This window comes from Nyctereutes procyonoides, unplaced genomic scaffold (genome assembly GCF_905146905.1).
Source record: "Nyctereutes procyonoides isolate TBG_1078 unplaced genomic scaffold, NYPRO_anot_genome, whole genome shotgun sequence".
Lineage (NCBI taxonomy): Eukaryota > Metazoa > Chordata > Mammalia > Carnivora > Canidae > Nyctereutes > Nyctereutes procyonoides.
Window position 1 is genome coordinate 83,831,806 of NW_026575125.1, and position 144,179 is coordinate 83,975,984.

Genomic DNA, 144,179 nt, shown 5'->3' on the forward strand with positions numbered 1-144,179 from the left:
GATGAATCCCATCTTGACAGGAATGAGAGGCCAGGCAGTATGTGAGAATTCTATCTTCTCCCTGGAGCCTGAAATGCATGCCCAGATGTTGCCATGGTAACTCACTAGTAATCAGGCTCCAATCCACACAAGCATGATGCTTCTCTAGTGACCATCCAGTTCCATAGTTTTTATGTTTGTTTCCTCTTTTCTGGACATCAATAACATGCTGGAGTCTTAGCAGATCATAGACTAGTCTGGGAAACAGTTGTACCACCAGTAAGTACAAAAGGAAGAAGAGGAGGCTGAAACTGGTCTGTAAGGTGGAAGATGGTTTTACTTGCAGCTCTGCATCAGAGCTAAGCAAGTTAGCAAGATGCTTCACTCTTGATCTCATATTCCCTTTCTAGTTTATAAGACAGGTGGACTTGCTGATTTCCAAAGGCTCTTCTCTCCCCCAAATGATTCTGTGCGTATCTTTAACATGCACAGAAATGCCAGTGGTAACTGTTTCTTGAACATCAACTGGGATCCTGAGAATTTAAAAAAGAGGCTATTTAATGAAAAGCCACAAAGGGAGTGAGGAAAAGGGAATAAATGGGGGTTGGGGGTAGCTGAGAGTAGGAGACAAGCTTTAACTTCACAGCCTCCAGTTTCGTGGAAAAACACTCAGAGGCAAATAGAATCCTTCACTTTTCTTGCACCATCTGGGTAGGTGGTATCCCTCACTTCACTCCGTCTCCCAAATTCCCAGATTACAGGAGCTCATTCTCACTTTCTGGCCTCTATGTGGACCCCTTTCCCAATCTGAACTCCCTAACAGCCCTACCAACCAAATCCAAAGTGTGTGTCTAGTTGGAAGTCCCAGCACCCCCATGCAAGCTTTCTATAGCTCCCTTGGACAACAGGGATCACTCATGTTTCTGAATATGTGTGGCTTTGGGGATGTGCACCTTCTAATTCTTATCAGACTGCTTTCCCATTTTTATTACTGTAAATGCATTTCTTTTCTAAATTTAGTTACTTTCACCTTAATTTTTCATGTGGAGAGATACAAAAAAGGAAACAAATTGAGCCATAATCTTGCCCTTCCTGACTCTGTTGGAGTTTTTGATACATAAAGTGATAACATGCTAAAGGTTAGAAAATTCCAGATGACTGGATGGCTAAGTGGTTGAGTGTCTGCCTTCAGCTCAGGGCATGATCCCAGGGTCCTGGGATTGAGTTCTGCATCAGGCTCCCCGCAGAGAGCCTGCTTCTCCCTCCGCCTATGTCTCTGCCTCTCTCTCTGTGTCTTTCATGAATAAATAAATAAAATCTTAAAAAAAATAAAGGTGAGAAAATTCAACCTATGGGATGGTACCAAATGAAAAGCAAAAGCCTTTCCCTGCCATCCCTAATCCCTCTCACAAAGATCGCTATAAAATATTTCATGTGGTATCATCCAGAAAAGAAAAGAAAGTAACATATACTGAAATATATATGTGTATCTGTATTATAGAACATAATTGCTTATCCTAAACCTTTGAGGGCAGAAATATATTGGAATTCAATGATTGTAAGATTTTAACATGGTGATAGAGTGCTTTTGACATTTAGTATGTCCTCTCAGCAGGGTTTGGGACAGCAAAAACATAAAACATAAATTAGACACATTCAGTATTAATCAATCACATTAACATTTATGGAACAAAGTGAAAATTCACACTACTTGGGATAAACAAAGACTGCAAATACCCATACATCAGTTAATATCAGGTTTTCCCCAAAATGAATCTAGGCCAAATTTAGGAGGAAAAATGTTCTATTTTCAGAGCTTTGGGGATTAAGGAAAAGTAGATAAGGTATTATCTTTATATTAATGTTCTCTTTCTGTCTCTCACACACATGCACACATGCATGCACACACAAAGAGGGTACTATACCCATGGTCCTACCCTTGCTTACCTTTTCCCTGAAAAACATATATTAGGGATCTTTTTTGTACCAGTTTTCAAGGCTATCGCCCAACATTCCAATGTATGGCTGTTCCAATATTTACCTGTTAACTTATTTATTTCTCAAGTGCCCTACTGGCAAACATTTGGGTAATTTCCAGGTTTTTCATTGTGTTTTTTTGTTAGCTGGTGTGTTTGGTTTGACTTGTTTTACTATTACAAAAGTTTCACTGAATATTTCTTCATATTTCCTGGGTGAACTTTAACAAGTCTACCTGTAGGGGAAATTCTTACTGGTAGAATTTGGTAACTTTTTATGTGTTTGGGCCTTGTCTTTTGGATAGACGGCAAGCTCCAAAGAACAGTTTGTATCTTTAAATTCTTTGTATCCACCTGAATTTTGACAAACAATAAGTGCTGGTAAATGTTTTTTAAATGATTCAAAATAATGAAGATTATGAAAAATGTGAAGGTAATGAAAACCTTCATAAATATCTTCATATAGAGCTTAAAATATGTAGCATAAATTTTATCTATTCTCTAGACAAAAATATGTAGCAAAAGCTTAAAAATATCAGACCATTTGACCCTGTAGTTCCACTTCCAGCTTTATTTTTCCTAGAGAAATAATTTTAATTGTAGAGATTTACGAAGAAAAATATCAGTAGGAACAGTGTTCCTAATAGCAAAACCTTTGAGAATGCCTAAATGCTCAACACTGCTGGGGTATAGCATCCATGTTTGCAAAACATTTTTATAATATGGAGAAACATTAAGATCAAGTGAGGGGGAAAAGCGAGCTAAAAATAATATATACAATTCTCAACTACATAGAGATGTTTTAAAGGCGCTGGAAGACAAGTGGACCAAATCATGAACAGTGGCTGCATCTAGTGGAAGAGTAATAAGGAATGCTTTTATCTGCCGTTTTACTATGCTTATTACATTTCCACACTAGCTTATATTGTTTTGATAATTGGGACCAAGATTTTTTTTAAGTTAGCTAGAAGGCAAGTGTCATAGTCTATGTGAGCCACTATCACAAAATATCATCGATTGGGTGGCTTATAAACAGCAGAAATCTATTTCTCACAGTTCTGGAGTCTGGGAAATCCAAGATCAAGGCACCAGTAGATGTCAGTGTCTGGTGAGGGCCAACTTTCCAGATCATAGACAGTGCCTTCTCTCTGTGTCCTCACATGGTGGAAAGAATGAGGGATCTCTCTGGGGCCTCTGTTATAAGTCACTAATTTTATTCACAAAGGCTCCAACCTCATAACCTAATCACCTCACAAAAAATTTTCAATATTGGTATTATCTCCATAAGAGTTGGCTGGTTTCTCTTTCAGACACTTGCCTACATGCAGTCCCCTAAGACCTGGAGAATAGCCATACCATTTATCAGAAGGACAAAATCCAAATGCCATCACCTTGGAGGTTAGGATTTCAACATATGAATTTGGGGGAAGGGATACAAACATTAAATCTATGGCAGAAAAGATTACTTCCATCTCCACATACACATACAGGTGAGGGGACATCTTTTGATACCTTCGCCCACCTGGTACCTTTGCGGATTCTCTTTTTTTTTTAAGATTTTATTTATTTATTCACAAGAGACACACAGAGAGAGGCAGAGACATAGGCAGAGGGAGAAGCAGGCTCCCTACAGGGAGCCCCATGCGGGACTCAATCCAAGACCCCGGGATCATGACCTGAGCCAAAGGCAGATGCTCAACACTAAGTCACCCCAGGTGCCCCACTTTGTGGATTCTGACAAGGTCCCCAGGATGCCTTGCTGGCCCTAAGGCGTGTTCTGTCATGTTCCCATTTTATCAACTCCAGCCCAGGTTGAACTACGCCTTCCTCAGAAAGCCTTTTTCTCCTCGTCCCCAGCTCCACACACAGCTACCCTTTGGACCCATTCTAATTCAAATCAGTCAGGTTGGCTACTTGATCAATCTAACAGCTTTTTCATTCTTGGTATTATCCCCATAAGAGTTGGCTGGTTTCTCTTTCAGACACTTGCCTACATGGAGTTCCCTAAGACCTGGGGAATAGTCATATCATTTATCAGAAGGACAAAATCCAAAGAGGTTAACAAGAGAGTCTACCTGATATGGGTCACTATTTGGCACCCGCTCTCTTCTGCCTGATAGGTTTCAAGTGGGTATCTTTTTCTGCGTTCTTTATTCTTGCCTTGTCTTTGGGACTTGCGTGTATGGAGGAGGCTGTTTATAAAGCCAGATCCATGTAACATCCTACCTGTAGTCAACCAAAATTGTGTCTGTAAGCCAGTCTCATCTTTATCATAGTTATAGCCACATTTTCCCAACTTATTGCCTCATCATATGTCCTAACTGGGGGAAGGAAGCCTCTGATCTAAGTGCTCCCAGCCATGTTAAACATACGGATTCTTTAGGCTAAGAGTTGGCCAAATACAGCCTAGCAGTGAAATCTGCTCAAGCACCCTATTTTGTGTGGCCTATGAGCTAAGAATGTTTTTAGGTTTTACATTTTTTAATGTCTAAAAAAATGAAAAGAATAATAGTTCATGACCGTGAAAATCATGAAATTCCAATTTTAGAATCCATATATGAGGGGATCCCTGGGTGGCTCAGAGGTTTAGCACCTGCCTTCGGCCCAGGGCGTGATGCTGGAGTCCCGGGATCAAGTCCAACGTCGGGCTCCCTGCATGGAGCCTGCTTTTCCCTCTTCCGTGTCTCTGTCTCTCTCTCTTTCTCTCTCTCTCTCTCTCTCTCTCTCTCTCTCTCTCTCTCTCATGAATAAATAAACAAAATCTTTAAAAGAATCCATATATGAAATTTTATGCCAAGCCCATTAGTTATAAAGATGTCTGTGTCTGCTTTTGCACTACAATGCCAGAGTAGAGTAGTTGATACAGAGACTGCATGGTCCATAAAGCCTATACTATTTCCTATCTGTTAGTTAGTTTGTTTGTTTGTTTATTTATTTATTTATTTATTTATTTATTTATAAGATTTTATTTATGTATTCATGAGAGAGAGAGAGAGAGAGAGACACACACAGAGAGAGAGAGACATAGGCAGAGGGAGAAGCAGGCTCCATGCTGGGAGCCCAACGTGGGGCTCGATCCCGGGTCCCCAGGATCACACCCTGGCCTAAGGTGACGCTAAACCACTGAGCCACCCGGGCTGCCCTAATCTGTCCCTGTACAGAAAAAATTTGCCAACCCCTGTTCTCCCAAAGTCCTGTACTTGGAAAGTGCTAAGCAATTGCCATAAATGAGTGAAGCAACCTGGATACAAAGCAATAGGGATAGATGTGGCAAACTAAAGATTACATGTCTATTTAAAGATGAGAGCCATGACTTTTGACCATTCATGGTACAGTCTCAGCTCTGCCATATTTTCCTGTATTTCAACAGGACAGAAATTGAGATTTTTATGTGAACTTTCCTGATTTTTTTTATGTTGGCAAACACTGCTCATGCCAAATAAATCATGTCTGCCAACCACCAGTTTACAACTCCCTTCTCTATGGCATTTAACATGCCAGGAGCAAGTTCAGGCTGTAATTCAGCACCCCACATTGCACCATCTTTGCCAACCAAGGTTGCAAGCAAAGGACAATTAAACTTATGATGATGGTCTGTTCTACCACAGGTGCCACAGTGCTTGGGGATAAGGACTGGAAATGAAGATGAGGCAAGAAGTCCATCAATTTCCTCTGCTGCCTTATATAGGTGACTCCTCTGGCAGCTTTTCACACTAGTGACCATGCTTTTGAAACTCTCCACACTCTGGGATTTCCTCTTCCCTCTCTAGCTTATTTTACTCTTTGTTTCTCTGGCTCCTCTTCTGCTCTCATCTCTTTTCTGTCTTTAATTAAACTGGGGTTCTCTCTCCTATTGCCACTCTTTCAGTCACCTGAGTGTATAAGGGGTCACGGAAATTTGCTCTTGGCTCTGTTGTTCTTGCAGCTTCCTCCAGATCTACCCAGAAAGTGATAGGCTTGAGGAGGAGATGGAAGCCCTACTTAGGCCTGCGAGTTAAGCTATGTACACCAACCCAGCTTTCCTAGAGAGCCACACATTGAGTTTTCAGCTTTTCTATTAAGTGTACTTTGTCCCCCCTGGGAATCTCATGAGGGCAAAGACCTGATTGGCAGTGATGGATTTGACCATGCCCAAATACTATGGACAAATGCTGTCTAAGTACTCACAAAATTTCACCCCAAATCCCAACAGAAACCTTTCATATTCATTCTCTTCTTTCCTTTCTGGCTGTTCCATCCCAGGCTCCATTACTAACCCCTATTCTTGTGTCCACCTCTTAAATGCTGCTGTAAGCCAGGGTTCTTTCCCTGATTCTTTCCTTTTTTTTCTGTATAGTATTCCTACCCAGTCTCATCTGGGTTTAAATACAATATACAGGTCGATGATTCTAACATCTTTATCTTCAGTCTACATCTCTCTCCTGAGCTTCAAACCCATATACTCATCTGCCAACTGGTCATCTCATCATGGATGTCCCAAAGGTACCTCAAACTCAGCATGTCCCAAACTAAATCAACTATCTGTACCTCTTCCCCTCAACCCTTATTCTCTTCACGTGTACACTTAGGGCATTGCCTCACTATTCTCCCAAGACATCCATGCCAGAAACCTGGGAGTCATCCTAAACTCCTCTCTCTACCTTCCCATACCACATTCAATCACTCACTACATCCTGTAAATGCTACCTCCTAATTATCTCTGACATCCATCCCTCCTTCCCATTCTCATTGCTTCTTGTTGTCTTAGTTCAGGCATTAATTGTTACTTATTGGAAAAGGGAGGGAAAAAACGATGGGAACAATGTGCCTCAAGTCTGTCCCCATTCAATCTATCCAACCAGGGTGCTGCCAGAGTGATGTTCTTCCGAATGCAAAGCTGGTCACATCCATTTCCTGCTTAAATTCTTCATTAACTCTGCAAAGGGCCAAGTCTACATCTTTGTGCCTGGCATGTAAGACTCATATTATGTGACTTCTGCTTTGGATACTCTTCTTCAAATATGCCCTGCCCCAGTTGTCTTGAGAACCTTGCAGTCCTCAATTCCAAACACACCATGCTATTTTTTTTACCTTCATGCCTTTGCCTGGAATAACCTTCTCCATACCACCTCCACCCCTTTCAAATCCGATAGCACCGTTTATCAGAGCTTTGCTGGCTGACAAGCTAGCTAACATCTGATAAACACTCTACTGAAATGGCTGGTGGCTACTTCTTGTCAGAAAATAATGCAAGTAACAGCCAGTACTTACATAGTGCTTATCAGGTGACAGACGTTCTTCCAAGTATTTTCTTATATTAATCCATCTAATCCTCATCACAACTCTATGAGACAGGTACCACTACCATCTTCATTTCATAAATGAAAAGAATGATTCAGGGTCACAACAGCTTGAAAGTTGTAGAGCAAATTTAAAACCAGGCATTCTGGCTCCAGGGGGAATGCTCTTAACTCTAAGTCTCTTGTCATGTTACTGTAATCATGTCACCATTTTGTGGAAGGCAGTATACTATAGCAGTTAAAAATGTGGGCTCTAAAAAAAAAAGTGTGGGATCTTCAGACCAAACTTGTTTCAAATCAAAGTTTTGCCACTAGCTCACTATGTGACTTTGAACAATGAACTAACCTCTTTGATTCTCAGCTTCTTTCTGAAATGAAGATAGTTGCTGTAAAGTTTAAGTGATAAAGTCATATAGACCAAATGCTTAGTACAATACCTGATATATAGTAAGATTTTAATAAACATTACCATTGTTGGCTGTTACAGTGAATGAAAACAATAACTCTAGTGGTGGAGATTTCAGATATCAAGGAATATTCCTTTCCCAAGAAATATAGAACAGTGGTTAAGCAAAGACCGTTGACCCTTAGCTCTGCTTCGTCACAACTCAGTGACCTTAATCAAGTTACTTAATCTCTCTGTATCTCAGTTTCTTCATCTATAAAATAGAATAATAATACTTATTTCTTCAGTTTATTTCAATGATGAAATGAATCAATAGGTGTAAAACATTTAGAACAGTGCCTGGTACTTAGCAAGTACTACCTAACTGTTGAGTTATGACAACACATACATTTCTTTGAGGCTCTTTCCCCTTCTGCCCATGTGTATGGTCCACCCTATGTGCAACTTTGTTTTGGTGACATTTGTGCCAGACAGCTACTGCTTCTTTTTTTAATCATTAGTGTCCTTAAAGGTGTGAATCAAAACATGAATAAATACATGAAAGAATGAAAAATGTGGTTGAAGTTCTGGAGCTGTTATAACATCAGTAGGTAGGACCAATTTTTCTGACCAAACAGTATCATGGAAAATTCCTTCCTGCCCACTTCGGGGATTTATTATGAACATGAATATTTACTAAATGACACTGAAGTAGCAATATGCACATGACATATTCTCATTCCATTTAGCTCAATGTGCTACTTCAGAGTTCTTCATTTGAAAGTAAGCATAAAAGATCATTCCTTTGCCTTATATATCAAGCATCAGCATGAAATAACTGCCTTTCTTCAAACCATGGCTGCCTAAGCATCTGGAACTGACCTAGGTAAGGAAAGCTGAGGTTGGCTCTTCTCTGGTTATGTCCACCTCTTGGTTTTGGAGACCCTCTAAGGGCAAGGGTTTTCAATCCAGACTATGCATGGGAGTTTATTAAATAGGTGGATACCCAGGTCTCATGGCTGACCTACTAAATCATATCCTTGGGGTACATATTCCAGGACCCTGTATTTCAAGAAATCTGCCTCAATGACTCTAAAGTGGTGCCTTACAGATAGTCAAGATTGGCCAGTAGATGTCACTGAATCCTTCCAAGCCTACATCACCTACCTGTCCTGTTGTCCTAAACATTACAAACTTACTGAGAAAACCCTCTATAGCAAGTAGCTGTAACCATAGCCCAGAGGCATCCATAGCTCAGGTCACACAGACCATGAGAAAGAACAAGGGCCCTGTCATACACAGCATCTGGAAACCAAATGTTTTCCTGGGCATCTTGGTGAAGTAAGCTTGCTGCAGTCTGTATAGGAAGCAGTCCTCAAGCCTGTGGTTTTTGGTTCCATCTTGATGCATTGACTGCTAAGGTGTCAATATAGTCTGAAGGAGCCACTGTTGGCTTTGGATGCCTAGAAATAAATAGATCTGTTAAATGGAGCACAGAATCAGAAGCAGCAATAGCAACACTTAAAAAAAAAACAAAAGGAAAAGAAAAATAGTTTAATTTCTAAATGGACTTCGATTTTTAATTTACTTCTGGTTCTAAAGAAACAGGAAAAAAACACAGCAGAAGAAGGTACAGAAATAATCCCATCTGCTACAGAATGTCTCTACAGAACTTGACCACTAAAAAAAGAAACAGACTGTTCCTTACTTCAACAACTCAGCTTCTCCTGGTTCAATCAAGACAGCCTTACTATGGAAGGTTTCAGCAATTTGCTCAGAAACATGGCTTTTGTTTAAAACACAAAAGACCCCCTGCTGGAAAACAGTTGTTGATTCCACAAACCTAACAACACTGACTTTCAGTGATCCTTGTCTGGGAATATAGGCACCATTCATTCACACACCACACACCACCGCTACTTGTGTTCAGGGGCCTGAAATCAGGGTGGAGTTTCTGTTTCTCTTGGTTTGCAGCCTTTTCTTCCACTGCTTCTGTGTGCAAGTCTGCATGTGCCCAAAGTGTGATGAGAAGTATCTTAGTCATCTCAGGCTGCCATGACAAATACTGTCAACTTGGCTGGCTTAAATGACAGATATTTATTTTCTCACATTCTGGAGACTGGGAAATCCAAGATCAAGGTCTAGCGGGGTTTGGCTTCTGGTGAGAGCTCTCATCCTGATTTACAGACAGCCACCTTCTCTCTGTATGTTCACATGGCCTATCCTCCTTGCTTGCTCATAGAGAGACATCTCTCTTCATTGTCTTAAAAAACCACAAATTCCATCAGATTAGGACTCCACCCTTATGACTTCATTCTACCACAATCACTTCCTTTTAGCCCCATCTCCAAAGACTGGCACATTGGAAAGAGGGCTTTACCATATGAATTCTGGGGAGTCACAAATCAGTCAATTACAAGAAGGCAGTGTAGGAAGACTGGAAATAGACACTTAGCACAGCTGGAAAATAGCTTCTGTAAAGACTAACCCAGGAAAGAAGCGCACACTGCAAAGAGTCAGATGCCAAAAGGACAGTCTGCAGTCCCTAACTCCCATCCTCAACTCCCACACCCACCCTGTTGCCATCTCCAATGGTTGGATGTATATATGCTCTGCCAAGGAGTGTCTGCCTTAACCCACATTTCAACAGGTACCCCAGTACTATGTTGAATACCAGTGGTGAGAGTGGATCCCTGTCGTGGTCCTGATCTTAGAGGAAAGGCTCCCAGTGTTTCCCCATTGAGAATGATATTTGCTGTGGGCTTTTTGTAGATGGCTTTTAAGATGCTGAGGAATGTTCCCTCTATCCCTACACTCTGAAGAGTTTTGATCAGGAATGGATGCTGTATTTTGTCAAATGCTTTCTCTGCATCTATTGAGAGGATCATATGGTTCTTGTTTTTTCTCTTGTTGATATGATCTATCATGTTGATTGTTTTATGAGTATTGAACCAGCCTTGCATCCTGGGGATAAATCCCACTTGGTCATGGTGAATAATCTTCTTAATGTAATGTTGGATCCTATTGGCCAGTATCTTGTTGATAATTTTTGCATCTGTGTTCATCAGGGATATTGGTCTATCATTCTCCTTTTTGGTGGGGTCTTTGTCTGCTTCTGGAATTAGGTGATGCTGGCCTCATAAAAAGAGTTTGGTAGTATTCCATCCCTTTCTATCTTTCAGAACAGCATTAGTAGAATAGGTATTGTTTCTTCTTTAAACATTTGATAGAATTCCCCTGGGAAGCCATCTGGACTTGGACTTTTGTGTCTTGGGAGGTTTTTGATGACTGCTTCAATTTCCTCCCTGGTCATTGGCCTGTTCAGGTTTTCTATTTCTTCCTGTTCCAGTTTTGGTAGTTTGTGGGTGCTATACTATATGTTGGCAAATCTAATTCCAATAAAAAATATACAAAAAAAATCAGCAGGTACCCCAAGCAGTAGATTTATGCTCTCTCCAAGGAGGAGTACTGAAGTAGGATAAATTGGGTGTCAATGATCAGCATGATGAGTAATAAAAATGAATACTAGGTATGTAGCACAAAAGCAAAGAAGTGAAATGCTTGTACAATGATGATTGCATCTGTAGAGCATGGCTTACTTTAAGTAAGTACATTTTAGTCCATTACCTCATTTGGTCCTCAGAGTAAACCAGGAATTATTGTTCCCAATTGACAGATGAAGATAGAGATACAAATGAGCTATGACAGTGCCCAAGATCACAAACAAGTTACTTGTAGAGTTAATCCTGAAGTCTTAAGGAATGTCAGTAGTCATCAATAATGTAACAGAAACACGCTGGCTCCCTGAGCACTAGAGGTGCTGTTAAGTAGATAGCAGCACATGTTTAGTACTGAAGTCCTCTCCTATTATTTCTTTCTTTTAAAAGACTTTATGTATTTGAGAGAGAGAGAGAGAATGCCAGAGAGAGCTAGAGAGAAAGAGTATAAGCAGGGGGAGAGGCAGAGGGAGAAACAGACTCCCTGCTGAGCAGGGATACCAATGCAGGGCTCAATCCCAGAACTCTGAGATCATGCCCTGAGCTGAAGGCAGATTCTTAATCGACTGAGCCACCCAGGGACCCTCCGATTATCTCATATACATTTATTCAGTCTCCTTAGATTGTGAGCTTCTCAAAAATCAAGGACCTAGGTTTTTATATAATTGAATTGCCCATAAGGTCAAGCATAGAGCTGAGCCAAAAAAGATGAACTCACTAAAAATACTTAAGTGTTGGTATAGTACTTCACAGCTTGCATTGTGCTTTCACATATATTATTTTATTCCATTTTTATGGCAACTACAAGAATATAATTTTAGGAAAGGTCATTTTGTCTCCTCATCCTCATGATGCTGTTTTCATTCTATTACAATGCACTCATTTTACAAAACATTGGGAACTTGCCATTATTTTTATCATTAATAACTAACACTGAGCATCTACTATGTAGCAGACATCAAACCAGGCACTGCGCCAAATACTGAGAATACAAACATAAATCCAATGTGCTCCTGTCCTGAAGAAATCTTGTGAATAGTTACACAGTTTGACAAATGCCTGTTAAATGATCATTTGGCCTCTGGACTGTATTGTTCCAATGATGAGGATCTAATCATCCTCTAAGCAGCTCATTTCATTTTCAGATAGTTCTGATAGAAAGCTCTTCCTCAGCCTGCATAAATCTTCCTCATTTTTGCTGCCACCCCTGGCTCCTAGACCTAGCCTTGGGGGCACAGAATATAAATCTTCCTTTTCACTTGGCAACCCTTCAAATAATCAAAGGCAAGTATCCTCAGCAGCTACCCCCTCTTCAGCTTCCCTGTCTCTGCCTCTGCCTGTCCCAGCTCCCCACAGCTTGGTCTGCTAATCTACCCCAAGGACTGGGCCCATCCTGTTTCAGAGCAAGTGACACATGGGGTAGGAAGTCCTCAAGTGGCCACCTTCAACCTCCTCCATTCCAAATTCCAGTCACTGTCCACCTTCTCCCCCCACATTGGGAAACTCTCCTTGTTCTCTCATTTCCTGAATCCCTGCTTCTTCCCCATCTGTGCCCTAGTTTGTAAAACAAGAGCTATCTGCAATTTAAGTGTCTTAATTAGATAGAGAGGACACACAGGGGAGGAGAAGGGAGGTTGCAGATAAGAGAAAGAGGGGACTTTACATGTAGATCAAAGTACATGAAATTAGGGTGAAGTCCAGACCAAAGGTGGTGTTGATGGTGTTGATCTTGATCTGGAAGAAGCATGCCTTATCCCCAGAGACTGACGGGGGCAGAAAAAAGATGAGTAGAGCCATAGGTAAGTTTGCTATTGGAGAGGGCTGGGAATTGAGGGTGGTCATAGGGCTGATTTAGAGCTGGTTAACACCAGCATGGCAACAGCAGCTGATTGCAACTGAATCGTATTCTGAGTGGTCAATGGCATGTTCTATTACTATATATTTTTAATATGAACCTCATATTTCCACCTGAAAACTGCTTTCACGTTGGGGTGGGAGTTGAGGCGAACCGTGAGTGAGGGAGGTGGGTATTTGGAGGACAAGTGAGAAGAATGCTTTGTCTGGAATACTTTCTCTTTTTAATTTAAATTAATTAATTAACATATAATGTATTATTAGTTTCAGAGGTAGAGTCCAGTGATTCATCAGTTGCATAGAACACCAAGTGCTCATTACATCAAGTGCCCTCCTTAATGCCCATCACCCAATTACCCTTTGTCCTGACCCACCTCCCCTCTGGCAACCCTCAGTTTGTTTCCTAGAGTTCAGCATCTCTTATGATTTGCCTCCCTCTCAATTTTCATCTTATTTTATTTTTCTTTCCCTTCCCCTATGTTCATTTGTTTTGTTTCTTAAATTCTACATGAGTGAAATCATACCGTATTTGTCTTTCTCTGCTTGACTTATTTCGCTTAGCATAATACCCTCTAGTTCCATCCACATCGCTGCTGCAAATGTAAGATTTCATCCTTTTTGATGGCTAAGTAATATGTGTATACATACCACATCTTCTTTATCCATTCATCTGTTGGTAGATATCTAGGCTCTTTCCATATTTTGCCTATTGTAGACATTACTGATATAAACATTGGTGTGTAGTTGCCCCTTCGGATCACTATGTTTGTATCCTTTGGGGTAAATACCTAGTAGTACAATTGTTGGGTCATAGGGTAGCTGTATTTTTATCTTCTTGGGGAGCCTCCATACTGTTTTTCCAGAGTGGCTGCAACAGCTTGCATTCCCACCAACAGTGTAAGAGAGTCTACCTTTCACCAACATCCGTTGTTTCTTGTGTCGTTAATTTTAGCCATTCTGAATGGCCATTCTGAATCAGGTTTTGATTTATGTTTCCCTGATGTTAAGTGATGTTGAGCATTTTTCATGTGTCTGTTGGCCATGTGTAGGTCATCTTTGGAGAAATGTCTGTTCATGTCTTCTTTCACTTCTTTACTGGATTTTTTTGGGGGGTGTTGAGTTTGATAAGTTCTTTATAGATTTTGGATACTAGCCCTTTATCTGATAAGACATTTGCAAATATCTTCTCCCATTTAGTAGGTTGTCTTGGTTTTGTCAACTATTTACTTTGTTGTGCAAAAGCTTTTTATCTTGATGAAGTTCCAATGCTTCATTTTTGCTTTTGTTTTCCTTGCCTTTGGAGATGTGTTTAGCAAGAAGTTGCTGCAACAGAGGTCAAAGAGGTTGCTGCCTGTGTTCTCCTCTAGGATTTTGATGGATTCCTATCTCACATGTAGGTCTTTCATCTATTTTGAGTTTATTTTTGTGTATGGTCCAGTTTCATTCTTCTCCATGTGGCTGTCCAATTTTTACAACACCATTTGTTTAAGAGACTGTCTTTTTTTCCCTTGGATATTATTTCCTGCTTTGTCGAAGATCAGAGTTGGTCGAAGACCATAGAGTTGACAGTCCATTTCTGGGTTCTCTATTCTGTTCCATTGATCTGTGTGTCTGTTTTTGTGCCAGTACCACACTGTCTTGATGATTACAACTTTGTAATATAGATTGAAGTCTGGCATTGTGATGTCACCAGCTTTGGTGTTCTTTTTTCAACATTCTGTTGGCTATTTTGGGTCTTTTCTGGTTCCATATAAATTTTAGGATTATTTGTTCCAGCTCTGTGAAAAATGTTGATGGTATTTTGATAGGAATTGCACTGAATGTGTAGATTGCTCTGGGTAAGATGATACTCTATGTTGAAAACCCAAAATACTCCACCAAAAAATGGCTAGAACTCACATAGGAATTCAGCAAAGTGTGAGGATATAAAATCAATGCACAGAAATCAGTTGCATTTCTATACACTATCAATAAGGCTGAAGAAAGAGAAATTAAGAAATTGACCTCATTTATAATTGCACCAAAAGCCATAAGATACCTAGGAATAAACCTAACCAAAGAGGTAAAGGATCTGTACTCTGACAACTATAGAACATTTATGAAAGAAATTGGGGAAGACACAAAGAACTGGAAAAACATTCCATGCTCATGGATTGGAAGAACAAATATTATTAAAATGTGTGAGATACTTTCTGAGGGAACAAGAACCTGGCCAAGAGCAAATATAGAAGTTCTCAGCTGAAATTGGAGCCTCTGAATGTGTAGTTGCACCAATTTATTCATCTTTCTCCAGAAACCACAATAGCCTAGATACAGGAATGGAGAATATAGTTTGCTGGATTGAAAAAAAAAAGTTAGTGAGCACTTTTTTTTTTAAGTAGGTCTCACACCCAATGGAGTTGTGGGGCTCAAACTGATGACCCTGAGTTCAACAGTCAAATGCTCAACTAACTAAGCCACTCAGGCGCTCCAGTGAGCACCTATTTTTTAATCAGGCACTATTCTAGGTTCTAAGGATATAATAATGAGCAAAAAGGGTGATTGACAATATCAAACAGTGCATGTAAGCATTTTTCCTTCCATTCCCTGGGAAATCACACAAAAGCAACAAGGAGAATAAAAGAAACCCTACAATCTTCATCTATCCACTAAGACAGATATATACAGACTCAAAAATGAACTTGCAGCTTCCAAAAGTATCTGAGATAAGAGAGGAATGGGAAGAAAGGATGGGAAGTGAAGAACTGAGAGCATAGCAAGAGCCTAGCAGATCTCAGGAAGCTTCAACAAAAATATACTTCCTGAAACTGACTGGTACATCCTTACTTGTAAAAGCTATGTCTCTAGCTTGCAATAACAGATCTAGGCACTGGGATGAGTAGATCAGGGGTCTTCCCGAACTAGATTTGGCTCAGATGACTGATGAGGTGGGACTAGCCAAGGAACCACAGAGAAGCCACATTTTCAGGAAGATATCTGCCTCTCTGCCTCCAGAGAATTGAGCTTTTGGATAGTGAAACATGGAAGGCTACTCTGGCCCATTTTCCATAGTGAGAATCTTCTGCAAATAACTGAGACCAGATAATCCACATCAAGGGTGGGTAATAAAAAAGGAACTGACACAGTATTGACAAAAGTATACTCTTTTAAGAAGTGGAAAAGAGCAACAAAAACAAAACACCATTAAAAAAGTATACTGCTGAGTAGATGGAAATTGTATGCAAATATTCCTCCATAAAATTAAAAAAATAGTGAAGTAACTAATCTGCTGACAAATACAAAGCAGCCATGAAGAAATTGGAAGAGACGGTGATACAACAGAAGTTTAAACTAGCAGAACTCAGTGGAATGATCATATTCTGAGTATATTTTGAAGGTGGAATTGATGAGATTTGCTGATGGATTGGATGTGGGATGTGAATTGCATGGGCCCATTCCAGTGCTGTTGGAGGGAGGGTTTCTGCTGTGATCACTAACTCCAGGTGCCAACTTCACTAGGCCATGGTGCCCAGTTGTTTGGTCAAATACCACTGGAGGTGTTGCTATGAAGATATTTTTTTTTAGATTAGAATTAACATTTAAATCGGTAGACTTTGTATAAAGCACATTACCCTTCATAATATGGGTAGGCCCCATCCAATTAGTTGAATGCCTTAACAGCAAAGACTGTTTCCCAGAGTAAATGCAATTCTGCCTCAGTATTTTGGACTTGCCAGTTTCTCTCATACATATACATAAACATATACATATACATATACATATACATATACATATACATATACTGTTGTTGTTTCTCTGGAGAACCCCATTATAACTGCTGTCTCTTTCCACTCTGATTTACTTCCATTACATTCTCTCTCATCTTCCAGATATAACAAAGGGGAAGTTCAGTTGGAGATCAATTTAGTTTGTGATCAGTGACATATATTTATGTGGTTTGTAGTCAGTCCTGTGTATAGATAAATTATTGCTAAACCATCCTAGTAAAAGAATAGACTCCAGAAATATCCCAGCTTCTCACTCTGCTGACCTATCCAGCATGGTAATACAAAAGTGCAAAGCCAGAGGTCTTAGCACTATACGAACATGTCTTATGGTCCTTGACACTGAAAACACGTAAGGTTTGAAATGTATGGATCCAGAAGCCGAGCCATGGAAAATGCCTTCAGCCACCTGATTTGCAAAATAGTATGTAGAATATTCGGTTCTCACTAATGTATAAAGACAGAGGACGTTTTATTTCATTAAGAATATACTCAATAATGTAGTGTATACAACTATGCATAGCACTTTTACTCATTTTGTGATGGGAATTACATAAAATACAATTTATCAGAATTCTTATATTTGTAAAGGACAAACCTGGATCAGTTCGATGACCATCAGTTCTACTTCAAGTATGTAAAGTTGCATGTGTCAGCTTTTCAACTATCAATAATAACAGTACGTTTTCATCAACCATGCTAGCAAAGCCTAAATTATCTTCCCATTCTCTCTATAGAAAAGGATATTATAAAACCATTATCATATGAAGAAGAAAACAAAAATATGATGGAAAGTATAGGAAAATAGTACTATGGAGGTGCATTGGGCAGTTAATAAAAAATAATGTGTTGATATCACCTCACATCTGTTAGAATGGCTAAAATCAACAACACAAGAAATAACAGGTGTTGGCGAGGATGTGGAGAAAGGGGAACCCTCTTGCACTGTTGGTGGGAGTGCAAACTGGCACAGCGACTCTGGAAAACAGTATGGAGTTTCCTCAAAAAGTTAAAAGTAGAACTACCCTATGATCCAGCTACTGCACTACTATGTATATACCCAAAGGATACAAAAATACCAATTCAAAGGGATACATGCATCCTGATGTTTATTTTTTTTTCATCCTGATGTTTATAACAGCATTATCTACAAGAGCCAAATTATGGAAACAGACCATGTATCCATCGATTGATGAATGGATAACAATGTAGTATATACAATGGAATATTACCAGCCATAAAAAAGAATGAAATTTTGCCACATGCAATGACATGGATGGAGCTAGAGGGTATTATGCTAAGCAAAATAAGTTAGTCAGAGAATGACAAATATCATATTATTTCACTTATATGTGGAATTTAAGAAACAAAACAAACAGGTGATGGGGATCAAGGAGGGCACTTGTTGTGATGACCATTGAGTATTGTACGGAAGTGTTAAATCACTAAATTCTACACCTGAAACTAATATTACACTCTGTTAACTAACTGGAATTTAAATAAAAACTTTAAAAAGTAATATTTTGTTTTTATTTATTATCATGTTTGTGATATTTGTCAGCTTTTAAAAATTATAATTAGTTGTGATTTCTCATTCTAAATAAATAGTATCTATTGTATGCGTAACTTTTTAAGGTCCTTTTTAATTAAGAGGATCTTCCAAATGGTCTAAACTTCAAGAATCACAAGATGTGGACCTCCCCCGGGCATAGGAGAAGAGAAAGAAGAGTTCTAAGAAATACATGCTTTTTATTTTTTGGATCCTTTAACTTTGACTGTTGGGAAGAATACAAATTCTATGTGTTTGTTGTGCAACTAGTTTCTAACACTTAACGGGTTACAAAAAAGTCATTTCTCTTTCCCCTTTCCATAGCTCCACTTAGTCCCAAGGTGTAATGGTGGCTCAGTAAGTGTCTTCCTTTTCTTGGCCATCTACTGCAGTGTGACACATGCCTTGATTATTTCCCTTCTACTCTCCTTTGTTGGTGCCACTCAGTCCCCTACAATTGGATAAATGCAAATTACCATTGACTCATGGCTTAAAAGAAATGTAAACTATCCTGCTTTCCTCCTGTTCTGATCTCAGATTTTCCTGGGAAATTTATTCTTGTGGACATGTCTTCTTTGGAAAATGACAGGCCTAGTAAGAGATCAGATTGGGTATAGCCAAGACCGAATAAAATGTCAAGCATGGGCACAACTAGTGGGGAAGAAATTGAAGCTTGATGAATAGCTCTTAGGCCTATAGAATATTTTCAGTATATTCAGATTTTAAAATGTTTTTTTTCTATGCCACATGGCCAATTTTGGGTGCAAGTGAAAGAATCTATGACCTCAGAGGTAGTATTTAGTCTCATGGAGTCAAGGAATGTAAGAGCCAGAAGGAACACTAGAGACCATAATCCTGTGACCTCATATTACAGAATGGTCACTGGGGCTAAATGAGCTGGCCAAGATCATAAATATGGTTGTGGTTGTTTCAAAGGCTATAAACCATGTAAACCAATAATAAAAGTAACCAACAACATGTCTTGTTTGATCAGACACTTAAGTGGATCCATCCACTTAAGAGTCATATCTGGGGAGAAGAGACAGCCATTTCGCCATCAATGCTAAGGGTGAATGAAGAAAATAAGATGGCTGCCTATTGAAGTAGAGGTATGTGTGAGAGCTAATGTCCAAACTGGGCATATTCATTTAACTTTGTGCAGTTGGGTGTCAATTATGTAGCAGGGAGACTGAAGAGGGTAAGGGAAGTAAGATAAATAAATGCCAGGAAATTCTCAGCCAATGTTTGTCCAAGTATGTAGTCTCAGGATGAGCTACATCAAAATCTCCCAGGAAGTTTGTTATAATGAGAATTCCTGGGGCTTACTTACCCTGGAACACTACAGGGTAAACTGCTCTGGGGGCAAGACCAGGGGGTGGGCAGTGAATAAACACTTGAGGTGATTCCAATACAGATGGTTTGGAGAGGCCTTTAAGAAGTACTGTTCTAGGTTAACATCAGAGAAAATAATGACACCATAGCAGTGGTGTCCTGTAAGCATGAGAACAGAAGATACTCAGAACAAAGCATGATGATGACCCTGCTGGAATAAGGGTTCAAGATATCTGGGTTTTAGTTTTAAATCCATCAACCGTAGAACTTCGGGTTAGTTGTTTTACATTTTGTGACGCACTTTATTCACTTTGCAATGGGAAACTCAAAAGATTTTAAGCAGAGGAATGACATGATACGGATTATAGTTGCTGCTGCATAAATATAAACACAAATGCTAGAATAAATATATTGTTGCTGAATAAATATAATTAAATAGTAGTACAAGAGTAGACATGGCACAAAAGTTAATATGCTGTCAAAATAGTCTAGGTGAGGGCAGCCCGGTTGGTTCAGCAGTTTAGCTCCGCCTTCAGCCCAGGGCATGATCCTGGAGACCAGGGATCGAGTCCCACATCAGGCTCCCTGCATGGAGCCTGCTTCTCCCTCCGCCTGTGTCTCTGCCTCTCTCTCTCTCTCTCTCTCTCTCTCTCTCTCTCTCTCTCAGGAATAAATAAATAAAATATTTTTTAAAAAGAAAAGAAAAAAACAAAACAAAAAACAAAATAGTCTAGGTGAAAGATAGTGGTAGCCTAAAATAGGTTGTTGCCTATAGTTGGAAAGTAGTGAATGGATTTTGTTCATTTTGTTAGGATTAATGATGGATTGGGTAACAGTGATGAGGAAGAGGGAGGCATCAAGGATGACTCATGAGGTTCTGGCTTGCAATGAGTGGTTGAGATTTTAAGGGGTATGTGTGATTTGAGGGTTCAGATGATTGAGCATGAAGTCCAGATTAAGTCAGGGCTAAAAGCCTAGGAGGAAATGGCACATCAAAGGATTTCAGATCTCTTGGAAGTCAAAGGGCAGACAGAGTCAGAGTATGAGATCTGGGAGGATGGAAGCCTGTGACCAGAGAGTGGGAGCACTGGTGTATGTAATTTTCATGATGGATCAGTTCTACGTGATGACCAGGTCTGGGTTAACCATAAGCACAGCAGGCTGAAGTGAAGTGGATGTGGAGGTCAGTCAGTGGAGTTGGACAGGACAGTGAGCTAATAGGACCAGGATGCTGATTGGGTCATTTGAGCCTGGAGAGGACAATTGTGACTTCTGGGCCAAAATCATCAGTGATCCTAGGATAGTGAACCAATCAGTAGATGATGATAAATAAGGAACAGGTAGATGACAAGGACTTTAAATGAGCTGGAGCTTTTTTATGAGTGGAGGAGAAATAGCTTAGAACCTGCACTTGGGAGCCTTTAAAGAAAATATATTTCCTTTTTTTAGGATGCTGGGTGGTTCAGCGGTTGGGCATCTGCCTTTGGCTCAGGTCGTGATCCCAGGGTCCTGGGATGGAGTCCCACATCTGGCTCCCCACAGGGAGCCTTCTTCTCCCTCTGCCTATATTTCTGCTTCTCTCTGTGTCTCTCATGAATAAATAAATATTTTTTAAAAAGAAAATGTATTTCCCTTTGATATTTGGTTGTAGAATGTACCCCTTCAATTTTGAGAAAGTAGGTTTGGTTTAAGGCAGGAGTTGTGAGATCAAACAAAAGCTTTGTAAGTGGCAAAGCATAGACATGCTATTGTCTTGTTTGGTTATATGCTTTGGTTCCAGGAGTAACACTTTACACTTTTCATTGTTAAAAATTTCATTTTCATGCATAGTGAAATATTTATGGATGCAATGGTATGATGTCTGGGATGTGCTTCAAAGTAATACAGGGAAGATGGGCAGGGGTTATAAATGAAGGAGTCCCCATGTACTGATAATGCTGAAGCCCACTAAGACACACATAGGTGCCTTGTACTATTCTGTTTTGTGTATGTTTGAGTTTTTCTTTAATAGAAAGTTACAGAAACCTCATCCTTATAGATTCGGCCCATTGTTTTTGACTGGCACCTTTTTATGTTCTCATTTTGTGAAGCTCTCTTATCCCCTCTTCACAAGGTCCACAAGGACAGATTCTTACCCCATTTTACTAATAAACCTCTCTGATCCTGTGAAGTGACTTATCCAAAGGCAAACATCTGTTTAGCTGCAGACTTAGGACTAGAACTCCCATGTTATATTGACTACTGGACCAGTACCTTCTACTGCCTCATAGAGTGAGCTTGTAAGTTTCCATTAAGAGGTGTTGAAATTTGGAGTAGTTCTCTCGGGCCTTTGATCTTGGAAACAGTGGTCTTCGTTTGATTGCAGGTCCAACAAAGTGACATTGCCTCTGCACATGCTATTCCTGCTGTTAGGGTTAACGCCAACACATCCTTCAAAGCTCAACTTAATCCTCCCACCCCCTCTCACACACACATACTCTGCACTGTCCCAACAATCATACTGTCCTTTGCACTAGTTCTGAATCTTGTTCAAACTTTTTTCATTTTGTGTGCCACAGCGAATTATAAATGTATGTATGTGCATGTCTATGTGTCGTTTTCTCTAGTAAATCAGAACCATGAACTCTTTTTTTTTTTTTAAATTTTGAGGCCTTTTATGTAATGGCAACATCTTATATGTCATTATTCAACAAGTCAAACATGCCTGAAGCCATTGTTAGGGGCACTCAACAAAAACAAAAACAAACAAAAAAAAAAACAAAACAAAACATGGGAGCCTAAATAAAGACCCTGGATTTGGCTGGCTTGTGCACCTGACAGGCAAGTACTGGTATGAAATTTTAGTATTGCTTTCTTTCTGGAAACTGAGTCCTGTCCCCCAGGAGTCTTCACTCAAGTATTAAGGTGACTGCCAAGCACAGAAGAAAGTATTCTAAAACTAAATCACACTATTTTTTCCCATAAAAACCTTCCTGCAAGAGAAGATGGACTGGGAGAAGGTGGGAAACAGGAAGTATTTTTTTCTACAACTGTGTAACTCAGATAGACTGTGAATAGCTCATCACAGTAGGGGAGGCCCAGGGGAAGGGGAGGTGAGGTACCCACCAAGATGATCACATCAGTTATAATACCAGCTAATATCTACAAAGCTCCTACAATGCAATCCTAGTCACTTTTGGAGGAACACTGAATTTTCTCCCTGCAAATGACCGTTCATTAAGAACTGGGCACAATAGGGATCCCTGGGTGGCGCAGCGGTTTGGCGCCTGCCTTTGGCCCAGGGCGCGATCCTGGAGACCCAGGATCAAATCCCACATCGGGCTCCCGGTGCATGGAGCCTGCTTCTCCCTCTGCCTGTGTCTCTGTGCCTCTCTCTCTCTCTGTGACTATCATAAATAAATAAAAATTTAAAAAAAATTAAAAAAAAAGAACTGGGCACAATAGACTTCTGAAAGAAATGCTTCACAAAGCTTTGTAAGAAGGTGTGGTTGACTTGATGCCATCTTCTTCGTCCTGAAAAAGCATAATGGGCTTTCACACACAGTTTCCAACACACTCATCATAAATATGAAGGGAATGCAGCCCAACGTCATAACAAATCAAATTTAGAGTCTCATGAATTCTATATCCTCTTCCCACCCATTTTGCAACACCCATCAAACCAATTTCACTGTAAAAAGTGTCACTGCAAAGCCCAGCCCATGGGGCATCTCATCGTCCTCAGCAGGGTGGGACCTAACAGGAGGTGCAGGGAGAGCAGTGTGAAGGCAGTTTTAACATTTTCAGTGAAAAAAGCCAACTTGTTTGCAGTTTTGATTTGCTTTTAATAACAAGCTCTCTCAACCAAAACTGATGAATTGGCATAAGAACAAGGGTACAAAAGAAACATCAAGGGGGCCTTCCAAAATGCTAACTAAAGGATGAATTCTCTGCTTTGGGTGGCCATCATTTTATCCCTTGGTAACAGGAGATAAAAAGACGCAAAGCTTTTAATATATGCTGCCTGAATACAGAAAGGAACTGGTTAGAGCATGTGGCCTGTGGTGTTGTCTTAATACTTTATAATCACATTCCATACTTTAAGCAAATGTAAATTCTGTCACATGCTGCCCTTGAAAGGCAATTTCAGTGCATACTAAATTGGAGGTAATCACTGATACCTCATAAATAAAGCCTCTGTTGGGTAAACACCGAAGCATTTACCAAGCGGCACTGCACTTTAAAATCGCTAACTTCATTGTCAGTGAAAAGATAGGCACAACGTGGATTCAAACCTGCTTAACTTTATTGGAACTAGCTCAATTACAGAACAGGGTCTCGATCATTATGGGGCCACATACATTTTCAACCAAAGGTGCTTCTTCTCTAGCCATCTGCCAACCCCAGCTATCCATTTTCTAAACACATGCCATTAATCACAAGGGAGGCCAGAAGGAGGTTTGATGACTCCATGTCACCCATCGTTGCTATTGGAAAAAAATAAACAAACTTCTGACACTTGTCCTACTGATGATGAATGACACTTGGGAGATCTCTTTCCAAGGATCATGGCGGACTGAAATCGATGGCAATTAGCCCATAGTGGATGCCTTCCTTTGAAAACATGTTTAGGAAAAATGCACACATTTGAAGTAACACATTTCATATGTGAATAAGCAATTGAGATAACAGGAGATTGTATGGCTAACAGACATGAGAATATCATTTATAAAAGTTAGTCCACATGTATACACCTTAAGCTGCCGCATTATGAGTGTTTAGGCTCTTCATAAAAAGTAGTTTGCACAGTTTGTTCATTTTCCAATTGTTGTACCCACCCAACTGTGTAACAAAAGAACACTTGGTGTTTCCTATGGCAGATGATGGCAGATATTTCCATTTCTGCTATCCTATCATCCTGAAGCTCAAAAGCAGCATGGAAAATAAATCCTTCATTGAAACAATTCAGATACATGATTTTAAAAGAATGTTCAAGCTACTTTTATTTAATAAAAATTGTTAATAGGAGTTTTATATCAAGTAAAGTTCATTCTAATGAAGTTTTTCTGTACATGGGACATTGGGGTACAACTGACTTAAAAGGTCCCCCGAGACCACCAGGCAGTACAAGTTAAGACAACAAGGTCACCCTTATGTCCTGAGGTTCCAGTAAAATGCATAGATAAGTGGGAGTCCAGAAAGAGCCCCCAAATGTTACATATCCACACAACTGTGAAAAGGTGACTAACATGACATTTCTCCCATAGACCGGAATTTTTAAAAGGACACCTATTAGAGATTCTCTGAAAAGGCTGAATCTACCTTCTTTGTAAACAGAATACACTGACATGGACTTCTTCCATCTCTTAGATGTACGATATCACTTTAGCAAATTACCTGGGAGTAAAAACTGAGCCCAAAAGGATTGCCTCTGGTATGAGGGGGCAGAGATGCTGTGGCAAGTTCAAGGTAGCCCTCAGCCAAGAACTTCCTCCTTTCCCAAAAATACATGAGTCTAAAGAGATGGCTGCCACATAGTGTGGAATGTAGGACATTTGTCACCTTACAGAATGTGATTAAAATCAGGGCTCCTAGAGCTAGCAAAAATTATGGCAATGTATTATAACCACAAAAGGAGTAGATGAGAGGTTTAATTTTATTTGGATTAATTTATTTGTCTAGAAAGTAGCAGTCCTGAAGTTTGCTACTTGTGGCTTCTACTATTTGAGGACTTTCTCCCTTATGGCCAAAGGGTAGTATGAATGAGAAGTGAATTAGAAGTAACACAACTACGCTTTTAATTTCTATTTGGGATTCACTTGACGACTGAGGACTAATGTGTAGGATGGTCACTTCATTATTCAAATGTCAATACTGGCTGAAAATCATATCACTCTCCCTCTACCCCACAAAATAATTCCTCTGGAAGAGAATTAGGAATGTCAGAAAAATAATTTTAAATATGCCATTCCTGTGGTCACCTAGGAACCCTCTAAGATGACCTGAGACAGCCAATCCCACAGCAAGAGAAAAAGTGAGGTTAATTTCTTCAGGGGGAGTTTCATGTGACTCTGCTGAAATGAGGACCAGGGGGAGACCTTGTGAAAGGCACTGCAGGAGAGGCAAGGTAGGAATTTAGAACCTCAGACAGACTACTCAAGCCAGAGACATCTTACAAAATACCTATGCCCTGGTCCATGAAGATGCTTTTTCTTAAAACGAGGCTTGTTGTGGATAAGGGTTTCCCAAAAGAAGCATGGTAATTGGCAGGATGGAAAGCTGTGTTGTGTGAACTTGAAAAAAGTCAAGTGACCTCTCTGGGTCTCAGACACGCCTCATCACTAAACTGAGGGGGTAGGGCTCTACTGCTACAGTTCCTTCTGGCCACTATGCCCCACAACATAATATATCAGGCCTACTCTTCTATTTGGCTTCTAACTAACACATCCCCAAAGTTCTACCCCCCACCCTTTACCTAGTACCCCCCGCTCCCCTCACCCTCCCCTACCCCTGAAAACTGATCTTAATGACATTGTCTGCAGATGTGTCACCTTAATGAAGGGCAGAAAGGTGACACAGAGCAGGGACCGGGGACAATCAGCAGCCATTTTGCATCCCTGGAGGCAGCTCTATGACAAAGCTTGGAGCCATGGCCTCCTTGGTCCCTATCCACATGCGCATTTCCTGCTGCTCTCCAAAGGTATTCTGAGATGGAGTCACTGGCAGTAAGACGGCATAGCTAAGGATACATCTACAGCCCATCTCTTCCCCGGCTGCAGCACAGTACTTTGGGCTTCCGATGCTATTCCCTTGGAGGTGATAGTCAACTATGCCTTTTAAAACGTATGCTAAGAATTGGGGAAAACAAGAGGAGTTCTTTCAAGGTAGTCACCAGAGATTCAAAGCATTCGGCCCATCACCAGAAATGCTTCCTCGTTTTGCCAATGACTGGAAATTTGAGACTGGTGACACAGCCAGTGAGTCTGTGCTGGAGAAGAAATAAACGCTAAGCAGATTGGTCTCAGGAAAGGCAAGCGAGCTGTGCTGGTGGCCACACACAGCACCTCATGCAACTCTCCATCAAGGCCTCTGATGGTCTAACTGCCTACGAAAGAGGAAGTTATACATCATCACACAGCTAATTTACTCTCCTAGCATCTGAAAGCAATATATTAATTATCCAAATGCATAAATTACTCCAGAGTATATATATGAAATGTATGAACTTCCACGAGGGAACCAAAAGAATCCACTTCCAAAGCACCACTGAAATGAAGATAAACAAACTCCTGGCACAGGGCAGCTGGGAAATTGGGAGGGAAAATTAGCTCCAGCACCCTTCCACACCCCAATATCCCCTGCCTTTTCTCCAGCTTACATAGCTCCCGAAACTATTCTCCTCCATGAGCCCGAGATGAGAGCTCTCTCTCTCTGGATGCTGCCTAGATGGTAAGTGTACAAAACAGCACACGTGCAAATTCTCTCCGGCTTCCCACTTCTGAACTACCTGTTACACACTGCCTTCCAAACGTACTGTGCTCTTCAATAAAAATGATCTGGAATATGGCAAGGCTAAATAAAATGACACACGTTGAAAACATTCATGTACATCCAGCTATTAACAGTCCTAGCATTTGTAAAAATCCCAACAATAAACTTTAGAGCACATTCTGATTAATCGGTCTTTAGAGGTAACGCTCTAAGTGTGTACCAGACTAGGCTGGAGTTTGTATGGTGTTACTTAAGTACTACATCATCTCAATAGAAAGCCCCTTTAAAGAACACCCCCCCAACCCTAGTCCTCACCCTCAAAATAAGAACAAACAAAAGGGAAAAATGATTAAAAGCACTCTTGCTGAGCAACCGCAGCTCTCGGATGTGCCGTTTAGATGAGATATTCTACCATCTCTGCATCAGGCTCTTGTCCCAGGAGCTGAATGGGAGCTTTCCTTTCCAGAGTATTGGAGTGGAAAACAGGGCCATCTAAACAGAGACAGGGGATTAGAAAGCAGTTAGGGATAAGGTGACGATCCCTAGAAACAGACACCTTCCGAGCCACGAAGCCAATGGTAAAGTGAGACTTGCCTGACACCCCCTCCCTGTGTCCACCTGAACATTTGCTTCTACTAGGAGAAGGGCCTTGGCTCACCCCGGTTCCCATCCTGGTGTTCCAAGAAGCCATTTACAGATGCTGCCCTTGTGCCTTGTGATCCATTCCCTTTAGCACATGAACGACTGTGGCCAAGTGACCAGTGGGTCAACAAACAACCTGTAATTGAGGGCAGAACCCAAAGCTTCCCCAGTATGGACAATCATTACCTGTCTTATCGGGATTGCAGGTCACGCTTGGTATAGACAAACGACGGGATCCAGAACTGGCAGCTGGACTTGAAGAAGCCTCAGCCGGAGCCAGGGCCAGAGCTGGAGCTGGAGCTGGAGGAGAAGCCGCAGCCGGAGCTGGAGTTGGTGCCTGAGTCGGAGCCGAAGCAGAAGCCTGAGATGCTTGTGGAGCCAAAACTGGAGCAGTAGCCGAAGCTGGAAGTGGAGCCTGAGCAGCTGAGGCAACCTGAACAGCAGCAGTGGGAGCAGCAGCAGCAGCAGCAGCAGCAGCAGAGGCAGCAGCAGGAATCGGAGTGGCGGGAGCTGAAGAAACAGCAGTAGCAGCGAGGGCAGTGGCAGCAGCCGGAGATGGGGCAGAGGCAGTGGCAGCTGGAGCGGCGGCAGCAGCAACGGCAACTGGAGCGGCGGCTACCATGGTGGTGGTGGTGGCGGCAGCGGTGGCAGTGTTGGTGGCAGCGTTGGCAGTGATGGCGGCAGCAGCAGCGGCAGAAGCAGCTGGCATGGGAACAGAGATGGGAGCGACAGCGGCGGTCTTGTTCGGTTCCGTTCCCCGTTCCGTCTGGGTGCTGCAGTCACGGCTGCCCGTCTTGGAGTGAGCAGACAGCAGGGGCGTGGACGGCGGCACTGGCGACGGGGTGGAAGGGACGGACTCCGCGCGGTAGTCTCCACCCAGGAGAATACCTATAAGGGGAGAAAGAGACAGGGGTTAGGCAGGTATGGGCTCCTGGGACCCAGATGCACATGTCTACTGGCCCTCTTCTTCCATGTAGAAGGTTCAGGAGGAACTTTCCTTGTGCCTCCGGAGAACCCAGAAGGTGGGTGTGGCAGGTTCATTCCACCTGGTCCTCACTCTCCACCCCAGCACCGTGGATGACACTTTTAGGTGTCCTGTGAATCAGTTTTGATTTTTTTCCAACAGTCACTGATTTCCAGCGAGCTTTCAGAATGCTTCTAGTCAGTTCCACTTATCACCCACATCATCCACTACCAGACAGCTGGGAAGGACTGGGGAAAGAAGTTTGTAGTCATGGATGAGTATGAAAGTAACTTTGTAAATGAAGGTTCTTTTTTTAATTTTTTAAAATTTATTTATGATAGTCACACACAGAGAGAGAGAGAGAGGCAGAGACACAGGCAGAGGGAGAAGCAGGCTCCATGCACCGGGAGCCCAATGTGGGATTCGATTCCGGGTCTCCAGGATCGCGCCCTGGGCCAAAGGCAGGCGCTAAACCGCTGCGCCACCCAGGGTTCCCATAAATGAAGGTTCTAATCAAGACCGTGGGCCCTGGAAAGCGTCCTCTAGCCAAGGGACACTGCAAGTGTCTGAGAACCAAGAGGGATATCAGAAACAACAAAAAGACCTAAAATTAAAATACAAAGCTGGTTTTCTCAGGATCTAAAAATGTACCTCATGGTGTCCATGATATTTCTGGGGTTTTGATTAGAGGGTAAGGCATGGACAGGAATGGAATGAAAAAGTACATTCAGTTCTCATCTCAGAACATTCTGATAACAAAAACCTGCCACCCAGCATCATTTAGCTTAACTAGAACTCTGAGTCCTTCTATTATATAGGAGGAAAGAACAGAGAAGATCTGGAATTCTGAAATCTTGACTGACATGAAGCTCACGTGGGCTTTGGACAAAGACTAAAGATCTCAAGTGGCAAGGTCAGATCTGAGAATTTTTAAAAGGAAACTGAAGTTATCTTCCTTCCCACCCAAGGAGAACTCAGAACTCTTATCTTTGAAGGCCTTGGATTCAATCAGTGTTCTCTCAGTGAGATATCAGAATGTGGAAGAGCTCCTTTCAGGAGGATAGAAACCCAACCTGGTATATATCATCCTCGCTAGAATGTAGACCATCGTTCCTTTTCCTTGCTGAATGGGCACATATCTAAGTCAGGGCTCTCTTTATTTTATTTTTTTAAGATTTTACTTATTTATTCAAGAGAGACACAGACAGAGAGGTAGAGACATAGGCAGAGGGAGAAGCAGGCTCCCCACAGGGAGCTTGATGTGGAACTTGATCCCAGAACCCCAAGATCACAACCTGAGCCGAAGGCAGATGCTCAACCACTAAGCCACCCAGGCATCCCCAGGGCTCTCTTTAAATGGGTCACATTAATTGTCTTTACTGTCATTACCTAGGCTCCCCTTCCAGCTCTTGTCATCTCGCTTTTCCTCCATGATGGGGGTGCCAGTCAGGGTGGAAGAATGTGAGAGCAAGCCTGATCCAGCATTGGAAATGGACATTAGAGACTTTGCTGGTCGCATGGATGACAGCTGCTCTGTCTTACTTGGCTCCTTCCGGGAACGCTGCTGGAGTACTTTGATCATGGCATCCTTCTCAATAATTTGGGCATGAAGTGTCTTAATCCTAGGAGTCAAAGATAGAGAACATATAAAGATGTTGTTGCTACCTTCATGTTCTGGTCTCATGGCCTGCATGGACTTAAGCTTCCAGTGTCTTTTCAACTAAGGGGTGCTTTAGTTATTTCTGGGTTGTAAAGCAAGGGACAGTGTTCCATGCTTTTTAAAATGCCTTTCTCCACACCCAAATGAACATAGTAGAGCATGTGAGAGTTGTTGCTTAAACCTCACGAGGCCAAAGGAAGGTACTGGTTGTGGGGGAAGCTGCATGTGAGCAGGTAAATCAATGTAGTGGGTACTATAGTGACAAACTGGAGTCAGGGGAACAACGTATTTAGTGAGAAGATAAGAACTTCTATGAATGGGCCGCAATTTCAGTTAATAAGTAAATGATCATGAGTTTATAAGAGGTATCAGGTGCCCTACCTCCAAGTTGGAATGGATGTTTTTTTTTACTGTGCACTCTGCTGTAACACAGGGCTGAAGTCCGATGCTAGAAAGAATACCCCAGAGTGCAAATACCAGCGATACAGTTCTGGCAGAGGGAAGATGGAAAGCAATTACCAAGGCCAATGGGGAAAGCAAGGTAAAGGTCACTGCATTTCAAATCCCAAGTAACAGGCTGGCAGGGTTGTGGGGGTCAGGGGAAGCTGTGTTGTCAGGTTTTTCAGCTGTGAATGAAGACGTCTGCCCTTCCCTTCTGATCTATCTGGTCTTGATACCTTCTTCTCAGATCTACCAGGGTCCGGATGGATTTTCTACCTGCCCTCCATGTCAAGGCAACGCTTGTTGGCCATCAAGATTTCTTCCTCCTCTTTCTGAATGCGAGCTTCCAGAGCCGTGTCGTAGCTGGTGTTAGGAGAGTGGCTGATGACTGTTGTGTCCCTGGGAAGGAAGATGACAGTGATGAGGAAGACAAGGCAGCAAAACCAATGAATCCTATCATTTCCCTCCCAAGTCAAAAGTATTGCTGGAAAGCCATAAGCTACAGCAAGACTTGTTAGGAATGGCTGGTTTCTGGATGACTTACTGAAAAGAACCTCCAAGATGGGAAGGTTCAGCACTCAGAGCTAGAAGCGGTTTTCAGCCTGAGAACAGTTACAAAAGTCAGTGAAGGATTCCACGAGAGACGCACAGGCTTGCCTTCAAAACTAGACAGATAGGCTCCCAAAGCCTTCTGGCTGAGAGTCCCTTCAAGGTTTTCGATCATAGCCGGGTAATGGGAAGATATTTCTATTTCCACTTTATCTTATTATTTATATTACACTTAAGATATAGATTTCCACTTTATTCTCATGACAGTTATGAAGGGGAAACGGCTAGACTTTGCTGAAAAACAAAGAATGTACTAGACAGCCATTGCTACAGATGTATAACAACTATACCCGAATGCTAGAAACAAACTATGAACACGTCAACAGTGAAGGTCAGGTAGGGCATGCAAGCCAAGTGAGAAACAGGGCCTTTGAGTCAGTGCCACTTAATTCCTATCTGACCTACATCAGAAACATTCCAGTGCCAACTCAACAAGTCTCACCCCCATGACTGTTCTCTTGCCAGGGTCCCAACTGCACAAGGGACCATCCTGTTTCATCTGAAAGTCTCTAAGGCCATTAACTCAAAGACTCATTAATAAGGAGTAAAGTGTGTGTGTGTGTGTGTGTGTGTGTGTGTGTGTGTGTGAGAGAGAGAGAGAGAGAGAGAGAGAGAGAGAGAAAGAGAAAGAGAAGGAGGAGAAGGAGAAGGAGAAGAAAAAAAAGGGAGGAAGAAGAGGAAGAAGGGAAGGCAGTGTTGGTGGGGAGAGGGTCTAGCCCATGGGTGAGGCTGATGTCTACACAAGTTAAAGACATATGGGAATCCTATATCGTCTTGATAAATGAGGTCATACATCTTTCTTTAGTTCATTTAGAACTAGTGGTAGAAAAAAAAGTGAAGGGAATGAAGAAAACTGGATCTCCTTTGAATCACTTGGAGGGAAAGAAAAAGGGATTAGGAAGAATATTGATGTAATTATATTGGTCTTCAAGGAAAGCTGACAATAGACCAAGAAAACAATGAATTGGCACTGTTTCATTATACTTCCTATGAGAACCAGGATTCTGTGGGAGAATTTTCTGTTGGCAGCTAGCTGTGTTCTCTTAGCTTAGAGATTGTGACCAGTGCAGATGGGAAGGAAAGGGCAGGGGATAAAGAGGCAGCAAGCTGGTATTAAAGTTAGGGAATTTGGGTGAGTTTACATAAAACCACTGTTTCCCCAAATGCTTGTACTTTATATGCAGAGCTAAAACAATGTATCTGAATGGTGAAATAATTGTAGTGCAAGTGTCTCCCATCAATTGCTAAGTTTGAAATATTTTAGCATCTCAGAATTTTCCACTTGCTCTGGTGAGTTCACGTGCTTATAGTCCTCCTGGGAATGGCACTTATGTTCCAAAGTAGCCAAGGGGATATGGCATTGTGCAATGTGGAAAGCACAGGTTGTGACTAGAGACTACACCAGGGTCAAATCCCACTTTCCCAAGTACTCTGCCACTAACAAATTCTATGAGCCCGGTAAGCTCATAGAATTTATCTCCTCTAGTGCTCAGTGTTCTCATATGCAAGATAGAAATCATCATTATACCTACATCTCATGGCATTTTGGGGGGGAGGAAGTCAAAGTATGCCTGTAAAAGATATGGTGGCAGGCACAGTAAAAACACTGAATACAGTCATCTATTAGTTATGAGAGAAAAGTCTATAGGTAGAAGAAGAGTAGCAGACAAGAGAGTGTGACTTTAAAGAATTTCAGCTCCAAGATCATATCCTGGAGGCAATTCCTGCAGGGCATAGTTCCAATGGGATGGCTGCTTCAGAGCCAGGCCACTCTAAAGAGTTCATGGTGTCTATGGACACTGGGACATGAGCGCATGGTTTGTCACTGGGGGAGCCAGTGCTGGCTCAATGCCACTTTCACTGCATAAAAGACCATTTCGGGGACTCAGAGCCCTGCCAGCTAATTGATATGGACACTGTGAACTCCTCAGGAATGGAGCCTGAAAATGTGGGGCACTTAGTGAATTCCTACAGAGCTGCCAGGACGGCCTTCAACATCAATCTTCCTTCTAGAAGACTGGCGCTACTAAGCCAATGGCTCAGGCAAAAGCAAGCAAGCACAGCTTTGGAAGGAGCAACTTGACCTGCTTAACTTCCAATACTTTGAGACCATTCTTACGCATATCTGGAGTGAAATGCTGGCTTGAAAACACCACCTGCGTATTCCAAAATGTAGATCCCTGAGCTTAATATCCTCCATCTGAATTCTTAATAAATGAGTTTCTGGCAACTATCCTTCCAATCATCTCTCTCCTTCCTTTGTCCAATGAAATTCTCATCACATTGCTTACATTGCTTTCTAGAATGTCACCCATGATTTCCTAACTAAAACATCTAGTGTTTTAAACTTTTAAACTTCAAATCCATCCTTCCTGAATGGGTATCATCGTTTTGTTGATTTAATATGTGAAGTCAACTATGAGTACGACACTATGCTTGAAGTTACTGTGATGCTAAAAAGTGGCTACACATGCATAAGACTAGTCCCTGACTGCAGGAGACTTGCAAGACGAGGCAAAAAAAAAAATAAATAAACAGGCAAGGGATGCCTGGGATGGCTTAGTCAGTTAAGCATCTTTCAGCTCAGTCAGTTAAGCATCTTTCATGGTTCCCAGGGTCCCAGGTTCAAGCCCCAGGGTCCTGGGTTCAAGCCCCAAGCTCCCTGCTTGGGGAGCCTGCCTCTCCCTCTCCTCCCCGCTTCTGCTCTCTCTCACTATCTCTGTTTGCTCTTTGTCTCAAACAGATAAAATCTTTAAAAGAAAGTAAACAGGCAAACAATTTAATTAGGACAGAAGGGAATTTGAACTTTATTACAATTGGCACTGAAGATTATTAGAGCTTTTTGAGGGGAGTGATGTGATCCAAGCTCTGCTTTAGAAAGATAGCATTATCTCTGGGTGAAATACGATAGGGGGTAGGGGAGGAATACACTGGACTTGGGCAAACCAGTCAGAAGGGTTATTGTAATAATCCCAGCAAGAGATACTGAAATGACGAAGTGATGCAATAGTAGCGGGAATGGAACAGGCATAGGAGGCAGAATTGCTACAACTTGAAGACTGCTTAAATGTAGTTGTTAGACAGAGGGAATAATGAATGAGAATTGTGTTGTTTCTAATTCAAATGACTAGAAAAAAATGGCATACCACTCACTTTCCATGATAGGAAAGTATGGAGAAATCTTTGGAAAAGCATTATAATGAGTTTTGATTTTAGTTACATCGGAGTTAACATGTCTTATGAATAGCCATATGACAATATCCAACAAGTTGCTGACAATTCTAGCTTTAATCTAAGGGATGTCAGACTTACTATGTGAAGCTGTAGTAGAGAACAAGATAACTAAGACAAAAGGTAGAACGAGGAGAGAGTCATGGACAGAAACTGAGAAAAACCTCCAAGGAAGGAACAGATAGGCATGTATAATATGTGTGACCAGCGTCTACCTCTTACTTTCCTCTTCCTTCCTTCTTTCCCAGATTTACATCGCCCAAAATAAACACAAAACATTGTACGTTCGGAGAAGGTTAACAACCTAATTCAGAAAATGCAAACTCGTCAATTACATGGCCCATTGGTTTATCTTTTTTAAAAAAATATATTTTATTTATTTATTCATTAGAGACACAGAGAGAGAGGCAGAGACATAGGCAGAAGGACAAAAGCAGGCTCCATGCAGGGAGCCCGACGTGGGACTCAATCCCATGTCTCCAGGATCATGCCCTGGGACAAAGCTGGCGCTAAACCACTGAGCCACCTGGGCTGCCCAAGGGTTTACTATCTTTTTATCCCTTTGCTGCTATTCAGAAATAAAGTCACCGCTTGTGAACTTCAATCTGCATTGCTGAATCCATCCCTCTAGGATGAATTACTCCGTAGGATTGCCCTCATCTAATATTAAGCATCTGGATAATCTCTAGGAGCACCACAATACAGAGTTATACTGTGGGTCATATTATTGTGATTATTTATAATATTTTTAAGTGACTAATAAACCTCAAATGGTCACTCTTGAATGGTTCATAATCCCTATTTCACTACCTTGAAATCATCGTTTCTGGGAGGCAGCAGAGGACAGTGGTGAAGGTGTCAAAATGTCATTTGCAATCCCGATTCCTCTTCTTAGTAACTGTGTGTGATCTTGGACAAAGTATTTACCCTGTCTGTGCTTCAGTTTCCTCGTCTGTGGAACAGGTAATAGTATTTATCTCAAAGAATTATTGTGAGGATAAGCAATAATTGTAAAGTACTTAGCAGAGTACCTTATGTAGAAAATACTACATGTGATTTCTTGCATTGACTATTTTCCCTTTGACAAGTGGTGCTTCATAGAATGCAAGTGCTAAGAGGGGTATGAAAAGATCACCTAATAGGTCTTCTACCTGAGAAAAGACAGTTGTCTGTTACTATATTCAAATCTCTATTTTCATGATTCGCAATGGCCAAAGACCAGAAAGAATCCAAATATCCATTTTTGAGTGAACGGATAAGCAACTGTGGTATAACCCAAACTATGGAACACTGCTCAGCAATGAAAAGGAATAAACTACCAATACGTGCATCAACTTGTGTGGATCTCAAAATAATTATGCCAGGTGAAAGAAATCAAACACAAAGAGTATATACTATATGAATCTTTTATACAGTCTAGAAAAATAAAAATTATAATGCCAAAAAAATCCAGATTGATTGTTGTCCTGGGGTCAGATGGGGGAGGAAGGGATCAAGTTGAAGGGGCACAAGAGAACTTTAGAATGTGTCCTCTCTCTTGATTGTGGCAGTGGCTCCATTATTGTATACACCTGCCAATGTTTATCAAAGCATACACTTGAACTAGGTGTTTACTTAATTTGTAAGTAATACCTTAATTGGAAAAATTCTACAACTAGCACTGATACTGCCCAAGCAACAGTTCCTAAATGTGCAGCCTGTTATCTACCTATGAGCTATTACACTGGGAATATACTGAGATACTAGCAGAATACACAGGAACCAAGCAGGTCATTAAAATGTGGCACTAGATTTACAGATTTAAGTTACAGAGTTACACATCATTTCCTTCTCTTTCACTTCTTTTCTCCTTCCTTCCTTTTTGCTTCTTTCTCTCCTTCCTTACTCAAATACATGTTGAGCACTTTCCATCTGCAGCCAATATCCTAGGCACTTAAAAATTATTTGGAAAGAAAACAGAACATAAACCTTTTACATTGAAAGGGGCAAAGAGGGATCCCTGGGTGGCGCAGCGGTTTGGCGCCTGCCTTTGGCCCAGGGCGTGATCCTGGAGACCCGGGATCGAATCCAACATTGGGCTCCCAGTGCATGGAGCCTGCTTCTCCCTCTGCCTATGTCTCTGCCTCTCTCTTTCTCTCTCTCTCTCTGTGACTATCATAAATAAATAAATAAAATTTTAAAAAAAGGGGACAAAGAGCAGAACTGTGGTCAAATTTTTAGGGTCGAGAGGAGGCAGAATGAAACCACTGGGCAGAAAAGCAATGGCAAGAGATGTTGGAAGGGAAGGTGGAAGAGCTCACAGGCTCTGAAATGAAGTTTTCTGAATGCTACCTTCCAAATTTGACGTCTCATTAGGAAAGGAAGGAAAGGGGGGAGTCCTGGGTGACTCAGTGGTTGAGCGTCTGCCTCTGGCTTCGGGTGAGGTCCCAGAGTCCCACAATCAAGTCCTGTATCAGGGTCAAGGAGCCTGCTTCTCCCTCTGCCTGTGTCTCTGCCTCTCTCTCTCTCTCTCTCTCTCTCTCTCTCTCTCTCTCTCTCTCCATGTGTGTGTGTGTGTGTCTCTCATGAATAAATAAATAAAATCTTAAAAAAAAGAAAGGAAGAAAAGTGAATCTCTGTGGCCAAGCATAAAAGGCATTATCTTTGAAAAAATTAGCATAATCCTGGAAGAGAAGGGTCTGGAGAAATTACCTAGTCCGATACTCTCATTTTGCAGGAATTTGAACACAATCTCTCAATTCCTCCTGTGGACTGGATTAAAAGGCATGCAAAAAGTATACAGTCCAGATACAGGATGTTTGTCTGAGGAACTAACATCAGGTATTTCTACTAGGTGGATACTGGCTGCTTTTTATCATATGAAATAATAAACACACACATTTTACTGAAAACAGTGATTCCATGAAAACTTTCTATGGACTGATTTCAACAAATTTGATTTAAATTAAATCTACCTTATGGAATGCAACAGATTCTAGAAAGAAATCTGTCTGACAGGGGGTTTCCTCCAATACTCAAAACTTTCCAGGGAGGAAGGAAGGGGGAGGGTTCATTTCTTTATACAAGGATCCCAGGGACAACCTCTTAGCTTCACTGCCTTTCCTAATCTGAAGTCTATGTTGGAGTCAGTTTTAGCAGTGAATCTCCCAGCACCAAAAACCCTGGCCACTCAACATTTTTTCATGTTGCACACCTTTATAAGCGGTATCTGTCTCAGCTTCTGCGCAAAGATGGCAGAAATTGTCCTGTATCTCCTTTTCAGTGTTAGGGTTGCCGAGTAACCTTCGGATAAGCACAGGGTACAGGAGTTTATTTGGAAGGTAGCAGCTAGAATTCCACTTAACTGTGCTTCTAATCTGCCTCCAAATTTCCCGAGCATCTTTGAGCACAACTGGGCTTCTGTGCCCTCTGTTACTGCCCTGGCATGTATCAAGCACACTGTTTGCAGAAAACAAAGACAGGTAAGTTTAAGCTCGTGAGGACCTCAAAATTAGGGCAGAGGTGATTCCCATCCCTTTAAAGTTTTTAGAGGATACCTGGAGACGGGAAGAGTGTGGTAGAGATGTCTTCCTGGAGAACTAGGAGTAGGTTTGCAAACCACCAGCCCAGCTCTCCAGTGCTGCCCTCCCTCTGATTTGGCATGAGAAGGAATCACAGATAAATGTGTCCTCCACCCCCTCCGCACAGGATGTACATCCCAGCCTAGACTCTAGCAAGTGTTTCCACATTTCTCCAGCTCACCATGTTTAGGAGAATGTTAAAAACAGCACTGGGGTTTTTAATAACTTTCTGGGTAGAGACTCTATGGGTGTAGTGTGCTCTGGCAGCCCCTCAGATACCCAACTGTAGCCGAAGGCTCTTGTCCATCTCTCCAACAAACAGGCCACCTCGTGATTCAAATTTAGTTTTTGTTGCTGTTTCTTTCTCTCTTATCCAATTCATGATTACAAACAGCCATGAGACAGATAAACGGGGTAAGAACACTGTTTCCTCCCAAGATCAAGATTTAATGTTTTCACATGAAAGGGGGAAATCTCAGAGGCAAAATAAATAAATAAAACAAAATCCTCCAGCCACTTTCTCTCCCTTACCAAATGGAATATGACCATCTCCATGTCATGTACTCATGAACACAGAGAATGTGGCCTTCAAATATAGACCTGCTCAAAGGGCAGGATGGAGCCATGTTGAGTATAGCCCTTGGCATAGCTTGGGTGAGTCAGAGCTACCAAATGGCGGCAGCCACTCCTGAGTGACATTTCATTTCTGAGTGCATATCTCTGAAGAGGCCTCCACTCCAGTCCTGGGGCTAAACAAAGAAAACTGCAAGAAGCTGTGGCTCTGGTGAAGGAGGTGTGCAAACGTTCACTTGATCCCACCTGCAATTGTTCTGGTTCCCAAGGAGAGCCAAGCTATAACTCTAGTGAGTTCATAAGTTAAGGTCAATTTTCAAATTCCTGACCTTCTGCCCTCACAATCTGTTTCACCAGATGAAAGAAAACACATTTAAGCAGAGACTGGGGGTAGGGGGAGGGAAAGAACATTACAGAAAATAACAAGAGAAATGGAAAAATCCATTTTATCAGTCACCTTTGTGTTCTGCCCCCACCCACCCAGGCCCTTCAAGCAGTGACTCTGGCAGCCAGCTACTTACCTCTGAGCAGCAACGGTTGCAGCAGCATCTAGAGCAAAATGTCTCATCACATTCTCCTCCAAATACTTCTGTTCCCATTTAGTCATATCGGCTTCCAGGGCCAGGATCCTCTCCTCCTTCTCCCGAAGGAGCTCCATCAATGCCGTGGCATTGTATTCGGAAACGTTGGTGGGCTGAGAGTTGCCCTGGCGCTGGTTGGGGAGATACAGAGACCCCTCAGGTTAGTGAGAGAACTGTGGTGGTTGAGTCCCATTCGAAGAGCCCCCAATCTTGGAGAGGATTACTGCCCAAGCCACTTCAGTTTGGATTCTGATTCAGAAGCAAGGGGCATCCAAATTTCCTCTTAAGGCAATGGGACTTTCTATCTTGGGCTTCAATATGAGACTCCCTTGGTCAGGAAAGAAGTAATCAATATTCTTGCCTGCCAGCATGGTACACAACAGAAATGGACATTAAACAGCTAGGACTGGGGCCCTACTTTGCCCCTAACTTGTTGTGTGGCCTTAAGTGAATCATGCAACCTTTTCTGAGTCTTGATTTTCTTTCATCTAAAAATGAGGAGGGCTATGGCCAGATGACTCTAAAGGTCATATCCAATTCTAAACTGTCTAGGAGTCTATTTGCACAGCATCTTACTTCTTACAGGGTTTATGGTTCATCTGAAAATAAAAGGTGCAAAGATAATAGGCATTAAGGATTTTTCCAGGATAGGAAGCAAAGGAAGCCAACTTCATCTTTATAACTGGAAAGCAGGGATCCCTGGGTGGCACAGCGGTTTGGTGCCTGCCTTTGGCCCAGGGCGTGATCCTGGAGACCCGGGATCGAATCCCACATCGGGCTCCTGGTGCATGGAGCCTGCTTCTCCCTCTGCCTGTGTCTCTGCCTCTCTCTCTCTCTCTCTCTCTCTATCATAAATAAATAAAAATTTAAAAAAATTAAAAAATAATTGGAAAGCAGTCTGGAAATAAGATCAAGTAGGGGCCAAAAAAAAAAAAAAAAACCAAAAACCTAAAGATGAGCACAAGTGTGGTTTTTGTCACCATGTCAGACACTAAATGAAAAATAACCAATCAGGAATGATCTCATTTTCTTTCAGGTCTCCATACCTGCTGAATTCTCAGGGATTCCAGTTCCCTCTCCAGCCGCGTCCTAAGACGATGCTCCAACTGCTCACGTTTTTCGCATGCCGCCTGGAGCTGTACGAGGGCTTGCTGCATCTTCTCCACCTTATCCACATACACCTGCTTCTTTTTCAGCTGGAATTCCAGGTTGGGAGGGTTGCAAGATGGAACAAAAGAGAACAGGATCAATCATGCATCCCCCAAATCCAGCTTTGTGTTTAGATCTCTTTCAGTCCTGCTCCAAAACAAAACAAAAATAAAAAAAATAAAAAAAGAATGAATGGTAAGAAGGTCCTTCATGATGAGTAGAATGCTGCCTTGTACTTATACAGAGAATGTGATGAGGAAGAGGACTTAGGAGCTCTCTTTCATTTTTTCTTCTTCCCCCGCCCTTGTTTTCCCCAGACCTATTTCCAACAGTAGAGTCTGTCTTAGATGGCAAGCTTTTAAAATTATTAAAATAATAATCCTTATGGCAAGGTCCTCACCTCTGCTCTTCTTCACTCTAAACTGGAATAGTCCAGGGGCAGTGATGTCTTCTTTTGGTCATTACAATAGAGAAATTCTAAAAGATAAAAGGGGGGCTCTCCAGGGAGAAAACCTTAATTTGGTGTGGAAAGGAAACCACTCCCCGTTCCCCCTTATTTAAGTGTCTTCTCTCCAAGTGACAAAGAATGGGTGCTGAAGGTCCAAAGAAGTCAGAATTGTCTTTTTGAAGTCTGTGGTCCTTGTAATTATCCATTATAGTCATCACTGTCCTTTTGGACAATTTCTGCTTCCCAAAAGTGAAGCTACCACACAATGGTTTTTAAGGGTCTTTAATCTCCTCATTGACTAGCACTGCCCCAGTAGATATTTATTAAAAGAACACAGGTCACTTGCAGTTTCTGCCTCAGTCATGAGCCTGAGTTGATAACATTGGACCATAATTTCTCACCCTTATTCTGGGACCTTTAAAGATATCTAAAGACTCGAACTAATGAATTGAATCTAAGACTAAATGAATCAAACATGATTCTTCCTCTTTCCAAGCCTATGAACCATAACTAAAAGCAAAGGTGGAAGCAGGTTAGGACAACAAAATTAAGTTCTTTGTATCCTTGTAATTCATAAGCTAAATCCTGGCTCCATGGGAATGGTGGAATGAGGAGGATCCCAGGGCTCTTTACAGAAGGCATATACCTCCTCAACACTTAGGAAGAGAGGAGTTAGTGCAGCCTTCTCAGCTTGTTAGTCAATGAGGTTATACTTTTTATTATTATTTTTATTCATGAGAGACACACACAGAGAGAGAGGCAGAGACAGGCAGAGGGAGAAGCAGGCTCCTTGTGGGGAGCCTGATGTGGCACTCGATTCCAGGACCCTAGAATCATGACCTGAGCCAAAGGCAGATGCTCAACCACTGAGCCACCCAGGCACCCCAAGGAGGTTATGTTTTTCATCATTATTTGTGGGGTGCCTCTCTTGATAATAAAATCAACCTATGGGGATGCCTGAGTGGCTCAGTGGTTGACCATCTGCCTTTGACTCAGGGCATGATCACAGGATCTGGGATCGAGTCCCACATCAGGCTCCTGCAGAGAGCCTGCTCCTCCCTCTGCCCATGTCTCTGCCTGTCTCTCTGTGTGTCTCTCATGAATAAATAAATAAAACATTTTTTTTTAAAAATCAACCTATGGACTCTTTCTAAAGCAGAAATCCCTCTGAGCTAGTCATATCTGTCATTATCATTTTCATGGAAGCTGAGGTTAGGGATACTTTCACTATTAAGATCTAAATCAAAATATTATCAATAACCTTGTCAAAAGGAAATTGAAGGATTCAGCTCAACTCTAACTTGTCAACAAATTCCCAAGCCCTTTGAACTACCTAGGCAGATAGTTGCAATGTTAGAACTTACCTACCCTTCCAGTATTGCCCACCCCCATTTAGCTGGGCCAAGACAGCAGGACCAGCCAGACTCCCCCCATCGAGGAAACCAGGCAACTTCTTAATGGTAATGAGTTCAAATCATTGCTGTCTAGAATGGCCAGACAGCAAGAGCATGTGCTGAACTGTCCTTGTCTTATAATTGCCTTCTCCCCAAATCAGAATTGCTTAATTTTATCTAGGTTGCAGAAAACCTGTCTCATATTTTCCTACTAGATCTGTGGTATGCTTTGCCTAGGTGACTAAGAAAACTTTAAAAAAAATTTTCCTATAATTTTTTGACATTTCCTTTAATTCTGGAACCTACTTCAATGTAGCCTTATAAACCAGCTGAGGTGAGTTGGAAGTCTACATGTTTTTTATCAACTAGACGTTTCCCTAGGAAATAAAACAAAACAATACTCATCATTCTCTTTCTCTCAGTAAGCTTACACTTCTCCTTCCTGGGATGGGTCACCATTTGTAACAACACTGAGTATGGCAATGAAGACTCTTAGGCCACGCATGTCTCTGCTTTCCTATTTGCTAAGCTTTGAATAATTGGAGAGCAAGGAACATTCTCTATCTTCACCTTCTGGGTTCTATAATCCTCATGAGCTATTTAAAGTTGAATGCATTTATTTGTGAATCACTCTGAAAATCCCAAGGGAGCAGTACAATGCTAATGCACAGGATGTTAACTATAATTTCTTAGGCTTATAGCAGTTATACTTAAAGGCAATTAAAGTGAGCATGCAGTTCTTGCCTTGATGGTAAAGTACTCTGGTGTAAGCTCAGAGAACTGAAAAATAAGCAGTCCAAGGCCAGGTGGTTATTTCCATGTCCTGCTTTTCTGGAAAAAGGAAACATTAATATCTTAGCAAAAGCATCTCCAGCAGTAGGAGTTACTCAGCCAACCTTCTGGAAGGGAAAATGGCTGAAGACAGGCATGCAGGTCAGACAACATCCACAAAGCAGGCCAAAAAAATCCAATTATGTTTTGCCACTGGGATGGTTATATATAAGGTACCGAGACTATTGCTGCTGGCATTATTCTCCTCCTACCTTTTTTATAAGAAAAACAGGTATAGCTCACCCATAAATACCCATGGTCACCTAGTAAATACTTAATCCTTGGACAAATTATGACAGAAAAGGACAATTCTAGAATTCTACCAATGCAAGACCCTATAGATGAAATCAACAAGTCAGCTATATTCTAAGTTACGTGCTCTATGTTTCCTAGATCTTTTATTTATTTATTTATTTATTTATTTATTTTATTTTAGAGAGGAAGGCGGAGGTGCAAAGGGAAGGGGAGGGAGAATCTTGAGCAAGCTCCACACCCATCGCAGAGCCCAACGCAGAACTCCATCTCACGACCCTGAGATCATGACCTGAGCCAAAATCAAGAATCGGACGCTCAAGTGACTGAACCATCCAGGTGCCCCTAGACCTCACCCATATTTAGAAAAAAACAAAGGTGGGTCTGTATGGCTCATTAACTCCTCTACAATCGTTATTTGCTTCATTTTTACCTTCATCATGATAAACCTCCTTTTGTTTTCTGCCTCTCCTCTGTATATTGTCTCCTGTGCTAAGCTCCTCAAATGTTAAACTGGTAATTAGGACATTCTGGGTTCCCAACTTCATCTTTCAAGGTCATCAGAAATGTCAGTGGTTCCTTCTTAGGTAAAGAGAGAGGCCACATAGTAAATGGTTATGGTTATGAGCTTTGGCCTCAGACTGTCTGTGTTTAAATCCTAGCTCTCCCACACACTAGGTTTACAACCTTAGGTAAGATCCTTAATCTCTCTGAGCTTCCGTTTATTTATTCATCAACATGGAGATGATGATGATGTGATATACCTCTAAAAGGATCAAATGAGAGAACACATGAAGTGCTTAGTAGACTGCCCAGTACAAAAAGTACTTAAAATTATTCTTTTTTTTTTTGAAGAGAAAGTTAATGCCAAATCACACATGCTCTAATCCTTTCAACTGAACATTCATGCCAGAAAGCCTAGATATGGTTTTCATTTCAGTGACTCTCATTATCATATCAGTGTCTAATTAAGACATACCAAAGAGACAAATAACAATAAAGAGAGAAACAGATTAATAAATATAGAGAACATACTGGTGGTTGCCAAATGGGAGAGCAGTGGGGGGAGGGATGGGCAAAATGGGTGAAGGGGATTAAGAGGTACAAACTTCCAGTTATAAAATATGTAAGTCATGGGGATGAAAAGCACAGCATAAAGAATGTAGCCAATAATATGGTAATACACTTATCATGGTAAGCATTTTATCATGTACATACTTGTTGAATCACAATGCTGTACACCTACAACTAATATTGTACGTCAACTACACTTAAAGATTAAAAAAAAGACATTAAAAATCTAGCCATTTTCCCCCAGGAAGATATATAAAACTAAGCCTCAAGGTGCCTGGGTGGCTCAGTCAGTTAAGCATTGATTTCAGTTCAGGTCATGATCTCAGGGTCATGAGATCGAGGCCCATACCAGGTTCTGCACTGGGAATGGAGACTGATTAAGACTCTCTCGCCTTCTGCCCCCCCCCCCCCGCCAAACGAAAAGAGAAAAAAAAAACTAAGCCTCAAACACGTCATATGACAGAGCTTCAGATATCTTTATGGGACAAGGCCATTCACTGGCAATACAATTTAGAAGCAAGGACTAGGTAGCTGCAAGGACACCATATTTTCTCCAAATTACCTGACTTGGGGGCACCTCCACTTTGTGAGAAATAAATATTTACAGTCAAAAGTACCATTGAAAGAGCCTTAGGCAGAGCTCATTCCCCACCACATACACACACACATGCACGCACGCACAAGAATCAGCTATTTCTATTTGACAGCAAAATGAAAGGTAAAAGAACATAGTGGCAATCAGGAGACTTGAATTCTAGTTCTAGCTCCACTATTGATGGTAATTTGCTTCCCTACTTTTGGCTTCAGGGTCCTTGTTTGTAAAAAAATGAGGAGGGTTATAGGAGTCAGCAAAGCAAAATGGTCAGCAGCAGGCCAAATCCATCCATCCCCATTTCTTTACATACTGACTATCAATGCCTTCCAGCTAGAAAGGCAGAGTTGAGCAGGTGCACTTGCAAAAGAAACTGTGTGGTCTACAAAACTGAAACTATTTACTCTCTGGTCCTTTGTAAATAAAGTGCAAGACAATGGAGTGATTTTCAAACTGTTCTGTGGAGTGATTCAGAGGCCACTATGGAAGGTAAGTTGTATCAGATACCTTCTCTTGTATGTGTTTTATATTTTAGGGTTCCACATAAAACTTAAGATCCAAACAAAGATTACAACATTTTTGAAAATATGTAGGAATATATATTGCATGCTGTCTGTCTAGGATTCCTAGAGATTGGGCCTCCCATCTTACCTTATTCTATTATCTTTTCATACTTGACTCTTCAGCATGGTTAAATAATTTAAGGTTCCTGAGGACCCCATGGCTCATTGCCCTTGGATATGGCATTCTTAGTCTTAGGAGAGAGCACTGACCAGTAAGTTTTAAAAAATTAAAAAAGAAACCCACACTAGGCTACATAGATGGTCTCAGATGGGCTCTGATAGTCTTCCAATTCACAAATATTTCATGGATCTGCTCTTCCCCTTTTCACCTTCAACACTGACCAATAATTAAGAAAGGAGGCAAAATGAAATCCTAGAATTCTGTATGAGCACATTCTTAGAGGTAAAAACAAAACAGAAGTTCTGCCTTAGTTTCTATGTATGTACATGAAAAAGACAGAACATATAATGTGTGTACTCTCCATAGAATCCTAGATGATCCTATGGTTTTTCTATGTCTTCAATATTCAAGAAAGTGAAAAGTTTACTTGAAACATTTCCGAAGTCAAGGTAGTGGCTCAGGTCTAAAGATGAGTACCCACAGGCCTCTAGAAGAAGCCAAGTAAATCCATCATTTAAACCAAATTCCCTCTGGATATTCAGTGAATAGGGGAAATCATTCTATCCATTCAAGTTTTCTTACCAAACACCAATTTTCAAAAACGTGTCAAAGCTCCCTTTCCTTTGCTTTCTTTGATTCTATGTTCTCCTATTTTGGTTCCTTAAATCAATCTTACTTTCTGTCTTGATATTTTAGACTCACCTTCCCTTCCAACCCCATCTCTGCCTCTTGTTATACCACAAAGGTTTAATCTATGATAGTTTATTCTTTTGCTTCTATACTGATGGTTCTTAACTGGGAGCTATGTCTCCCCCAGGGATCACACAGCAATGTGTGGAGACATTTCTGGCTGTCATAGCTAGGGGTAGGCTTCTACTGGCTTTTTGTGGGTAGAAATCAGGTATACTGCTAAACATCCCACAGTTCATAAGATAGCCTCCTCTACGACTACCAGTGAAGAATTACCTGGCCCCAAATGCCAATAGCCTTGAGGTAGAGAATCCTTGATCTGCATTTACGCACTACTGGAGATCTCATTTATCCCCACTTTCAACAACTGCTTATATTCACATGTTAATGTTATCATACTCTCTAGTCACAGACCTCTAGCCAAGTGCAAGATTTCTCACTCTGACACTTAATGTGTCCCAGACTGCTTTTATATTTCCTAAAAAGGCTATCCTTTTGATAGTTCAGTCATTATCATCACTTACTCTATTTTTCCAGTCTCAAAATCTTGAAATTATTGTTTTTCTTTTTTCCTCTGTCCACCATACCCAATCTCTGTCTATTACTATGTATTAATTCTAACATATCTCATATTCTTGTTTCCGTATATTTTCATGGCCTACATAGTTCTTTTCTTTAAAGATTTATTTATTTACTTGAGGGAGAGAACACAAGCAGGAGGGGCAGAGGGAAAGGGAGAGAAAATCTCAAGCAGGCTCTGTGCTGAGTGTGGAGCCCAACATGGGGCTTTATCCTACAACCCTGAGACCATGACCCATGCCAAAACAGAGAGCTGGACGCTCAACCAACTGCACCACCTGGGTGCTCCTTTAGCCTACATAGTTTTAAATTCTAATTTCACAACTAAGTTATTAGAACAACCTAACAGATCTCCATACTTTCAGTTGCCCTCTCCCATCTGCATATAAGCACATGTACACACAGACACACAGTCCATCCTATATACAGTTGCTGTAACAGACTTCCTCAAGTAGTACGTTATGGCACTGCTTTATTTAAGAACAGAGCAATCTACTGCTAGCATATCCATTCAAGTAGTATTGATTAGGTACCTACTATATCCTAGGCACCTTCATACCTTCTCTCTCACTTCTTTTCTCTTTAAGATTTTATTTATTTATTCATGAGAGACACACAGAGAGGCAGAGACATAGGCAGAGGGAGAAGCAGACTCCCTTCAGGGAGCTCGACGCAGGACTTGATCTCAGGACCCCAGGATTACAACCTGAGCTAAAGGCAGACACTCAACCACTGAACCACCCAGGTGCCCCTCTATCTCATTTGTTTAGGCCAGAGTTCTTCTCTCCCATCCATATCTCATGCTACTTGATACTTTTCATTTCCCCCAATCTGCTAGCACACTCCCCTGTCCAGTCTAGATATGGCTCTTAAAAATGCTTTTATCAAAACGTTCCAGCCTCCTACTGCCTTAAAATTCAACCAGGCCTATCTTGCAAATGATCAACCTCTGTATTAATCTAATCATTTCTTTCTTTCTTTTTTTGGTTTTTAGTCTGATCATTTTTTCATCCCTCCTCACCATATCACTAAACTCTACAGGAGTTTTTCCTTGACTAATCTTACTGGACCCTGATTGCTGCTTTTCTCAAAAGCCTCTCATAATGTGTACTCTATTAGTAGTCACTGTATAAGATTTTATTCATGTGTGGATTCATTCATTCTCTCAATAGATATTTCCTGAATACTTTTCATATGTCAGGCCCTATTCTACATCTGAGAGCAGTAGTGATGCAATGGGAAGCAACACAAAGTCCCTGCCCCACTGGAGAGCAGTACCCCAAAAGCCCCATAAGGGCAGGGACCTTCTATTCCTTTGCATCTCTCTGAGATTCTAGTTCTACTTCATTGTTCACTACCCTCTTGGTGACCAGTTAATATTATTTAGCTCTCAAATAGAAGAATAAAAATGTGCATAGCTTAGCTATAACACTACAAATATATGAACAATAAACACATTCATCAGTGTATTTACTTTGGCAAGTCAAGGGTTTCAAGTCATTCTGATTCAGAGATAAATTTTTAAAAGGGAATTTTAAATTTTAAATTTTTAAAAGGGAAAAGTGGGAAGAACAGCAGAAAGGCAATCCAATGAAGAATAGGGCAAATACCCTCGAGCTCAATCAATCATATTTTTCCATTGCACTTCTGCAATAATTTGAACCCATTCCCAAGCATTTGGCAGATCTCTTAACCCCCTTCTGACTCAGGAAAATCTGATCCCTGCAAATGAATACCACATGATGGCATCCCTTCACTCCCTCCAACAACTGTGGATGTCTTTCAAATTTATTTTTTAAATGATGGCTATATACAAAATTACTTCTAGGGCTCCAGAGTACCCATTTATCTCAGCCATTTGCAAGGAAGTAATTTAATCATTGACCATTTCCATTTATATGCTGATGGACAAAGCATAGTGTAGGATATTTTAGAATTAAGAGATCTGGGTTTGTCCTAGATTTATCACTATCTGCACTTTAATTTCCTAATCTGTTAAAAGAAGACAAAACTTGCAAGGCTCGTGGTGGAAGATACAATAATATATTTGGAAATGTTTTCAAAAAAGTTAAAAAAATACATAGGTGGTAGAGATGAATAAGCAGAATACAGAATTCTTAGGGAGTGAAAATACTCTGTATGATACCATAATGGTAGATATAGTCACTATACATTTATCCAAACCCACAGAAGGTACAACACTAAGAGTTAACCCTAATATAAACTATGGACTTTGGATCACTGATGTGTGAACACAGGTTCATCAATTGTAACAGATTTTACCTCTCTGGTGGATGGTGTTGATAATGGTGGAGGCTATGCAGGTGTGGGAGCAGGGAGTAGATGGAAAATCTCTGTACCTTCCCTTCTGTTTTCCTGGGAACCTAAAACTGCTATTAAAAAAGGTAAAGTCTTAAAAAATAATGAAAATATATATACAGATGGATAGGTAGAGGGGGTAGGCTATTATTACTGGCTGGATGAACATCATCACATGCATACAACTCATTAGCTATAAGACATTAAAAGTAGTTATGCAGAGCTAAGTCCAGTGCCATAGAGGACATCCTTCATTATGTTTGATTTTCATCTTCCCTTCCATTACCACAACCCCACTCACCGTGTCACAGACGTCACAGTGAAAGTGTATCTTCTCTGCCCCTCTCCTTCATACAACTAGTTTATATGTTGCCCCTGACCCTTCCGTGATTTCTGTGTGATCTTGAATTAGCCTTAATGAGGAACCCCTGGCTCCAAGTAAGAGTTCCCTCTGAAGCAATTTAGTAACACTACCCTGGTATTAGTGAGCTGTCTCCATCTATTGCCAAGAGGCTGTGGTCTACTGGTGGATATTAAAAGAAGTGAAGAGTAGAAAGCACCTCTAGAAACTTGCTACCAAGAGAACCGAGTTCATTCTGTTGAGAAGACTAAAGAAATTACACAAGGCTTCCAATTTGGGAATGTAAAAAGTTAAAATCATAGGAAAAACTGAGAAAAACAAGTTCTGAGAGGTCACTCCATCTCTATTTGGGGTGGGGACATAATTTCTTAACATATTGGGTGGAGCGGCACCTACTTAAAAAAATATATATACTGCCGGGGGTGCCTGGGCAGCTCAGTCAGTTGAGCCTCGGACTCCTGATTTCAGCTCATGATCTCAGGGTCATAAGATAGAGCCCTCCTTCAGGCTCCATGCAGGGTGTGAAGCATGCTTAAGATTCTCTCTCTCTCCCTCTCCTCTTCTCCACACTCTCTCTCTAAAAAAAATGCTGCCATAAATATGGGAAATGTCATCCTTGGATGAAGTACCCTTCAAATAAGCCAATAATCCATCAGCAGAACACCCTGGAAGATTCCTGGGTACAAAATGTACATTATCTGAATTCTTATCAATGCTCTAAATGCACACATAATTAGCATCCTCAGATCTTTCAACCACATTTATAATCCATCATAACTATTGTGTGAGTTCACACAATATGCTATTGTTTGAAGATTATTTTGGATGAGACATAAGCGTCTCTGCCTAGCACATCTTCCTCTAACACTGAGAAAGGGGACTAGTTATGGTACTGTGTGGATAAGTGTGACAGCATAAAACTGTCCATCTCCAAAACCCAAATGACAAATCAATTAAATGGCAAGGGAATTAGAAATAAGAAAGATCAGCCATGAAAGAGTGGTGGAAATGGAAGGGAAACAATATGAATTTTGTTGTGAAGAATTGAGTGGAGTGGCAAAAGGACACCAGAACATGCACAGCCATCAAGAGTTATCACTGCGATGTCTAAATCATCCCGAGTCACTGCAGTTCAGAAAAATTTAACACTTGGGCCCCTTTTCCTTGAATCTCCATGGCTGTCATTCTAGCCTAAAGCTGAAGAACAAGGCTCACTGGTTTGGTTTGTTGTTGTTGTTGTTGTTGTTGTTGTTGTTGTTGTTGTTTCCAGCCCTCCCACATTCCCTCTGTCCCTTCTAGTGCACTCCGCTTAGTAAGCAGCCCACCCACAGCATCTTCCATCTTTGATCTTGCCAGGGCCTTTTTCCCACCATTCCTGAAACAATTACCCAAGCAGTGGTTCAGCTCTGGATCATCATAAGACAGTAGTCAGCCAGAAGCCTGGGCTGCCTTGAGCCTTGTAAGTGGGATATGCCAGGCATCTGTCAAAACTCTCCAGTGAGATCAAATTAGTGGTAGTTGAGGGGGGAGAAGTTGGGGGAGGTCCCTTCACGTGCGAGAACACCATGGTTGCCGTGGGACTCATAGTTCTTTAGACTTGGAGTTTACTGAGCCTCCACTTCAGTACAGCCTTCATACATATCCCAAAAGATAAGGGCAAGGATGGAAAAGGCACCATTTACCTTGGCCGGGGTTTGCTGCATAGGCTGCAGATTTGTGGCAAGACCTGGATCACAATGAATCATAAAAAAAACAGGTCTCTCCTTTAGTAAAAGTGCTAGCACCTTCCCAGCAAGATACCTCCTCTGATGTCAACAGAACAGGGTCCATCAGAGAATCTCTGCTGAGTTTGGAAGAGGAAGAAGTTGTGATTGCAGGAGAAGGTTCTCTGTAAGCCTGAGGCATATTTCTGTATAGAGCTTAGAGTACAGTGAAGAGTATCATGAGCAAGAGACTTAATGGGATTAGAAAAATGAAATGAATTTCAGGAAGAGCATCTAAATGAGGACTTTGTACAGAGAAAGACATAAATGTATGCAAGGGTTCTTGGACCACTAAAACTAGTCATAATTTTTCCCTGACCATCTTTTTTTTATTGAGATATATTTGACATATAACATTGTATTAGCTTCAGGTGTACAACATAATAATTTGGTATGTGTATTGACCTGACCTTGCACTTAGTTGGCTAAGAAAAGATCCCTAGACTAACGACTTAATTTGGGAAAGTTTCCTTCATTCTCATTTGCTAAGTAGACTACAGAGGTTTCCCTTAGAAGAACTTCTAAGGAAAACTCATGGTGCCATGTGTAAGCCATAACTAAATTCTCTGTTTATATGAGACATAGGCAAAGGTCTGACATATTCACCTGCCTTCAAAAATGACTTTACGTAAGTTATCTCCAACACATAGAGGGATACATTTTCTATTCATGAATACCCTTCTTGATTTAGAGATACTCACTAATTTTGTGAACAATGAAGACTCCTTACTAGACTAGCTCCAGAGTCTAGTTCCCATACATTAAAATTGTACCCCAGATAGAACAAGCCCTAATGGGGCTTGAGTCACAGTGGAAGAGCAAAAATCCAATGATTAATTTATGTATTTGAGAGTAAGAAAAAGGGATATTTTCCTTTGAATATCAAAAAGGAGATAAGACAACCACCACCCAGGAGCAAACCCAGTTCTGACAGGCTGCTAAAACAGGAAAGAAAATAAAAATCAGTGGATTTTTTCCTGAGACATGTTTCAAGCCCCTACATGTGCTAGAGGTGACCAGGCTTGAGAGTCTGGAAGACATTACATGGCCTCTGCCTTTGCAATTCCATTGGGTAGAAGGCTCCCAGCCTGCTTTCTCCATCAAATGTTCCACCTCCTTTAGCAACAATTCAGAATTTCCCAACAACTAGACTCTGCACAAAAGTACAAGCTGGATGAGAGCTAAAAATTAGCAATAATTAAGGAGTTCATTTGAGAGATATAGCTACTAGATGTCATGATTGAATCCTCGTCCAATTTTTAGAACTTCTTTCTTAAATTGGAGATCTATGGGTTTTGGGGGCAGGGCCCTGGAAAGCAACTAAAAATCTCTGGAACGAATGCCCAGAAAAGCCTCAGAAGTCTGAAGCCAGAAATATATACCAGGCAACTCTTTCAGTGAGGGCTGCCCAGTGGGAACTACAAATTAACATCCTCTTCTTAGATGTATATTGTATATTATTTTCATGATTAACAACCAGTTGCCACTGAGCCCTAGGACACAGCAAACCAATATAGTTGCAGGGTCTTTGTCCCCATTTATCTCCTACTAGAAGGGTACTCTTCCTGGAGGGGCAGCAGGGCTGTGTATATACCCTAATCTCAAATCAGTCTGGACAAGCTTCTCATAGTCTTGTTGAGAAAGGGGAGCCCAATGGGCGACACATTTTTTTTCTTTAATGAAAAGATGCAGAGGTTACTAGATCTGAACAAGTGCCCACATTTTCTCTTTGGGAATGGAACCAAAGGATGATTCAGCCAGGGAGACAAGCAGCAAGGTCTAGGGAATGAAGAGTCATGAGATTCCAGTTTTATTACTGGCTCTACCCAAAACTTGCCATGTGACCACCAGCAAGCTACTTCTCAGCCAGTCTCTCAGTGTTTCCTTCTCCAAAAGAATACAGTCTTATCCTTGTTCTGTAATTTACTCTGTGGTTTCCTCAAAAAGAAAGGAAGAAAAAGAATATATGAGGTGTAGCAAAAGGTTAAAGGGTGTGCTCCTAGGTCTGGATACCAGACATATACAAGTATTCCTTATGTTCAATAAAGCAACTTTGCAGAATTTCTGATGTAGACAGCTGATGAAGCAAGACATTAGCCTGATTTTATACAACCTGCAGTTTAATGATTAAGCAATTCAGGTCAAAGACATCATTGGTTAGCTGACCTTACCTACTGGAAATGTATGAACCCACAACCCAGCTCCAACAAGCATTTTTTTTTAAGTTTTATTTCTTTGAGAATGAGAGTGTGAACAAGCAGGAGGAGGGGCAGAGAGAGAGAATCTCAAGATGACTCCCTGCTGAGCACAAACCCCAGGCGGGGCTTGATCTCACAACCCTTCAGGATCATGATCTGAGTGGAAATCAGGAGCTGGACGCTTAACCAACTAAGCCACTCAGGCGCCCCTCCAATAAGCATTTTAATCTCCACCCCCAAAGCAAAGGATATCTATAAGTCAGACTTTAAGAACTAGAACCATTCCTCTACTGAGAGAGAAGCAGCAGGCAATCACTGAAAGGTGGAAAAACAGCTCAAATACAAGAGGCAAAATGCTGAGGGTCACTAAACACTTTTTTTGGTCTCAAGTTTATAAAGCTTCCAATTTGTCACAATGGAGGTGATTTTTTCCTCTTAAAACAATTCAAATTTTAGAATAGTGAGTGAGATGTGAAATTTTCTTCACCAAGTTACACTTTGGCATCAATTTTTGCTGGAACACACCCATTCCCTGAAGTACAAAATATTGAAGAGTTAGTAGTACTTCAATACAATGACAACGGACATCCAAGATTAATTAATGACAGACCAGCAGCACATTCCCTCTATTTCACATGAACACAGTTCAGTGTTGCAATCTAATAACATATACATTAAGACTAATCAGATACATATTTATCATATGCTTCGTGGTTTGGGAGCCCCTGTATTTGTCAAAGAAAAACTCCATCCTTGCACACAAATAACCGACATTTTCACCTCACCATGTACCTACATTGCACAATCTAGCCAGAAGACCCAGGGCACAGCTCCTGGCCTGCCATAAACTGTAAATTGTCCCTGGGTCCCAACCTGTTCCAGACCCCTTCAAGTTGCTTCTACTTCAAAACCAATCTGCAAAATAAATCCTAGGACAAGGGGCATAGCCATTAAGATTATTTACTTATTTTTATGTAAGGAGACCAACTTCCCACCGAGTATGGGGAGACCAGGACTATTTTGATTTAAGATCCTTGGAGTACTTTAAAATATCTGGAATCATTTTATAGTTCTCCTAAGATAAAGCTTTAAAGCCCTAAAAGAGGAGGAATTAAAAAGTATATATTTGTCATAGGCTTAAGGCAGAGCTAGGTCCATAGTAAGAACTAGGAGGGGGTGGTTAGCTTATTATGTGAAGGAGCAAATGGAAATTGCTCCTTGACCTTGGTGATTTTCTATTCTGGAGCCAAATGAAGGAACTTGCAGAGAGGAGAAAAGAAATCAAAGTCCACTCACATCAGCACAGCTCTAACTAGGAGTAGCAGATGGTAGGGTGCCTGGGAAGCTCAGTCAGTTAAGTGTCTGGCTTGTGACTTTGGCTTGGGTTGTGAGATTGAACCCCAGAGCCTGGAGTCAGGCTGCACTCTCAGTGGGGAGCCTGCTTGGGAGTCTCTCTCTCCCCTTCTGCCCCTCCCCCAGCTTGTGTTTTCTCTCATGCACTCTCTCTTCAATCAATCAATCAATCTTTAAAAAAAAAAAAAAGCAGATAGTACCTTCCTGTTGGGGGACTGTGTAGCTGCCAGTACACCAAAATGGAGAGACCCCAGTGCCCTTGATTCCCCAGTTCTTTCCCACCTCAGGCTCATATGCTACCTAAGAAAACTACACATACCTCTTCTTCCAGCTTGACCACCTTGGCCTGGGCATTGCTCAGGGCCTGGTCTCGAATTTCAATGTGTCGCCGTTGGTCCTCATTGGTAGAACGGGCAGTAGCTAGCTCAGCTTCCAGCTTCTCCTTCTCCTTCTGGCTTTCCTTATCTATCAAGACATGAATTATCATTACTGCCATTCCAGAGCTGGCTCAAAAACTTACCCGAGCACACTGACAATCATACCCATTACTAAACATTCTCTAACACACAGCTAAAAGAACCAGCAGACCCAAGATCTGCACTCTCTCGCTGGCTTTACCGGTAACTTGCTGTGTAAATTCAGAAAAGTCACTTAACAATGGTTGTGCAGAAGCAATGTGAAAGTAGATGCAAAGTGTTATGAAAGGTGTTATGCAAAGAATACACAAACACACACACCAGAGGAACAGGTAGGCTTGTCTCTTCAATTTTATTTCTTCAAGTGGTAGGAGCAACTAAGCCCCTCAAATTTTCCCATTATCTCATGATAATATATTAAATCAAAATGAAAATGGGGGCCAGCCCCGGTGGCGCAGTGGTTTAGCACCGCCTGCAGCCCAGGACGTGATCCTGGAGACCTGGATCGAGTCCCGCATCAGGCTCTCTGCATGGAGCCTGCTTCCCCCTCTGCCTGTGTCTCTGCCTCTCTCTCTCTCTCTGTCTCTATGAGTAATGAATAAATAAATAAAATCTTTAAAAAAATGAAAATGGTATTTCACAGAATATATAAAACTCCAAACCCTACTCTTTACTAACATTAATTTCCAATTGAAATAAATCCAGGATTGTGTTGTAGGTACAGAAGCCCATGACACAGGTAGTTTCTGAATTTCTAGGTCCCTCCTCTTTTAACTAGGACAGACCTCATACCAGAGACTCAAAGGAGCAATTTGGATTCTCATTTGGAGGTAGTGTGCCCTTCCTCTGGAGACCATGATACTTAAGTTTATAAGAGAAACTAAGAGGGCAGCCTCACCTTCCTTCCCACTCTGACTTTATATATCTATTCAGCTGTACCTCGGAAAGAAATGAGCATTTGTTGAATACTTATTGCACATCAAGTAACTTACTCCTCAGAAAACCCTGCAAGGAAAGTGTTACTCTCTCTTCCCCATTTTGTATATGACAAAGCAGAGACCCAGAGGCTTTGAGGAACTGGTATGAGGTCTCACAATTAGTAAGTACATAGTGGAGCCCACACTTAAGGCCAGGCTGTTCTAAACTCTTTCTAACCAGACTGCCTTCTCCTTGGGTTGAGTCGGTTTGGCCTCTCAAGGGTAAGTGGAGCACATTCCTCAGGGGAGGCTTTTCAAGACGGCTTTCTTGCCTCTCGCCACAGTTCCAACCATGCAGCCCCCTGTTGATGTCCAAAGGCAAAAAGAACTGAGGCCACAAGCCATGCCCTCTTCCTTGCTTGCTATAAGTGGAGTCTACTTTTCCCTTCTAGAACCATGTGGCAGTATTTCCCCCTGCTGCAAATACAGTTTTTATCTACTAGGTTCCCACATTTTATAAACCACCAACAGAGCTCCCAGGACACCTGAGATACCATCGCCACACAAGGAGGAAGGGTATGAACCAGCAGATCCAAGGGCCAGAATCCATACGTTTTCTCTTTTGTTCTCTTTTGTCCTGGGAGGCCATTACCTTCTCCACCAGGGAACTAGCTTCCAGGGTAACCGTGAGTGACACCACTATAGCAACTTCACAACAATTTATACTAGGTACTGATGACACCAGAAAAACTACATTCTTCCCTCTAAGACATACTGACAAAGAAACAGGAGGCTCAGGGAAATGAGGAAGAAAAAAAAAAGCCCCACTTCTGAGGCCAGCACACAACAGAGCAACCCCAGGAAGGGAGGGGGATATTGTAAGTAAAGATCAAACAAACTTGTAAAAGCAGACTGGAAGCTGCATGGAGTGACTTGAAAGGGTCATGTGGAGGTCCTGCAAAGATGGGGCCTGACAAGTCCCTACTGTGCACTACTCCAGCTGGGAGCCATGGTGACGGAGACTGGGGGTAGGAAACACCAATTACAGGCATTTGCAGAAGTTGAGGGTAGTTCATCTGTTTCCCCCTATGGGCTCAATCCACTGCAGAGTTTTTATTGCTGGTTTTATTGTGGCAATTAAAAAGAATGAGGCATTGTCTAGCTGGGTGGAGTCTATTAGGGACCGATAAAGAGGAGGATTAGTTCATTGTCATGGTCCTCCGAGTATTTCCAGACAAAGGAAATGCTATTATGAGGAAGACATAGTTCAGCCCTCCCCACATCCTCCAAGTCCACGGCCAGAGGCAGTAGCTCAGGCCATAGCCGAGGTCCTCCTCTAGCTCCCCTTGCACTGTGCCAGTATGCAATGACATGATATAATACAGGGTGTTTAACTAAGGGAGGCACAGATGCAGATTCAGTACTCCAAAGGCTAATCATCAATCCTCCATGTTAATTCCATCTCTACCAGAGCCAGCACATGGAGCCTTCAACAATAAATCCCTCCAACATTAAGAGACCCCATGTTCACTAAGGTCCTTTTCAGGTAGCTGTGACAAAAGCAGTGATATCAAAGGGCTTCTCTGGTTTAATACAGAAGAAGCCACATTGATGTGACTAAATACAGCAAGCAGCCTTCTTGGCCTAGAAAGAAAAAACAAAAACAAAAAAACAAGAATCCCAACTTTATGTTTGAACAGGAAAAAGAATCCCTAGATGACATTTGCTCTGCCCTGGCTATTCTAGAAGGATTAAGCAGAACTGTGTAACCTTTTTACATATCTGACTCCCAACCACACATTAGTACCTGCTGCTAGAGCTGTCAGACTTACTTTTTGCAAAGAGCTGAGAGATGGTTTTTCTAGTATCTTCTGACCCCTCATATTCCTTCTCTGCAAGCTGCTTGTTGGCAGTCTCTAGACGCTCTGTGGAATTCAGAGACAATCAACAGGGCCTCATATACAAACTCCCAAGCACATGGTGTTTACCGTCTAAGTACTGATCTTAGGCAGAATGAGCCTGCTTCTTCTTGTTACTAAGGCATAGGTGACACAGACATACACTTAAAATATGGAGCTGCAAACAAAAATAAACTATGTTTGGAAAGGAGGAGTTGAGTGCTTAACACTTTTTTCACCCCACCCTGACAAAAACCTAAGTGCAGAATTCTCAATTCCAATGAAGGAATCTATCCCTGAATATGTGACATCTTTCATTCACCAGGTGAAAGAGCATCAAAGTTATTATGAGGTCTTTAAAATCATGGAACATCAAAGCTAGGAGGGGAACATGAGCAGTACCAAGTTCAGTTGTCTCATTTTATCAATAAGACAGTCTAAATCTAGAGACATAAAAAATATCTCCAAAGTCATCAGTTTTAAAGGTGTTGAAGTGGTCATTTGTCACCATCTTCAGTATTATCATGTTAAGGTAAAAATAAAAGGAAGGAGTTCCCAGAAACAATGGAAGACATTGCTATTTCAAGCTTGCACAGCCAAAGATAGGCCTTCTCTGCAAAATCTGTAAGGGAAGAGAGGCAGTATGGATTGTGGGGGCAGGCCAGGTGGGTCCAGGAGTCCCAGGGTTGGGGGGGGGGCTGTTACTGTCTGATTAACACATCAGCTCATCTCACTTCAATTAAGCAAGCTTGGGACCAAGTTCAGTTGCAGTCCCCCAAACCTAGCCTAGTCTATGCTCTGCAATTTACTGGCCATACTAGTGGGCTGGACAAGTACTGAGAGCCTCAATGTATCCTCCCTCAGCCCTTCCCTTCACCATCTTGGCCAATGCTTCAGAAGTGAGAACCCCACCTCTCAGATCTCTGTTGAAGTCATGCATCCTTCGAATTTCACCCTCAAGCTTGTTTCTCATGGCTTTCTCCAGGGCCTCTCTTTTGGAGGATGATTTTACAAGGTTCTCATATGCCTCTGAGACACGCTGGATTTCTGTCTCCACCTGAAAAAAAAAAAAGGAAAGATAGTGGGGATGGTAGGAGCTTAATGGGAAAGATGGTCTGAAAACATATATACAAATCCTTAATGACGGCTTCTCCCAGGGCTTTACAGATGGCTAGGAGGCCAGCATAACACAGTCATATGATAAAAGTTTCCCAGGAGGATTTCTTTCTTTCTTTTTTAAAGAGATTTATTTATTTATTTGAGAGAGAGTGTGTGCACACACTTGAGTACTGGGTGGGGGAGGTGCAGAGGGAGGGAGAAGGAGAAAGAATCTCAAGCAGACTCTCTGCTGAGCATGGAGCCCAACACAAGGCTCAATCACAGAACCCTGAGATCACGACCTGAGCTAAAACCAAGAATCAGACGCTTAACTGACTGAGCCATACAGGCACCTCTCAAGAAGGATTTCTAAAGTCAACCTTCAGCTGAGCAACTAACTCACAGAGTCATCAGACTCCCTCAGGTTAAAAACAAATACAGTTTCTGTCTTCAGAGAAGGTAGTAGGAGAGAATAAATTTCCTAAGTACAGTTATAAATGATTTTCATTTCTGTGTAAGAATTTTCTTAATTTTCAAAATACTATTAATAATGTATATAGTATGTAGATAACATTATTCCAGAGTGTCCATAGCGCTTTCCCATGTTTATTTCTATTGGCCCGGCTATCAGCCTTCACAAGAACACCTCTTTCCATTTTAGCAAAAAGAAAAATGAAAGTGATCTTTCGGAAATCAAGTTAGTGGCCAAGGCGAACCCTAAAAACTCCAAACCTCAGCCTTATGCAGTAATTCAGTTCACTCTAACAAACCTTTGCCAATGGCCAAATACTTACTCTTTAACTCTTTAAAATACCCATGGGGTCTGTAAATATGAATGAGGACACGATCATTTCCCTTCAAGGAGCTTTCAATCTAATGAAGTAAAAGAATACAGAGAAGTATGCCTTATTCAGAACAGCAGAAGTGGGTGCTACGAAGGTGCCAGGAAGGAAAAGGCTATTCCTGGTTGGAATGAGGGGAGAGGAGACCAATTTCAGGCAGAAGGTGGCATTTCGAGTCAGATCCTAAAACCTAGGTCAGATTTCAATGAGCAGAGGTGAGGGGAAGGGTATTCTATTCTGAGTGAGCAAATGCATTCCCAGGATGACCAGCAGTCTCATTTGGCTGGACACTGTGGGGTACACAGGGAGAAGTTGGTGAGATCTGGCTGTAAAGATAGACTGGAGTCAGATCATAAAAGGGCTTCAATGCCAGGTATTTGGACTTTATCCCATAGTCAGTGGGAAACCAGTACAGATTTTTGAACAGAAATTCATGCTCAGAGTTGTGTGTTATGACACCACTGCAAATCTTGTAAAATGGGGGGGGGGTGGAAAACCATACACACAAAACATCAAAAAGAAAGGGTCTTGCCCCAAATCAGCCTGAATCAGGAAGAAAATAAGAAATTAGACTCCAGTCTTTCTGTAACCAGTACAGCTTCACTGCACATGAAATAGCCACAGAGATATTTGCATATAATTTGTATAAGATAAATAAACCCCGTGGCCTATTAAGCAATTTGCAAATTAAATTTGACTCCTGCAACCATTCTGCATTCCTTCTCAGTTTCCCACTATCCTTAACAAAGCTCAGGGTATTTTATGGGGAGAAATATCAGGCCCCCAGGGGGAGACTGGGGAAAAGGTGGGGTTACCAAACAACTCAGATTCCACCTGCCCAGCTCCAAAATTATGCCCGAGGCAGGGCTGCCTGCAAACAAATGAGGCTTACACCACAGAAAAGAGCAGACTCCCAGAGTGTTTTTCTCCTTGCAGATGGCACCAAGATAGCAGCACAGAAGGTGAAAACTGGTGGTGAATGGCATTTAGAGACAAGATCTGCAAGGCCTGGGCCTGATAAAGCTTTTGCATGAAATTCAAGTGCTGGGTACAGAAAATAAACATTTCCATTTGAAAGAGCAGGGTTGGTATTAGTCTGCACTAGGCAGCCTGTAGAGGGCAAGGCTTCTCAGTTCCCCACAGAATGCCGCACCTGGAAGGCAGGCCCTTGACTCACGCTCTTCAGAGTACTATTTCCAGATCTGGTACCGAGATCTTTCTCTACTCCCCTCCCACCCACCCCCACCTTGTAGATACTGTACCCTCCAAATGGGCAAGTTTTGCATCCATCGACAGGACCTCCCAGGAAAAGAAGTCACAAAAGGGCAGATCCACTGGTTTGGTCCGGGATGGTGGGGGCAAGGAAGAGGGAGGTGGTGGTGGGTTTCTGTCTCATTATTCTGCTCATGAGCCTCGGGCCTCTGTATTTTTTTTCTAGCATCAGCTGATACCACCATTCCCCTTCCACTTTCTTTGTCCTCTTCCACCCCACTTAGGCCTCTAACCCACTGCAGCACTGGGTCATCCTTCACTCCCCCCAGCCCTCAAGCTGTGCCAATTATACTTGGTCGAGGCATCCTACCCTTCCCTGGAGAACAAGCAACAGCAAACGCCACAAATCCTACTCTGCGCCTCTTCCCTGTCACTCACCTTCCCGATTACTACATCAAAGGTGGGGCTGGGGCCACCCTGAATAGAGAGTTTGGGGAGGGGTGTCAACAGTGAAACCCAATCAGCCAAATCGGGCCAGTCCGCTTTCAGCATGTGAGTATGATTAATTTGTTGCACCGATGTGATGGGAGGGGTGGGTATAGTTCAATGAGAGGAGGCAGAAAATGTAAAACTGGGGGCAAAGCCAGGGAGCAACAGTTATCCCTGAACCCCAACAAAACCCCATCCAGATTTTGGAACACTGTGGCGGGGGGGCGGTTGCAGTTACATAAAAACTCTCAGTTGACAGTAAGCCCTCCTCTCCTGTAAGACCCAGATCTGGTGTTTACGAATTCTCAGTTTCATTCGGGCCCCTGAAATTTCCACTCCTGGGTGTCTCCTAAGGACAAAGTTGCTGAACAAAACCGGGCAAAGTCCCCTCCCTTCCACACCTTCACCCTCACCTCCCCGGAACAGTTCACATTGTCGGGAGATCAAACCACATGAGCTCCACAATGACAAAAGCTGCCAAGAGGCTGCCAAAGGTATAACCCTATTTACCGACAGCCAAGAGCTAAGGTTCCTAGCTTAGGGCACTCAAGAGCTAAAGTCCCAGCTGGAGGAGACAGGAGGGGCCCAGGGAAGAATGTGAACTCTATGGGATGCACACTCCTTTTTCTACTTCCTCAGCCTAGGGCTTTCACCTGTCACCCAGCTGTGGTGGTAAGCCCCTCATGCCCCCCACACACACCAAAGAAAGCAGATGTTGAATGTGAGCTGCAGGGAAAAACCAAAGCAAAAAGGAGGCAAAGGAAGAGGTGCTGAAAAAGAGTCACTATGAGGACTCCCACTTGGAAAAGTGTTCTAAGCCCTTTCCAGAACAAGGCAGGGCAGGATCTAATGTCAGTGGGGAGATTTTTGTAGGAATTATGGCTTTACATTTAAGTCCCAAATTCAGTTATTTGGGAAAATATAATCAAGACAAAAGGCCTTTAGGCTGGCAGGACCTTCCCCTATACAGGCATCGTCAAGTGTTCTTGACCTTATGAAGAAGTTTCTCAGCCTCCTGGAATTCAAAAACCATCAATTAGGTTTTCATCAGGGCTATGGTGTCTGGGAAAACTGTACAAATAAGTTCTTTTCTCACCCCATAAATGTAAAATGTGACTCTTCCTAGAAAGACAGGCAGAAGGCTTTTTCCAAAGTTGGGATCCACCCCTAACCTTCGGACCCGGGAATCCAGAAGACCCGTGCGGAAGTCATGAAGGCACCAACGAGTGGAGACTTGTGTCAATATGAAACACATGAGACTGAAAGAAGACCCCGATATCCCGAAACGGAGGCCTCACCTTCTGCAGTCTCGCCACCTTCTCGTAGCATCCTTCCAATTCCTGCCGCAGGTTCCGGTTCTCATCGGACAGGATCTCCACCATCTGCTGGGCTCTGGAAACGATAGCGAAAGGGTCGGCTGGCATTGGCTGATAGGAGGCGGAGGATTGCTGAGCCCGAGGCATAGCTGAATAGGCTTCTCCCGGCTGCTGCTGGTGATGGTGGTGGTGGTGCTGTTGCGGAGGGGGCTGACTCAGGCCAGGCTGAGGGAGCCGAAAATGATCACTCTGGTGAGCCGGGGTCGGAAGGAAATGCTGCTGGGGCCTAGGCAGGTGAGCTGAGTGGTCTCCTTGGTTGGGGGCCAAGGGGTGTTGGGCAGGAGACAATCTTGTGGCTGGCGGAGACTGGAGCAAGGACAAGGAGCCCCCAGACGTGAGGGAAGAAGTAGGACTGTGAGGTCGGGAGCTCCGGGCTGACAGCGGCAACGAGATGTCCTGCGCCGGCCTGTAAAACACCGAGGGCAGGCTCGGGTTAAGCTCTCTCCAGCGGCGCTGGGCGGCGGCACTGGAAGCCTGCTCACCTCCCTTCCGGTGCCACTGCCCCCTCCCCCCGCCCCAGGACACCTGCAAAAACGAGGAGCAGGCAGGGTTAGACTCGGCAATCTCTGCAAAGTCCTCCACAGCCCTTTCCAGGCTTGAGCTGCGAGTGCCCGGCAGAGGTGTGATCCCCAGGAGGGCTGAACCAGGTGACCTCTCGGGTCCTTTGGCGAAAATCTAAGTGATGTGCGCCTGTGCTCTCATTGCTCAAGTGTAAGCACTTTAAATGAGTCTTCCAGAAGGTAATTTTCACGTCATTATCTTAAGCACAACCTTTTCTGACATTCTATATGCAGTCAGCATATGCAAAGAGTCCAATTCAGAAAGTGTGTTCCACTTGCCCACCAGGAAATGGCAAACTGCAGTCACATCACAACCAGTCCTCTTCTCGATACTGGCAACTCTTTCATAATGCATACATTCACAAAAAAAAATGACTTGAGGATATGTAGATCCTTATTACATTAGAGACACCAAATAATTATTGTTGAGTGCAGTTAATAATGGAATGAGGCCTATTAGGAGCAATGATACCAAGATCTGAAGGGGATTGCAGGCAACACTGTCATACTATTTTTGGTGAATTGAATCACAAAATGTAAAGACTGGAGAAGCCTTCAAGAAATAATTTAATCCATTCTCTCACTGGATAGACCGGGCAACTGAAGTCCAAGAGAGAGGAAACAATTTGTCAGATATTACCGAGTGACTAATTGGCAGTGCCAGGGTAGAACCCTTATGTCCACATTCACTTTTTCTGCCTCTTCCACTACCATAATACATTGACTTCCACACAACGTATGTTCAAATTCCCAATCTATTTCTTTTTTCCCCAATCTATTTCTTATAGAAAGTTCCATAAAGAGAACTTCAGTACATTGTTTAATGTGTCTCTCCCATTTTCACATCCAATACTGTACTTGTTAGCCATTAAGGGAAACAAAGAGTATGTGAATGGATCGCTTCCACCATCACTGCTACCAGCAGGGATATCTGTAGGTATACAATGGAGACGAAAAGTTTGTTCATCCCCCAGCCCGTGCCCAACTAACCTCATATACTCCCACATCCTGTGGATGCTTGTCCTACAGTTGATATTTCTCAATCCAAGGAAGACAGATGGCTAAGAGCATGGAATTTGGATCCCAACAGAATTTGGAGACCTTTTCTACTGCCTACTGGCTGTGTAACCTTGCTCATGTTACTTAATCTGCATGAGCCTGTTTTGTTCCTAAGGTCACAGATGAATTACAAAAATACTGGGCTCCTCTCATTTTTGAGCTCGACAGGAATTACAAAGAGTCTCTTATCTACCTCCCAGCGAGATAGGTTGACCCTGTTAGGGATTTTACTTATGGGATATCCATTTAATCTTTGCACTAAATTGCATAAAATTCATGGTGGAACTGGGACAAATCACTAGGAGCAATTAACTTTTAACTGGCATTCCAGATGCTAAAGCACATCCCTCCCACATTTCAGTTATACATTTCAGTTATTGTTCACGCATCTATCTCTACTAGAGATCCTCACTGTGAGGGCTTTTTACATCTGCAAACTCACTCCAAACACTTGATAATTGATACCCAGTAATAACCCAGATGCTTGTCAGAGCCCTCAAACCTGCTTGGGCCCTGGGTTCTGTATCTCAGCCCCATTGATGCCTCTGGTATACTGATGTTCTTCCAATTTCATACATATGGCACTATCAAATAATTGCTGGATATTAAAGAAGGCACTTGACCTACTTACAGACAGAAGAATTTACAGGATTCCCATTATTACACCTGAAAAGTCACTACTGTATGTTACCTTTCTTGGAAAATGCTCAAAACAGGCGTCAAATCCAAAGCCTGGGAACCATTTATAAATTTATTTGGGATAAGAGTCTTCTCCCATTTTCTGTACCAGGAATCTTCAATTTCCTTAGGGGTAAAATGGACTCTGTGTGCTCCTTCCTCTTTGAGTAAGAGCTATTATAATTTTTATATATCCCTAGGGTTAAAATATAATGTACTGGGATGTTAGGGCTTTTGGATCTCCTGGGCTGAAGAGAGGGGCTTACATTTCATGTTCTCCAATCCAGCTCTCAAAATATCACAGAAAAACAACCAAATTAACCTTTATCCTTGTGGCCAGGACTTGGAAACCCTGGGCCTGGGAGGTGTTCTCTTTTCAAGACTGAATGCCCAGTTCTGAAATGGGCTTCACCCCCCTGCCCACCAGCTCCTCTGGGCCCCAGCAGCAGTCCAGGCCTCTCCTTCAAACAGACTGGCCACTGAGACATCCCTCCTGCCTGGAGGCTGAAGGGCTCCTCCATGCCCTGGACAGATGGTACATGGCCCCTCAGGGGCCTCGGGAAGGAGACCACAAGGTCTCCGGAAAGAGATCTCTCTTGAGACGGATAAGCCACAGCAGTGGCTCTGGCCATGACTCTGAGCTCTACTCAGAGATAATGGAGACAAGGTAGTTGCCCTTCCGACTCCCCTAGGCTGGAAAAGGAAGCAGATTTCAGCGCACCATGATGTTGGGAAAATCAAGGCATTCCGTCCCTGGCAGGTTTGCAAACAAGAAGCAAGGCTTGGGCAGTCACAAAAGGAGAGAGAGCCCTCCAGCCAACCAGCTCCATCTGGGCTCCAGCATCCACCCACCACAGGAAAAAAAAAAAAAAAGCAGGACTGTATTAACAATCCTGTGAAGTTCCCAGTACACACACACACACCCTACCCAGAGAAGGGCTGAGGCATGACAGGGATGGGGAAGAGCCAGGGGTGGGGGAGGGATGTCAGAGGAAGCACCACTACACTCAAGATTAAATAATAAGAGTAATAGTAATGATGGTAATAATACAGGTGGCAATTGGGTGAATGGTACACTCCCCAAGTGCTTCCACTGCACAGCAGCAGGAATCGCTTCCCTGCTGGCATATTAACCAGAAACAACAAGTCGTCTGCAGACAATAGAATCACATGATCCTGTGGAAGCCCTGACCTGCCTCCCTGCCCCTTCCCTCCCTTCATCCCGCTCCTTCCCGGGACAACCTGCCCCCCCCCCCGCCCCGCCCCGTGCTCTGTGGCAAAGGGGACATGGCATACATGCAGGGCAGAGACCAATGACCAAAATCACAGTCCTTCCCCCAAAGCCAGGGGAACTCCCTCCGGAGGATAGCTTGGGAGGACACAAAAAGAAAGCAAAAGCCTATCCATCAAGAGCTGACACAGCACTTTCTACCCTGCCACCTCACTGGGAGCCCCCACCCTCCTCAGTCTGTCTCTCTCTCTCTCTCACACACACACACACACACACACACACCACCTCCCCCCCACACCCACACACTACACACTCCAGGCCCACACGTGTGCAAACCCACATGTGCACACTCTCACCAGAGTAGGTGCCACCAACAGCCTGGAACCCAATTTATTTTGCCCACAGAAACTGCCTTTCCCAGGCTCTGTGACGGTGAATCTGTGAATCCTGGAGAGGGCTGCAAATTCTTGATTGTTTCTCTTGCACAACCAGCTCAGCTCTGAACTACGGAGTTAGGTCACCCTTAGATTCCACTAAACAAGGATTTCAAGAAACCTCAGATCTGGGCATGATTTCAACAATTGAAAGGAGGTGGCTGCTTTACAAACAGAAAGGTTTTAATTTTTAAAAGCAGCTGATAACTGTGTAAACCCCAGATGCAGAGAAGGCTCAGCACTCAGAAAGACAAAGATTCAGAAATTCTTTAATTCTTCAGATGGTTTGGCCTTGTTTCCCATCTGGAGTTCTGGGCATTCGGGATATTTCTTTTTCAAGTGGGGAGGAGGGCATAGGGAAGACGAAGTAATAAGAAGATTGTTTATAACATTTTGTTAATTCTAACAGCAAATCTCTAGCATTTCACCATACCTTGAAAACCAAAGGTTTTGTGAACAGCAATTTGTTCAAAGAGTTTGCTGTGAATCTTGATCTGTAATTTATGGATTAAGAACTAAGAATTTTGTCCTCTAATTGGTGCTAGCAGCAGTTACTTGGAAAGGTACTCACCAAGTGTCTCCCAAGTTGGCTCAAAGAAATAAAGGAGGAAAAATGTGTCACCACCTAAAAGCAGTACATTTCTGGAAAGCAGTTCAACTACCTCCCCTTGCCAATAATTTGTCAATAGGTGCCACTCCCTCCCGCCAGTCCCTGAAGAAAGTTTATTGCCAGAATTTGTCTGATGCAGACCCAAACTTGACACAGAGCATCTTCCGATCAGGACTGTTTTAGATTGGATTATTTCTGAGCATATCAAGTACCCTGTTCCTCTCCCATAAAAGGGGGAAAAAAACTATAGAGCTAACCTGTGTTTTAAAATTCTACTCAAGAGAGAAGAATCAGCATGGGCTCTACTGTTTTGGGGGATAGGGAGAGAGCTCCACAGATAATATAGGAGGGAGGAGAAACTATAAGTATATTCCTGTAAATTATATGCAGCTAAATTTCTCTGGTGGTTTAATCAGTATGGCAAGAAAAAAAATCCCTCTGTGGGCTCCTTATTATTTATTTAGGCAGATCAAAGGGCTTTTCCATCTAGCTTCAAACACTGTGGGAGTCATTTCAGATCACAGACAATACTGGTGAATGAGTTCTGAAAATAGCTTTCCTGGGAAGGCGGGCCTTGTGCTAAGCGGGGCTTCAGATTCTGCTCCACACCCCAGCCAACATACTCCCCTCCCACAAGGCAACAGACGTCAGCCCATCCACATAAGGGACAGAGTCCCACTGACTCTTACATGCTGATGGGAAGAGTAAAACAAAAATCCTCAGCTTCATTGACATTTTGCTGGCTTGAATGGGTTTCCACTAAGCTAAGCAGTCCAAATGACCAACCCCTCCCTCGGTCTTCCGCTTCATTGGGCAGATGGGAATCAGGTTCTCGCTCTCATTTAAACCGAAAGTGCCCTATCCATTGCCCCATTTCCTGTTTTTTTTTTTTTTTATTTACGATAGTCATACAGTGAGAGAGAGAGAGAGAGAGAGAGAGAGAGAGAGAGAGAGAGGCAGAGGGAGAAGCAGGCTCCATGCACCGGGAGCCTGACGTGGGATTCGATCTGGGGTCTCCAGGATCGCGCCCTGGGCCAAAGGCAGGCGCCAAACCGCTGTGCCACCCAGGGATCCCCCCCATTTCCTGTTTTAAGCCACTTATCAGAACTTAGGCTCCTGCCCTTTAAAGCTGCACACAAGAGGTTGAAAAAGGTTAGGAAATCAACTTTGGTTAAGAGGGAAAAAAAAAAATCCTAAACTGGCCAAGTTATGGGTGGAGCCCAAAGTGAATTGCTTCTGGCTGTAAAACAGGACGGGGGTGGGGAGGGTGGGGGGGGTGGGGGGGTGATGAAATACCAGGAAATTCCAGGTGCATTCCCTTATTCCCTTACCTTCACCTTACTCCCACCCCCTGACTGCCTTCTCTCCTGAGTCACTCAATGAATTTCAAGCCAAGTGGTTCTTTCCCAAATAAGTGAGGAGACAGGAGGCAAAGAGTTAGATGTCAGAGAGATCACAGGCCTGATCTGGAAAAAGCACCCCCACCCACCCAGGTCCAGGGACTTCAAACCTCACAGTTATCCATAATTACCCAAGGTAACAGGACAGGAATACCACATAAAACTGCCACCGTTGTTGGCCACAGTGGAATCCTTTCCTCTGCCCCATATGCCGAATGACTACCCATCAGAGACATGGCCCCAACAGTAACAACAGGAACAACAAACAGAATCATGGAATCGTAAGGTCTGGTCGATACAGCACTGGGACAATGGGCCTCCAAATCCTGCAGAAGTACATTTAGGAATAAGTGAATAACATGAAATTGTCCTCCTGAACCAATGACAAGTCATGGGGATATTATTCTCTCTGCATCTTAGAATCTGACCCAAAGTTCTATGTAACATGATGGGAGTTTAACTTAGTTGTCCAAAAACGTGACAGGCAACTAACAAACGCTCTACGGAGGAAAGACGGAGCAGCCCAGAGTTCATGAACTGCAAGGATGTCTAAGGCAAGTGACATTCTGAACCTGCACATATCCGGCTCCCCCCATAGTAATATCTAGGTGTTGATTTAGTGTCCAAAAGAATCATAGTAATTCTGCAGAACGATTCGTTCCTAAAAAGAAGTGATGAGCATTCTGTGGAGGGGAATAACTGACAGGGATACGATATTCCATATTAACGTTCAAGATAATTTGCTTCTGCTCCTCAAGGAAGGGCTTAACAACTCACAAGAAGAGGAACATGGACCCTTTCTTCACAATCCCAGGAGACAGGACAGCATATAGCTGTAGAAACCAAGACTTGTGTTCCTGTTCATCCACTAGGCAATTGGGGCCATGCTCAACCTACAAAGTCAAGGGAATGTTACTACAGCACTAATTATGGCTGAAGGGGCTAGAAATTCAGATTTGCAGGAAATTTACTAAGCCAGGGGCCAGCCATGCACTGCAGAGTTTCTTATACCAAACACCTGCCCATTTCTTCCCTTATGATTCCCAACACACAGCAGAAGCTGGTTGGGGATGAGGCCAGGAAATGACAGAAAGGGAACTCTCTTACCTGGCTGCTCCATACTCAGGGGGATGCTGATACCTCATCAGTTGCCCCTCTGTTCTCCCTGGCTGGTTCAGACGATGCTCACTATAGAAGTGCCCTGCCTCTTGGGGCTTGCACACTACAGACTGGGGTGGCATGCCCTTGAAGGGATACTCTGGTGGGGGGCCTCGATGTTCCATGCCCTTCAGGCTATGCTGGCTGGGAGGTGGCCCCTGGGCCTTGTAGAATTCACTGGAACTTGTGGGAGTCTTGTAGAGGTCACTGGGTTGTGGTGGGGAGAGGGGAGCGCTGGTAACAGGTGGATGGGCCTTAACTCCACTGGTGGCCAATGACATCTGCATTAGTCGTTCACTCAAGGAGCGGACATGTCCTTGCTTAAGATCTCTGAGTCCTTCATCCTGGTGCATCTTCCCAGGATTGAGCCGCTGAACCGATGGGCGTCCCTCAGTCCTCATCTTCTGGTTGGTCACTCCGGTGACATAGAAGGCAGCTCCAACACTGGCATGCTGTTGGCCCCGAAAGTATTGGGACTGGACCTTGGCTTCTTCATAGGTTGGGAGTTCTTCATTATTCTGCATTCTAGGGGAAAGCTGCTTCTCCATGATGATGTTTTCTGCCTGGATTTCCTGCCCCTGAGGTTCTTGTCGAGCAGCATGAGCCACAAGCTGTTGGTGGTGGTCTTGGGGACTCAACACATCATTCTGAGGGCCTAGGTTCCCACTGCTACTGGGGAAAGGAGGGCCATTCCCTGTGGCTTGCTGGTGTATGGCAAGCAGGTTGCGATTCTCATTGGGATTGCCATAGCGAAGCTGCTCTTGTAGCAGACGCTGCAACACTGTGGTTCCTCCACTTGGCTGTTCTTCAGAATTTCTCATCTCTATTGCTGGTGGTGCCTTGTGAAGAGAGAGAGAAATTGGGCACCTGGGCTGCCCTTGACCTGGGAAGGGGAAACAGGAAGCTTAACACCCAGTTGATGGATAAATCATTCCTCTAAAGGGGAAGAAAATGGGTATTTGGGGGTGAGGATTCCACTCCAGAGACAAAGTAGAGAATTGAATCTAGAATTAATGGATTAATTGTTAGTGACTCCTGGCTCTACCATTGATATGATGAGGAACTCAGGGGCATAAGAGCTCAGTGTTTCCTCTTTTTCTTTTAGCATGGGTTAAATATCCAATCTTGACTTAACTTCTATGAGAACTGGGGAGACCTGGAGCAGTCGGGGAGGGTGACCAGAGAGGGCAATTTTCCTAGGTCCTTACTCAGAAAGTTCATCTCTCTGTATTCTATTTAAATAAAAGGTCCAACTCTTATGGGCTGTGGGACTTGGGGCAGGCCAGTAGGGAGAATGTATAGGCAGGATCTGTAAAGCAGGTCATTATGTGGAGGGAGCTACAAAATGCCAAATAATAACTAAAATAAATACAAGGTGACGAGAGCTTCGCTTGCACCATATAGAAATGATCCCAGCTTGATGCAACTCGTTTTCTCTGATCTCATAAAACTCTGAAACATAGCTTTAAAAAAAATCCTTTCTGTATTGTCCATTTTGGATTCGCCTTGGCTTAATAAGAGAAGGGCTTGAGATAATTACTATTGACAAAGTTTCTCTTTCAGCCATCCAGGAATAGTCATTGAGGTTTTTTGGTTTTTGGTTTTTGGTTTTTGCTGTTGTTGTTTGGCTAGGAGGAGCTTAAATGGGAAGCCCTCTTTCATGTGAAGTGTGCCTCTGACAGCATTTAGAAATTGAACACCAAAATGGTCATCCTTCTAGAAAGGGTCCAATTATCATATCCCTCCCCCTCTACCACCACCACCACCACTAATTCTTCTTAAGGAAGAAATATGGATTGAGTGAAACAGGTATTGGCAGTAAGACAACTCAAGATTCAAGTTCTAATCATGATAATGGATTTACAGGTAAACCTAAGCAATGGATTCCTCTTTTCTTGTCTTCTATTTTGCCACCTGAGAAACTAGTAGTAGGTGACCTCTCTTTCTCTCTCTCTCTCTCCCTCTCTCCCTCTCTCTCTGCATGGTACGGTACGTAGAAATTCATCAGAGGCTCATAAAATCTTTGGACAAAATCTGTCATGTGAAGTACTGCAATTCAGTACACATGTTCAGTGATGAAAGTTGTACTCTAAGGATCTTAAGTAGTGTTGGAGAATGGGCATGATGTCACAGAAAAAGTCACAGTAAAGGTCAACCTAACCAGCCTCGGGTTCTTAGATGAGAACTCTGGAATCCTGGCTCCCAGGCTCTGATTTCTATGATATTAAACAGCCTCCAATCTCTCTGGAAACATGATCCCTTTCCTTTAGTCTTGCAGGGAATGGCCAGAAGATGTGTATGGTAGATAGAAAAAGGTCATCTTCACTTCTTTTTTTTTTTTTTCACTTCTTGCATCATTACTGCTACCTGGTATCCAATTGTTCTAAAGAGCAGTTTGAACCCACAGTTAACCTTTCAAAGACCCTTTTAAAATCCCATTCATCATATTCTCTGGGGAAGGGTGCACCAAAGGCCTGAACAGCCTGCCCTTTCCCTCCCTCCCAGTGACCATCTGGGACTCCTGTGTTTATTTTTTTTTAAGATTTATTTATTTATTTATTCATGATAGACACAGAGATTGAGAGAGAGGCAGAGACACAGGAGGAGGGAGAAGCGGGCTCCATGCCGGGAGCCCGACGCGGGACTCGATCCCGGGACTCCAGGATCGTGCCCTGGGCCAAAGGCCGGCGCCAAACCGCTGAGCCACCCAGGGATCCCCAGGGACTCCTGTGTTTAAACTGTCAGACTGTATGCATGTTGTCAGACTGCATGGATTTTCTGATAGGCTGACAAGCATAATATATACATCTCTCTTGGTACCTTTATACTGGAAAGATGACTACCGAGCTACCTTTCCTCTCTCAAAAAAAGGAAACAGGAGCATGTATGGTTAAAACAAAATCACTTGCGAACTCATCCTACAAGGCAGGGAAATCCAGACATTGAGCGGCCCCAGACCCTGAGAGTCCACCACCCCCTCCCATTCCACGCCCGCCCCACCCTGCACGCACACAGGCTCACGCGCATGCACAGGGGCACGCACAGGTGTGCACGCAGGCACGCACACATACACACACACACAGATGGTCCATACCTATTTCTGCTTTCTTTTAGGCTTAAAGCCTTGATCAGGATAGGGAATTCTTGCTTATGAGCAGCTCCAGAAACCGCAACGGCAGATTCCCTCTCCCCTAACACTCAGGTTCAGGGTAAGCGCCTCCAAGAGTCCAACCACTGGTCACTCTGAAATGTTCAGGAGGGGGAGGGAGGGAGAAATAAAAACGTCGTTTCTATTTTGCCACCAATGGCCAGAACAGTTAACCAAACCAGTCCTTCCAAAGGAATGACTTCTCCCATTTGCTTCTTATATGAGTGACAGAATCCCTTTCCGTTAGGACAAAAAGAAATCTCACTACCAATCTCCAGAGGATGGAAATGTTCAGGTCTGAGACTGGAAAGGACAGCTCTGTTCTTGCCTCACAGAGCCCAAAGGCTGCTGCTTCTATTCTGAGTTGGAATGGTGGATGATGACAAAAGACATAATCAATGTTGCCTGAAGGGTGCGACTTTTAAACTGCTATCAGTATCAGGGCAGATGAGTCTCACTGCACAACACCCCAGAAGGGAAGGCAGTCATCAGAAGGCAGGGGTTTTTGTTATTTTTAAGTATACTCAGTGAAGCACCTGATTTAACTGCTGCAGCCTCAGACAGACAGAGGAAAATCCAAACTGCTTTTCCACCAAGTCATTGAGTATTTATTGCATACTGGCTATTCCAGACATTTGCCAGCCTCGAGCTAGACACAAGGAAGGATACGGAAGACACACCACGTATGTGCCTGCCCTCACGGAGCTTACAATCTGATTGACGGCCCATCTGTTCTCACTGGAGCAGCAGAGGTGATTGCTCTTCTCAACACACAGCAGCAACTCTTCTCCAAGGATAAGATGTCTCCACTCACTTTCTCAGCACTTCCACTGCTCCAGTATCTCCCCAAAAGTAAACTACTGGACTCACGTTGTAAAGGCTAGATGCAAACATCCACCAGATATGGATCCGCGATAGTCCTCATTTCTGATTGCTGTGCTGACCCTCTGACAAAGCCTGCAGGCCCAACCAAAATGGTTATGAAACTGAGGAGTTCGTGTTTATGTGAGATGCATATGATCCACATTCCTGTTTTCTGTCCTAGCCTAGTCATGACTCACTCATGTCACTTAAAAGAAAGGGTTTAATCCACATCAGAGATGCCATTTGAAGAGCAAGGCAATGCAAAGGAAGTGCACAAGCATCCCTGTATTTTGGGAGCCTGTCCAAAACATCCAAGTTTTAAAAAAATCCACAAAACCACACAGTGATTAATTTAACATTATATCCTTGCAACGTTGCCAAAAATCAAGTGAAGAGATACAGAGTGAGCAAACACGGAAATTTGTCTTTCAATCTTGTTTTGGCTCAACATATAATCACAATCAAAAGCAAAATCATCTCCAATATGCAAGGTAATTACTTTAGGGTGTCTTTTCCTAGTTTCAAAGTAGAGGAACAACTTTAATTGGAATCAAAGCTGGATTATTAACAGAGTGTGGTAAATAACCACCGTGTTTCTATTGTGTGATTCTGAACAAAACAGTTGTCTTTTTTTTTTCCAACCGAAACATGCAGAAAACAGCCTGGGGCCTTTAAATTTGAGCCCCTGGCAAGAAAGCACCATACAATTATTTTCCAGGATGATTTAGATTCTTCATGCTGATTTTGACTGGCTTGCAGCTCTTACCTAGCTTCTCACAAAGAAAACTTCACTTGCCCAAAATCTAACTCTCTTCCCTTAATTCTGTCCCCTCTCGTCCATATCCTTTGCAAAACCCAAATCACTTTATGTCAACCGGACACAGATTGTCCCTCCCCACCACCCCACCCCCTGGCCTTTTTTGTTTCTGTCTAAAAGAGGAAAAGAAATCAGCCTAAGAAAAAACCTTTGCTGATTCCTCTCCCGTTTAGATTTTTTTTCTTCAAGAACTTATATTTGCCTACATGTTAAGAGTCACATACAAAGGAAAACACTACTCCATTTATTTATTAGAGAAAATAAGGGAAAGGATTCCTTGTCTCATGCGCAAGAACTAAAATAGTATGAACTCTGCAACCTTCAATCTGCCTGCAGCTTTAATCACGCCACTGCCAGGGTTCTGACATCATCTTCAATCAATAAAATAACCTTGTTTCTCCTGGACAAACAGACTGTCCCTGAGGATATTTGATACTGGAAAAAAGGATTTCCAATGGTCCTCTCTTTAAAAATACAATTTGAATCTATATATTCAACTCTTCTGTAACAACAACAGGGCAGCAAGGCCAATCTAAATTCTTACTATATTTGCAGTCTTTGGCCTCTCCCAGGATACCTCCATCAAGCCCAGTTTAGGTTGAACCAAAACACATTAGTGAGAGCCCAGATGTTTCTCAAGCCGTGTCCCAGAAAAATCAACATTACAAGGTGGCCAGGACAGACGACGTTCCTAGCCTTCAGATAAATTTTGAAATATCCCTATAAGATCTTCTTTCTATCCCTTCTACCTCCTCTCCCTGTTCTTCCTCCCACCCTCACTCTGCCAACCAAGATGAAGAACCTAAGTCTAAGACACCCGTTTCTCTGCTAAATTTCCCTGTTCCATATAATTTTACTTCCAGCTAAATGGAAAGGAGCCAGTTTAAAGTCTCCCCTATGTCTACATATCTATGTGCATACATTTGTGAATACACACACACACACACACGCTCACACATTCCCACACAAAGAGAAAGGCAAAACAGCCCTCTGAATTCTCTCGTGTCCTCTCAGGTCAGTCCATGTTTCAGCCTAAAGTGTCCTAGAGAACACCCTGCCTGTGACAGGATACTAATTTACTTCCTTTGGGAAGTGAGAAATAGTAATTCCTTTGCAGGTTATCTCTAACCTTTCTATGCGTGACGAGCAGACAGTATAAACACCATGGTTAAGAGCCTGGGCCTAGATTCACAGGGCCTAGATTCACACTGCTTAAGTTCAAATCCTGGATCTATGGCTTTTTAGCTGACCTCATACATTTCTTTTCACCTCCCCAAATTGCACTTCATCATCTTCAGGATAGAGATAATGGTGCTCATACCTCATAGTGTTGTTATAAAGACTGCGGGGGAGGGGGGTAATCCATGTAAAGTGCTAAGCACAGAGCATGGAACATAGTGAAGGCTCAATAAAGTCTATTAATATTATAATAATTTCAAAGTGGCCTTTTTTTTCTAGAAGACCACAGCAATTTTATGAATTAAGGTTTTCTTTAAAACCTTTACTCGCAACTCAGTCTTTGTGCAGAGGTTCTTAGATCAGCGAAAGCTAGAACTAGAAAGACTCTAAGAAGACCATCTAGTGGTCTGTATATGAAGGTGCCAGAGTTTAACAGGGGTCAGAGCCAGGGCCAGAATGCAGGTTTTATGACTCCCAGGGCAACAGTCCTTCCACTATAAGATATGATCTAGTATATTAGCTTGTACATAGAAGATGCTTAATCAACATTTATGAGATTGAATTGACTCTGGTTTTGAGAGACTATAAACCTGGCTCAATGCTACCACCAATTTTCCAATTTCATCAGAAGTCAAATGTTAATGGCAGGGGAAAAAATTTAAGGAGGTGAGACAGAGAGATGTGTGTAGCTACAAGTATGGCAGAAGGACCTTGCAAAATCTTTCCTTTTTAGGCCAAGATTTGCAGGTGAGTCAGAGAGTAACATGAACCTCCACAGATCAATGTGTCCATGGCCATGTTCTGGGTCTTGCCAACATCATACTAACTTGGAATTTGACCTTATGTAAGTCCAGCACTGGCTTAAGAAAAGGCTTTGAGGCAGCCCCACCTCTTTGCTTCTAGCTCTACTTATATCTAGATTATGTTGGAAGATTATTTTGAACCACAGCAAGGCCTTGGTATTTCCAAATTTCATGACAATCAGTGTCAGGTTATCTGTTTCTGAGATGGTTAACTCAAAGGTGTGGCCAACTGGGTCCCAGTTTTACTTTTCTTTACTCTAAAGCAATTAACTTGAACATGTTAATAGGCAACAAAGGTGATTAACCCTGAAGTGTTCAAGAGCAGTGACATATTGAGTAACAAGAAGAATCCTGTTGCCCCTACCACATCACCTCCCTCCATACAACCCATTCTAAGGGAGGAACAGGGCATGTCATCCCATCCTATTTCTTCTTGCCTCAGGAAAAGGATACACATTCCATGCAATCAGACTGAGCATAAACTGAGAAAAGTTTAAAAATATACCTAGAAGCCACCTGCTTTACCAATTTCCTACCTTCAATGCTATACTACTCACTTTTGTTTTATTTCTATTTTTACAAGTTATATAAACATGCAAATATTCATAATGGAGAGGGGAAAAATCACTCACCATTTCAGTACCTCAACCTAAGCATTGTTAGCAAAACAGAATAGATTGCCTTCAGGTTTTTCTGTGTGCATTTGTGTTTTTACAAAGCCATGACATATTAATGTACATATAATTTTGGATCCTACATTTCACTTTCTCCATGGTATAGACTGTGGTGTAGACTTCATAACAAGCACTGCAATGATTCTGTAATAATCCATGATAGGAGTTTATCAAGATTCACTTACCCATTCTCCAATTATTAGGACATTTAAATTGCTTTCAATTTTGTCCTAGTCTAAACAATGTAACAAAAACGTCTTTAAGATTTATTTAGCCTTTCTCAATATTCTGGAGTGTTATCTAATGATAGAATTCCACAAGTGAAATTAATGGGTCAAGGTGCATGAATGCTTTTAGACAGCCCACTAAAAAAAAGTAAGAGTCGCAAAATACCAAAGCCCCATGAAACCTCTCCTTCATTTAAGGAAGAGTTCTCCTCTCCCATTTTTTCACCAGGGCAGACCAGGACTCCTGGAAAGGAAAGAAGCCAAGAGAAGCAGTGTAGTATCCCAGCGACTTGCGAAATGGCAGAGTGGAATGTGGGCTCCCCTGTGAATCCAGCTTGCATGCACTTGCCCCAAATTGCCACCCAGCCAAGAAGCTAATTAGTAAAAGCATCAGGTGGGTGAGAACAGGTTCATGGCCTGTAATGGCTTATATCATGTTTCATTTTTGCCCTTGGAAAGATCTGACAGTCAGTTTGAAGACATTCAGTTCTAGTGACCCAGCCTGCTACATTTGGAGAATTACATTTGTTAGTTTTCAGATGCCAATCTTCAATATATTTTCAAGGGTATCTTTCTGTATAGAACTAAGCATACATGACCAATGAGCCTGTGTGTGTACCTCTATTTTCAGCCACAGTTAGGGTGGCACAGTTAAGGTCAGCCCTGTTTAATATTATATGACTATGTGGCACCTGTCTGAAATGGTCAATGTGTTATAGACAGAGGTTTATTTGCAGACCCAACCATAAAAGTCATCCAGTCCTAAGTGGAGACAGCAACAGGCCAGAGATGCCCTGTCTTAGCAAGAGCAGACACAACAGGCATTTCTTTCCTGGGCTGCTTAGTCAGAGCTCTCAGAAGAGGCCAGGTACACTTTCCACCTTCTCCTTGAAGGTTTTTCTCTAATCCTTCTCCATCTTCCCTCCACCCCCAACTCTGCTCAATCTGGAAAATTAATTCTCTCTCCCTCCGTGGTATTGCCACTGGACTTTGGACCCATCTCAAATGCAGTACAATAACACACACAATGTCATTTCCACAAATATTTATTGATCATTTGCTGTAGCCAGGCATTGTCTAGGCCCTAGGGTAGATAAAAAGGAGAAATAAACCAGAGTCCAGTCCTCAAGAAGCTCCCCCGTCAAGCAGAGGGGGCACAATCCAACGGGAAGCATGCTGGCAACACAGAGGACCCTGCCAAAAACTCTGCTCCGCCTGAGCAAAGCTTCCCAGAGGAAAAGATGAACAAGCTGAATAGGAGACATCTGATAATGGACTTGATGTTGGGGAAGTTGGAAAGGGAGGGGCCAAAGATAGGTTGAGATAGATCTTCGGGAGTCGTTAGCATATGGATAACAGGTAAGGTCAAAGAGTGGGCTAGGACCTGTAGGGCAGGAGCGGAACAGAACCAAGAATGAAGCTAAGGATGGACCCCCTGAAAGAAATGATCATTCAAGGGTCAGATACTTTGCAAATGCGGTAATGAGAGAGGAATTTTTTTATTTACCCCATTGCTTTGCCACCTGCCCCTCATACCTTCAATCTAGACATTCAATACATGCCCCAGGGACAGAAGTCCCTGGTTGCAATGCAGAGAGAGTAAAAGAGACAGAGACAGAGACAGAGGAAAAAGAAGTTAATTTTGTCTTCTAAGCTTCTAAATACCCAGGCCGAAATCACTCTATCAGATTGAGCTAGAAATATAAGATCTCAGAGGTCACTGGCTGGGTGCATAACTTTCTTCTGTATCCTTTTCAACACCTAAAACAATAACTGGTACATGGAATATCCAAGAAGATCTGCATATTGCATATTGAGTAAATCACAACTTCCCAAAGACTTTGCTGGAGGCAACAGAAAGAGAAGACAAGTAATGAAAGACCTACAAGAGCAAGAACAATAATTCTGTTACCTTTAGTTTCTCAGCTTTTCTTCTAAGGAGAGAAAACCACTTTCACTTCTGTTATGGTATTTGTCCTTCTCAGCCGCTCTGCGAGGAAATAAAGGCAGATGTGATTGATTCCATTTTACAACTGGAGAAGCTTTAAGACCAGATCAGGTAGCTAATGATAACTAATTTGACCAAGGTTTCACTGTGGCCTACTGGGCTTACTGGTGGGGCCAGGATCACAACCCAGGTCTGGTGACTTCCTGCCCTGGGCTGGGTTACTAGACACAAACCTCTATGGACCTGACTCTCCAGTCTTTAAGAGATCAGCTCACAAGAGAAACTCATTAGGAAAGCGAATTTCTCTGGGGACTCTTGAGCAAGCCAGTGCGCTGCACCTATAAGAAAATACCTAAGACACTTTCCCTTATCCACACTGGAAAGTTAAATATAATTGGCAGGAGTGCTGCACTAATGTAATTGGGAGTTCCCTGTTCTGCCGTACCCCTTTTGAAGGGAGCCCCATCTGCCTTCAGCCTGGTTTTTGTGTCGGAGTGGGGCTCAGGTGCTGACTGCAGGTGTGGCATCCAGCAGGTGCATGGACGGGAGCCAGAGTTTCATATCTTCATACCAATGGGCCTGAGTCACTCCCCAAAGGCAGCCCCTCCTCCTCACCCTGACTTGCAAGCCCCGGGAACCTGTCTTGACTGAGTTGCCATTGAAAAACTAAATCTAGACTCTGCCTTCCCGGGAAGGCCTAGGGTAAAGTCAGTTAAAGTACAAATCATATAACCCAGCCAACTTTCCCACTCTCTGAAACTAGTGTAGGCATATGCTGCAGGCAGAGCATCAGGGAATATACATACAGAATGACTGTTCTCTACTAGCTCTGGAGAAAAGGACCACACCAGGCCCATATTACGCATTTAGCTACAGAGTACTTCTTATTCTATTACAAATGGCCCTGAAATCCCATGCACCAAGTATTCATTCCCCTAAAAAAGACAGAGTACAGTAGAACAAACGCACTAGGAATCCTGCACTCCGGTACCCAACATGACCAGTCTCCTCCAGGCTGCCAACAGATAACTGCTTAGCCTGGTCACAAAAAGTACCAGGTTAGAAAAGTCATCACAGTGCTCTCATGAAAGACTAATGGAGAGCCTGGGGCAGACAGAATGCTCTTTAGGGATAGAGAGGGTCATCCAAATTTTCTTAGCTGAAAAAATTGTTTGCTTTTAAAAAAACAATTTGCCTCCCCCAAAGACACACACACACACACACACACACAAACACACACACACTGAGCAAAGAGAAACTAATTGCAGAAAAAAAGCAAATGTTACCTTATTGTCGTTCACTGTATTTCTCCAATTCATATGGAAAACTCAAATTAATAACCTTTGGTTTACAGCCCATGATCCAAAAAGTAAAACTGGTTACTAAACTAAAATGTGACCACTGTATACAGAGTGAAACAAAAATCTGAACCAAAAACCTAAATGTAATAAAGATGAAATTAGACTTCTTCAAAATAGACTATCTAAATAATTTTCCCCATCTGTGATTTTTATCTTAGTTTGCTGTCATATGGAAAGAAATGCCATTAATTCAATGCAAATCCTGCCCCTTGAAAACAACCAAAATGAGTAAGTGATGTACTAATTAGCTTCCTAATGGGGAAGGTTTTGATTGAACTATTCTATAACAACCTTCATCAAAGTTTCCAGGGCAACTTCATAAAAGGATGTCAAACCTGGCCCATTTTTTTTATCCCCTTAAAAATAATTCTCAATGCACAGAAACACAGAAAGCTTATTTCTCTTCAATGCTGTTAACACTCAGGCCACTACATTTTCTGATGTCAGCAATCCCCTTCCCACAAATATTCCAAGTATGCACCACCGTCATTCTCCTTTCAATTATGTGGTTTCTCTGCTCCTTTACTGATTGAGTCCAGGCCTCTCGGATAATGAGAAGCATGTGCAGGGAAAATATGCTCTTAAAAAACACATACATCAGTTTCATCTGCATTATGAGGGGGGGGAGATCATTTGTCCATATCAAAAGGATCAAAATGTGAAGTTTGCTATGAGTTATATAAAGGAAAAAAAATCAGCACCAATACCTAAAGTTGGGGGGTCAAATTATGGTGATCTGAAGCAACACCAGTAAGAATAAGGGAGACCCCCCAAAATCCACTCTTTCTAGCTTGGCCACATGTATATTTAATGTTATCTTAATGTTGCTTTGGGGGTATTTGAGTTCTGACATACAAATGGAAATGAGCCACGAATTGTACAGCAAGCATAAATATTCCATCATTAATAAAAACCAGCTGTGTATAAAACACTACAATGGCTGGGTTTCAGTTACTGGCTATCATCAGTATGTGTCACAAGCAAATATTACTAAAACTTTCTCCCTTAAAACACACACACACACACACACACACACACACACGCAGAAATTTGTACTCTTTTTAATCTTTTGGAAGGGCTTTGAAGAACTCACTGATCTCTATGGCACATTTCAACTAATGTCTCTTTTTGAAGGTATTTTTCATCATCCTGGAGGATGCTGGAGTCCTCTTATTAGAACTTCAACTTACCGCAAAGAATGAAAATGTTTAATTGTTTTTTAGGAGCCAGGAGTGTCAGTAATACCAATGTTAGGATGATCAGTTATAGTCAGTAAGGCAATAGGGCACTGAAGGGCACTGTATACTATAAGAGAGAAAAACTCATTAAAAGTGAACACCTGCTCAGGACCTTATAATAAACCTGTTCTGCCATCATGCAAACACCTTTCATCCAATGACCTCGAAGCATGTGTCTAATATGAAGCATGCCTAAACACCTCTGTGAAGTATTAATATCCCTGCTTCCCAGAAGGGTAACCGAAGCTCAGAGCAGCTAATTCATTTACCCTTGGTCACATGGCAAGTCAGAGAGGGCTGGGCACAGAAACTCAGATCCTGGCGTCAAGTCACACAATCTAACGATATTTCATGGAGTTGGGGCAATAATGAAAGTGCCTTTACAAATGTCAAGGACAGCCTATAGAGTTAAAAAAAAAAGCAGATTTGCAAAAGCTATGAGATATTAGCAAATATATCCACCTGCATTTTCCCCATGAATACATATCATAAAATATGTACTTTTTATTTTTTTAAGATTTTATTTTATTTATTCATGAGAGGCACAGAGAGAGAGAGAGAGAGCGGCAGAGACACAGGCAGAGGGAGAAGCAGGCTTCACTCACGGAGCCCAACGCAGGACTCGATCTCAAGTCTCCAGGATCACATTCCTGGCCGAAGACGGTGCTAAACTGCTGGGCCACCGGGGCTGCCCATGGACTTTATTTTTAAAAAATTAACGAATTACTTAATTTTTTGGAACTTTCTTTTTTTAAGATTCATTCACTCATTCATTCATTCATTCATGAGAGACACAGAGAGAGGCAGAGACATAGGCAGAGGGAGAAGCTGGCTTCCTGCAGGGAGGCCCATAAGAAACTCGATCCCAGGACCCCAGGATCATGACCTAAGCCAAAGGCAGATAGATGTTCAACCACTGAGCCACCCCAGTGCCCTTGATGGAACTTTCTAAGGACGAAAAACCCATACTTCACTTTTCTATTCTGGTTAAAGAAATTTAATCTAATTTACAATGAGCCACTGGTTTCCAGGAATGAATTCATCCAAAATGGAGAATTTATGTATACCATACTTTCTCTTTATCAAAGGAAAATTAAAGGACTGTGTAGCTGAGCTTCCACAATAGAGTGAGAGCCTCAAATGAAGAACCCATTATGTGTGGGTCATCCTGCCACACCTACAGGTCTTTATTTGTCTCAAATCCTGAGTTTCCTTACTATTTTTTAGTCTAATTTAAACATATTTCCAAAGCCATGAAACCATAACATTTGTGCCTTCCCGCTTTTCCTTTCTCGTTGGGGAAATTTTATAGTCTACCCAAATGTGTACTCTCTTGATGGGATATCATGCTACAGTGATTTAAGAATCCATTGCTAATGGTTTAGACAAAGTAAACAGTGGACCCTAGTTTCCTTTTTGCTTGAAAAGAATGGGGGAGGGGTAACAGGCGGTCCAAGGACTGGAGTGAACAGCCTTGCTAGATATATGAACCCCCCCCCCGGAATCACAGAAAGGGTTAGGGATTACTTATTAAGTCTCTTAGTCTCTCCTGGCACTCAAGGAACAGACATACATGATTCTTCATGCGTACTCAGGTTCTCACTTCATTCTTCCACACAGGTTTACAAAGCTAAGTGTTAGGTGAGCTCCTATTTAAAAGAAACTTTGTAAATTTCTATGTGCCCCCCCACACATATTTTACCTATGTAAAATTCATGTTAAGTACAGAAACAAGGATTTGAACTAGGAAAAACAAAAGTGGGTGATCTGTTAGGATGATGAGATCCTTGATGAAATTTTGGGCAGGATCGTAGCTCTTTAATTTGATATGTTGTTAAAATACAAAACACAATGCATTTATACTGATATATAATTTTAGGCTTTTTTAACATCCAGATGACTATATGATTGTATCTCTAACAATCGTTGTACCTCATTCTAGGAGGAATCATTCACATTCACATCACAAGTAGAAGTGTAGGAAGGGCACCATAAACTTTTGAGAACTGGTTCTCAAAATCACCCTGTCCAACTTCTCACAATTTACAAGAGGACTTGCCAAGGGTGGTAAACTAAGTTAGAGGTCAGCCTAGAGCCCAGGTCCCATTCACCAATAGGCTCACTAGGAAAATTTATTGTATAGTCTTCGATTAAAAATGGCATCAATTGCTGTTATTTACCAGAAGCAATTTTCTGGGTCCTGAGGTTATTCAAATACAATAAATATATATATTTTTTTACTTATATGGGGTAGGCAGTCCCATCCTTAGACTAATCAAAATCTGTGAAGTCTGATTTATTTTCAGAAAGTCATACTAGCTCCCTTCTACAAGTGGCTGTAGGCTGGAGCTAAACATGGTCAGCATTATTACAAGCCAAAATGATTTAGACAATTTACTCCATCCCATATAACAAAAAGATTTCAAAGGCCAAATAATGGTCTCACTTAGTTCAAGCTATAATCATTACAACAAAATTCTAATGTCTTCCTTTATGCAATAAAGATGTTTCTGAGAAGACCCAGTCAGAGTGAATTTTTATATTAACAAGTCATAGCTCAAAGGCACTAACTAGGAAAGCTAGTTCTTTCAATGAAACTTGCAGTGGGTTCTTTTATAAAGCAGATGACCTCTTATTTTTCTTTTCCTTTTTTTTTTTTAGTTCAGATTTTGTGTGCTGTGTGTGGAAGGGGCAACTTCCCTCCTTTCTCTGGGTTAAAAGGGGTCAGAAGCTCACCGTGGAGGAGAGCAGTGCAGGATGTACAGCCTGTTTCATACCCTCCTAGTTCCTGGGACCAAATTCTAACCTTTGACTTGGGGGTGGGACCCTAGATTTTGGACCGAAGTCCACAAAAGGCAGCAAGGAACGAAAAAGTAAGAAAGACTAAAGACAACTCATCATAGAAAACCACCAACAAAAATTCCTGGGGACAGGAAATCAATAGAGCACAATTCTGAACAAATTGGTTTAGTCCCAAGCTAATTAACCTGTCAAGCAGATCTCCAAACCCACTGAATCCATGGGGGAAAGAGGTGATGTAATAGGAGATTTGGGAACATTTACCCACTTACCATCCTAAAAGGCTGGGCCACGACCACACACACCTCTCTCCACCCCTTTCAGTGGGTTTTAGCTGCACTTAATGGGTGCAAAGGACAATTTCTTCCAGATAGTCCCTAAGAATAGACTGTTCTCATGCATTCCAAATGCTCAGTCTCCATGGAGGAGGCTACCTGGCCACAAGCATTTCCCAAGAAGGAATATATCCTCTACCTCTCCTCACTGGTAACATTCCCTCTACACCAACAAAACAAAACAACTTCTAACCATCCCAAGAACTTCGGGGCACTTTTTGGGGGAAAAAGGAAAAGAAACCTTAAGAGGGGACTAGGAGAGTGTGAGAAACTCCTCTTGTCTCCAAATGGAAAAAAGGCCTTAAAAAGCTGGATCAAAGGAAGAAAGGGGGATGGGGGAGACAGGCTGCTTAATTACAAAGACACCCTTTTAAAGAAGGCACAGGCCCTGGGAGAGAGCTCTTAGGAGAGGCACAGAAGCAGATGTACCCACTTAGAATTCTGGCACTCAATGGGACCTCAAGGTCATAGCATCCATCCCTCTGCGCTCTGAATAGACTGTTCTTAAGGGCATTCTAGAAACAGTCTAATTCACTCTTTATAAAGCTTCAGAAAAAGCAACTCCACAAAGTGCCTTGGGTTTGCATCTGTCTAATAATTCCTATCTCACAAACCAGAAATGACCTTCCAATCTCCAAATCCAAAATAGCATTGAACGCGAATTTTAAAATTTCCTTCTAAAATCTTTTACGTAGGTAAACAGATCCACCACTTTCACCCTAAAAGTGACTCTACAACAAGCATGGTCAGAGATTTACTGCCTATCTAGACTATGAAGTTAGGAAAAGCACTTTCAATTTTACAGAGCCACAGGGTTTTCCAAAGTAAGAAGGATCTTAAAATGAAGTATGATGTAGTGCCAGAAAGTGTCTGTAAATGACACCGGATAAACCCATACAGAATAACTGGAACCTGAGTTATCATCTGTAAATAGATGCAACTACTCTACAACCACCTGGCTATTAAAATGTCCCAGGCCAGTTATAAAATGTAGTTTAGTCAGGCCAACTTTTCCCTCCTAGCTGATCTGAAAGACGATAGCCTTTAAAATTGTCGCCCTGTAACATTCTTTCTCTCCCTTCCTGCTTTGCTTCCCCCCCCCCCGTTAAAATCAACCAACACAACTATTTAAAAATAAAGTGAATGATTTGTTCCCAAACAAGCAATGGGTTGGTGACATCTTGGTAACAGGTCTCTAAATACCACCACCCTTCTAAGTTTGCCACGCTTGCCTGACTGGAAAGAGGTGGGAGATGGGTGAAAATTTATCCTGCATCCAAAATGCTATTTCAAAGTATTGTTAGCTCCTAAATGAAGGTGCTGAAAGGTCTAACCAAGAAAGCTTCACAAAGGCTGGCCCACGAAAGGACTTTTCACAAAACCTAGTTCAAGGAGACTTAAATAACCTTAGCCCTCCATTATTGGAGATTATGGTGACTAATTATCTTCCTCTCTGAATGGAAAAGGGTTATATTCAAAAAAGTTTTAAACGCCTCCCAACTTCTACTCTTAACGTAAGGGTGGCAAACGGAAGGAGGAAGGAGAGCTACATTAGACATGACTCTACGATTCTTTCTAAAACACATGCTAGAGATTGCTAATGCTGTTTCTCACAAACGCCCCCTTTCCTCTCTCATTTAATTGTATCTAGTCCCTTGCTGCAGATGATTATTAAACTACTATTAGTGGCAATTTACCAGACTACAAAGAATGTCACTTTCCCTCTCATTTTTCCTTTTCTTTGTTTTCATATATTGATCGATCCATCCTGCTGCTAACGCACCAATGTACAGTGACCAGGGCTTGGGACCCTAAAGACACCTGCATGATCCTGCAGAAGTCCTCACTAACATCTCTAAAGCAGATACTGGGCAATCCAGTCCTCACCACCATACACGTACACACACACACACACACATAGACCAAAAGGAGTGTAGCATGGTAGATTACTCCCAGACTTTAGGACTTCAAGAATTCACAGCCCCCGGCGGAGGGCAGTGTGGGCCCCCACCCCAACTCTAAGCATTTAGGGAGGAACGCATCTTGCAATCTGAGATAAGCACACACATTCCTCCTTAGTAAATGTAGACCTGAAGTTCCCTCATTCCTTTTTGTGCTTAATCACCTAGGGACCTACAAGGATCCCAGGAGCAAGGAAGTAAAAGTACCATCAAGTAGTGGTACCCACTAGCATCTCCGTAGGACAGGAGAGGAGCGCACACTCTTTAACCGATTTAAGTTGCTGCTCATCCTGGAAAACTCAACGGCCAGCTGCAAAGAAAGTAGAACACACGGGCATCACCACACACATCTAGATCAACTCACTCACGCCGAGGGCACGATCAAGTTCATGCCACCATGGATTCCTGCTCCAGTTCCCCGCGTAAAGTAACCATGCTTCTCCTACCCCTGAAGGCACCGAAGACAAGGTGACGACTCTCTGCTCGCTCAAGTGGCTTCGGTCCCGGGCCGGAGGCCAGGGATGGGCAGGGTGAAGCCCCAACTCCGGCTGCTCCGCTCCTCACTGCTCCGTCCGGGCTCTCCTTGGTGGCAGTGGACAGGCAGGATACCGGGCCAGAGGGTGGAGCAGCAGATGGTCGGACGCAAGACAGGCTGGAGGTGGGGGGTGGAGGGGGCGGTGAGAACTAAGAGAGGATGAGGCAGAACAGAAAGGAGATGGAGGAATAATAAATCAGGGGGTCTACCAGCTTGGGCAGCCAGAAAGCTCCTCGGAAGGAAGGGGCGTGACTGCGATGAAGGCAGCTCCTGGGCAAAGGATGGGAGGTAGGGGAGGAGGACGAATGGGTGGCTTTTCTTCTTGCGGTGCGCGGCTTAGGACCGCCCAGGAGCGGGGGGGTGGGGGGGTGGAAGGGGGGTGGACTGGAGAGTGGGGCGGAGTAGAGGGCGGGGAATGAAGGGAGGGAGCCGTCCAGGATCCTGGAGGGGCGGGGGGCGGAAGAGAGGCGGGGCCAGGGGGCGGGGAAGTTTCAAACAATTGAACGGCGGGGTCTAGCCACTCCAGCGAAAGCGAAGGGTCCTAGTTCTCGTCCACCCGTTAACGTGGCTCAACGTGCTGACTGCTGTCCTGAGAGGCTACGCAAGCGCTGGCTGGGGGGAAAGAAAGGGTTCTGCAAAGACTCCAACAATAATCTACGACACCAGCGGAGGGGTGGGAGGGGCCGTGCAGCCCCCCGCCCCACAGCCGGAGGAAGAAACACAAATAATAGAAATGCTGAAAAGCAGCTTCTCGCAAAGCCTGCTCAAAATAATGCAGGAAGGAGCAGTGCTCCTCCGTTTTCCTTCCCTTCTTGCTTCCTATGACCAGCAGGCCCCCACCCAGGTCGCAGCTCTGCGCGACACCCTTCTTTCTTCCTCTGCTCCCGGTAGCCTCCCCGTTCCCACCCCACCCCCGCATTCCCGCCCCCCTTCCCTTTGGCGGGCCGCGTTGGCAGCGGGGACGGTGTAGGCGGGGCTCCGCGGAGTCTCCGCCTCCGGGGCGGTCTGGGAGGACCGGCCTGGGCGGGGCGGGCGGTGAAGAGTTAAGTCCCACCCCGCGTTCTTTCGCTGCTCCGAATTGGCGAATCCCCGTGCAGGATTCGGTCGGGATTGGTCACTTGCGTCGTCCGTCCGATCTTTTTGTCCCACCCGCTCTCAAAATTAATAAAACTGAACAAGAGACTATTGTCTCGCTCTCCATCTCCCCCTCACCCCCCCCCCCCGCTACTGCTGAGCAGAGAAAGAAGAGACGCTAGGTTTCTCGGTCTCCCGAGAGAGTGCGACAGTGTGGCGTCGGCTGGCTCCCGTACACCTTTGTGGCAAGGTCCGGCCCGCTATTCCCAAATAGGTAACTTTTCTTTCCCCTTAATTCATGAGGCCCGGAGGGGGAAGAAATACGTCAAGTATCACTGTGGTGTTCACGTTTCCCTGCTGCGAAAAACTGATCCTGCCTGAGAGCACAGACAGTTAAGAACAGCATCCTGGGACACTGAAAATCTACCATTTTTACATCTGGGAAACAAAAGCCCAAAGGAACACTGTAGGGGTAGCAGAATGACACGGAACTTGGAAGGGAGGAACTCACTTTGGACTGTAGCACTTACCAGCCAGTTGTGCAACTTTTTTGAGTCGCTTGACTTCCCCGAGCCTTAATCTTTCTATCTATAAATAAAAGCTGTAGGACATACCCTATTAACAACACTGGCATATGAAAATAAAATGAAATGTGTGTGAAAACTGCAAACCACAGACCACTCCACACATGTATGTCTTCCTCCTTGTATATGTCCCATGGTGGACAGTCTTGAATGTGTCCAGGAAAATCAAATATTCTGCTCATCTGTTTTAAGCATCTACATCCAAGGTGTGTAGGCTTTGTGACTTTATTTTTAAAAGTGAATTCTTTTCCTACACTTTTGAGGGTGGATATGAAGTCAGATCCCCACAATTAGAATAATAAATTATCCCTTTCCTAACCAGGGTGGGTGAGATTTCTCTTTTAAACAGTTCTGCAGTGGCGCCAGGACCTAAATCTATTGTTGTGCTGGTACTGAAAGAGGAAATCATGCTGTGTATCTCCGAAGTGAGCTTGTGAAAACAAACATGAGGGAACACTTACCATGGAAATCACCATTCTCTGCAGATCCATATTTCCTAGAAAACGTTACAAGATGAAAATGAGTCTAGTTGTAAAGGTCTTGACAATGCAGAGCTATTATGATGAACTCATGCCTGTGAAAAAAACGACTTCCAATTCAAGCCTTCCCAAAGGGAGCCTCCTGAGAGGCCATGGATCAAGGCACATAAGAGGAAATGTGCGCAAAGGAAACACTACCTGACTGTGAACGCGGTCCTAGAATATAACGGGGTCCAGGAAGAGTAATAGGCTGCTGGCATGTGGTGGGGTAGCCTGGATGTGCAGGGTGCTCAAAGATTCAGAAGCAGGAACATGGGCAAGATGAATTCTTGGTATAATTCAGGAGATGGGTGAGGTGAAGTTATTTGGGTGATTTTTAATGGGGAAAGTAAGATTTTGAGTGTTAAAGACATGGAGGCACATGGCTTGTGAGGCAAGGGAAGATTATTCCAGCCTTATTTGGAAGAGTGGACGGCAGAGACAGGGCGGGTATATGCTGCAGACTCCTACTGATCATAGTGGCAGCAGGGGGATACTTGTTAAAATCAACAATGCTGGAAAAATGGAAAAAGTTCTATATGCACATGATAAAATCAACCCTGTACCTTAAGGGGTAAAGAGTTCTTCTCGACCACTCTGTTCTTATAGTCCCTTTCTCCCCTTCTCTCTCTGCCGGTGTGTAATCTTCAAAATATATTATTGACATAGAGATGTTCCAATTTTGCCCCTTATAAGTGGGATCATCAGTCACAGCACCCCTTGGATTTCTTTACTCAACATTTCTTAATATCCTTCCATCTCAGTATAACTTCCTTTACTTAGTTCTTTTTCATGAGAGCTCAATGTTCCATTCCACAAATGTGCCAAGATTCTTTTATGTGTCCCCCTATTGAGAGGCCACTGAGTCTAGTTCCCATCTTTTGCCATTACGGAAAAGGCTGGGAAGCAAATCCTAGTGGCAAAGGCATGGTAGCTCTTTGTCGAATGTCTGTCCCCAGCTTTGAAGTTGCCCTCAAAAGACTGTTCCAGCCTGTCTTCCCTACAGCTACTAGGGCCTTCCTGCAATGGAAACCCCTAAAATACTTAAATCCTTTAATACCCCCCTCAGATCCTGCCTGGGGCATTACTGTTCTTCTCCAAATGTGAATTTTGATGGAGTAGAGTGAACAGAGCTCTGAATTTAATGGTGGATTCAGGCTATGCATGAGTCACTTCTTAGGCCTGTGGCAAACAACAGGTTTTTTGGTACCTGGGCTTGGCCCAGTTCTTCAGGAGTCTTAGGTGTTCCTTCTCTCCTGCCATGCAAGATTTCCTTTTGTTTTTACCCTGAAAACCCTGCAGTTTGTTTAAACTGAGTTTGAATTTAAAGTTATGCTTTGCCAGCTCTACTTAAAAGGAAGGGGGAGGGGAAGGCCAACATCAACAAACATTGATCAAGCTGCTATTATGGACAGGACTGAAAAAACAAAGGGAGATGAGACTTGGCTCCTGCCTTCGAGGGTATGTACAGAAAAAAAAAAAACAACTAACAAGCATGTGCTAAGTGTTAAATGAATGGGATTGACAGTAAAAGCTGTGGAAGTTGAGAGCAGGGAGTGAAAACTAGTTCCAGAGAGTGAGTTTATACAGCAAAGTATGCCACACACATTTAACTAATCCCTGGAGCATCCCTGTGTCTTCATATCCTAACTATAAAATCTGTTGAGGCGTCTGGGGGATACCAGGAGAATTAGCCACTAACTAAAACACCTGTGTAAAGACACTGGGTTGCCCAAGTACATCAAGACCTTCCATGTATTAATAATGGATATAATGATCATTTTAAGCTTGTAAATAAAGAGCCTCTACACCAAACCACCTGACCCATTTGGCCTCCTCCCCCCACTAAAATGCAACTGCTCCTTTAATGTGCAATAAAAATCAGTGTCTATGCTCTTAAAAAAAAAAAGAAGGCAACTTAAAAAATCAGTTTCTCCCTTAAAAACATTACGCTAAGTTAAAGAAGCCACACACAAAAGGACAAATGTACAATTGCACTTGTATGAGGTGCCTAGAATAGGCAAATTCATAGAGGCAGAGGGTAGCCTAGTGCTGATCAGGGCCTGAGGAGAGGGAAGAATGCAGAGTTACTGTTTAATGACCACAGTTGCTGTTTGGGATAATGAAAAAGTTCTGGAAATAGATTGTGGTGATGGTTATACAACATTTGGAATGTATTTAGTGCCACTGAATTGTATGCTTAAAAAATTGCTAAACTGGTAAATTTTATTTTACGTGTATTTGACTGCAATAAAAAAATTTTTTAGAGGTGACAACCCTCAGGCTAGGTGTCAGGAGGCAAGGGTAATGATGGAGGCTGCCTTCTTCTGGGCAGCAAAGCAGGCATGCAAAGGGTCGGCAGCTTGGTCGACACCATGGGAAATGCAGGCTCCATGTGTCCAGGACTTGTGATTTGTCAAGAGAAACCAGAAGTGAAATGTTTCAATGTAAAATTTCCTGGTTTTTAATTTAGACAATTAAAAAATGTTCTAATTTTTGAAAATCTGCCCTTTGCATGCAGTCTTTGGCCCAGTGTACCGGAAAAGTAGGAAGGAGAACGTGGCTTGTAATCTATTCCTCCATCCCTGGCTAGGTTCTTCTAGAGGGAAAGACCACAAAACCATAGTGCTTTGTGTTGAGTGGCATTCTCCTCCACCCACCAAGTCAACTGGGAGTGTGAAATGAGCACATCTTCCTCTAATTGCCTGGTGAACAACTAAATCATTTAAATGCATCTAGAAACAAAAGCAGAGGCAAGCACGTACACCAGGGAAGATAAATCCTAAGGATTTAAGACCCCACATAACTCTCCCTCCCCTGCCCCCAAAACGCACCCTACAAAATATATTAGCCAAACACTGAGAAGTAGCCTTCTTCAGGACAACTCCTAAACTCACTCCTATTTATGCACGAGGATACTAGCCCTGCACATGCAGAAGCCAGCTGGTCAGAATATAGCCGCTTATCTGAACAGGAAGGGAACAAAGGGACGCATATGAAACATAAACTCTTCCTTTTGGATCCCTCTTCCCCACTTTCCACCCTTTGCAAGTATATAAACTCACACACACACACACACACACACACACACAAACGGTCCAGACACAGGAAGTATGAAGCCTGATCCATGTGTGGAAAACAGCAATGTGGGAATTCAGGAAACAACACCAGAACTGTGCTCTAAGGCCAAGACCCGCTCCAGCATCTGGGAGCCAAGTTACTCCTGGGGTACTCATGGGCCCCAGCATTTTGGAAGTAAATCGGCTGTAGAAAAATAAAGCTGCCTGCAAGACTATTCCCCAAGCACCTCCTAGGGTCCTGTTTGAGTAACCCAGGTTGGCCTCTTTATGATTTATGCAGGGCTTCACTTCAGCTTAACTAAATACCATATCTCCTTCAGCAGCTTGAGATTTTAGAAAGGCCCAGGCTGTCCATACTTCTCAGTAGGGTTTGTTTGCAAAGTCCTAGGTTAGCCAGAGCAAGAGAGAGGTGGGAAGACCTAAGAACACACATCCAAGTCTGCGTTGCAAAAGGTAGGTGGTGGGATGAGAGAAAGAATATGACCTGGTCAATGATAAAAAACAAACCACTGAAAGCAAGTCAGGGGGAAATCAATTTCCTGAGCCAGTAACCTTTTTAACTGTACAGAGTTAGCAGGATTTAAAGGAAGTCCGTCCTCTGACATTACCCTTTGCAAATAAACTCTTGATTGATTCCTCTCTCTCTCTCAATCTCTCTCTCTCTCCGTTTCTATGGTTGCCAGAATGTCTGAGAGTTGTTATCCCAGTCGAAGGAGAAGAAGCCTGGGACAGGAGTGGAGATTTATCTTCCCTGGCACATGGCCCCACTTCAAGAACTACAGGAAGAAGGTAGGTCAATGCCATTCTGGTGTGATTTAAGGCAGGCCCACCCTGCCGTCCCCACTCAGCCTTGCTTCCAAGTCTGCCATGGTCCTGTGAGATTCACACAAGAAATACCCCTGTTAAAGTGCAAATATGTAACCAGGGAAGGGTTAAATATTAAGCCATCTTTGATGTGCTCTGATGGAAAGGGTACAGACTTTGGGAATCGCTAAAGCCTGGATTCTGGTCACAGCTCCAGGACTCACCAAAGAGGTAAATAGCTTAACCACTCTGGGCCATGATTCCCACATGTATAAATAGGGGATAATAATTTTTCCACCATGAGGAGTTGCTCTGAATATTAAATGAAATAACACATTTAGGGTTACCTATCACGAGGCCCGGCATTTGGTAGCTAGTTGACACAGTTTATTTCTTCATGCCCCTCCATCCAATCTTAGGGAATCCCAGGGGGTAGAACAACAGGTTTGCTTAGTGGCCTGCAGGGTTTAAGGTCCTCATAATTTCTCTTCCCTACAAACCCTGCTCAGAAGGGCAGCATGGTACTAAGTATATGGGTTTTAGCACCAGAGGGACCTGGTGTCATAGTCTTTGTTCTGTTGCTCACTAGCTATGTGACTCTGGGTACATTTGGAGCCTGTTTCCTCATTCATAAAATAAAAGTAATAATAGCATCAGTTTCTTTTTTAAGATTTATTTATTTATTTGACACAGAGAGCATAAGTAGGCAGAGTGACAGAGAGAGAGGGAGAATCAGGCTCTGAGCAGAGAGCCTGATGTGGGGCTCAGTCTCAGGACTCCGGGATCATGACCTGAGCCATGATCAACTGACTGAGCCTCCCAGGCACCCATAAGAGCACCTATTTCAAAAAGTGATGGTGAAGATCAAATATATAAATATTAGCTGATATTGTTACTTGCAATGGTGTGTACAATGCACTGACTAGTTTACTTTTTTTAAGATTTTATTTATTTTTTCATGATAGAGAGACAGAGAGAGGCAGAGACACAGGCAGAGGGAGAAGCAGGCTCCATGCTGGGAGCCCGACACAGGACTCAATCCCAGGACTCCAGGATCGCCCCCTGGGCCAAAGGCAGGCGCCAAACCGCTGAGCCACCCAGAGATCCCCCTGACTAGTTTACTTTTATACCAAGCAGTTTCTAATCTAAATGAGTGGATGGTTTTAGCAAATGTGTTAAAAATCCTTAAGCAATGATAACTATGTGTTCCTGGCTTCCTGGTCTTAGCTAAGGAATTTGGGGGTGATGCTGGAGCAGCTGTGAACATCTCAGTTCCAGGCTGTTGGACCTTCTCCCCCAGGATTTTCAGCGTTTTGGCAGGATGTGAGCAAAAAGGACTCCTAGGAGGGGCTGCAAGAGATCTTGGGATAATAGAACATTCTCACTGTGGAGTGTGGGCCTAGGGCACTCAGGCCTCCACCTCTTTAAATCCTGCATTTTTCCCCATCCTAGAACTCTTACACATGTTATTCTCCCTGCCAAGGACACAACACATACCTCCCTTCATTCCATTCTCTTCCCCTTGCTAACTGAATCTTACTCATCAGGCCACAATTCAAATATCACTTCTTCAAGGAAATACTCCCTGAGCAGTAACCTGTACCCCAGTCTCCTGTTTATCTTTAAACATTAGTCTGAGTTGGGTATTCTATGTGATAAACTATATCAGAAGTGGTTTAAATATAAAAGTGATATTTATTCAGTAGGTGAATTATTTAACTTTGTCTCCCAATCTAGAAAATTATTGGTCCAGGAAGAAGCTTCAGGCTTATCCTGTAATTTTGCATACATCCTGGCACTCTCTTGCCTACCCCCTTAGTGATACCCATGGGCTGGCCTGAATTAGTAATTTTTTAGAATTACTCCAGCACTAGGTGAGGCATTGAGCTAGATGATGTTTGGGGTTCCTTGCAACTCTCTACTGCTGACATTTGTCAGAGTGCTGACAAGTTTTCTGAATGCCAGAGTAGGGAGCTGTATCAGAAGTGTCATCCACATCCTTCTTTTGCCCAGTGCCTTGATCTTGGTGTATAAATGGAGAGTTTTGAAGAGTGGTGTGGAAATGTGGGTGTGAACTGTCTCTGCAGAAGGTGGTATGTTTATTTGGTGCCTAGCAAATGAATGCTTTGAGATTAGAAGAAAGGTAGTTCAGGCATGAGTGCCGGAGAGTAGATGAATTAGAAAGACACCAGTAACTTTGATGGCAAGAAGATGGTTCCAGATGACTTTATGGATGGTGTCACTTCGTATGCCTCCATCACAACCGTAAACCAGGAACGCATTTTACCAAAAGGCAGCCTAGTGTTGTGGAAGAAACAAAGAGATTGTCATTAAGATAGAACTGGGTTAAGATCCCCATATTCAATTGATTATGTGACTTCGGATAAATCACTTAACCTCTCAAGGCTCAATTTTATAATCTATTGGCTATGTATTGAGGATCCACTATGTTTTCAATGCTTTTCTAAGCACTTGGGATGCACTGGTAAACAAAACAGGCTAAATGCCTGCACTTAGGAAGATTACATGTTGCAGGGGTGTAGGAATGGCCGGTAGACCTTTAAATCTGTGAGGTTTCATGATGTTGTCCACACAGGCCTGGAACATGGTGGGTACTCAATAAATAGTAGCTATTATTATTTTTATTTAATAAAGTAATCACCATCTGTGAAACCAGGTGATTTCTACACAAGCTTAAATTTCTATACCAAAGATCGACAAAAAGAAACTTTGGTGAAGCCAAGTAATTTCTATGTAAAAGACAATAGATGGCTTGAACAAAGTACTTGAGATTCTTGCAATAAGGTAATAGCAGGAAACTTGTATGAGTTTTTCCATCCTAAGTGACAATATTTTTTCTACTATGGTTTCCTCAACAGCAGTTCCATTTGTGACAAAATTAAGCCAGTAGGTTGAAGCTCCATTTGGATAAACTTTCCTCCTTTGTTATCTCCAGGAGATCAAAGAGCATAAATCTGGGAACATAACATTACCCTATAAGCACTCCAGTCATGCTCCTACCCAGGTGATGTTAACCAACCAGACTTTTAACTCAAGTTTGGTGTTCCACCCTTCTAGTGCCATAGCCTCCTTTCTAGAAGCATAGTGTCAGAAGGTGGAAAAGAAGGGAATACTGCTCATAGATTTTCAGTTTATAGTGTCTAGCTTGATAAAAAAAAATTGCAGTTTACATCTTGTAATAGAACAATAGAGCCATGACTTACGTTTTACAATGTATGTAGTTCATTTCACGAGGGATCACGTTTCATGTACTATCACATTTCCAGCATTACTGCTCCCCTCTTGTACCGGAGTGGGATAGGCATTGGGTCAGTGTGTTAGGGAAGCATGGTGGTGTGCTGTGGGACTTCCTGCCCCTCTTTCTCTGGGCTTCAGTTCTCATCCTAGTTCCCCTCTCTATCAGATTAATTATCACATTGTTTTGTATCTATTTATCTTGGGATTCCCAACTAGACTTGAGGTTCCCCTGAGGTCATAGACAGTGTCCTAATTGCTGCTGTATCCCCAACACCTAGCACAGGAGTCATTTATAACCCTTTTCAATTCCCCCATCCTACTTTGCATTTAAATCCAAAAACAAAGCTATTTTTCTCAGCATCTGTAACAAACTGAGCAGGTTAAGTCATGGCTTAGTGTATCCTTCTGCTTCAGGTGAAAACCCTGGGTATGAAGGTGTTGGGATGAAAAACTATCCCAACTCCATCTTTGTGGCTTTCTTAGGTTAGCCTCAACATTTTCTTGAGAATGCAGACTCTGGCTTTGGAACTGTTTCCATTTAAAAGCCCTTTCAGGGGGGCCTGGGTGGCTCAGTCAGTGGAGCATCAGACTCTTGGTTTCACCTCAGGTCATGATCTCAGGGTGCTGAGATTGAGCCCAGAGTCAGGTTCCACACTCAGTGCAGAGTCTGCTTGCGATTCTCTCTCCCTCTCCCACTGCCTCCCCCAACACCCGCTATCGGGTGTTCTCTCTTTCAAATAAATAAATAAATAAATAAATAAATAAATAAATAAATCTTTAAGAGCCTTTTAAATTCTCAATGAGCATTGCACTTGGAATATTGAGGGATTTGAGTGTGCTGCTGTTTTTTGAAAGCTGTGTGAACTTGGGCACCAGAGCCTCTGTTTCATTGTCTTGTAAAACTTGGGAAAATAATCTCTGTCCTATCTTAGGATCACACTGGCTTGTGAGCTTCAAATCAAACAGTGGTTGTGGAAACACTGTGGAAACTGAAATATAGGGTTATTTTCAGCACACGTGTGGTAAGTGTTGTTACCACCCACACTAACCCTTCCTCCTCCCAATTAGGCACTGAGCATTTATTCAGTTCTGAGCACTCTGGCCCTGGGCTATAGCTGGGTGAGGGAGGCATTGTTCTTCCTATCTTCCTGACAAGTTGATCTCAGTTTAAGACTTGTTGCCCTCAGGTCTTTTCAGTCAGCATTTGAGGGGGGAGCTCCTCCCTTGGTTTCTCATAAGCATATTTGTCAGGTGTGCTTTAGAAAGTCTGTAGTTTCTACCTTCTGGCCTGCTTTGTGCTCCCTAGTGAAAAGTGGTTCCTGTGGGGGAAGGGGAAAGGCAACCTTTCTAACCTCTTCCTCTCTTGCACCAGAACTCCCAGTGTCCCCAGACTCCAATTTTTCAGGCATAATTTCTTTCCATCCATCAGGCTGCACCCCTTATGGTATTTTAGACTGATCCTAGGCAGGTAAGTTACATTTTGCAGAAATTTCACTTATTCCCAAAGTGCAGTCTCAGTTGCTTGGTAATTACAAAGCCCAGGACTTCCCCCTGCCTTTGTGGTCAAAAAACACCCTCAAAATTTGCTTCTCTTTGACCCCGGCATCCAGACTGTGTTTGGGTCTGTTCTGAAGGCTCCTCAGGGAGTTCCCCAGCTTTAATTTGGCCAGATGCTCACTGTCCTGCTCAAATCACAGTCCTATTTTCCCCCCACTTTGAACAGCTTTTGCACAGACTTAGGTTCACTCAAACCTGCTCCCCTCCTCCAGCTAGCCACTCAGGGCTGAGAGTACTTGCTTTCTTTGCTAGCTGAGGATCCCTAGTTAGTCAGTCTTAGGTTTTAGTCTTTACCTCATTCAAAATCATCTTCATATTTACCCTAGAGGGTTTCCATTGCCCATTCTGCAGTTAATCTTAACCACAAGAAGAGAATTTTTCAAGTTGAAATCTAACAGAAATTTACACATGTAGCATCTTTTAGAGTAAAGATGGACAAACTGCTGCTACAATTAAAAAACAAACAAAACAAAAAAGTGTTTTTAGGGGTACCTGGGTGGCTCAGCGGTTAAACATCTGCTTTAGACTCAGGTCATGGTCCTAGGGTCCTGGAATCGAGCCCCCGCATCAGGCTCCCTGCTCAGTGGAGAGCCTGCTACTTCTCCCTCTCCTCCCTCTGCTGTTCCCCCTATTTGTGCACAATCACATTCTCTCTCTGTCAAATAGATAAATAAAATCTTTTTTTAAAAACATGTTTTTAAAGGATCATTAAAAAAAAAGGAGACTGTACCACCAAGACTATAGGTTTGTAGCTTGTAAGACCTAAAACATTTACTATCTGGCCCTTTATAGAAAAACGTTTGCTGACTTCCTAGAGCTTCTCTTGATATCCAAAAACAGTGTGAAGCAGTTTGACACTATCACCTTCTCTCCCAAGGTTACAGGAAATTTCTGACTTATTTATTGCCATATTTTACCATCTAATCTACCTCTTCCATTCAATTTCTAGTCTAGCTGTGAGGAGTTTAAATGGTTTTTGTTCTACCTCTTGAACTCAACTCACATTTCATTTCTTTCCCAGGGAATAAACTAACTTCCTTTGGTGAGACCAGCTTCTTGGTCCGCTTCCCCACCTACCTCTAGTTAATGTCCCTTTGGCTTGGCTGGACACTTTCGAAAAGTGAGAGCTCCTCGCTCATATTCACAGCATCTTAGAAAAATGCTGAGGTAATTTGAAGAAGGAGCAGATGTTAAATATGGGGAGATTTTTGTGGCCGACTATAGCCATAGAGACACTTAAAATCCCCCCTGCAAATGAAGACTGTTTCACCACCCACAAGGTGATTTCTTTCCATAGCTCTTCAGAAGAAGGCAGGATCACCTTACTAGGGCTCTGCTTACTCAGCAGAAGGGCTCATCTCCTCCGTTACAATGTATTTTCTGCGGAATTTAGTCTACTCTCATTAATTTTCCTTGTGCACTGCCTTCTTAGTTACAGGATGGGCCACGCCTAAATAATGTTGCCAAACTCCGACAAAGAACATCAGCCGCTAGTCCTAACACAAACACTTACTGAAAAAATTAGTGCATATCTACCATGTGATTGGTGCCTTGAAGGGTACTTCAGCCTCCAATACCTCCAGTGTAGCTGGACAGACAACACGGTAAACTAATGAGGCAAGGAGTTCTCCCATACAATTCAGAGGAGTGAATAGCCTCCATTTTAAGTAGTGTCTCCTTGATTGTCCCATAGCACAGATACATTTGCCAAATTGTCATCTGATCCTGACTATATGGTCGCTGTAACCATGCTCACTGTAATAGGGAAGAGAAGGTCGGGAGCAGAATGAACTTTGATTGCCAAAGGAGGTATATAGTATGTGTTCAATGAAGTCAATATAGGTAGAGAAGTTAGTAGAGGGTATTCCAAGGTTGTGGGATAATAACATTACAAGAGTTTACGGTCCGAAAAACTCTGGTTTGTTTTCAGACCGAGTAGACAGTTTGTGTAGAGGCCAGGAAATGTTTATTTATTCATTTGTTTAGGCTAGGTAAGGTTTAGTTCAGCTTTGTAAGGTAGGGCTAGAATTTTGAGGAACTTTGAATATGGACTAAAACAAATAGAAATTGTTCTTTTGGAGGTTTGGGGGAACTGATGAAAGTGGTGTTTTATGAAGAGCCACCTGATGGTGTACAGAATGGTTTGGAGGGTGTACCAACTGGAGGCCAGGAAGATTTGACAAAGCATTAAGAACGAGGACAGCCAAAGCCAAGAGTGTACCACCTCTTATTCATTCTGTCCATTTCTCCTTGATTCATAAATGCTACTTGGTGGGGGCAAGAAAGCTGACATTGGACTTTCTAGGGTCTCTTGCCACTCTCCGGAGAATACCTTAACCACTGCCTACATCGCACTTCACAACCAGAGTCCACATACCTCTCCTGGCTCAAGAGCAGTTAGATTGAAGTGGGAGAGCTAAAGCCAGCTAGTGGCCAAGACCGTGAAACTGTTTCAAGGATACCTGCAAGTGTCTATCCCTTTAAAAATGTCTCATCCACCTGCTGTTGAATGTTCTCTCAGAAGCCAAAGACTTATGGCGACCTCACAGAAGAATGAGGAGACTTGTTGACTGATGATTCCAAAATTAGTACCACCTGCCACATCTCTTATACGATCCATGTATCAAACTGCCTGCTGAAATCCCCTGAATGCTACATGGGCATCTTAAAATGAATATCTATGAAACCAAACATATCATCTGCCTCCATCCCTACCCATAATTCTCACCTGCCTCTTCCTGTATCCCTCATGTCCATGCTTGACACCACTATCTACCTCATTGCCTAATTACTCAAACCAGAATCACAGGAGATGTACAAAAATTTTCACAGATATGACAGAGTACAGGACTCCTGCCCCAAACAATCGACCCAGTGCATGCCAATCCATCCTTAGAGCTATATTCCTTTTGATTTTGATGGCTTTTTCATCTCTAAGGTAGTCCCCTTTAAAAAGAAAATATTTCTGTTGTGGGGGGGTCACACCTCTAGCTGACCCCTTGCTATGAGTTATTACCTTAGCAGGCAGAATAACCACAGCCAAAGCAAGAATGTGGAAGGACACAAGTCAGGGCACCTTACTGGGTGTAGGCAGCGGGGAGAAGGTGGGACCATTTTGGAAAATGGGGTCTCTAACCATTGATGTAGGAGTAAAATAAAGACAAATACTGCCTACTTCATCCATTTGCCAAGGGCTTGCCCCAAGGGTATCAAGGTTCAAGAGGTATGACCTGGGCTCCATTACTGAGGTTGACACTTAATGGGCCTTAGATATGCACTCTCCCCTTTCCAAGCCATAAACCCTGAGGTGAAGACCTCATTTTGTCACACAAAATGAACTGTGTATTTTATTAAATTTTAGGAATGAAACAGTGCCACATTGTGGTCCCTGCATAGTGTTTCATGAAATGTGTGAAGAGCTCATTTTAGAGCAGGAAAAATATCATTGGGAATATGGATACATCAGGAAAGATACGGGCAGGAAACAACATGAAAGGTGTCCTAGAACCTTCCCCACTCTTCTCTCATAGCCACCCCAGGGAGAGTGAGCTTGTGAAGAACTGTGTCCTTGGATAAATGGTATAGTCCGAAATGCCAGGAGAAACGTGGTCTTTAGAGTACCTAAATACGCTACATACACGGGCAAATAAGACAAAGAACATGTGTTTGCCAGGTTATAGGTTAGGGAAAGGCATCTCTGGGATCCTGAAAATAATAGTCCAATCCATCATAGAAAACTGAAGTCAGCTTTTAAAGGGAGAATAGGTCCCATCTTTTTTTTTTTTAAGATTTTTTTAAGCCATTTATTCACGAGAGACACACACACACAGAGGCAGAGACATAGGCAGGGAGAGAAGCAGGCCCCATGCAGGGAGCCCAATATGGGACTCGATACCGGGACTCTGGGATCACGCCCTTGGCCCAAGGCAGATGCTCAACTGCTGAGCCACCCAGGCATCCTGAATAGGTCCCATCTTATCTTTGTATTTCCTTGGTGCCTAGCATAGTGCTTGGCATGTGGTAGTTATTCAGTAAATGTCTTATCAATGCCCGAATAAGGGTGTGTATTAGTTTTCTAGGGCTGCTATAACAAAGTGCCGCAAATTGAATGGCTTTTAAGAATAGAAATTTATTCTCTCACAGTTCTGGAGTCCAGAAGTCCAAAAACAAGATGTTAACAGGGCCTCATTCCCTCTAAAGGTGTGAGGGGAACCCCAGGGGTCTCTTGGCTTCTGGCATCATAATACTCCAATCTCTAGCTCCGTCTTCACATGACCATCTTTCTTCTATGTGTCTCTATATTTCCACGTAATGTTTTTCTCTGTATGTGTATGCCCTTTTTTCTATTAAAAGAATACCAGTCTTGGGGTGCCTGGGTGGCTCAGTCAGTTAAGTGTCTGACTCTTGATTTCAGTTTAGGTCATGACCTCAGGGTCGTGAGATTGACCCCTGCATTGGGCTCTGAGCTCAGTGCAGAGTCTGCTTCTCCCTCTCACTCTGCTCCTCCCCCTACTTGCTCTCTCTCTCAAATAAATAAATAAATAAATAAATAAATAAAATCTTTAAGAACACCAGTCATATTGGATTAGAGTGTACCCTAATGACCTTATCTTAAAGTTATTATATCTGTAAAGACCCTATTTCTTTCTTTTTTCTTTTTGAACAAATTTAAAATTTTTTTTTATTTATTTAAGTAATCTTTACACCCAATGCGGGGCTGGAACTCACAACCTCAAGATCAAGATTTCTATGCTCTTTGGACTGAGCCAGCCAGGCACCCCTGCAAAAACCCTATTCACAAGCTCTGTGGGCTGGGCCTTCAACATGTCTTTTGCGGATCATGGTTCAACCCACAATAGGACCCAAATGAGCCCAGGTTCCTAATAGCATTCCTTGGTTATTAAGTTTGGAGGACATAATCTTTCTCCAAACCTAGCTTTCGGCTTGATCTCCACCATGGTCAAGTTCTCACTCTCTCTCTCTCTGGAACATTCTTTTTCAGAGAAAAAAATGTCTAAAATCTTTTCTGCATGGCCATGCTTTTAATATCTTAATCTACTTGGACAAATGGTATGCCCATCCTCATCATGATTGGTTTGCTTCCTTTCTTTTTTAAAGGGCTCTTTGTTCAAAGTCTTTCAGTGTGACAATATGCTTATTTTCTCTAGTTTGCAAATATTAGAGGTGGGGAAAGGAGGATTCTTGAGGAAGCAGGAAGGACTGAGATACTGAGAAAACAAATGGAAAATGTTTCAGTCCTACCCCATGCTATAGAGGACCTTATTGGGCCAATTGGCAAAGCTTGGATAAAATATTGCACTAATGTTAATATCATAGAAGTTGTTAAGTGGGCTGTGGTACATAAGAGAATAAATATCCTTACACCTAGGAAATATACACCAAAGTACTAGGGGCAAAAGGTCATGATGCATGCAACTTACCCTCAAATGATTCAGGAATATAGATAGATTGGATAGATAAAAGAAGATGATTAAAAATGTTAATTATAAGTGAATCTGGGTAAAGGGTATGTGGGTGTTCTTTAAGCCATTTTATTCTTGCAACTTTTTAAGTTAGAAATTTTTTTAAAGACTGTATTTATTTATTTGAGAGAGAATGAGTGAGAGAGAGCGCACATGTGTGCACAAATGGGGGAGGGGCAGAGAAAGAGGGAGAAGCAGGCTTCTTGCTGGTGGCAAGACTAGATCCTGGGACCCTGGGATCAAGACCTGAGCCAAAGGCAGACGCTTAACCAATGGAGCCACCCCAGTGCCCCTATTAGAAATTATTACCAAATAAAAAGCAATTTAAAAATGTATGGAATGTTAATTGAAGAACTGGATGTCTCCCCTTTGTTAAAATATTTGCATTTTAGGCTAAATAAGCAAATAACATATTTTAGCATTATTATTCAAATATACTAGCATTTATTGAGGTCCTACTGTGTGCTAGGGATACTCACACATATTGTCTTATTTATTAGTCCTCCAAACACTATACCATTTATTACTAATCCTCTTTCATCGATAAAGAAATTGAGGTTCATAGACGCTCAGTATTTTACTTAAAAATCACAGGACAATTACATGACAGATCTGGGATATGAACCCATCCCCTCTGGCCCCAGGTCTAGTGCCTCTTATACTACACCACAATCACAAATGGCCCATTTCAACAATTCTGAACATAGAAATATTTAACTATTTTCAGCCTGACTTTCTAAGCCAGTGGTCAGGAGGTCAGTGGGAGGGTTTTCTCCCTTCTCTGGCTCCATAGGGATTATAGCCTTGGACCCGGAGGAGCCAAAAAGGGAGGACCAGCCTAAAGAAACAATGTTTCTGTCCTTGTTTGATAAATGGAATTAGCATTCCCACACGAACAGGAAATGTTGAATTGTTAATAGCCTCCCTTGGGTTTATTATATATGGTATATCTACATGCCTTAGCTATACCCAGGAGGTATTCAAGATAAGCAGTCCCATCTGAAAGTGACGTTGTCCTGTTTTTTGTCAGTTAGTCTAGTGACAAGAGGAGAGATTAAGCATACTGCTTAATTTTATATTACAACACAGCACAAACATATAAAGTTAGTTACATGTTGATTGTAACATTTTTGTGATAGGTTGGACATAAACCAACCACATATTTATGGAATGTCTATAATGTACAAAGCACTGGACTAAGTACAGTGGGGGATCTAAAGCAGATAGAGACTTATGTCCCCAGGACTTAGAAACTAATTACGAAAATGAAACATAAAAGCAGAGAATGTTAACCCATATAAGGTGATATAGGCAAATGTGCTAGAGGTGCCCAGAGGGTAGATAATTACTGTGGGTCTGGATTCCTTAGGGAAGGTTTCTTCTTGGATGACCTGGACCTTGGAGGATGAGTGAGATTTGGATAAGCAGAGAAGATGTGTTCAACAGATGGTCATGGAGGTGGAGCAGCACAGGTTTCATGAGACTGAATTGAGTCAGATTGTAAGGAACCTTGATGCTGGGCAGTGGAAGCTTATTAACGGTTTTGAGCCAGTAAGTTACATAAAAGGAAAGCAGTGTTTGTAGAAGTCCTGGCAGTAGTGCATAGAATGAAATAAGCATTGACTCACACACAACCTTGGATGCACAACTGGGGGGCTTTACAAAAATAATGATACCACGGTCTGAACCCAAGAGATTCTGATTTAATGGTGTGAGCCAGGGCATTTAGTTTTTTTTTTTTAAGATTTTATTTATTTATTCATGAGAGGTGCAGAGACACAGGCAGAGGGAGAAGCAGGCTCCCTACAAGAAGCCCAATGTGGGAGTCAATCCCAAGACCCGGGATCACACCCTGAGCTGAAGGCAGACACTCAACGACTGAGCCACCCAAATGTCCTTGGGCCGTAGATTTTTAAAAAGATCCCCAAGTTTCACTAATAGGCAGCAACGTTTGAGAACCTCTGAAATGGAGGAAGGAGAGATACTAGCATGGAAACCAGCTAGATAGTAATTCCAAGGCAAGCTTAAAACCATGAGTCCTGGGACTGCTGGAGTGGGTGGCAAAGGGAATAGAGAGGAAGGTTTGGACATGGGTGACATTTCACAAGAAGAACTGACCGAGCCTCTGGATAGGCTGAAGGCAGAGAATGAGACGGAACATTTAAAGATGCTGGCATGATTTCTGGGCTCAATATCTTGTTCATGGTAAGAACCCAATAAATAATTGTTGAAATAAGCTGAACTTACTGAACTTATCCCATTCTCCATTAGCAGGGATCTGTATGTCAGAGAAGAAAAAGTCAGTTTGCGAGGAAGAGGGGGATTTTGTTCCCAAGCCAAGTATGAGAAGACAGCAAGTTATCCAGATCGTCAGTCCCTTTGGAGAGGTAGCACTGGAATTCTGAGGCAAAATCAGAGTTGGGGACCACCAATAAGAAACCATCTGTGTAAAAAACAAACAAACAAACAAACAAACAAACACCCCATCTGTGTGATGGATAGTGGAAATCCTGAGACTGAATGATATCACCTAGGGAAAAGACTCTAGTAAGAAAGAAGCAGATTGAAGAGAAAAACTTACAGAAGGCAGATTTATGTTTTTGTTGTTTTTTTAATAATCAGAGGGCCCTGTGCATGTAGGTAAGCAAAGAAGATCAAGGTAAAATATTTATCAGGAGGGGTGCCTGTATGGCTCAGTCTGTTAAGTGTCTGCCTTCGGCTCAGGCCATGATCCTGGAGTCCCAGGATCGAGCACCCCCATCAGGCCCCCCTCTCAGTGGGAGGTCTGCTTCTACCTCTGACCCTCCCCAATCTGTTCTCTCTCTCTCTCTCAAATAAGTAAGTAAAATCTTGTAAATTATATATATATATGTATATATATATATATATATATATATATATATATATATATATATCCACCAGGGGATACCTGGTGGCTCAATGGCTGAGTGTCTGCCTTTGGCTCAGGGCAATCCCGGAGTCCCAGGATAGAGTACTGCATCGGGATCCCCACAGGGAGCCTACTTCTCCTTCTGCCTATGTCTCTACTCCTCTCTCTGTGTCTCCTGTAAATAAATAAATAAAATCTTTAAAAAAATATATATCTACCAGGAGCAATAAGGGAAGAGATGTCCAGCATTGCATAGCTATCCTAAGAAACAGAAGTCAAGGTCCCTCTCTTTAGATACATTACAATCCAGTTGTGTAGCCAAGTATTGGATGCATTAGTCAGTAGAGCGTCCATACTGGGCAGCAGCGGTTTATCGCCACCTGCAGCCCGGGGTGTGATCCTGGAGACCCGGGATGGAGTCCCACGTCGGGCTCCCTGCATGGAGCCTGCTTCTCCCTCTGCCTGTGTCTCTGCCCCCCCCCCCCGTGCCTCTATGAATAATAAAAAAAAAGAGCTGTCCATACTAAATGGGACACTAAAAATGTTCATAGGAAAGGCAGGAAAGTTGAGCTTGGATAATGATTGGGTACCCAATTTGTGTTGAGGTTAGAGGGAAGGATGAAAAGATGAATTCGGAGATCATGAAAAGCAGAGGTAGAGAGGATGAGTTTGCCCCTCTGAGGAACCCTATCTTTTCTGTCACCTGCCCTGAACACTTCAGCTCATTGCCTACTCCTACCCTCCATAGAACCCACCCTTAATATATGGCTTTTTTTGAACCCAGTCTTGCCCTAAGTCAGCAGACAAGCAGATCAGTCCCCTTAATTTGCCTTAGCCTAAGATGTCTCTGGCGGAACACTTTTTTAAATATTGCACACCTGAGTAGATGGTTCCTTCAAATGAGTATGAATCAGATGGATAAAAGAGGACAAAATCAGGTGACTTTAGTACACCTCATACAGATTTGAGAATCTTTCCCTAAAGTCCATTCATTTAAGTATTTAATGAATGAATGTGCTCTACATGTTCAGAACTGTGTATCAAGATGAGATGTCGGAGGGTGGCCCAGACAATCCCTCAACTTCACAGAACAGGCTTGACTGTGCCTCTCAGAAGAATTTCAAGTTGCCAACCTCTGGTGTAGGCCCAACCTGAGACACTCCACAGGTTACTGAATCAGCTCATTATTTGTTTAGTGCCCTACCATTTGTTTGACATTATGTAGACACAAGGCTCTATTGAATGAGGAGAGTGTGTTCCCTGGTAGGGTCATAACTGGGGCCTTGGGATTGCAATCCAAACAACCTGTCATGCATTTCAGTCACACATAGCAGCAATATAATTCTGTTGCTTTGGAAATAGTTAAAAGCTAGTTTTACAATAAGAAGACAAGCTCTTGAAAACATGGAGGGGTGCGGTTGGGGTGTGATTGACAGACCTGTCATTAGTATTTGACAGATATCCATGATTGTTTTTTCTAACAGGAAAATGGTGATTCTTAAAAGCAGTTTTAGATTCCTGCTTCTATTTTTTTTAAGAAAGCCTCTTTCTTCAACTTTTCTGTGTAGTGTCAGTAAATGAACTGTTTCCTCTCAAATCATGCATATTGCCTTGCAGCCTTCAACTGCATAGTAATATATCACAAACATTTGGATGTGGGAAGGAGAACGGCCAGAAATAACCATTTAGGTCATGTGGGCTTGCAAATGCATCTGTTTACGCACAGAGGGTCCCTACAGAAAACTGTTTTATTTCAGGGAATATTTTACCCTGATGACAAACTGTAAGCCAGTGAGTCATTTTCATGGCCTGACATTTTGCTGTAAAAGTGCTCGAAAGAGGGTGTGTCCCTTTTGCTGGCTGCTTGTGTCCTAAAGCAAAGTTGCAGGCATCTTGTATGACACTCATAGGTTTTACTGAACAGTAGACCTTTGTGAGATGGGGTCAAAACGGAAACTTCCATTCTTTCAACTTTATTTCGATTACCTTGGTATAGAATACCAAGTGGCAATAATGTGTAATTCAAGAACTACAGACCAGAGTTGGTATAATCTAGTCAGAATACCTGTAATGTGGCCGTTAACTATAGCCATCATCATATATTAAAACATTTCATTTTCATGTATCTCTAGATTTCCATTGATATGCTCACGGTACTTTCTAAAAGAATTCCGGAAGTCACCAAGTTACGTTCCAAAGGTTTGTTTTTTTGAACTCAGAAACGATTTTCCCATATAAACAATGTTATAAATTATAGGCATACTCCCAAACCAGCTCACCCAAGGCTACTTAACCCATAATATGCTTGAAGTAAAAAAAAATATGCTTGAAGTATAATAGTGTGTGCATCATATATAATAGCATTTCTATGAAAAACAGAGTTCAGCTCCAATGTGGTAAAACCAGAAAAAATTTCCTTTTCCTTCAGGGAGTCCCCTCCGGTGCCGCTCCTTACCCCAACTCTAAATCCTTTATTACTCTAATCCACAGTTAGACAGTGTGAAAGGGAAACATTCTTGGTTCCAAGCCTGGTGTGGTTTCTTTAGGGGCAGAAAAGAAGGCAGACACATTTAGGCATTTGAGGTTGGCCACTCTTTCTTTTCTGTCACCAGGTATGGATCAACCTGCTGCCCAGACAACACACAATGTCTTTAAGGAATTTGTTTTGGAATTTCTATCGATAGTAGTGGTGGAAACCGGGATAAAAATGAACAGATCAGTGGTTCCACTTCTCTATATTTATTCACTCACTCAACAATGCATTAATCAATTCCTACGTAGCAAGCAATGAGCTCTAAACCCTGGGGATACAATCATGAATGAGCCCTTGAGGTCCTCCCAATCTAGTGACAGGCATGGACATATAAACAAACCATTGCAATGCAGCGTGCTACCTGCGGTGATAGAGTGCCATATTAGGGAGAGTGGTGGCACAAAAGAGGCAGTGTTCTGCCTGGCCTGAGGGGGTGAGGGTGTCAAAGAAGGCCCCACCAAACCTTGCCTTGAAGGATGAGGTGTTTGTCAGGCAGATAAGGGAGTCTGAGAAGGCATTTTAGGCAAAGACAAGTCATGAAATACCACATTTGGAAAAATAAGAGCAATTTTGTGTGGTTTGACTAGAGATACAAAGCAGGGCAGTGTTAGGAGATGAGGCTAGGTAGGGGCTTTAAGGGAAGAGCCTTGCATGTCAGGGTGAATACTGCATTTTATCTCATAGTGGTTAATACGGAGGATTGTGGCCAGACTCACCATTCTAGTGGCAGTATGGAAAGCTAGTTGAATAGGAGACTAAAGGGAGGCAGAGGTTTTTTAAGGAGAAGAGGAAGAGAGAGAAACATTTTAGTTTAGTTATATTTTTAATTTTAATTAAGAACATTAAATTGTGGTAAAATGAACCCAAAACAAAATTTACTATTTTAGCCATTTTTGAAGTATACAATTCAGTGACACTAAGTACATTTACATTGTTGTACAACTGTCAACACCATCGACCTCCAGAAATTTTTCATCTTCCCAAACTGAAACTCCCTACCCATTAGTAACTTCTCATCCACTCTCCCCATGGCCCCTGGCCACCACCATTCTACTTTCTCTCTCCATGAATTTTACTACTCTACTCCACTTCATATAAATGGAATAATATAATACTTGTCTTTTGTGACAGGTTTCTGTAGCTATTTTAATTTTTTAAATGAAGTTGATTCATGTTTGTGCTTTAAAAAAATTCCAAATATTATCAAGATGTGCACAAATGAAAAGTAAAAGCATTGAATGGATGCTACAGATTTTAAGGAGATTTGCAAGATCCATTTGGGAACTAACATTTGCTGAGTGAATGTCATATGGCACTGTTTTGAGTGCTTTACATATATAATTTAATTTACCTCCTAAGACATATGTGATTTTATTTACTCATCATAGTCAATCATTTAATCATGTATCATCACCAGGGAGAGGGGTATGACAAGAACGAGGCAAATAGGGTTAATGCCATTATGACTGGGATGTAGAGAGGAGCTTCCATGCCAGTGACAAAACTGCAGTATACACCAATAAACCCCAACCTTCAACACTGAGCAGAGCAGAGCAAGGCAGGGGGAGGGTGTATAGCCCAGGTGCACCTCAAAGGTGCAGCTCAAAGGACCTGTGTCAGACATTGCCTTCTGAGTTCGAAAGACTTGTCAGACATGCTGCCTGGTGGAGATAGCGTTCTTCTTAATCTTTCTCTGCATTGACTTGAGAACTTTTAGATGAGCTGCCAGAAACTTCTGACACCACCTTGATCCCCTAGTATAAATACAGTGGATATACATCATACTTATTATTGCTACACTAGCCTAGACTGGCATTCCTTAAGCTGTGTTTCATGGAAACATACTAGTTTTCTATAAGATGGTAGTATGTAGTCATCAAGAAGAAACAAACCCTGGTCAAATACATTTGGAAAACTTCATATTAGTTGCTTCTCCTAAAGATTCATAGCATATACGAGCTTATAAAAACCTCTAAGATGTCCCATAATGGATGATAAACCTGTTGAAAATTTAACCACTATTTCCCAAACATTTTGACCTCATATTTTAATTTTATTTTGTTTTTATTTGATTTGATTTAATTTGATTTTTACTTTCCTCCCTAGAAACATCAATATATATGTGATAGGACCCTAATGTTCCATGGATCTCAGAAGCATAGTGAGTAGGTAGCAACCATCCAGGAAATGACAAAGGCTGCCCTGAGGAAGCATCCCAGATATGTAGGATTCATAACTGGGCTTAACAAGCAAGATGCCAAAGGTGGTACCTTCAACTCTGAGGGTGATTAGACTATCCCCCAAATGCCTGGGGTGATGATTTCTGCCAAAAGGTTTAACTAAGTTATAAATCCATAAGTTCAAAGGTTTAAGAACTTCTTACAAAGAGCTAGCCCCAACCACTTTGCATTTCCCACTTGAGCTTTTTTTTAATTTAAGATTTTATTAATTTATTCATGAGAGACAAAGAGAGGGAGAGAGCACGTGAGAGGCAGAGACACACACAGGCAGAGGGAGAAGCACGCTCCATCCAGGGAGCCCAACGCGGGACTCAATCCCGGGCCTCCAGGATCAGGCCCTGAGCTGAAGGCAGCGCTAAACCGCTGAGCCACCTGGGCTGCCCCCCACTCGAGTTTTTAAACTATTATTAAGGCTTCGGTGCTTTCACTGTCCAGGGTTGAGGCCTGAAGCCTCTTATCCATGCATGACTCTTAGGCTGCATTTTCTTTTGCCTACGTTTCTGGAAGACATACAAATTGATATAGATTTGAAAGGAAGATGAGAAATCCACTTTCCAAGGAATGTAGATAAAGTGAATATCACATCATGTTCCCTTGTGTAACAAACCTGAAGTCTCCCAGAGACTTATGAACAACACTGTATCTCGTTATGCACTAGAACACCCTGGGATTTCAGTCTAACCTGAGCAATAATGTGATGTACAGCTATAATATGATGTACTCTAATATCCTTGCTTGAGTGAGTAGAACACCTCATTCTGCACAGCACTAGTGGCATCATTAATTCTATGAAAAACTCCAGAAATGTCAAGTCAGCCTTCTAAACAACAGATTTCTCATCCTATAAGGGATAAAAATGCCAACTACCAGAGTCTACACCATGCTCTAAACATCAAATAAAGACTGTAAATTGCCTGGTCATTCATAGGATATCACCAGCATTCCATGAGATGTAGCATACTGGTAAGAATACACATCTTGGAGTCATACAGATTAGATTTAAACTCCAGCTCTGCAGGGCACCTGGGTGGATCAGTTGGTTAAGCATCTGCCTTCGGCTCAGGTCATGATCCTAGGGCCCTGGGTTTGAGCCCCGCATCTCTCACTTTACCCATTCCCCTGCTCATGCTTGCTGTCTCTTTCTCTCTCTCTCTCTCTCTCTCTCTCTCTCTCTCTCTCTCCAATAAACAAATAAATAAAGTTAAAAAATAAATTGCAACTCCACAAATGAACATTTCTGTTATCTTTGCAAATTGTTTCAAATGGGATGCCTGGGTGGCTCAGCAGTTTGGCGCCTGCCTTCGGCCCAGGGTGTGAGACTGGAGACCAGGGTTGGAGTCCCACGTCAGGCTCCCTGCATGGAGCCTGCTTCTCTCACTCTGCCTCTCTCTCTGCCTGTGTCTCTGCCTCTCTCTGTGTGTCTCTCATTAATAAATAAAATCTTAAAAAAATAAAAATAAAAAAATGGAGTAGCAGTGCTCGCTTTGGCAGCACATATACTAAAATTGGAATGATACAGAGAAGATTAGCATGGCCCCTGCACAAAGATGACATGCAAATTCATAAAGCATTCCATATTTTTATCATAGTAGTTCCTACCTTCTCCCCTACTGTGTTTCTTTTTGTTTTTATTGTTTCACTCCATTAAAAAATAAAATGGAGGAGCAATACCTATTAAATAAAATTGTCACAGATTGTATATATTGTATGGGCATAATGCCATGTGTATAGTAATAGTAGTATTAATAATAGAACCATTGACTGAATACTTAATATGTGCTCATTGTAAAAAATACTTTATATGCATTATATAATTTAGTATATCCAAACACTATTTTATGCATGGACCTTCATAATTTGGTCATAGGTGTGTCACAACTTTGGAGTTATGATGCTATCTGTTGTTTTTAAACTGGATTCTCTCAAAAATATGCACAAATATATGCATCTTTGGGCAAACATCCTGCACCCTATCTTTCCTTGGCCATTACATCTCCAATTATGGCCCGATTCATCTCCTGGATCTGGAGGTTTCATCTTTGACACCTTAGTCAGTACATTACACTTCTCTTCAGTACATCATCCTTGGATTTTTGATCAATGACTCCATTTTTGTACCCATTGTAGTAAAATATACAGGTTGCCTCACTGGACTTATTATAAGATTACACATCTTCTAGATTACATATCTCTTGAGAGTCCTCCGTTCTACACCAAATGTGGCTTCACCTTTGTGTCTTTCAATTCCAACCATGCCTCCTGCTATCTTAATTAGATGTGACTGCCTAATAAAGACTCTAACAGCACAAATATCCTTCAGCTAGCAACATCCTAGAGCAAATTTAGTTCCAATTTGTGTCAAATCCCTGGATAATATCTTAATAGAGGTCCAGGTTTGGACTTTTCTCAGAAAATTAAATTATAGGTTCTCGGACCTGGTGCTGGTTGTATTTGGTTTTACTGCCTAGCATCCCCACTTCCTTTGGGGGAATGCTTCTCCTGTCCAATCGAGTGATTCTGGTGAGGCAGCTGCTAATCATAGTGCCCTGTCTCACTGGTCACAGGGGTGGGCTTCTGACTCAGGCCCCTCCAAACATAAAACTTCATTCCTCTAACCACATTGATTGTTCTGGGTTAAGCATGTAATCAAGCTTAGGCAATTTGAGTCCTTCCTTGAGGTTTTCAATTTTGAGCTAGAGCAAAATGGCCTTGTTTTCTGTGTCAGAAATCTAGGAGAAAGAGGGCTGTAAGCAGTCATCATCTCTGCCATAACGAAAAACCTGCCATGAAGAAAAACCTAACTTATTAGAAAAGAATGAGGCCAACAAACAAAGAAAAGCAAAGGCAAAAGATGGACAGAGATATTCCTGATGGTATCACTTGAGTGTCTGGTCTAGATATTTCAGATGTACCTTGATTCCCAGTTATATGAGCCAATAATTTTATTTTTCTTTTCAAGTGACTTTGATCTGGGATTATGCCATTTGCAAATGTACTTTCCCATAACTTCCATTGTCTATCTGGTTGCTTGGCTTTCTCTGTATTTCAGATATATTCCATGTTCTAGCAGCTCCTTCTCCTTTTGCATAAACAGGACCTTACTCCATACCAGGCTTTTTGTGGCCCACTACCACTAAGCACGATCCAGCAGTATTGGGCTCTAACCTGTAATGGAGCATACATTTTGAAGTAGCCATTGAGTCAAGGAATTGTTCTTCAACATCAGGGTAGTATGAAGTAGGAGCAGATAGGGTTTACAATGAAACAGTGAGGCACCCTAATAGGGGACATATTACAATAATGAGGAAATCCAGAGCTAGACAATATTCAGAGCATGAAATAAGAAGTTAAAGTTGAGAAGAATGTGATTTTCAGTTTTTGGTGTCCTCTAGTTATTCTAGTTCTCTCTAGTTAACTATTTACATCGTTACAACCAGCAATGTCTAGTAACCCATTGTTATTAAGTAAGAAATGGGACATTAGTATGGAGTGGAATGTGCATTTCTGATTCTCTTGGCTTATTCCAATTGTAGTTGTGTGTCGTATGTAGCTGTTAGTTATCTTGTTACTAGGTAACTAGTTATACATTTTTTCTCTTTTTTCTCTAGTTTTATGTAGTTCTGAGTTGCTATGCTATTTAACAAAAAAATAAAAAGTTAGATTTGGAAAGACTGAGTTTTTAGCTTTTTGGTTTACTCTGCTTATTGTAGTTATTTTCACTGAAGTGGTTGTGTAGTCAACACTAGTTACATATAGTTATCAACAGTCAAGCAAGAAATGAGAACTTATAGTTGAAATTATCATTCTAAGCCTCTTGGCTTACTCAAGTTATTCATTATCTAGTTCTTAGCTAGTTACTAGTTAACTTTCTCCTCCATTTTCTCCAGTTTTCTATGGTTCTTACTTATTCTAACAATATATGATTAGATTTGAGAGGATTTTTTTTTTTTTTACTTTCTTGGCTTCCTCTACTTGCCAGTAGTTATATCAACTTATCAATAGTTGTTGACCAAGCATGTTTCCTTCTCTTAGGGACACAGCTGAACTACCTTTCCTAATTCTCCTTTGTAAGTGGGGCCATCTGATCAGTTCTCCCCTGTGCAATGTGAGCAGAATTGATGTGGCGCTTCTGGGCAGAGCCAGGTAAGGGTGGTTGTGTTTTCTCCCAAGCTCTCCTTCTTTCCACAACAATCTTAGAAACCATGTCTTAAAGGTGGTGTTATTATTATAAGATTGAAGGAGTCTGGGTCCCTAAATGACTGGAGTAGAGGCCCCTCTGCCTCCTTCTGATTACATTGGACTTTGACTTGAATGAGCAAAAAACCTTTACAGAGTTAAGCCACCGATATCATGAGATTTGTTATAGCATTTAGCCTATTCTGACAAATATATCCTATCATAGTACTTATCATACTCTGTTGTAAATTGCTTGTTTTATTTCTCCATCTCCTCCATTAGACTGTGAGTTCCTTAAGGGCAGGGCCAGTGTCTATTTATGCATTATTATATCCCTAGTATTTAGTGCAGTATTTGACACACAGTAATTACAGTAATGAATATTATCATAAGAATACAGTAAACAAATCTGTATGCACTGACAGGACCCCCCCTTATTGTCTCACTAATAAGGACCATCCTTCATTAAAGAGGAGATGCTAATGCTTTACTAGTGGAGACTCAGCACCTCTTCCTTAAGTTTTGATTGTAGGTAGGTAGAAGAGCTTTGTAATGATTTTGAGTTAAGTGATAAGATTCAAAGATTAGCCAGTGGCTTACTCGTAGTAGATTTAGAGATTCTTCATCTTACATAGTTGAGTTACATTTTAAGTTGCTTATAAGCAGCCAAGAGAATTTTTCTAAAAAGCTGAATTTCTCTTACGGAGTCCATAGATGTCAGTATAACATAAAACAAATGTACTGAAAACTGGCTTCATGGAATATACATAGCAAGGATATTTTGAAATTCATATATATGTATATATATATATATATATATATGGGGATCTATGAAATGGCAATTAGATTATTCATTCTGGATAAAAATCTAACCAAACAAACAAACACAATCAGCTAAACTAGTATTTGACAATACACAACAAAAAATAAATCTGTTTTTTTGAGTTTTTTACTTTCCCAGGTTGAGCAATCACATATAGAAATGAGCCTAGTGTTTTTTAAATGAGTGTTTATAATCATCAAGCAAATTTAACTAAAATCTCATCAATCTCTAGCACATGTTTTGAAATGTGAGAGGAATTTTCTAAGCTCGTAGGAAAAAGAAATGTGCAGTGTTAGGCGGAAACATTTTTCGAGGCTTAGAAAAGGTCAGTGAAAAGATTTCTAAGAAAATTCTAGAACAGTCAGGCCATGCTACTTCCTGAATTGCTTTGTCCAGTTGAAAAGGAAACTGAATCTAATTTTAAAAACAAAACAAAACAAAAAACAAAAAAACCTGGGGGTTATCTCAAGGTCTACTTCATGCCAAATAACCATTTTGTTTTTATTTTCAACTCTCCTTTTGGCTTTGTTCAATGCAACCTGAGTATGTGTGGTATTCCAGAGTGCTACAGGGCACTGATGGACTGCTATAATTCAATACACTGGGTATATTGTTTTTACTGCTCTACACATATCCTTATAACAGATCCTCTAAGGAGAGTGCAGAGTGACAGGGAGCTATTGTGGAACTACTAAGACAATGAAGATAAGGTTGCAATTTCCAAATGAAAGTTTTTATTATAATTGCATCTGTGGCATATTTCTTAACCCACTTACATAGAAGACATTGCCAATTACTTCTGAGAGTCAAAAAGAGACAATTAGGTCCATATTTGTACGCTAATAAGCATTGCATTATTTAAACCTGTTTTTCTTTTTCAACTATGAAAATGAGAATTGAGCAGTGGCAATGGAAACATATAAAAGTAGTAATTACCTTCTTCAAAGTGCAGCTTTCCACATAAACACATTTCCGCTAGCAGGCTTAGTAGCTATTTTTCAACAATAAAATTCCGTGAATAAACTTCATTTTCCCCTGTAGAAGTGGCCTGTAGAATACAGAATATCAAATTACCTTAAAAACATCTCTAAGGAAAGCAAAGTTTGCTACCAATGTTGCGAATTTCCTATTTTTTTTATATTTGAAAGCCTACCTTCATAGAATATGCTAGCACTTCCATTTAATTTTTTTTCCCTTTTGGAAAAAAATTTCAGCAGGAAGGGGAGAAGAAGGTTTTGCCATGTTCTTGTTAATTGGTATTTGTTGTTAAACTCCAGAGAGACTGGGGAACACGGCTATTGAAGGACTTGGAATTTAATCCCAACAGATCTTGTGGAATATCTCAGTCTTAAGATGTGTCTGTCTCTGTGAATGTTCAACAAGTTCATGTTTGGCCTTTGTCAGGTGGGCTGGCTGATGGTTAGTAAAAAACAAGCCATAAGGAAATTCCTCCCTTGCTTCCTAGAGGGGTAGATTTTCATTTACCAAGATTATCAGGAAATAAACAATCATGAAATCCAAACGAATCCACACCTTAATCGGGGTTTTGTGGTGCTTAGGTTACAGTGCACATTGATTATTTGGCACATAATGTCGAGCATTAGCTCATTATTGAATATTAGCTATCATATCTGCTTCATGCCAGTTTCACTGAGCAGCCTGCATGTCTGCTGCTTCTGCATGTTTCACACACTGAAAACACTAGTGGAAATAAAGATGAGCATGCCACACACCGCCAAATGAAAGTTTTAGTTATATTCCTCTCAATCAGGAGGACTCTTAGGGGACAGAATTGTGAGTTCTTCAGATACCTCCATTCCTCATTTTTCTAGCACAGAAAGCAACTGATTCTTATGCTTTCCAACTCACAGTGCAACCTTGGGTAAGTCACTTAACCTTTTTGTGCCTGAATTTCTTCATCTGTCAAGTGCCTGTGTTGATGAACATCTGCCCCACGGGGCTGGTGTGAGTATCAAATGATATCATGGTTGTCGAAAGGCTTGGTAAATTGTAAAGTGCTGTACAAGTGCAGTGTTATCATAATGATACTGATAATAATATATTAAGAAGTGGGTGTGGCTTTTGTTTCTGCTGCTGCCTTTTCGCCTTAGAGAAGCTAGGCATTTGCCCTCTTGCCCTTAAAAAAATCAGAAATTCTGAATCAATCTATCTGCCTATTCTGTGTTTATGTGGTTCTAGGGCCAATTGCCGGTTAGCAAATTGTACAAGCTGCAACTCTGGTTCAGACCAGACATAAGCTGGAAGATATGTTTCTGCAGGATTTGAAGTCTGGTAAAAGTTATTTCTACACAGGACAGGATAAAATGATCAGAGCAGAACTACACATGCAGATTCTTCGTGATAGTGCCTTAGAAGCAGGACAACCAAACAAAGAAACAATTCCATTTTGAACCTAATTAGTGTGAATGAATGAAAAGGGGTTATTTGCCATTTTTGCTTGAAATAATCCTGGATACTTAATTCCATCGAGGAATCCAGACTTTGTGTGGAAATTCTTTTAATCAATGAGAGAATGAAAAATATATAATATGTTATATGAAAAGACAGAAAGGGCTTTGTAAGCCATGAAATCTCAACATGCAATATATTGTTTGGTCTGCGTGGAAATAGGGTCTGCGTGGGTACAGGTCCATCTCACTTCTGATGCAAATACTGTGATTTCCCAGATGCCAAGCGAGCCTGCTGCCTTCAGAAATCTGTCTGTCCACTGGCTGCCTGCTCCTGAGAGTCCCCTTGTAGTATCAGCTTCATTCCAGTACCTTAAGAATTTTATTCTTCTAATTTTTCCTCTCAAGGTATTGCAAGAGCTTTTATATATTCCTTGAACATTTTAGAAAATGGGATCTGTTGTTCACAACCGGAAGTAGAACAAAACTAGACAACCTCTTGACAGACTATGAGAAGTGATCCTGTAGGGTAGTCCTCAGGGACTAGGAGAAGGGTCCTCAAACCTTTTGTGAGAGCAGGGGTGGATCAGGAGAAAGCACTTGGGAAAGAGCCTGAGGTTATTTGGTGCCCCCCCATGAAAGGGGGGGCACTGAATAGATGGTGACTGAAGGGGCCTCAGCTAGTTCAGCATTTTTCCCTTATGGACACAGTCGAGAGAGACATTTTATGACTGGTAGTGACCTTGGAAAGAGAGGATTGCACAATCTCACACACCTGTTACAGAGGCAGTCTTTAGAAGTTGGCCTCTATCAGGCATCTGGCCAGCTTAAAAAGAATTTTAATCAAGAAGAGATTTATGAGGTAACATCGCTGGGTCTCTCTCTTCTCTGAAGCCCCTTTGATACCAAAGCAAAAGGTTGCCCAGTCAATTGGTTGCTTATCGGGCCAATCTTAATTATAAGTTAGAAATCAGGTTGTGAGTTAAATGGTCATTAGGCTGTTACTCTTCTGTCTGAGAACCTGTGCACTGGGTGCATTTCTGAAAGGAGATTTTCTTCATCTTGAGAGTCACCGCTGAGCTAACCTGAACCATAAAGCCAGCCAGGAAACCTCCTGCTGTGCGCAGTTTTTCCCCAAGCTTGCAGCATCATTATGCAAATCCATCTTTGACATTAGAGAAAGGCCACTGACAATGTCAAGGCAAATGTTAGCCGATTTTCACTTAGCCCCATTTTAGGTCTTCCCAGAGCTGATGTTCAAGTGCTAAAATATGAACATCGTTTAAATGTCTCAGGGGGGTGCGGTTTGGTTCCTGCTACTGGAGTGGTTCAATGAAAGGAAGAAACTCGTCTGCAGAGGGGCCTCTGCACTTCTGTTACCTCCTTCAGCTACCAGGGTGCTTTCGGTTTACTGCTTTACTGGTGGTTCTTTTTTTTTTTAAATAAATTTATTTTTTATTGGTGTTCAATTGCCAACATATAGAATAACATCCAGTGCTCATCCCGTCAAGTGCCTACCTCAGTGCTTGTCACCCAGTCACCCCCGCCCACCTCCCCTTCCACCACCCCTAGTTCATTTCCCAGAGTTAGGAGTCTTTCATGTTCGTCTCCCTTTCTGATATTTCCCACTCATTTTTTCTCCTTTCCCCTTTATTCCCTTTCACTATTTTTTATATTCCCCAAATGAATGAGACCATATAATGTTTGTCCTTCTCAAATTGACTTATTTCACTCAGCATAATACCCTTCAGTTCCATCCAAGTGGAAGCAAATGGTGGGTATTTGTCATTTCTAATGGCTGAGTAATATTCCATTGTATACATAGACCACATCTTCTTTATCCATTCATCTTTTGATGGACACCGAGGCTTCTTCCAAGTTTAGCTATTGTGGACATTGCTGCTAGAAACATCGGGGTGCAGGTGTCCCGGCATTTCATTGCATTTGTATCTTTGGGGTAAATCCCTAACAGTGCAATTGCTGGGTCGTAGGGCAGGTCTATTTTTAATTCTTTGAGGAACCTCCACACAGTCTTCCAGAGTGGCTGCACCAGTTCACATTCCCACCAACAGTGCAGGAGGGTTCCCCTTTCTCCACATCCTCTCCAACATTTGTGGTTTCCTGCTTTGTTCATTTTCCCCATTCTCACTGGTGTGAGGTGGTATCTCATTGTGGTTTTGATTTGTATTTCCCTGATGGCAAATGATGTGGAGCATTTCCTCATGTACTTGTTGGCCATGTCTATGTCTTCCTCTGTGAAATTTCTGTTTACTGGTGGTTCTTGTAACACTCTCAGGCGGCGGTTTCCAGGACACTGACCACTGTGAGCTCTGCTCTGCTGGAATTTTGTTGTGTCTGAATGTGAAACAGAAGCACCTGCAGCCCACATTTTATCTTGATGCTTCTGTTTTGTTTGGCTTTGTTTGTTTGTTTTTATGTACATAGCTCTACCCAGCACAGCCACAGTGGTCTAGGAACCATAAACATGTGGCTTCCCAAACAGAATAAAATGGCTACAAAAATCTCTCTTATTGGTTACAGAGGCTGCAGAAACAGATTTGTGGACATCGTGAGCTGAAAATGGAGTATGACTTAGAATGGTCTCTACATTCTGTGTGTGAGTTACCAGAAGCCTGCCTCCAAAGAACTTGCCCATAGTCTCGAAGTAAATCAGTGGCATAAGAGGAGAACCCAGACTTTCTGATATCCAGTCTAGTATTCATTCTACTGCAATACATTGTTGCTGGGGAGTGTTTGAGGGCTAGGGTCCAGTCTTCCACTGAGGCAATATGGACATCTTTTTTGTTGTTTGTTTGTTTGTTTGTTTTAGCATTTATCTAGAGCCTGTTATGTAACAGGCCATGTTTAACCCTTAAAGTTATAATTCTTTTTTTAATTAATTTTTAAATTTAAATTCAATTTGCCAACATATAGTATAACACTCAGTGCTCATCCCATCAAGTGAATATGGGGATCTTCTTATGCCATGGAATTTGGGAGGTTTCCCAAACCTCTGGAGAGGACCAGAATCCAAAGCCTTACATCTACCAAAGTAGGAAGCTTAGATCTTTGCCCAACAATGATGATGACCACGATGTGCAAATGACCCAGAGGATGATGTTTTTAAGGACTTCACTGAAGTAGATATCTTTGATTGGACTAGCTGGATTCCATGTCAACTATGTCAGCCTTGGTATCCAGGAAGTCTGGAAAATATGCACAGTCCATCAAGAAGTGTGTGATGGGTTTTCAGGCTCTATCAAAGAGTGACTTGGGAGATTACCAGTGTAGATTACCAGGGTTTTAAAGGGTACAGGCCAGAGGACAAAAAGGGTGAAGCAAGAAGGATGGAAGGGGAAAATAAGACCAGTACATATGAGAGGATAACTGAACTGAAAAAAAGATGTAAGAGCAGGAATTCAAAGACAGAAGTCAGGTATCTTAGTATCTATCGTGGGCTTACAAACCAGTTGAGCTCTTACTGTTGAAGTTTCTACTTCAAAGCCAGATTGGCAGCTTCTGTGAATAGACACTAGACAGGGTGCCAAAGAGTGGATATAGTCTAAAAGTAGAATGCTGATGAACCAAACCCTGATCCCTGAGTTCAGAAACTATCTCTAAGTCTAATAAGGGCAAACAAAAACTGGAGTTGGGAGGGACAAATCTGATATGATGAGCCAATAAGATGGGGCCAGGACATTTACATCTTGTGCAACTTACAGTGTTTCCTGTTGGTGGTGGAGCAAGCTTCTGTTTCTACAGTTTAATTCCTAACATCTAGCTTAGTGCCTGGGACATAGTAGGAGTTCAAGAAATCTTTCTTGAATGAATGGATTAGTGAAGTATGTTCTTTCTGAAAGACCCACTCTTCTGAGTTGGAAGATTGGTGATAGGGACAAAAGAAAAGTCCAGAAGATATGTAGAATGAGATGAACATGACAGAAAGGTGTGTGGGTAGACTTGAGGTTATAACATGAGGGGCCTGGACAGGTGCCTAAAAGATAGACTTAGTACAGTTTATTATTCTGCTGAAAGCAAAGTTTCTGTTCTCTTTTATATAAATTGATATGATGTCTCTTTGTGAGCATATTTTGAAGTTTGGAGTATTGGAGTAGATATGAATTATCATCATTGTGCACCTTAGCTGAGTCAGGATATGTTTGTTTTCCCTGGTCTGTTTCTTTGGGGCCTCTGTAGTATAGAATAGGTTTGAGGTATACATAGGTTGGATAAATCTCAACGTATTTCTTCTCTTCACCATTTAAGAAGAACTAATGTGACGACATTTCTTGTTAGGGTCATATGTCACAACTTGTATTGACATTAAAAGGGAGTCTTTAATGCCCTTATGATCAAAGAGTACAAGGAGAATCACTGAGTTATCATGCCAAACTGTTTATGGTCATGAAAATTCAGAAGCACCATGTTCATAAGAGTCTTCTCAATTGTTTCTTGCTCTGTATTTTCGTGGCATGTTGCAGATTGACCTCGAATTCTAGTACAATTTAGACTTATCAGAGCTACTTTCACCAATGTGTAGTAAACGAATGAATCAGTGGACTCAGAAGCATTATTCATATTGTACAGTGAGGGAGATATTCAAATGTCTCACTGGTACTCATTAAAGAAAGAAAATAGTATTAGAATATTCTTTTCTCCAATTTCTTACAACCCTGGCTGCTGGATCATGATGTCCTTGACATTCAGCAAAATGGACTGGGTGAAAATGAATCATTGCAGAGTTAGTTCCTGCTGCTTGGATTTTTGCTTACCAGTCCTTAGGAGTTTAGCGTAGTGTGTTTGGGTTTGAAGTTTGCCTTCCTTCCTTCCTTGCTATTAACTTTGCGCAAGTTATTTAATTTTTGGAGTGTCAGTTTCCTTTTCCATTAAATTATGATAATGACAATGTCTGTTCTGTAAAGTTATTATGAGATTTGTGTGATGCTAAATGTATATCACTATATAACAGTGCTTGGCACTTAGTGCTCAGTGTTTTCTATTATTATTTTTTTTTCATTATTAATATTCTAGAAGATTTTTATTGGCACGTAAATGGAAGTCTGGAAGAACAACTGCTGGTTTCTTTTTGGTAGACTGAGTTTAATGTGCTGGTCAAGTAATATGTAGTGCTATCCAACAATTTAGCTGAAATGTACAATTGTACAATGGCGTTTTAGGAGAGTAATTGGATTGTAATGGAAGTGACATAGATGAAAGCTGAAGTCAGAAGAGGAAAGAGAGTACCTTGGGAAAGAGTACAGAATGTGAAAAGGACTTCAAGCCTGAATCTTGGAGCAAACCCACCAACTGGAGTTAGAGAAGGAACTAGCAAAGCCAATAGAGGAGGGTTCAAGAAGTAGAACTAGAATATCTACACAAAAGACAAGTGATGGTCAACAGTTTCCAATACATCTGCAGAGGAAACAGGGATGATTAGTCTATTCATTTTTGTTTCATTGCTTCCCCATAACAAGAATTGAGGTTTTCAGTATATACATTCATTTTCCTAGCATGGTGCCTGACTAATGGTAAGTGGTCAATGTATACCTGTTAAGTGAGTGAATGAAAAGGACACTGGAAAGGGGAGTTTTCACGACGGCAGTTCAGATTGCAAAAGGCGGGATGCCTGGGTGGCTCAGTGGTTGAATGCCTGCCTTTGGCTCAGGGCGTGATCCCAGAGTCCGAGATCAAGTCCCACATCAGACTCCCTGCGAGGAGCCTGCTTCTCCCTCTGCCTATGTCTCTGCCTCTCTCTCTGTCCGTCTCTCATGAATAAATAAGGAAAACTTAAAAAAAATATTGCTAAAGGTAAAAAACAATTGTATGATGAGAAGAAGGGAGGTGCCAGTTGAGGAAATGCTTATATCACAGGTGGGAGAATTAGGATAGTAACTGAAAGAAGTCACAAAGTCACAGGTTTTTTTTTTTAAGGAAAAAAACTTGGAGGGGTGGGTGACCTGGGCATGTTTTTAATGTAGAGAGAAGAGAGCAATAGAGAAGAAGAGATTGAAGATGCTCCCCGAAGAAGGGTGGACTGATGGAATAAGAACTAGGATCGGTATCATAAATAAATAAATTTAAAAAAAATAAAAAAGGGATCCCTGGGTGGTGCAACGGTTTGGTGCCTGCCTTTGGCTTAGGGCGCGATCCTGGAGACCCGGGATCGAATCCCATATCGGGCTCCCGGTGCATGGAGCCTGCTTCTCCCTCTGCCTATGTCTCTACCTCTCTCTCTCTCTCTCTCTCTCTCTCTCTCTGACTATCATAAATAAATAGATTTTTTTTAAAAAAAGAACTAGGAACGGGGGCATCTGAGTGGCTCAGTGGGTTCAGCGTCTGCCTTCGGCTCAGGTCATGATCAGGGTCCTTGGATGGAGTCCCACATCGGGTTCGGTACTCAGTGGGGAGTCAGCTTCTCCCTCTACCTCTGCTGCTCCCCCTGCTTATACTCTCTTTCTCTCTCTCTCACTCACTCATTCACTTGTTCGTGCTCTCTCTCAAATTAATAAATACAATCTTTTAAAGAAAGAAATAGGTTGGGAAGAAAAGAGTACAAGTGGAGCACCTAATACTCTGTGATTTAGGAAAGGAAAGTATGGCCAAGGTGAGGTTTGGGGATAGAAGGGAGGGGCGATGAGAGACCTTGTGTCAGGTGGTCTAAGTATCCTTGGTGTTGGAGAGGATAGGTGGGGCTAAGGATTTGAACCAGAAAGACCGGGATCAACTCTACAGAATGCTTTACCTCTGTTCTATAGGCTAGATGAGTGGGCCCATTGGCCTTTGCCTTTGGCTAAGGGTTTCACATATTCCTTGGGTTCTGAAATTATTTCTGAAGAATATTTTGTATATTTATAATTTCAGTCGTTAATACTAAAGCTCTAATAATAGAGACAAATCTTTTAAGAACTAAGAGACACTTTTATAAAATGGTGTAAAATCATGCCAGATTCTAAGAATGTTCGTTATTGTCAATAGTCATGTTGGCAGAGCATAATTAATTTTATTTCATTTATTCTCTCAATGCTAAGGCAATACCATTTCCAAGTCTGGGAGAAGAGAGGCTTCAGTGTTTTCATGATAGTAATTCACAAGTGTAAATTACTGGTTTATGGACACACACACCTTGCAAATGTCACTATTACATTTGTAGCCCTGTGGGGTCCAGTGTTTGAATTTAATCAGCATGTGTTAAACATCTTTAATGAGTTTTTTTGAGTGTGCTTTAATTTTTTTTTTGCCTCATCATGTTTTTAGTTTTTTGTTTTTTTCAAAAGAAAAGGATTCACTCTATGTCTGCATGGGAGCAACTGGACTGAATCTGAGCCAAAAGTTTCAAGTTGATTTGGTTCATATTCTGTAGAGTTTTGGGATTCTTATAACAGAAAGAAGCTGAATGATAGAATTGGCTAGAGCTAAGAACTGCACAAGCATGTAGTCCCCATCTCCTCTAGCATACAAATCAATGACACTAAGCTTCTTTTTTTTTATTTATGACAGTCACAGAGAGAGAGAGAGAGAGAGAGAGAGGCAGAGACACAGTCAGAGGGAGAAGCAGGCTCCATGCACCGGGAGCCCGACATGGGATTCGATCCCGGGTCTCCAGGATCGCGCCCCGGGCCAAAGACAGGCGCCAAACCACTGCGCCACCCAGGGATCCCGACACTAGGCTTCTTAAATACACAACACTCATCCAGCCCCGACAGCACTATTTTATAATCAGCAAGTGTGGTGTGTGTGTGTGTGGGGGGGAGATCTTCAGTATGAAGATGTTTCTGTTATAAGAGTGCTTAGAATTTCTAGGTGTTTTTACTTCCACAGCTTTTAACCCCTAGATTTCTTTTTTTTTTAAAGATTTTATTTATTTATTAGTGAGAGACAGAGAGAGAGGCAGAGACATAGGAAGAGTGAGAAGCAGGCTCCCTGCGGGGAGCCCGATGTGAGACGCGATCCCAGGACCCTGGGACCATGACCTGAGCCAAAGGCAGACGCTCAACCACTGAGCCACCCAGGTGCCCATAACATCTAGATTTCATCCTCAAGATCTTCTTCTTGCTTGCTTCACTGGAGTAATTTTTTTGAGCTCTTGCCATTTTAAATCTGGATCATTTAATACTTGGTGCTTCCCTCAATTCTGGGATGGCCTGTAGCTTTTATATTGGCCAGTTTACAACAAAAGCTGATTTTTTTCCTTTGCAGTTCTTTATGGTTTTTCCCTTTCATTCTGCTCTTTGGCAGCAAAAGAACTCATTAAAAACTTCGATGTGTGGTTTGAAATCTGAATTTTGATTTCTGAGGGTTTCAAGTCTTTTTACTTTTTTGTTTTTATAAAGGAAGATGTTTTGATTTTTGAGAACTCATTCAACTATCAAGCTTATTTTTCATGGATTTTAGAATTACCGTTTAACATCTCTGTCCTTTGTGTTTAGTGCATTTGGGATGAACAGTATTATTATAATCATTTGGATATGAGTTCTTGAGACTCAGATGCTACCACATTTTGTTCAATTGTAAAGATATAATTTTAACTCTCAAGCATATAGATGCAAAGGTTGCATTCAGATAGTTATTTTCCTGCCCACATTAAATTTTATAACTGATAAGTTTCCTTCTTCACTTGGGCTGATCACTTAAAACCAAATCTGAAGCCCACTTTCAATAGCTCCATAGAAGCATAGGTGTCTATTTCTGGTGGCCTGTCTCCTCCCCCACCCAATTTTTACTACTTTCCATTTGCTCTGTTTCTTTAAACTATTTGATTTTTCTTCTTTTATCTATGCTTATGACTTTAAGTACTTGGCAGAAGGAGGTGGGTGATAAGTACATATAAATGGTGTCTATAGCATGGACTTCCTATAACCTCCCAGTTTTCTGGAAGACACTTTAGGAAATTTTGTTATCACCTTCTAAAACAGTACTTCCAAGGATGTTTATCTAGTTACTTCCTAATAGGTTTCTGTTCCACCCTCTAACTGTAACAAGTGCAAGCATCTCTGTGGAGGAGCCACACTACAAATATCTGGGGAAGCTTCCAGCCACATCGACTGTCATTATTTTATTTCTGAAGGTCAATAACCTTGGAGAATGGGCCTTTGAAACAAAGTTGTGGAAAGTGCCTTAACAGGTTAGGGCCATGCCTCTATACCATGGCCACTGTTTCGTACTGCTGCAAGTATTGTAATATTCAGAAATGTCTTGCTGTCAACTCTCTGAATATGCTACAACTTCTGTCTTTTGTTACCTTGAAGCATAAATGCTTACTTGAAGTAAGGTAATGTGAGATTATGTGATACTGATAGGACATTTAAAAATGGATTTTGAAAGGCAAAGTCCAAGAATGGCCCTTCCTTTTTGAGAATCTACATTCTATAACTTTGAGTCAGCAAATACAACTTTAATATAATCCTCCAGAGCCAGAACAGAGGTTGGTATATTTGAAATGACCTGTAGAGTTTGCTATCTGTGATCTGTTGACTCGGTTGGTCAGAACTCTGCATATTTTGAGCAGGATTAATATTGTTAACTACCCTTTTGATTTAGGAAACATTTAGCAATACTATTTCACCATCAAGAAGCTTTTTCTGGGCCATTAAAAATGTCAAATTGAATCCAGTCAGGAGTTTTACCATGTTCTCCATATAGAAGGTGATTCTGCAGAATATTATTGAAGAAATCATCAAGCAATATTGAGTTTGATGGTGTTTCTCAGGGCTGTAGGCACTGGGAGCTGTTGATTAGGATTTCGACATTTACATTAATGAATGAAGGGTAGAAATGTACTTCTTTAGTACTTTGACAATTTTATACAGTAGGTTGATCTCCAATGACTTTAGTAAGATGAAATATATTAAAATGGCATGCATTTGTAACCTGGGAAAGGCCAAGAACACTTTATGAGTCTGCATAGTATTTAAAAAGTCTATTTCAGGGCACCTGGGTGCCTCTGAGCATCTGCCTTTGGTTCAGGTTGTGATCCCAGGGTCCTGGGATCGAGTCCCACATCGGGCTCCCTGCAGGGAGCCTGTTTCTCCCTCTGCCTATGTCTCTGCCTGTCCCTCTGTCTCTCATGAATAAATAAAATCTTTCAAAAAATAAAATAAAAAGTCTATTTCAAGGTAAAATGGAATATCTTGGCACATTTGCCTTTACAACACTAACCTAGTCTTGGAGTACCACTCCTTCACTACGACACATGCATTGTATAAAAACATTGCCTTGCTTCCTGGAAGAGGAAAATTCAGTAGTTCTTAAAGGGAATAAACTGAAAGTTTCTATTTAGCTGACAGTCAATATTTGAGATGTTATTTAGGCCTTAGTAGGGGAATAGGCTGATGGGGAAACACGTGGTTAACCTGACCAAGAGTGGGTGCTGAATGTCAGCAGAGCTGAACTCTGATGGAGACAGGGTGGGCCTCTTGTGATCAGTCTTGTTATTGCCTGTGCTTCTGAACTCCCTTGTTCCATTTTAAAAATTGACTAAATTTTGCATATAACATTGGGTAAATTGAAGGTTTTACTTTGATAAATTTATATATTGTAATGTGTTGTAATTATAGTGATATTTATCACATTACATAATTAGAGTACAATATTGTTGTCCATAACTATTACACTGTATATTAGAGCTCTATGACTTATTTAGGACTCATTGCAAGTTCATACCCTCAGATAGCATCAGTATCCATCTGTGCTCCCTCTTCCCTGGTAACCACCATTTTTACTCTCTGTTTTTTTTTTCAGATTTACTTTTTTTTAGATTCCACATAGAAGTGTTATTATACAATACTTGTCTTTCTCTGTCTTACTTATATCACTTAGCATAATGTGCTTCAAATCCATCCATGTTGTTACAAATAGCAGGATATTGTCCTTTCTGATGACTGAAGAATATTCCATCGAATATTCCAAGAATATTTACAACTTTTTAAAAATCATTCATCCATTGATGGGGTTGTAACAATTTGATGAAAGATGGTCAGAAGAACTAAACAAATATTTTTCCAAAAAGGACATCAAAATTGCTAACAAGTACATGAAAAAATGATCAGTATAGCTAATCATCAAGGAAATGCAAATCAAATTCACAGTGAGATATCACCTCACACCTGTTAAAGTCATTAAGAAGACAGGAGACAACAGGTGCTGGAGAGGATGTGGTGAAAAGGGAACCCTTATACACTGTTGATGGGAATATAAATTGGTCAACAACTATGGAAAGTAATACAAAGGTTCCTCAAAAAATTTAAAATAGAAATGCAATACAATCCAGAAATTCCACTTGTAGGTATATACCCAAAGGAAATGAAAACAGGATTTTGAAAAGATATCTCACCTCCTTGTTCTTAACATATAAATAGCAATCTAACTCTGACTTCCTGTGTCCCTGACACTTTCACCTCTGGAAAACCATATCTTGACATCCTAGTCTCCATCTTTAAAACCAGGCATGATACAATGATTTCATCCCCAACCCCCATGCCTGCCCCTATTCCTGATAGTTTCACTTCTCTACTTGTTCCTTGACCATTTCTAAACTCAGATAAACCCAGTCACTGTTATTCAGAAGAAAGGGCCTGAATCCTAAACAGTTTATGAAGACATGTTCAAAGCAAAAAAAAAATCTATATAGATATATAGATATACATATAGATATATTTCTCTTGTGCTATGACATCATGTTGCTAAAAGAAGTATTAAAAATATTTAACAATCAGGGGGATCCCTGGGTGACTCAGCAGTTCAGCGCCTGACCTTGGCCCAGGGCATGATCCTGGAGTCCCGGGATTGAGTCCCATGTTGGGCTCCCGGCATGGAGCCGGTTTCTCCCTCTTCCCTCTGCTTGTGTCTCTGCCTCTCTCTCATTCTCTCTCTCTCTCTCTCTCATGAATAAATAAATAAAATCTTTTAAAAAAGTTAACAATCAGAACACAATGAATACCGATAGTCAAGGTGACTCTGCCAGTCCTGAAAACTTTTAAGGCTGTAATTGTGCATATTAGCTGAATATCAGCCTTGGCCATAAAATTTCCACCAGATGATTCCTAAAGCATTTTGCGAGCATAAAGCCAGTCTTTAATTAATTAATCAATCATTCAGTAAATCAATTAAATGTTTATTGAAAACCTACTACGTGCCACACACTGTGTAACGTACTGATTTGGGGATCCCTGGATGGCTCAGCGGTTTGGTGCCTGCTTTCGGCCCAGGGCATGATCCTGGAGACCCTGGATCGAATCCCACATCAGGCTCCCTGCATGGAGCCTGCTTCTCCCTCTGCCTGTGTCTCTGCCACTCTCTCTCTCTCTCTCTCTCTGTCTCATGAATAAATAAAATCTTTTTTAAAAAAGTACTGATTGTAATAAGACCTATAAGCTAAAGGAATTTTATAAGCTATTCATATAATTATATGAGGATTGGAAATTTAACATAGGCAACTATGTTAACCTATGTTAAACTTCCTCTGAAATCTCAAAAAGTAAATACTCTGGGCTGTTGGGAAACTCTGATCCTAATGATTTGTTTAATCTAACAGTGGTAAGCATTGGGTTTTCCTTTTTATAAGATCAGTAGGAAAAGGATTTAGAATGTCTTTTCTTCATTCTAGGGCTCCAAAGAACTGTACAGGAAGAGTTGAGTTAATTAAACCCTTCTAAGTAATGCCTAGGAAGGAGAGAGAATATCATCTGCATCACCACAAGTAAAAGAAAGTTTCATATCACTTCTGGATTTTCATATTTTTCTTAATGAGAGCTCATTTCATTCAGCATCATTTTTAATTTCTTCAGATGCTCTGATAGTTGGTGAGCAGCTGAAACTACAGATTTTAAACAAGTCAGAAGGGAGAAAAGACATTCAAGGTGAGAACTGAGGAGAGTTTGTATGCTTAATGATCAAGAATTATCCAGAAATCCTGTGTGTGTGTGTGTCTCCCACCAGGCTGGGGCCAATTATCCAGATGTTGTGGCTGGACTGAATGATGTGGGAGGGTTTGCTCTGCAGGAAATGAGTTTGATGAATGTTTCTTTACTTCAACACGTGGCACACTGAGGACTTATATTCCTCTCAGGATTATATTTTTATAGCAAAGCCAAAAAGAGGTCTGAGTCCAATGCTTCTTCTTTTTTTTCAAATTAGCATTTACTTTGGATGTCCTCTGAGTAAGTGAAACATGAGCTAAAATATCAGACATTAGGAAACTCCTGTGAAAGAAATAACTCTAAGAACTTTCTGGATGCCATAAGAATTTTGAAGATCTTAGAGAACCTGAAGTTTTCTGGACACTAATTGATCTTTAAACCATTTCAAAATCCAAGTTTAAAATGGCAGGTAAATAGTAAGATGCTCAATAAATGATGCTGGCTGCATGATGGATCACAGGGAATGCAGAAGGACGTGGGAGTGGGTAGGGATGGTACAACTTTGTCTTTGCTTGAAGAAGCATTTGGCTTTGTCTTGCTTGTTTTTTCTTGAATAATGAGAACATTTGAGAATTGCTACTTTTTTAATTTTTTTATTTATTTATGATAGTCACACAGAATGAGAGAGAGAGGCAGAGACACAGGCAGAGGGAGAAGCAGGCTCCATGCACCGGGAGCCCGACATGGGATTCGATCCTGGGTCTCCAGGATCGCGCCCTGGGCCAAAGGCAGGCGCCAAACCACTGCGCCACCCAGGGATCCCTAGAATTGCTACTTTTAATAGAAATTTCTGGTGTAGCCAGCAATATCCTGGAAGTTTCCATACATTTAATGAAGGGAGTCATCAATTGTTGATTGAAGGCCGATGCAATTTTGATCCTTACTTCCTTTTCTTGTAAAATGCTCTTTCCTCATAATTTCTCTTCCCCAGTGATGAAGAAAAATAAATGAATTATTTCATCTGATTTCCCTCCTGGGCAGGCACCGTGTTTACTAGGAGTAACCCCACTAAAGGCTTGCTTGGTCAGAACAGTTAAGAAGGTATAAACAATTCTGCTGAATGTAAAGGAAGATAATAATTGTTTAGGCCTCTTTCGTTGCCTTGATTATGCCTTTAAAAACATATCCATGGAGGAAATTATACTTCTAGGAATAGCAGTGATTTTGGGATTCATCTTCATAGAGTCCTTTAGTATGAATAAAATGCCTCCTCAAAGGGGGACATTTTTAAAAAGATTTTACTTATTTATTTGAGAGAGAGAGAGAGAGAGAGAGAGAGAGCAAGAGAGAGCTCATGGATAGGAGGAGGGCCAGAGGAAGAGGGAGAGAGACAATCTCAAGCAGACTCCTTGTTGGTTGCAGAGTTTGATGCAGGGCTCGATCTCATGACCCTGAGACCATGACCTGAGCTGAAACCAAGAGTCAAACACTTAACCAACTGAGCCACTCAGGCACCCCCCAAAGGGGGAAATTTTTAAGTAAATATGGTAATCATGAATCTCTGTGCCAAGTTTGTCAATAAAAAGTCCTTTCAGACATTTCACTAAGAATAGTAAAATAAATTTAAACATATTTCATTTTATTGCTTGGTCTTTTTAAAAATTGAACTATAGTTGACATAGCGTTATATCAGTTTCAGGTGTACTGCATTAGAATCCAACAATTCTATACATTTTTCAGTGCTCATCAAATAAACATTTTATTTTATTTTATTTATTTATTTTTCAAATAAACATTTTATTTTATTTTTTTTAAATATTTTTTTTCTTTATTTATTTATGATAGTCACACACACACACACAGAGAGAGAGAGAGAGAGGCAGAGACACAGGCAGAGGGAGAAACAGGCTCCATGCACCGGGAGCCCGACGTGGGATTCGATCCCGGGTCTCCAGGATCGCGCCCTGGGCCAAAGGCAGGTGCCAAACCACTGCACCACCCAGGGATCCCTCAAATAAACATTTTAAATAAAAATACATTAATACATTTGTTGTACTTTATGAATGATACTAAATAGTTTACTTTAGTGATAGTACATCTAAATGGCATGTATTTGTTAAAAAAGGGACTCTCTTGACATCTATATATTCAAGTTGTCATATTGCCCAAGGGTCACTGATTCCATCCTTATAGGTGTCAGCATCTACAAAGTTCTTAAAATGAGAGAGAGCCTAGTTGTTCTTTGTTGAACAAGTATATAGTTGTTAAGTGTCTTGGGACTGGTTTTTCAAGCTTCAGAAATCAAAGTAGCCAAACATTCTTGCTTGTGAATCTTCAAGGAAGGGGTTCAAATTAATTGAATCTATTTTAAATAATCTTTATTTATTTTTTATTTATTTATGATAGTCACACACACAGAGAGAGAGAGAGGCAGAGACACAGGCAGAGGGAGGAGCAGGCTCCATTCACCGGGAGCCCGACGTGGGATTCGATCCCGAGTCTCCAGTATTGCGCCCTGGGCCAAAGGCAGGCGCCAAACCGCTGCGCCACTCAGGGATCCCAATTGAATCAATTTTAAAGCACCAACCTAATTGTCAGGACTCTGCCAGCTACTGCACTTGGAAAGGGAGATAAATGAAGTAGAATACTACCCTGTTTATTTAGAGCTCAGATATTTGGCACCTGCAGATGTCTAGAATATTTGCAAACTGAAGTAAACAAAGAAGCCTCCAAGTACAACCATTGTTTTTCAAAATAGCTGAGAAGATGCAATGTGCTTGGCTAATTTTCCAGGCAGAGTAAAGGACTTTCTGCTGGACTAGTGATGACAGCTATAGGAGTCAAAATCTGATCATGACAAAGTGTTCCCATTTTCATAATGTGGAGACAAAAAGATGAAAATCAAGTTTGTTCTCACCAAAATTTACCAGAACTGGGGCAAAACCTGCAGTTCCGCACAATTTTTGGAACAAAATGCTTAAAAGACTGAAATAATCAAGAACTTTGATTTTCCCAGGCCTTCTCTTAAACGTTTGATATTCAAATTATTTTCTTTGATATATCTTTCTTGGTATTACCCTTGTTAGTTTCCCCTTTTCATTCTTCTTTTGTTAACTGGACTTGCTCTACCAGATCTTCAGCTGTCAATGGTGTTGCATATGATCAGAGGAGTTCTTCAGCATCACTTTTATCAACTGCATGAAATCCTATATGTTTTGCAAGATTTGCATTTTCACTTTGAAATTGATTTGCTTTGTATTGTCTGACAATATCAGAACATCTGGTGGATGATGATTGATGTAGGTTCATACTAGACAGGAAAAGATGCTTGAGTAGATACTAATTTTATAGGTGGCCAGTTCATCTATCAATAATTTGTATTACAATGACTCTTGCTTTTCCTCATATCTTCTTTTTAAAAAAGATTATTTATTTGAGAGAGGGAAAGCACAGGGGGAGAAGCAAACTCCCTACTGAGCAGAAAGCCCGACACTAGGCCCAATCCCATGACACTGAGATCATAACCTGAGCTGAAGGCAGATGCTTAACCAACTGAGCCACCCAGGTTCCCTCTCCTCATATCCTCTTAATTCCGGGGACCTGGATAATAGATACTCAGATAATGAAGGCCACCTGTGCTTGTGTTTCCTACAAGCCAAAGCAAATTCAGAGCTTTTGAATGAGAATATTTAATGCAAAACTTTTCTGTACTATTTCATTATCAAAAATGAATGTACTTGTCTTTTAAATGGAAGCTTTGAGCATATAATCTTGTTGTTCTAAGTGTTAGATATGAATGGGTTCTGTCTTTTCTAAATGATTGTGAACTTTCCAAGGGCAGGACGTCTGGTAGTGAAACATAGAATATATCTAACATGATGTAAGAATACTTTTGAGGTAGCACTCAGCCTAGAAGTTGTTCTTTTTCTTGTTAAAATCGAGGGTGCCTTAAAATAGTATCTCCCAAAGTATGTCCTTTGGTATTCTTATTTTCTATGAGAAGTTAACAAAGTTTCCAAGAGAAAACACTTCCTTTTTTTTCAAATTTTATTTTTAATTTTAATTTTTTTGAGCAAACACTTCCATGTTCAAAATTAACTTGGCAAAGGAATGTAAAAAGGTGTAGCTGCAATGGAACATATAGTATGGAGGTTCCATTAAAAAATAGAACTACTGTATAATCCAGCAATACCACTATTGGGTATTTATCCAAAATCAGGCTCTCAAAGAGGTACATGCACTCCTATGTTCATAACAGAACTATTTATAGTAGTCAAGATGCAGAAACAATTGAAATGTACATCAATGGATGAATGGATGAAAATGTGGTATATATATAAAATAAAATATTCAGACTTTAAAAAAGAAGGAAATCGGGATGCCTGGGTGGCTCAGCAGTTGGGTGTCTGCCTTTGGCTCAGGGCATGATCCCGGGTCCTGAATTGAGCCCCGCATCAGGCTCCCTGCAAGGAGCCTGCTTCTCCATCTATCTGTGTCTCTGACTCTCTGTCTCTCTCATGAATAAATAAATAAAATCTTTTTAAAAAATAAAAAAAGAAGGAAATATTGTCATATGCTATAACATGGACGAAACTTGAGGGCAGTATACTAAGTGAAATGAGCCAGTTATGAAAAGACAAAGACTGCTTGATTCTGCTTAGCTGAGGTATCTAAAGTAGACAATTTCTTTTTTAAAGGAGATTTTATTTTTAAGTAATCTCTAAACTCATTGTGGGGCTCAGACTCACAACCAGAAATCAAGAGTTGCATGCTCTCCCGATTAAGCCAGCAGGAGCCCTAAAGTAATCAGTTTCTTACAAACAGAAAATAGAGTGGTAGTTGCCAGGGACTGAGGGAAAGAGGGGAAGGGGTATTGTTGCTCACGGGGTGTAGAGTTTTAGTTTTGCAAGATGACAAAGAGATCCATTGCACACCAATGTGCATATAGTTAACACAACTGTACTCTATCTACACTTAAAAATAGCTTGATGGCAAACTTTATGATGTCTTTTTTGCCACAATCAAAAAAAAATAATGTGGAAAATATCAGACACTGATCTTCCTTTAGGCATTTGCCTTGAATATTAACATATTATTAGTGTTGAGCATCACTCCAATAGAGAAACTTGTTGACTTTTTTTTAACCCACTTATTTCCCCAGCTCATTTGACAGCAGGACGTTTTCTCATTGTTAGCGAGGGATATTTATTAACATTCTGGATGACGTTAGTAATGTGTGGACTGGCAATTTGGGAAAATGCTGCTCTGCAGAGATCCTAGCCCACCACTGCACAGAGAGAAGAAAGTATTTCCAGGCAGCTGTAATAGATTCAGTTTTAGAGATAAAATATTTAACAGAGCACGTGCTGGAAAAGCCTCATCACTTTTAGTTCTTTGAACATTTATAAAAGTCATTGCAGTAGTAAATAAAAAGCACTAGCTATAGAAATATATTTTATGAAATCTGTGCTTAGTCCGATGATTCCCAAACCTGGATGCATCTGCTGGTTACTTTAAAAAAACACAATTTAGCATTCTCTACCCAGAAATTCTGACTTAATAGATTTGAAGATCAGCCAGGTTTGGGAATCATGGCTTTAGAAGTTTCAATTTTGAATAATTGCATACAGGGAGATTGAGAATCATTTGAGATTTGCATATTTGCCCTGATATAAGGAAATGAGGGCACAGATCATGGATGAAGAGAAGATAACAAAAGATAAAGATGACTTGCACTAGAACCAGAGCACAGAACCTTTTGGCTGAGGTTTTCATGAATTCCTAAGAAAGGACAGGAAGGAAGGCAATACCCAAATCCTTTTTAGTGAGGCTTGAAATTATTTGTATATTGGTTTATACATATTCATGCTAAAGTTAACTGCTTAATAAATTACACACATAGTTCATTACATAGGGTAGGTTTTTCAACCTGTAGGTCATGATTTAAGTATTTTGTCTGTTATTATTGATATTAAAACTGTCATTCTCCTTTGATAATTGTAATCTGGATTTTTTTTGTCAATAGACTAGGCAGACAAGCTAAAAGTTCTTCTTGTCCACTGGTACTATATCAAGACCTATTTCTTTCTGGGTTATATTCTTTACATGTTAGATAAACACTGGGAAAGAGAGTCAAGGAATCAAGTTGTTAGAAAAAGAACTTCAAGAAGAAGTAAAATAAACATGAAAATTGAGGGTATAGCATACAAATAACCTTAGGCTGCAAACTTTCTTGTTAAATCAGCATGAACTCAAACCCTATCAACCTATCAGCAATTTGATAGGTTGCAGGAGAATATGGATCATAGCAACACAAATCAAATTAATAGAATTGATGTCAGGAACCACATGATCTTTAAAAATAAAAAAACACCTCAAAACTGAAATGATGGGACACCTGGCTGGCTCTGTCAGTAGAGCATATGACCCTTCATTTCAGAGTTGGGAGTTCAAGCCCCACATTGGGCATGGAACCTACTTAATTTTTTTTTTAATTTTAAAAACTGAGATGGTGACCTCAGTCTGGAGATTTTAAGCTAATTCATACTCAACATGGACCAATAGGTGCTAGAACATGAACAAGCAATAATACCTGCCACCATTCCTCAGGGATCCTAGAACCCTTTATTTCTCTAATGTTTTATCTCTGACCTTAAAAAAAGGGGAAAAAAAGGTGAGATGGGGGTAGCCAATAGGTGTGTCAGCTGGAATGCCTGGGTTCAAATATAAGTCCCAACGCTTCCTGAATGATGCCAGGTAAGTTGCTTTGCCTTTCTCAGCCTCTCACCTCAACTATAACATGTAGAATTATAATCACACCTGTCTCATGGGGTTGTGAGTTTTATTTATTTTTTAAAAGATGTATTTATTATTTTTAGAGAGAGAAAGAAAGAGAATGAGGGGTGGGAATGACAGAGAGAAGCCCAAGCAGACTCCACTCTGAGCATGGAGCCCAACACGGAGCTCGAGCTCACAACCCTGAGATTAGAGCCTGAACCAAAACCAAGAGTCTGACAAAACCAACTGCACCAGTTGTGAATTTTAAATAACATATTGTAGGTAAAGCACTCAGAATAGCACCTGGCCTGTGGAAAGCACTCAATAAATGGTAGCCGTTATCATTGTTGGTCATTGGTTTTTCACCATGGGCAAGTTTCAAACTCTTTCCTGAGCCAGGATTCTAGAGACAGTAGACAGTGCAAGGCGGAGAGTAGAGTCAGGGGCTAGAAAATGACAGAGGACAAAATTTACTTGCTAAGGATTAGCTCTATCTCATGGCATTCCAATTCAATCTTAACTTTTTTCCTCACAGTTTGAATAAATCTCATTCCATATGATGTTTATTGTACTACACCTATAAGTCATTTTACATTATAAAATTAGCTTTCTTGACTGCATCAGGAAAGAAAATATCCCTGATATGCTAATTCTAATTTTTATGCCAGTAATGACTGCTGGCAAATTATTTTGTCTCTTAGACCAGAGCACTTAATATGGTAACTGCAAGAGTACTGTTAAGGGTGTCAGAGCTCATTTTCCAGGAAATTGCTGTCAGAAGAGAAGCCATCACTTAGCCGAAAGAAAGCCTTTCTCAAGATTGGCATATTTTTTAGCTCCAGGAAAAGTTTTTGGGTGGGAGCTTGGGGATTAGTGTCTAGGCTGACAGGCAGAATTAGGTACTTTCCAGGTGCTGAACTCTTTATTTTAATGTTGTCGGTGATACTTGGATTTCTCAGGCCACCCAGAAATGCTTCTGACCCATGACTTTTGTTTGTTTTGTCACTCAATATATACTTGATATACTGTAAGTCACCATGTCAAATCCCTGTTAGATTTTGTTATGATTGTACAATCGGAGAGGTAAGGAATGGTCAAGGGAAGAGGCAAATCTCCCAAGCCACAGCCTAAACTCTTCATCCGCTGCCTGCCACCTGCATTAGCTCCCACCAATCACCATCCCATATATTTTTCTTGTCCATTATCTGTCCAAAATGCTCCATGCTTTCTTGTCCCTGATTCTTTTCTCATTAATTCATTTCATAAACATATATTGAGCACCTATGTGCAATGAACTGCACTCAAAATTGGAGTTATGACAGTGAATAGGACAAATGTGTTTCTGGGTTGAAATGCCCTTTTTCTTCCTATCTTTAAATATATCCACTATCCCTCAAGACCCAACTCCAAGTCATCCTATTGTATGTACCTGTCTCTGATTAACTCAACCTACAGTACCTCTACTTGCTCTCAGCTAGCACTTAATTGGTATACCATTCACTTGACTCTCATCATATACTCTATTTTATAGTAGTTGCTAAAAATGCTTCTGGCCCGAGGACACCTGGTTGGCTCAGTCCATTAAGTGACCCATTCTTGATTTTGGCTCAGGTTGTGATCTCGGTCAGGGTCATGAGATTGAGCCCTATGCCCAGTTTCACATTCAGTGGGAAGTCCGCTTGGAATTCTCTCTCTCCTTCTTCCTCTGGCCCTCCCCCCACTCACATGTGCTTGCTCTCTCTCTCTCTCTCTCAAATAAATAAATAAATCTTTAAAAAATGCCTCTGGCTGCAAATATTAGAGTGCCTAATTCATAGCAGCTGATCCATAGGACTGTCAAAAAGGAAAATTGATCTGGAGTCTTAACAATGTCATTAAGGAGCCATGCTGCTTTGATGCTTCCAGTGACTTCCTCAGTGAGCCAGTGATGTCTTCCCCTATAGTCTGAAAATGGCTGTTGAAGCTCCTAGTACCACCTCATGACATTACAGTGTCCAAAGCAGGATGCAACAGTGGCACCAAAAGAGCCTCCTTCTTCCATAACCTTTTCAGAAGCCACAGGCAATTTAGTCACTGGCAAAGGGATACAGAGTTGCCATTCCTGGCTTAAATCATTATGATTCACCTTGTAGATCTGGACATATTGCTGCCAGAACAATATTGAGGATTTATTAGGAGGGAAAGAGTGAGAAATGACTGTTGGCTAGGAAACCAACCACGTATGCCACTGTGTTTATGATTTTGATTTGTACATTTATTAGTTATGTTACCTTGGACAGATTGGCTACCCTTTCTAATTCTCAGTTAATACATCTACAAAATTAGGCATAATAATACCTTTCTCACAGGGCATCAAATGAAATACTGCTTCTGAAAATGCCTCACAAGTAGTAGATACTCAGATGTTTCCTAAAGAAATAGCTTAGGCATGGCTCTAGAATAACAGACCTCCAACCATGCTCCTAGATTCTCATCTATCTTTGTCTCAGCTTATATAAATAATTATATGAAGCTTTGCAATGTTGGTTCTGTGTATATGCTAAATAAGTGATTGCCTATGATTGTAATACGTGGAGTATTAAAAGAGACTCTCAAATCTAAAAATGTCTTCTTAGCAATTCCTGTGGCTCCTGCCTCCTCTTATAATTTGATGATCCTTAGAAGATAACACAGAGACATATTTGTCAGGCAGTAATATGTTAGTATGAATTTTTTAATCAGATCTTTTTCAGTGATAGCTTAGAGTAAGTTGAAGGATGAGGGATAGGTTTAGAAACCACATACAGTATGATTAGCTCATTTTTTCCATTCACATTCCAGAGCTCAAGATATAAGAAATAAGTTCATTCTAATATCCAACTTCAATCTAATGTGTTAAATATCCTAGTTATGAGTAGACTTTCACATCTGGATCAAACTCTGGAATCACACAGATCTGAGTTTGAATTCCATCTCTGACTCAGAGTGTGATTGTGAGCAATTCACCTAGCCTCTCTGAGCTGTGTTATCTACCTGTAAACTAGTTGAAAATAGTGGCAATAACCTTATAGAGTTCAAACCATTAAATAAAACTATATAAATGGGCTTAGTGTGTATCTGGTACACATTAAGTGTGCCCAAGTGTTCACTACTAGTATTGTTATTTATTAATATCAATCTTATCATCAAAATCATCTTAGAGTATAGAAATAGCAGGGAAGTTGATTCTTACCTTGCCTTTGAAGAAATGGACACATAAAGTTTAACTCATTTTCCTTACACCTTATAGGAAGGTAATGATAGAGCTGGGACTAGAATCTAGGCCTTTAGCATAGAGCCAGAGGTTCTTCTCCCTAGATTAAAGAGTTTCTCAAAGACCTCTGTGCTCTTCCTGACCAAAACTGATTTTTAATGACACAGCTAATTTTTGGCAGCTAATTTTATAAAAGAATAGTAGAATAGATTTTTATTTAATTGGATTTTTTTATAGTTTTTAAAAGGTTATTTATTTATTTATTTATTTTAGAGAGAATGGGCATGTATATGGGCTGGGGGAGAAACAGAGGGAGTGGGGCAAGCAGATTTATGTGCTGAGTGTGGAGCCCATGATCCCAGGACTCCGAAATCATGACCTGAGCTGATATCAAGAGTTAGACACTCAACCACAGAGCTACCCAGATGCCTTGGATACTAGTTTTTTTTTTTTTTAACAAGCAATGTATTCCACACTCATGTCTTTTATATACCACTTCATCCTTACTCAGGCTCAGGATGATTCAAGCTCATACATGGAGACTTGGAGTCAGAAGTGAGGCAAAGATGGTCTGTGGCAGGACAGAATAACCTTGTTGGTCTTGTTCACTATTATATGCCCAGCACTTAGCACAGAGCGTATCACATGGTAGGTGCTCAATAAATGTAAAATAAATGAATTATTTGGTATTTTTTAAGAGCTGAAAATGTAATGGTTAGAGGGTTTTTTTTTCAGTTTGTATAAAAGTATCATGAATCTGCCTGATTTTTACAATAGGGTCATTTGAACAACAGGTATTTTCTAAAGACTCTTAGAACATAGAAATGAACCAGACAGGCTGGGATTTTTAATTTTTCCAGATCTGGAATTTGGACAAGTTTGCATTTCATACAGAATTTGCCTTTAACATTGGTCTTCTCTCAAACTGCTCACAAATCACTTCCTGCAGTGAAAGCTAATTTTCTAAAGGAGCAGCAAAGCTCAATCCTTGGGGGCAAACTCAGCAAGGTCTTTCTGGCTTTTTGAGGAATGAAATATTTAGACAGTGGTTTAACTTTTTTCTTAGAATAGTCAGCACAGATGTAGTGCCTTGAAAAGCTAATGGATGAAGTAACTCTGAATTTGGAAAAGATGACAGTCTCTTTAACAATGGCATTCCATAGTCAAAACTGTCATTATTCTTGGGACTCCTGGGTGGCTCAGTCACTTGAGCACCCAACTCTTGGTTTTGACTCAGGTCATAATCTCATGGGGCATGAAATCGAGCCTCAAGTGGGCTCCGTGCTCAGCTGGAGTCCATTTATGATTCTCTCCCTCTGCCCCTTCCCCCACTTGTGCTCTCTGTCAAATAAATAAATAAATAAAATCTTTAAAAAACTAAAGACTGTCAATTATTCTCTCCTGCCACCTCTATCAGGTTCCTGATAGTGTTTCTGTTTTCTCCTCTATCACTAATTCCAGAAAAGGGCTTCTTCTCAGTCCTCTTAGATATCACTGTATATATATATATATATATATATATATATATATATATATATATAATATTTAGACAGTGGTTTAACTTTTTTATGTATATATATATGTATGT

The 144,179-nt window shown here is 41.6% G+C and overlaps 1 protein-coding gene, 1 long non-coding RNA gene and 1 other non-coding gene across 11 annotated transcripts; 1 reads left to right on the top strand and 2 right to left on the bottom strand.

Annotated features, from left to right (window-relative positions):
• Window positions 1-26,111: 26,111 nt before the first annotated feature.
• Window positions 26,112-88,597, bottom strand: AMOT (angiomotin). 9 transcript variants are annotated; one of them, XM_055338242.1, is made up of 14 exons: window positions 88,212-88,597; window positions 80,036-80,113; window positions 73,506-73,654; window positions 70,361-71,250; window positions 63,204-63,687; window positions 59,177-59,321; window positions 58,199-58,291; window positions 55,353-55,498; window positions 40,393-40,542; window positions 39,287-39,477; window positions 31,069-31,191; window positions 30,081-30,313; window positions 27,914-28,615; window positions 26,112-27,577 (listed from the first exon to the last, which is right to left on the bottom strand). In XM_055338242.1, the coding sequence occupies exons 4-14, from the start codon at window positions 71,230-71,232 to the stop codon at window positions 27,480-27,482; spliced, it is 3,237 nt and encodes a 1,078-aa protein (XP_055194217.1). In that variant the 5' UTR covers window positions 71,233-71,250; window positions 73,506-73,654; window positions 80,036-80,113; window positions 88,212-88,597; the 3' UTR covers window positions 26,112-27,479. The 9 variants fall into 9 exon arrangements, with proteins under 9 accessions (XP_055194217.1, XP_055194213.1, XP_055194214.1 ...); XM_055338238.1 differs by having other exon boundaries at window positions 70,361-71,294; XM_055338239.1 differs by lacking the exon at window positions 88,212-88,597 and adding an exon at window positions 88,134-88,185 and having other exon boundaries at window positions 70,361-71,294.
• Window positions 88,598-95,368: 6,771 nt separating this feature from the next.
• Window positions 95,369-118,611, bottom strand: LOC129518811 (uncharacterized). The gene is made up of 3 exons (XR_008666235.1): window positions 118,474-118,611; window positions 118,257-118,368; window positions 95,369-96,658 (listed from the first exon to the last, which is right to left on the bottom strand). It is a non-coding gene; the product is annotated as an uncharacterized LOC129518811 (long non-coding RNA).
• LOC129519035 (U6 spliceosomal RNA) lies at window positions 113,797-113,903 on the top strand. Its single transcript, XR_008666332.1, has one exon. It is a non-coding gene; the product is annotated as a U6 spliceosomal RNA (small nuclear RNA).
• Window positions 118,612-144,179: the final 25,568 nt, after the last annotated feature.

Bases quoted from the DNA above. Each gene is read 5' to 3' on its own strand.
- AMOT (XM_055338242.1), bottom strand. From the start codon at position 71,232: ATGAGAAATTCTGAAGAACAGCCAAGTGGAGGAACCACAGTGTTGCAG. The intron at 55,499-58,198 runs GTAAGTCTGACA...ATGTCTTGATAG, and splicing joins CTCTCAGCTCTTTGCAAAAA to ATAAGGAAAGCCAGAAGGAG. The intron at 39,478-40,392 runs GTATGGAGACCT...CTCCCCAACCAG, and splicing joins AATCCCTGAGAATTCAGCAG to CGCCAGGGCAACTCTCAGCC.